Consider the following 144179-nt stretch of genomic DNA (forward strand, 5'->3'; position numbering starts at 1 on the left):
GTTTTTGTGAGAATATTGTTGATGTTCAATGTCCTCATTTCTAGAAGAAAAGATTTTTATTTTCTTTTCCTTCTTTCGTTATAAGAATCAGTTATTTCAGTAACTAATAACATTACGTTGGTTACAAGATATCGTATTGATTAAAAGATGTTAAAATACATGTTAAAGTTCTGACTAAGATCTTCAGAATGTTTTAAATGATTCCACCTGTAGATTCCAAAAAATGAATGTTGAAATAACTATGATAAGAAAAGTAATTCTTTAAAACCAAATGGCCCCCCTTCCTGTTGCTTGTATCAACTTTAATATTGTTAAACATTGTCAATCTTTAAACCAATACTCTAAGGAATATTTTCACAGGTTAAAAAAGCCCTTAATGACCAAAACCCAAAATCTCAAAATCGGCCTGGTTTTGTTCCGGGGGGGCAGGTATATTTAAAAAGGCATCAGCTAAAAGATTCCCTGGAGCCTCATTGAAAAAGATCATATGTAGTCTTCCTTACTAATCCTTATGTCAATAAATTACAGAGAGTTAGGACTTAGATGCACCTATCCCAATTAAAGGAGACTGTGGCTCCTGTTAGGATTGTCCAGGCCACCAAAGAACTTAAACTGAATTCAAACATTATAAGGATCAGAAGCAAACAACACTTGTGTAGAGTACTCTCCCCAAGATTCTGGACAAGGCCTGTATCCAAACCACACCTAACACAGAGGATAGTGCTAAGATTCATCAAAAATCTGTATGGTTACATTCTATACCCCTTGTGATTTTACCATCCTTTTTAATATCTTCAGTTGGCTAGCTAATACTGAGGGTTCTTTGTTACAGTCTGTTACAAACTGAGTTTAATTATATTAATAACAACAATATTATTATTGGAATTATAAAATAAGTTTTAAGATGTGCACCTACCATAGGAACTGATAACCCCACTTCACCTCATTCTCAGAGAATTATGTGTATTAATAATGCATTTGGGAACCCCAAACTACAGAAGCTTTCAAGACTTAGATTAGCCATTTAAAAGAGTAGGTCCGGTTGTTCCACCAAAGTGTCCATACCCTACCCATTACACATACCAAATTCACTGAAGACAACTGCTCAGCCATAGCATGGTGGACATACTGGAGCTTCCCAGCAACCAAGGTACTGGTGGTCCCCAACTATGGGGAAAAGGGAATTAACATGAGAAAAAGAAAAGCATAAGCTGTGAAGGTTAAGCCACCAACTGGGAGCAACATATTGACAAACCCATTCAGAAGAGAGTATGCTCATAAGTGTGATCAAAGGATGCTCTTTGAAATCCTTGATCAAAAGGAGGGAATGATGTGGGCTATAAAATCAAAAGAGGCATCAGACGTAAAATGGCTGAACTGCTAAGACTCAGTATAACCTTTCACACAGATTCAAACTCTGTTGCTTAGGAACCAACCCTATCATTAAGGAAAAGATTTTGTTTGTGGTCAGGCTAGAATGTAGATACTGAGAAACTAATCTGCTGGGTAAACTTGCACCTAAATCACAATAAAAAAAAAAAACTATTAAAAAAATATGGATACTCTCTGTCCTGGGTCTGTAACCAAATCTTATCAAAACTCTTTGTTTCAGATCTCCCCAAGAGATCTTGTGCTCTGGGCACAATGTAATATGGGGTAATGTATAACAACCTGTTCCCAAGAGTATCATCATACCATTATTATGCCATTGTTTTGTGGCAGTCATGAGACCTTATCCATGATCATATGTCTTATAATTAAACCTTTTAGCCAAAGCTGTATTAAGGTAACTGATAATGTTAAACAACACGCTTCACTTTGTCCTGCCTTTGACTGAGCTCGATCATTCTAAAACAATCAGAATATTGTGCTTTGTAGTTCCTCCTATGGCACTATAACTATGTGTGATTTGCACCCCCTCCCTTGAGTTCCATGAGCTTCAGATTCTAAGGCCTTCATGATCCCCATTTGAATGATATATTGGCTTCAATAAATCTCCTTGATTTTTCTTTAACAGAGTTAGAGGGTCTTTTCTCTACAATAATTCTGAGCAGTCATTCTGCATGCATACAAGATCATTTTGTTTCTAAAGATAAGTTGCTCAAAGTAGGCTATATACAATTGTTGAAAACAAACCTTTGAATTAGCTCAACACGATAATGTAATATTTGATTGTTTTCTGATATAATGAGAAGTTTGCAAATTGGAGGAGCCCTTGAGTCTGCCTCCATGAAGGAAATAAAGAAAAAGAATGTTCCCAAGGACTAGAGATTTTACAAAAGAGTAAATTTTTTTTCTTAATGAATACAGGTTTCCATGGTGACCACGTACTTAATGGTTACTAAGTTAACGTTAAAAAGCAATTGCTAAAAATTTTGTCCTTTACTGACTGAGACTAGAGGGACCCTGGGGGTCATGGCCTCTGGACCCTCTGTTAGCCCAAGACTGGAACCATCCCCAAAGCCAACTCTTCAGACAGGGATTGGACTGGACTATAAGACAGAAAATGATACCGGTGAGGAGTGAGCCTCTAGGCTGAAGTAGGCACACGAGACTATGTGCAGAGCTCCTGTCTGGAGATGAGATGAGAAGACAGAGGGGGACAGGAGCTGGTTGAATGGACACAGGGAATACAGGGTGGAGAGGAGGAGTGTGTTGTCTCATTAGTGGGAGAGCAGTTAGGAATACATACAAGGTGTGTATAACTTTCTGTATGAGAGACTGACTTGATTTGTAAACTTTCACTTAAAGCAGAAAAAAAAATGTAACATGTCACAGCTAGAGGAGGGAAAAAGGCAAAGGCTCTAGTACCAGACAGAAAAAAAAATCACCTTGAGAACCTGGGCATGACAGTTTAGGCCAGAGATAGTGTAAATATTGCCTGAGCACTATCACTGTTTGTTACAATAATAACATAACCAATCAGGTAGACCTAATGGATATATGTATGCAATTGTCATGGAATGAATTGTGTCTCCCAAAAATGTGTGTCACCTTGGCTAGTCCATGATTCCCAGTATTATGTAATTGTCCACCATTTTGTGATCTGTTATGATCATTCTATGTGTTGTAAATCCTCCCTCTAAGATGTTAATGAGGTGGGATTAGTGGCAGTTATGTTAATGAGGCAGGGCTCAATCTACAAGATTAGGTTTTGTTTTAAGTCAATCTATTTTGAAATATAAACGGCAGAAGTGAGCAAAGAGACAAGGGAACCTCATACCACCAAGAGACAAAAGCCAGGAGAATAGCATATCATATGGACCTGGGGTCCCTGCACTGAGAAGCTCCTTGAACAGGGGAAGATTGATGACAAGGACCTTCCCCAAGAGCCGACAGAGAGATAAAGCTTTACCTTGGAGCTGGTGCCCTGAATTCAGACTTCTAACCTCCTAGAATGTGAGATAATAAATTTGTCTTTGTTAAAGCCAAAAAAAAAAATTAAAAAAAAAAATTACTGCCTTCAAAACCCTATAGGGCGGAACTGGTACAACAACAGATACATAGACCAAAGGAACAGAATAGAGAATCCAGACATAAATCGATCCACATATGAGCAGTTCATATTTGACAAAGGCCCCAAAACAGTTAAATGTGGAAAAGACAGTCTTTTTAAAAAATGGTGCTAACATAACTGGATATCCATCTGCAAAAAAATGAAACAAGACCCATACCTCCCACCATGAACAAAAACGAGCTCAAAATGGATCAAAGACCTAAATATAAAATCTAAAACAATAAAGATCATGGAAGAAAAAAATAGGAACAATGTTAGGAGCCCTAATACATAGCATAAACAGTATTGAAAACATTATTAAAAATGCAAAAGAAAAACTAGATAACTGGGAGCTCCTAAAAATCAAACACCAATGCTCAACCAAAGACCACCAAAAGAGTAAGAAGACTACCTGTTGGTGTTGTTAGGAGCCGCCGACTCAGTTCCGACTCATAGCAACCCTATGCACAACAGAACGAAACAATGCCCAGTCTTGCACCATTCTTATAATCGTTGTTATGCTTGAGCTCATTGTTGCAGCCACTGTGTCAGTCCACCTCGTTGAGGGTCTTCCTCTTTTCCGCTGACCCTGTACTCTGCTAAGCATGGTGTCCTTCTCCAGGGACTGATCCCTCCTGACAACATGTCCAAAGTATGTAAGATGCAGTCTTGCCGTCCTTGTTTCTAAGGAGCATTCTGGTTGTACTTCTAAGACAGATTTGTTTGTTCTTTTGGCAGTCCATGGTATATTCAATATTCTTCGCCAACACCACAATTCAAAGGCATCATTTCTTCTTCGGTCTTCCTTATTCATTTTCCAGCTTTCACATGCATATGATGCGATTGAAAATAACATGCCTTAGGTCAGGCGCACCTTAGTCTTCAGGGTGACATCTTTGCTTTTCAACACTTTGAAGAGGTCCTCTACAGCAGATCTGCCCAATGCAATGTGTCTTTTGATTTCTTGACTGCTGCTCCCATGGCTGTTGATTGTGGATCCAAGTAAAATGAAATCCTTGACAAGTTCAATCTTTTCTCCATTTATCATGATGCTGCTCATTGGTCCAGTTGTGAGGATTTTTGTTCTCTAAAAAGACTACCTACAGACTGGGAAAAAGTTTTTAGCTATGACATTTCCAATCAGCGTCTGATCTCTAAAATCTACATGATACTGCAAAAGCTCAACTACAAAAAGACAAATAACACTATTAAAAAATGGGCAAAGGATATGAATAGACACTTCACTAAGGAAGACATTTAGGTAACTAACAGCTACATGAGGAAATGTTCACAATCATTAGCCATTAGAGAAATACAGATCAAAACTACTAAGAGATTTCATCTCACTCCAAAAAGGCTGGCATTAACCAAAAAAAAAAAAAAAAAAAACACAAAATAATAAATGTTGGAGAGGCTGTAGAGAGATTGGAACACTTATACACTGCTGGTGGGAATGTCAAATATTACAATCACTTTGGTAATTGATTTGGCGCTTCCTTAAAAAGGCTAGAAATAGAGAAGTACCATAGGGTCCAGCAATCCCACTCCTTGGAATATATCCTAGAGAAATAAGAGCCTTTACATGAACAGATATATGCACACCCATGTTTATTGCAGCACTGTTTACAACAGCAAAAAGATGGACGCAACCAAGGTGCCCATCAATGGATGAATGGATAAATAAATTATGGCATATTCACACAATGGAATACTATGCATTGATAAAGAACAGTGAGGAATCTGTGAAACATTTCATTAGATGGAGGAATCTGGAAGGCATTATACTGTGTGAAATTACTGAGTTGCAAAAGGACAAATATTGTATAAGACCGCTATTATAAGAACTTGAGAAATAGTTTAAACTGAGAAGAAAACATTCTTTTGTGGTTATGATTAGATGGTAGATAAGAACTGCTTTAGGTGAAGGAAAGACAACACACAATACAGGGGAGGTCAGCACAATTGGACTAAACCAAAAGCAAAGAAGCTTCCCGAATAAACTGAGTGTTTCGAAGGCCAGTGTAGCAGGAGCAGGGGCTTGGGGACCATGATTTCAGGGAACATCTAAGTCAATTGGCATAATAAAACCTATTAAGAAAACATTCTGCACCCCACCTTGAAGAGTGGTGTCTGGGGTCTTAAATGCTAGCAAGCAGCCATCTAAGATGCATCAATTGATCTCAGCCCACCTGGATAAAAGGAGAATGAAGAACACCAAGGACACAAGGTAGTTACGAGCCCAAGAGATAGAAAGGACCACGTGAACCAGAGACTACATCATCCTGAGACCAGAAGAACTAGATGGTGCCCAGCTACAACGGATGATTGCCCCGACAGGGAACACAGCAGAGCATCCCTGAGGGAGCAGGAGAACAGTGGGATGCAGACCCCAAATTCTCATAAGAACAGACTTAATGGTCTGACTGAGACTAGAAGGACCCCGGTGGTCATGGCCCCCAGACCTTCTGTTGGCCCAGGACAGGAACCATTCCTGAAGCCAACTCTTCAGACATGGATTGGACTGGACAATGAGTTGGAGAGGGATGCTGGTGAGGAGCAAGCTTTTTGGATTGGGTGGACACTTGAGACTATGTTGGCATCTCCTGTCTGGAGAGTAGATGAGTGGGTAGAGGGGGTTAGAAGCCAGTGAAATGGTCATGAAAAAAGAGAGTGGAGGGAGAGAGTGGGTTGTCTCATTAGGGGCAGAGTAATTGGGATTATGTAGCAAGGTGTATATGAGTTTTATGTGAGAGACTGACTTGATTTGTAAACTTTCACTTAAAACACAATAAAAATTAAAAAAAAAAACTTTAGCATTCATATTAAAAAAAAAAGTATAGGGCACTTCTACCCTATCCTATAAGGTGGCTATGAGTCAGAATCAATTCACGGCAATGGGTTTGGTTTTGGGTTTTATCAGTGTCCTGCCCATACCCTTCAGCCCTTATCACTTCAGAATACAGTCAGCATTGGTTCCTGAAGGCTTTTCCTGAAAGCTGCTCTCAACCAATGACTGACAATGTGGGTGTACAAATACCTCAGTCCCATCACCCTCTTATGGGGTAATTCTGAAGCACACGTCTCAACCACTCCCATAGTTTCCTTGTGGGATTAAGCTCCAGTCTCACACTAATTTATCATACACTGAAACCTGCAAAAGACAGAATCCAAAAGGGGCAGCATGAGGAAGAGACTGTAGGTGCCTAATGTCCTGGGTATTGTAGCATTGATTCTGCATGCCTTACAGTTAGCTTTACATACCCTGATGACTTTGTGATTTGTGGTTTGTTTCCTCCCTTCCCTCTCCCATTCTCCATGATTCTATAAAATTTAAAGTTAACCTATGTTCCTCTTGGAGAAGCAAAACAATAAGATCTGGGACAAGACAATTGGACAATGGGGGCCCATGGCATAAGCGAAACCAGATGGCATCAGAGGGCTTCTAAGAATACCCACAGAAAGTCAACATGCTTGATATGTGGTCAACATACCCCCCTCAAAGGGGAACTGGCATTCTCCAGATTCTTTAAGCCTAAGCCCCAACCCTATAAAACCCTCCAGTTAGTCTCTGACAGATAGACAGATTTTGGAGAAGCCCATTCCCCTCTGCCTCTTGTATACCGGTACAATAAAGCCCTCTTGATGCTTACCTCACCCCTGTCTCAGTATTGGTTTTGTGGCAGGAGGCTGAAATCCACGTTTTGTGGTAACAAATTTTGGCACCCAACTTGGGGCAGCGCCGCTTGAGACACATGGCCCCCAGAGTGGGGCCTGGGACTGACCAACAGCTCTCCCAGTAAAGCAGCTGCAGGAGGTCCCATTCACCTCCAGGGAGGCCATCGGCTGATCCTGCACCTGCCATGGCACCGCTGGTCCCCGACTGCACCAAATGAGGTAAGTAAAAACGAGATTCATGTAGGTGAAATCCCAAAGGGGTGAGTCCGAAGTTTCTCTCCCTGTTGTGCTCAGGGACAGGGCAGATAGGGCAGGCTTAGGGGAAGCCTGAGCCCTTAGTTTCTGGAGTGAGCGATGCTTGGGATGACTGACCCCGTAAGTAGGATTGCAAAAAGGGGCTCTTGGTGACTCTACAGTCTTGGTTTTCGGGTGTGTGAATGAGGTTAAGGCTGTCAAGATTACCTCTGTAATTCTAGGGATTGTCTGGGAGGTTGAGATTTGCCAACAGTGATCGTGAGGCCAGCCAAGGAGATGAGCGTGTGTATGCGTGAGCTGCGTGCATACCAGTGTGATTGTCCATGTGAGGCTGAAGAAATCTCACGTCATCTTCGTCATTGTGTTAGTACTTATTTGTACAAAACTTGTCATCAGGTTCCCAAATATTTTTGGTCCCAGGTCTTCAATTGTGACGATTGTTTCCGTGGGTCATCGGCATCCTACCATGCCCAAATCATCCTAGAGGAACATCTTGGGGGGTTTGGGGACGTAGGGTAGGGATTAGGGGGGCTCTGGCAGAATTAGGTTTAATTAGAAAAGAGGTAGACTTCCAGTAGACTATATAATTAGCCATCATCAGGCCAAGAAAGAAAGAATTTGGCCGTCAGTAACCACTAAGTGTTTACAAAGAACACTTGATATGGGAGGAGGCTCATCCATCCCTGCTAAGTCCCCTATAGGGTGTATTCTAGCAAATTAGAAGAGGTATGACTATGAACCCATGACTAAGAAGAAGGTGGTATTTTTACATAATAATGTTTGACCTCAATGTCAATTAGGAGACCAGGAACAGTGGCAGCAATTTGGGTCTCTGGGCTTTAACACGATACTGTAACTTGATCTGCTCTGTAAAAGAGAAAAGAACTGGGACAAAGCTCCCCTACATCATATCTCTTTACCAAACTCTAAGCCCTTCTAACCACGTTCCTTTCCAGGGGAAGCAAAAACCCAAGGTGGTTCCTGATTCCTCAACTGAGGAGCCCCTTTTCAAAGGATGGGTCCTGGTCACTGCTTTGGCTCCCCTCCTCCATACAGAGAAGGTGCCACTTCAGCTGGAGGATTAGGCAGAAAGAGAGAGACAAGTTCCACCCTAAAGGGGCCGAGCCTGATTCTAGCTCAGCGAGCCCACCAAGAGTTGAAAAGGGAAAAAAAGCAGAGGGTGCAGATGGCGCAGATTCGGCTTCAGGTATGGTCTCCCCTTCTCGTACCCTTCAGGATACTGTTTTTGGTAAGAATATCCCAGAAACCCAGGCAGGACTATACCCCCTAAGAGAAGTTCCAGCCAGGGTAGACACAGCAGGACAGCCACAGAGACCAATGTTAATGTATACTCCGCTCTCAACTTCTGATTTATATAACTGGAAGAGTCATACTCCTCCTTACTGGAGTAATCCAAACCAAATGGCTGAACTCTTCCTTTCTATTTTCTCTACTCACTGCCCTACGTGGGCAGGCATACAGACACTCCTTACCACCTTGTTAACCTCAGAAGAACGCTGTACGATACTAGAACAAGCTCAGAAAAAAAAAACCCGATGGGTTACATGACCTAGATCCCACCAACGAGACCTGGCCCCTGGGAACAGAAGCGATTCCCACTCGGCACCAGGCTGGGACTGTAACAGTGAGGTAGGGAAAAACAGTCTTCATCTGTATCAAGACTGCCTAGTTGTTGGATTGAGGAATGGAGCCCCTAAGCCAAAAAGCTTACAAAAGTTCAGAAAAGTCATTCAGGGAAAGAAAGAAGATCCCTTCACCTTCCGTGAGAGGGTGACAGATGCATTTCTCCAGTATATGGACATGGACCCCGAGGACCCCAATAACTCCAAGCTTTTGAATATGACCTTCATCTCCCAGAGTGCCCCGGACATCCAGAAAAAGCTGCAAAAGCTAGAGGATGGGCTGGGGATGCCTAAAGGACAGCCACTTGAAATTACCTTCGAGGTCTATAATAACAGAGACCAAGGAGCAGAACAAAAAGAGAAACAAAAAATGAAACCAAAGGTGGTCCTGTTGGCTACCACCTTATCCCCTTCAGGCCTGGAAAAGAGGCAGGGGGCTAAAAGAGTGACAGGCCCAGAGTGCAGGGCAAGGCCACCCCCGGGATCAGATCAATGTGCTTACTGCCAAAAGCGTGGACACTAGAAACAAGAATGCTCCAAGGCTAGAAAGGACCAGCCGCAGTCTGCCACTCTACAAGCGTACTAGGAGGGGTCTTCACCAAGAGATGATTTGGAGTGATGGGGCCTGGGGCTAAAACCCTAACTGACTATCTCCCACTGTGAGCCTCGAGCAACCCTAAAGGTGAGAGGGCATCCTGTTGGCCTCATTTTAGAAACGGGAACAACTTTCTCAGTTTTGAACATGGCAGAGTCTCCCCTCAGTCCACGCGCTTCACTGGTGGTAGGAATCTCTAGGATGCTGACCACCCATCCCTTCCTCTAACCAGTAAATTGTGAAATTGGAAAAGAATTATTGCATCATGAATTTCTTTATATGCCAGTGCGCCCAGTTTCCCTTTTAGGAAGGGACCTCCTGTCAAAGCTTGGGGCCCGGGTCACTTTCGGGCCCTCTTCCTTACCGGTCCAGAGTCCACCTGAGACTGCGTGTGCACTACAAGCAGCACTACTGTGTGAAGAAACAGTGACACCTAGTGGCACCCCTCCCCATATTCAACAGAAAGTAGATCCAGAGGTCTGGGCATCAGGAAGACCCAGGCAAGCTGATATGATGCCCAGGTTAAAATTGCCCTAAAGCCCGGGGGACCCACCATAAACCAGAGACAGTATCCCCTCCAGAAGGAAGCCTTAGAGGGGATTGCACCCTTGGTGCACCAGTATATAGAAATTAAACTTTTAAAGTTTTGCCAGTCCCCCTAACCTGACAGTGTTGAAACTAGGGACAAAAGAATATTGATTTGTTCAGGACTTGTGAAAAATCAACCAAATAGTAGAAGAAATCCACCTGGTAGTACCAAACCTATATACCCTCCGGTTACCACGCCTAGTCAATGTGCCTGGTTTTTGGTGCTAGATTTAAAGGATACCTTCTTTTGCATTCCTGGCTCCCTGAGTCTCAGCCTCTGTTTGCTTTTGAATGGATTGACATTAAAACAGGGAGTAAGAGACAACTTACATGACAGGTTTTGGTTCAGGGATTCAAAAGTTCCCCCACCATTTTTGGAGAAGTACTAGCCAAGGACCTAAGAGCACTGAAACAAAAAAGGGATCTTGCCTTGCAATATGTGGATAATATCCTAGTGGCAAGTGAGACTAAGGAGGCTCGGACCAAAATACTATTTCAGTCCTAAATCACCTGGTTAAGCATGGTCACCGGGTGTCTAAGAAAAAGGCCCAGATTTCACAACAGCATGTAAAACATCTGGAATTTCAAATCTCCCAGGGACAGGAGGACCTTCTTCAAGATTGGAGGGAGACCATCACGCAAGTGGCACCTCCAACCTCTAAGCAACAGCTGAGAGGTTTCCTTGGGATGGCTAGGTTCTGCTGAATCCGGATAGCAGAATTTGGACTTATGGCAAAACTCCTACATGAGCCTCTTAAAGGAGAAGAAAAAGAGCCCTTGTTATGGGCAAAAGAGTGTCAACAAGCCTTTAAAAAGATTAAGTATAAACTGATGACGGCTCTGATGCTGGGGCTGCCTGACCTCCAAAATCCTGTTGAACTATTTGTCCATGAAAGGCAGGGAATTGCTGTGGGAGTATTAACTCAAACTCTGGGACAAGCCAAGTGCCCAGTAGCTTATTTTTCCAAACCGTTGGACAGCATGGCCCAAGGGTGGCCCCCTTGCCTTTGAACCATGGCTGCAACCTGTGACCTGCTACAAGAAGCCGAGAAGTTCACTCTTGGACAAAAGATAACAGTGAACACACCACACACAATTTTGCCCGTTTTGGAACAGAAGAGGGGTTTCTGACTCATGGCAGGCCAAATCGGCCGATATCCGACAATCTTGTTAGATAACCCAAAGGTGGTTCTGAAGTCTGTTTCCTCCCTGAACCCTGCCACTTTGTTGCCCATTTCAGAAAATGCCCCCATACAAGACTGCCTAGAAATAATTAACCAGATCTCGCAGATGTCCCCCTGAGTGACTCAGAGATTGAAATGTATACAGATGGCAGTAGCTTTCCACATGGGGGGCATCGCAGGGCAAGAAATGAAGTAGTGACCCAAACTGAGGTTTTAGAGGCAGCTCTGCTTCCTGCTGGGACTTCTGATCAGAAGACTGAGCTTATAGCTTTCGGGCGAGTTCTGTGGCTGGGAGCAGGGAGGCAAATAATTGTGTATACTGACAGTAAATATGCTCATCTGGCCCTCCACTCACACGGGGCCTTGTAGAAGAAAAGTGGGCTTTGACCACTGCCAACAAAGAAATAAAACACGTGCCGAAGATTCTTGAACTCCTGAAAGCAATCAATGATCCCCTTCAGGTGGCAGTGGTGTACTGTCCGGACACCAGAAACGGCAATCGCCTGAAGCTGTGAGAAATCAGAAAGCAGACAAAGAGGCAAAAAGGGCTGCAATGCAAAGAGGTGAGGTAGGAAAATAAATGACCCTAATCCCTCATCTAGATCCCACTAACCTTCCTCACCAGCCTATACCACCCAAGACTTAAGAGAGAGCTGAAGAGTGGGGTTTTCACCCAGTTTCCCATTCTGACTTCTCAATAAGCCCCGAAGGAAAGGTGCCCAAGTACATGGTGTGGTATCAGCCTTACATGATGGAACCCATTATGGGAGAGATGCTAGTCTCGAATGGATTCAACAGGTGGTTGTGGGGCCAAATCTCCTCAAAGCTGTACAGGAAGTCACCAGAAGATGTCACTTATGTGCGAAGAATAATCCGAAGACTGTGCCACACCCGAGAGAACCAGGAGTCCAACACCAGGAACAAACGTGAGAAAAGATTGGCAAGTAAATTTCACAGTGATGCCCCAGGTACCTGGAAACTTCAGGTACTCATTAGTTTTTGTAGACACTTATTCAGGATGGGTAGAGGCTTTCCCTTATTGGACTTTTTGAAGGTGACCAAGATATTGTTTAAGAAATCACTCCTCCATTCAGCCTGCCACTTTCAATTCAAAGTGACAATTGGGGAGACTTTGTGGCACAAATAACTCAAGAGATCAGTAAAGCCCTAGATATAAGCTAGAAGTTACATTCACAGTCAACAGGAAAGACTAAAAAGATGAACCACACCCTAAAAAAGACCTTGGCAAAGCTTTGTCAAGAAACAAACTCCACTTGGATACAAGTTTTACCCATTACCCTGCTTAAAATCTGGGTGGTACCTCAAAGTGGGCTTTATGAATTAATATATAGGAGACCATTCCTAAAAAGGTCGGCTTTCTCCCCTTCTGTGATTTCTGAGGTAGAGAAGAGAGACTGGGTCTGCTCTCTGGGAGTTGGCATAAACGCCATTAATCAATATGCTTCTTCTTGTCTATCCTTCCCCTCTGATGTGCCCCTCCACAGGTTTCAGCCAAGAGATCGGGTCCTGTTGAAGGTTTGGAAAAACCAACATCCAGAAGACCAGCTGGCCCCCAAGTGGGAAGAACCATTTGAAGTTCTCCTGACCACTTACCTGTCCTTGAAGTTGGCAAGAGTGGCGGCTTGGGAACATCCCACGAGACAGAAGACAGCCCCTCTGGAAAAAGAGGAATGACGTGAAAGAGCTGAAGAGTCATCATATACTTGCACTCCTATTCATGGCTTAAAATTTAAGTTCACAAAAACTCCAAAATAATGATTTTTAACTTTCGTTCTTCTTTTATTTCAGATGAGGTGTCTGAGAAGCCAGGCCAAGTTCTTATGATTCTTCAATCCAGAAGAAACTTAACTGTACAAGTAGGAGATACCCTAACCCTCCCCTGTGTGGTCTCCTCTTTAACCCTGGTAAAAACCCTGGTAGGCCCCGTTAAATAGATCCAAGAATTTCCAGAAGGAGGACAGTCAGTGGTTTGGGAGGCCAAAAGTAGAACTCCCAGAGTTCTCCCAATGGCTGACACAAAGGAACAAAGAAACTGAGATTTCTCTAAAATTGTCTGAAATGTGACTCTTTAATACAGACACTTATTATTGTATTAAGTTTCAAAAGGGAGTCCCCCAAAATGTTGAAGTTAGTAGCAGAAGAGGTACTCAAGTAGTTGTCACAAGATGCAAAGAGCCAGCCCATCTTCCGGATGGGTGGTATTGGTCGTGCAATGACTTGGTCTAAAGCTGTACCCATGGGAAAAAAATCTTAGTAACTGTTGGGTAAGTCACCACCTACCTTGATCAGGGGCCCCTTTAAACCCTATGGCAGCCCCTGTCTTTGATTATAATAGAGATATCCCTGACTGTACTTTAACACGTCATGCCCCAAAGGCTCTAATTAGAGGTTGCCTCATTCAATATCCTTTTACTGTACCCTGCTTTCTACTATGAGGACTTTATAATCATACTTCAGGTACTAAATGAGAGATAAAATCATATCACCCTAAAGTGGAAACAGACCAACAGGTTTTTCGAGATTTCCTGCTCCTCTCTTCTTGTAATAATAGATCTTTGGCTATACTGCACTTGATCTATCTTAATGCTAGTATTCCTGATATCCCTAATGAAGACCTATTCTTGTGTGCCCCATCAGGGTATACTTTTCTACATGGTAGAAAACCATACCCCACCAGTGAAATCCCTGCCCCTGAGAACTAGCCTTGGACCTGGGCCATTCAATATCTCTCTGGAATCCATTTTGTGGGAAAATATACCTTATGGTTTTAGGTTTTCCCAACACAAGTTCATCCAGCCACCACTCCATTGGTTTCCAAACATGCCTGAAATAAGAGAGAAATATTCATGGTAGACCCCATGACCCTAGAAATGGGGGGTGAAGGGTATAACCCTGTTCTAGAAGAAAGCGGCTTTAGGTGGTGGTTCCTACAGACAATAATACCAGGTCTGGGGATGCACCATATAGAAATGGCTATTAAAAATTTATCTGACGCTATTCATTTATTGGCTTTAGACATTGAAAAAGCAATGAAGACCCAAAAGGCGTCCTTAAACTCACTGGTAGAGGTGGTCTTAGAGCATAGAATTACTCTAGAGTTTTTGTTAGCAAAATCAGGAGGGGTCTGTGCTGTCATAAACAAAACCTACTGTGCATGGATAAATACTTCAGGGGAGGTCAAGGTAGGTTTAAAAGCAATCCATAAAGTTACCAAATGGATGGACACTATGTCAAGGCCAGAAGATGTGTAGAACTGGTTTTCCAGCCTGTTTCCCTCTCTGGGATCTTGGTTGGTTCCCTTAGCCACTATAGAGATAGTAATTATTTTAATATACATCTGTTTTCCTTGTTTCATAAAAATCTTGACAAAAGGGACTACAAACACTCTCAAAGCTAGAGAAATCTTTGCTCTGGTAAGTCAAGGCATCCCTTGGAGGAAGGTCTTCCTCGTAATCTTCCCCTGGTCCAGGAGCTTCTCTGCACAGGAACCCCACGTCTAAAGGATGCGCTCTGCTCCTAGTGCTTCTTTCTTGGTGGTGTGAGGTCCCCCTGTCTCTCTGCTCGCTTCTTTCTTTTACATCTTAAGAGATAGCCTCAAGACACAATCCAGTCTTGTAGGTTGAGTCCTGCTTCACTAACACAACTGCTGCCTTCCTCCCTCATTAACATCACAGAGGCAGGTTTACAACATACAGGAAAATCAAACAATACCAGGAGTCATGGCCCAGCCAAACTGATACACACATTTTTGGTGGGACATAATTCAATCCATGACATTTGATCTTGATTCTCCTTTCCCCTTGTGAAGTTAGGAGGTTAGACACTTGTGAGATATGCCCTAGCCAAAAAAAATTTTCCCAGTCTGTAGGTTCTCTTTTTACTCTTTTGAGTCTTTCGATGAGCATATTTGATTTTCAGGTGGTTTATCTTCTGTTGTTTGTACTTTTTTTAGTTATATTTGATAGCCTGGAGCCCTGGTGGTGCAGTGCTTAATAGCTTTAGAGCTACGGCTGATAACGAAAAGGTCAGCAGTTCAAATCCACCAGCCCCTCCTTGGAAATCCTATGAGGCAGTTCTACTCTGTCCTATAGTGTCGCTATGAGTTGGAATCAGCTCTACAGCAATGGGTTTGGATTTTGGTTTGGGTAGCCATAAATTAGGGCTTCTAGGTTTGCCTCTTTTTTCTTTATGGTTTTAGATTTTACATTTAGATCTTTGATCCATCTTGAATTAGTTTTTGTGTATGTTGTCAGATATGGATCCTGTTTCATTTTTCTGCAAATGGACATCTGGTTTTGTCAGCAATATTTGTTAAAGAGACTAACTCTTCCCCACTTAATGGATTTCGACCCTTTGTCAAAGATTAAGTGTTCATAGTTAGATGGATTTATTTCTGGGTCTCATTATGTTCCATTGGTCTGTGTGTCTATTGTTATACCAGTACCAGGCTGTTTTGACTTCTGTGGCTTTGTAGTAGGTTCTGAGATTGGGGAACGTGAGGCCTCCTACTTTGTTCTTCTTTTTCAATGATGTTTTACTTATCCAGGGCCTTTTTCCTTTCCATATAAATTTGGTGACTAGTTTTTTCATCTCATTAAATAATGTTGTTGGTATTTGGATTGGGTTTGCGTTATATCTATAGGTCACTTTGTGTAGTGCTGTCATTTTCACAACATTAAGTCTTCCTCGTCCATGAGCTTGGTATGTTTTTCCATTTATGCAGGTCTGTTTTGGTTTCTTGCTGTAATGTTTACAGTTTTCTTTGTATAAGTCTGTCACATCCCTAGTTAGGTTTGTTCCCAAGTATATTATCCTTTTGGGGCCTATTGTAAATGCTATTGTTTTCCTAATTTCCTTTGCAGAGTTTTCTTGGTTAGTGTAAAGGAATCCAACTGAAATTTCTTAAATCCTTCTATTAGTTCTTGTAGAGTCTCCGGGATTTAGAGAATAGAATTGTGTCATCTGCAATAGGGGTACTTTTACTTCTTCCTTACCAATTTGGATGCTGTTTCTTTCTCTATCTTGCTCTTATTGCTCTAGCTGGGACTTCCAGTACCACATTGAATAAAAGTGGTGATAAGGGGCATCCTTGTATACTTCCCGTTCTCAAGTGGAATTCTTTCAGTTTCTCTCCATTTACAATATTGTTGATCTTTGGTTTTATACATAAGTTCTTAGTTATGTTTAGGGATTTCCCTTCTATTCCTATTTTGCTGTGAGTTTTTTCAAGAATGGATGTTGGACTTTATCAAATGCCTTTTCTTCATTTATTGAGATAATCATGTGATTTTTTCTTTTGTTTTATTTTTGTGGAATTACATTGATTTTCTAATGTTAAACCACCCTTGCATACCTGGTATGAATCCCACTTGGTCAAAGCATATTATTTTTTTGATGTGCTGTTAGCTAAGATTTTGTTGAGAATTCGTGAAGGATATTGGTCTACAGTTTCCTTTTCAGTGGTGTCTTTGCCTAGCTTTGATATCAGGATTATGCTGGCTTCACAGAGTGAATTCAGGTATACTCCTTCCTCTTCTATGTTCTGAAATAGTTTCAGTAGGATTGGTGTCAACTCTTCTCTGAATGTTTGCTAGAATTCTCCAGTGAAGCTGTCTGCACCAAGGATTTTTTTTTGTCATTATTGTTGTTGGAAGTTTTATTATGCTCTCTTCAATGTCTTCTTTTATTGTGGATCTGGTTAAAATTTCTCCTTCTGTTTGTGTTAGTTTAGGTAGGTAGTGCATTTCTAGAAATTTATCCATTTCTTCTAGTTTTTAAAATTTGTTGGGGCACAGTTTTTCATAGTATTCTGTTATGATCTTTTTTGTCTCAGTCACTTCTGTGGTAATCCTGCCCATCTCATTTGTATTTTGGTTATTTACATATTTTCATTCCTTTCCTTTGTCAATTTGGACAGTGGCATGTCTGCTTAATTAATCCTCCCAAAGAAACAAATAAAGTATTGTTGATTCTATCATTTTTGTGCTTTTTAATTTCATTTATTTCTGCTCTAATCTTTCCTATTTCCTTTTTCTGGTGACTCTGGGCTTCTTTGATGTTCTTTTTCTGTTTGTTTGAGTCGTAGGGTTAATATATTCATTTTACCCTTCATCTTTTTTGATGTGTGCTTTTATTGCTATTAATCGTCCTCTGAGCACTGCTTTTGCTCAGAGGCCTTGATAGGTTGTATTTTCATTCTCATTTGATTCTAGGAATTTTTAAATTGCATTTTTAATTTCTTCTATTTCTTATTGGTTTTTCAGCAAGGTGATATTCTGCTTCCATGTATTTGGGTTTTTCCTCCTATTCCCATTATTGATCTCTAGTTTTATAGCATTTTGGTCACAGAAGATGCTTTGTATTATTTCAATGTTTTTTAATTTATTGAGGCTTGTTTTGTGGCCTAAAATATGGTCTGTTCTAGAGAATGATTCATATATGATGCAGAATAATGTATACTGTGCTGTTTTTTGGGTGGAATGTTCTGTATATGTCTGTGAGGTCAAGCTGATTAATTTTTTTGTTTAGATCTTTTGTATGTTTGTTTAGTTTCTTTCTGTTTGTTTTTTCCTTCCTCAAAAGTTGTGTGTTGAAGTCTCCTACTATCATTGTGGAACTGCCAATTTCCCCCTTCAATGCCATTGGAGATTGTTTTATGTATCTTGGAGCTCTGTCATTGGGTGCATAGATATTTATTATGATTATGTCTTCTTGGTAGATTGTCCCTTTAATCATTATATTGTCCCTCCTTGTCTGTTATAATGTATTTTGATTTAAAATATATTCTATCACTTCAATAAAGAGAATGATGAAAAGGAAATCAGGAAAACAATACCATTCATAATAGCCCTTAAAAAAATAAAATACTTGGGAATAAATCTAACCAGGGATGTAAAAGACCCATACAAAGAAAACTACAGAACACTACTTCAAGAAACCAAAACAGATCTACATAAATGGAAAAACACACCATGCTCTTGGATAGGTAGACTCAACATTGTGAAAATGACAATTCTGCCTAAAGTGATTTACAAATACAATGCAATACTGATCCAAATACCAAAAACATTCTTTAAAGAGATGGAAAAACTTATCATTAACTTTATATGGAAAGGGAAGAAGTCCTGGATAAGTAAAGCACTACTGAAGAAGAAGAATAAAGTAGGAGGACTCACACTCCTGACCTCAGAACCTACTATACAGCTACGGTAGTCAAAACAGCCTGGTACTCGTACAACGACAGATAAATTGACCAATGGAGCAAAATTGAGAACCCAGATGTAAATCCATCCACCTATGGTCACTTGATCTTCGACAAGGGCCCAAAGTCCATCAAATGGGAAAAGAATGTCTTTTTAACAAATGCTGCCTGCAAAACTGGACATCCATCTGCAAAAAAAATCAAACAGGGCCCATACCTCACACCATATACAAAAACGAACTCAAAATGGATCAAAGACCTAAATATAAAGCTGAAAACTGTGAAGTTCATGGAAGAAAAAATAGGATCAATGCTGGAGGACTTAATACATGGCATTAACTGGATACAAACCACAAAGAACAACACACGAGCTCCAGAGGATATGCTAGATAACTGGGATATTCTAAAAATTAAACAATTATGCTCATCAAAAGACTTCACTAAGAGAGTAAAAAGAGAAACGACAGGCTGGGAAAAAATTTTTTGGCTATTACAAATCAGATAAAGACCTAATCTCTAAAACCTATGAGAAAATCCAACACCTCTACCACAAAAACACAAATAATCCAATTAAAAAATGGGCAAAGGAAATTAACAGACACTTCAGCAAACGAAACATTCAAGCAGCCAACAGACACATGAGGAAATGTTCAAGATCTCTAGCCATTAGAGAAATGCAAATCAAAACCACGATGAGATACCATCTCACACCGACATTACTGGCACAAATCAATAAAACAAGAAATAACAAATGTTGGAGAGGCTGCAGGGAGATCAGAACTCTTACGCACTGCTGGTGGGAATGCAAAATGATACAACCATTTTGGAAAACAACATGGTGCTTCCTTAGAAAGTTAAAATTAGAAATAACATATGATCCAGCAATCCCACTCCTAGAAATAAGGGCCATCACACGAATAGACATATGCACACCCATGGTCATTGCAGCATTGTTCACAATAGCGAAAAGATGGAAACAGCGTAGGTGCCCATCAACAGATGAATGGATAAACAAACTATGGTACATACACACAATGGAGTATTACAATAGAGAACAATGATGAATCTGTGAAGCTTCTCATAACGTGGATGAATCTGGAAGACATTATGCTGAGTGAAATAAGTCAATCACAAAAGGACAAATATTGTATGAGTCCACTACTGTAAAAACTGATAGTTACGAGGGATGGGAGGAATGGGGATGGAAAGACAATAGATAAGTGGAAACTTTGGTGAAGGGTAAGACAGTACACAATACTGGGGATGCCAGCACAACCTGTACAAGGGAAGGTCATGGTAGCTCCATAGACACAGCCAACTTCCCCGAGGGACTGAATTGCTGGGCTGAGGGCTGTATGGACCATGATCTAGGAGAACATCTAGCTCAATTGGCATATCAGAGTTTGTAAAGAATATGTTCTACATTCTACTTTGGCGAGTAGCATCCGGGGTCTTAAAAGCCTGCGAATGGCCATCTAGGATTCTTTATTGGTCTCACCCCTTTGGGAGCAAGGACGAATGAAGAAAAGTAAAGATACAAGGGAAAGATTAGTCCAAAGGACTAATGGACCACATCTACCACGGCCTCCACCAGACTGAGTCCAGTACAACTAGATGGTGCCCGGCTGCCACCACTGACTGCTCTGACAGGGATAACAATAGAGGGTCCTTGACAGAGCTGGAAAAGAACATAGAACAGAATTCTAACTCAAAAAGAAAGACCAGACTTGCTGGCCTGACAGAGACTGGAGAAACTCTGTGAGTATGGCCCCTGGATACCCTTTCAGGTCAGTAATGAGGTCAGTCCTGAGGTTCGCCCTTCAGCCAAAGATTGAATAGGCCCATAGAACAAAACAAGACTAAAGGGGCACACCAGCTCTGGTGCAGGGCCTGGAAGACAGGAGGGAACAGGAAAGCTGTTAATAAGGAACCCAGGGTTGAGAAGGGAGAGTGTTGGCATGTTGTGGGGTTGTTAACCAATGTCATAGAACAATGTGTGTACTAACTGTTGAGAAACTAGTTTGTTCTGTAAACCTTCACCTAAAAAAAAAAAAAAGAATATCTTTGGGCTTGGAAAGTTTGACTTACTTTTGGGATCTATCCTGTATGGGGTTCATTGAGCTTCTTGGATGGAAATCTCATCTTTCATGATATTGGGGAAGTTTTCTTCCATCAGATCTTCAAAAATTCTGGTTTTATTTGTTATTTTTTTGTCTCCCCCTGTTCTGGAATTCCAGTCATTCATAAATGATTCCTCTTCATAGTGTCCCACATAATTCTTAGCCTTTCTTCATTCCTTTTTCTGATTGTTCTGCAGACAAATAGATATCCAGGGATTTGTCCTCTATTTTGGTAATTCTTTCTTCCACTGTTTCAATTCTACTTCTATGTCCTTCCACTGAGTTATCTATTTCTGATGTTGATTGTTCATGTTCTGAATTCCTAGTTGTTGTTTTTGCAAGATTTCTAATTGTCTATTTAATTTGCCATTTTGTTTTTGTATTGTTTGACTGAATTCTTCTAGGGTTTTGCCTGTATTTTCCTTGGTTTTGACTGTGTTCTCCTTGATCTTTTTGAGAACCCTATATACAAACCCAAAAACAGACCTTTTGAATTTCTTATCAGACAGTTCCATTACCATCTCTTCCTCAGGGAGGTTTTCTGTCTCTTTATTTTGGTCACTTGATTGAGTCACGTTGTCTTATTTCTTTATATGTTTCGATATTGTCTACTGTCTCCAAGGTATTAAGGTGTAATTTTATTTATTGAGGATTTTTGTTTTGTTTTGATACATTAGATTGAGTTCTTTCTCTGACAGTGGAGGGGCAGGGCAGGCAGCTGGGGGGTGCACAAGTGCTTTCTTCAGGAGGGGTGGGACTGGCCGCCGAGGGTTGTGCAGGTACTCTCTCCAGCTGGGGAGGGACCGGAATGAGTGGCCAGGGGTTGCACAGGTGTTCTCTCCAGCAGGAGAGGTGTGGGCCTTCAGAGGTCATGCATGCACTCTCTCTGGTGGGGGAGGAGTGGGGCAGGCAGGTGGGGAGTAGGGGGAGAAAAATAAAAAAGAAAGAAAAGGGGAAAAAAGAAAGGGCTCATCTATTGCCCTGTGTTTTCCACCCCCCTACTGGTAAGGTACTACGACTGGAGAGTCACCCTGTCTCTGGGTCCTGATTTCCTCCCTGCTTTGCATACTCCAGGATCCCTGAAGCTCTAATCCTCCTTCTTGTGCTTCTGCTCCTTATTTCCAATTCATGCCCTGCTCACAGTGCCTCATTCAGTATGTTGACACAGTTTCTTTGTCTCCTATTGGGAGTTCTGTGATGTCTTCCTGTGCTCCTCGTCCAAGGTTGCTATTGGCTTTGTTTCAAAATGGCCCTCCTTGTTTTGGACCAGCTGGTAGGGTGCCTTTGCTCTGTATCTCTCCCTCTTGGCTACTGTCGTTCAGTTACTTTTCCAATCAGTGTTTAATCTAGTTCTATATCCTTTCTTTCGATTCTCAGGGTGCCGGGATTGTCATCTGTACCTGTTACACTTTGTTTTTCAGGTCTTTGCTATTTGCTATAGAGGAATGGTGTGGTGTGTCTGATTAGGTTACCACCTTGAATCAATCTCAGCCCTGAATAATTAGGACCTCAATAAATATGCATAACTTGGACCCTAATGCATAGTTTTGATGATTCAGTCAATGAATATGCCTGAGTGCGTTAGGCTTCCCTCCCTGCCTTCCTGAAGTTCATTTGCTAGGTGTGGAGTCTGTGTAGCCCCTACTTGCCAGGCTATTTTGGAGAACAAAACATCTTGATTGCTAGGGTTATTTTTTGAAATCAGAGTCAAAGGGCCAAACCAAGTTCTTTGTCCCACACAGCATCACTTCAGCAATGGCCCTTCACTTCAGGTATTAGTTCTAGTCTCCAGCTTCTCTTTTAAAATTATTTTAAAAATTGAGATATTATTCACATATTACAAAATGCTCCCCTTTAAAGTGGAAATTCAGTAGTTTTAAGTATATTCACAAAGTTGTGTAACCATCCCCATCATCTAATTCTAGAACATTTTCATTAGCTTCCCGGTTTTTAGCTCTCCCGGATTCAGCTACATTGCTCCCTGTCTGGATGTCAGCACCAGCTGAGCAGCAAGCTCACTCAAGTGTGTGAGCTGCAGGAGTGTTACCCCAAAATACCCACCTGAAGGAACAGCAGCAAATGGGCAGTACAGCGTCTCTCTCAATGTCTGAATTCCAATTCTGCAAGGCCCTTCTCTGAGTACCAGCATGGTCCAGCATGCCCCCAGACCACTCCTCTGAGCTGCTAGGTTCTGATAGCTTTATTGCCTTCCTTCTGTTTCTCAGCCCTGGGGTGGCAGCGGCTTTCTGCAGTTGTTTTCTGTGTTAGGTCAGTGTTCTCATTTTGCATCACCGTCTGTTTTAACCAATTACTTCTATTAAATTTTCTCTACTGTAATACTTTAGTGACCTCTTTTTTTTCCCAACTGGACCCTGGTTGATGTAAACATACAGGTACATACATCAGTGAAAATTTATCTGGTTATTATGAAGTCATATATAATTAAAAACCCAGTGCCGTCGAGTCAAAATTATGTGACTGGAATTGCTAGATTAAAAAGTCCTATTAAGTTTGATAAAAACGAGCCTCCAGAGTTTACATGAATTACACTCACAATAAGTAAATGGGAAAAAACACTTTCACAAGCCCATACCATAGGTGTATATAACTCTTTTAATATTTTCGATTCTTATTTTTCAAAGGAATATTCTTTTTTTTTTTAACCAGTTTCCATAGAGTCAATTCCAATTTCCCCCAAATTGGAAACAACACAAATGACTTTTAACTGGAGAATAATAAGGAAACTAGTAAATCTATATCATGGAATTGGACTCGGCAAGAAAAATTAATGAGGATATTGATAAATGAAACATCATGGATGAATCTCAAATGCACTGTGCTACGCAGAAGGTACCAGATTCAAATGACTACATACTGTATGATTCCATTTTGTTGAGACAGTATTCATAATCATCAGCAAAAGACCACACACACACACACACACACACACACACACACACTCTCTCTCTCTCTCTCTCAACAGTGCATGGGAAATGTTTTACTCACATAGAAAGAGACAAAGCAAGATCCGTTTCACTAGTGGGCACTGTTTTTTCCCATTTACTTATTGTGAGTGTAATTTCATGTAAACTCTGGAGGCTCGTTTTTATCAAACTTAAAAGGACTTTTTAATCTAGCAATTCCAGTCATATCCCACTTATGGCTGGTGCAGGGCAGATGTTCTATGTTCACCCTTCTTGTGCCCTAGTATGAGAGACCGTGTTCCCTCCCCACCAGGAACAGATATAGAATTCTGGTTGGCCAGGTGCCATATGATGCCTGCACAGGTACAAGAAAAAGTTACTTTGTGCCCAGAACAGGGGAAGCCTTCCCTGATAAGAAGAAGGAACTGGGAGAGAGAGCGAGGCCCAATTTTCAGCCTCCTTATTAGAGAATACTCTGGCTGCCAGAGGTTAAGAGTGACGAGAGAGTTGACTTCAAACGGGTAGCACGAATTTTTTTGTGCTGTGATGAAACTGTTCTGTATCTTGATTGTGGTGGTTGTTACACAATCTATGCATTTGTCAACTTATAAAACTGTGCACCAAAAAGATTTGCTGTACATAAATTAAAAAAATTAAATCTCAATAAGTGGTATCTTAGATGCTTTTCCTTAAACATTTTAATTTCTTTCAATTCTCATAATAAATTTTTTCATACATTTTTATACATTTATATTTTCTTTTTTATTAAATCACTGTTCAGTTTTTTAGCCCATTTAAAGTTTTTGCTTCTATTGATTTTAAGAGCTCCTTATAAGGTAACCAGTACGTCTTTTCTACAAAGAGCAGAATTGCAAGAAGAAACCCTGAGAGTATGGCCCCCAGACACCCTTTCAGCTCAGTAATGAGATCACTTCTGAGGTTCACCCTTCAGCCAAAGATTGGACAGGCCCATAAAACAAAACAAGACTAAAGGGGCACACCAGCCCTGGGGCAAGGACTAGAAGGGAGGAGGGGACAGGAAAGCTGGTAATAGGAAACCCAAGGTTGAGAAGGGTGAACGTTGATGTGTCGTGGGGTTGTTAATCAATGTCATAGAAGAATGTGTGTGCTGTTAATGAGAAAGTAGTTTATTCTGTAAACATTCATCTTAAGTTCAATAAAAAAAATTAAAAAAAAAATCTTTTCTTTCAAACAGGAAAATTATGATTTCCTGGTTTATTTGCTTTGAATTTTTTTTAAAAACAGGAACTGATGTTTAGTTTTTTCTGTAATACAATATGACAGATTAAATTTAAAAATTAAAAAAATGATAATTAAATTTAAAGGTGAGCACTATCAATTCTTTCCATCATGCCTCTAGTCATCATGCAGTGGGTTCTATTTTCCATCCTTCTGAATCTGGGCTGGTCTTGGGACTTGCTGGGCTAGTAGAATCTGATAGAAGATAAAGGCTAGTCTTTAGGAAGTGTGGAAGCTTCCACTTTTCTTCTTGAGCTTATTTAATTAAAAAAATACTGTTAATCATGGGTTTGTACTCTGATGAGGGGACCGGGTGATGCAGCAGTCAAAGTGCTCAGTTAAGGAAAGGCAGTTCAGTTCAAACCCACCAGCTAGTTGCTCTGCAGAAGAAAGATGTGGCAGTCTAGTTACACAAAGATTTATAGCCTTGGAAACCCTACCGGGCAGTTCTACTCTGTCCTATAGGGTCGCTATGAGTCGCAATCGACCAGACTGTAGTGGGTTTTGGGGGCACTTTGATGATTTTTTTTTGATGAAGCAGTTGCCAAAGTATTTTGAATAAGAGAGCAATATAATACATGCTGATATTTCTTAGATATTACTCTCCTTCTTAAAAAGTTTCCTGTTAATTTAGGTTTTGGTTTATTCTGGACGAAGTTTAGAATGTTTCATAAAGTACACAATATATTAAAAGTCAAAGAGAAAAAATGCATACAAAAACTTGAGATTCTTATTGAAGATTTGTGAAAGAATATTGAGTATATCTATGAAAGGCTATATATCCATTTTTCGAATACTTTTAGTGTCACAGAGGAAATAATATGTGCGATATTCTTTTCTTTTGAATTGTGTATAGTTTCTGATTTACAGTTTTCGCTAATTGCTTTGCGATTATGAACTAGTTTTCTTGCCTCGCCTCTTTTTTTCCTGACAGAATCGCTGATGGCCTCAAATATTATTCTTTCATTTTCAGCTAGAATTTCCTAGTATTTAAAGAGCGAAGTTGACGCGCAGTCTCCTTCCCTTGACAGACGCGTGTCTACACTGCACAGCGACCGAACATATGCACTAGCTGCAATCATTAACTTTTGGAGAGCCTCTGGCGGGGGGCGGAGCAAGGGCTCCGGATTGCTTAAAGGGACCTCCTCAGACCCCCGACTCCCGCCGAAGTGGTAAGAAACATTAAGGGCTGGTCGCGGAGCCTCCAGGGAAATGTAGTTTTGACGTTTGGGGGGCACTCGGCGTGCGGGTCTTCTGCGCATGCCTTATCCCGCCTTCTACCTCGGTGCGCTACCGCTTTCTAGTCCTGTTTCCAACCGGCCTCGCCTGGGAGCCGGTTCGTCGAGCACGGAGCCCATGCGCTCTCCTGGGTCCAGGGCAACACGACGAGGGAGCGGCGGGTCAGCACCGGGAAGCTGGGCGAGGGCCAGAGGCGGCGGTAGCCCGGCGGTCGGCAGGAGGCCCCAAGACCCCGTCTGGCCCCTAGCGCCTGGGGAGCCCGCGAGGTTGAAGGGGCGGGAGCGCCCCTGTCAGCAGAAGGGGCCAGGGTGGGGCGTGGGAACGCGGGCTTTCGGGCTCCTCACGTGCCCAGTCCCTGCACTGAGCGGTCAGCGCGGTCCAGGAGGCCCAACCCGTGAGGCTGCGGGTGCGCGGGGAAAGGGGCGGTGCTTTTTGTGCGCGTGCCTGTGAGGAATGTTCTGGGAGGAATTGCTTGCTGGCCTGCCACAGTAGGTTGGATTGTTACTCCAGGCCATCTCTGTTCCCTGGGTTCTTTATCCTTTCTAGATTCGGTATTGCTCTCCTCTAGTAGTGCCCATCACTGTGTGGTATATGCTGATGTTCCCCTATCCTGACTTGCCTCAGCATTCAGGAAGGAACTTAAGGAGTTCCCTGTATCTGTCTCATTTAAAAGAAAGAAAAAAAAAAAAAACTGTTTCTGAAGGTTAGTGACTTCTTCAAGATTGCAGTATGTTAGTGGTATAGACTACAAATCAGGTCTCCTGACTGCCAAGTCAGTATTGTGTATTTTTCCATGCTGAGTCAAAGCAGGTTCCTTGTAAAAGACCTTTATAAAGAGATGGTGACAAAATTAGATAAGTTAAAACATGGACCTTTCTTTAAAGCACTGCTTTTTAGAGCTTTCTGTGGTGTCACCAGAGTTAGCAAGATAAGTCAGACAGTCGACTAAACAGAATAGCCCTGAGTTTTTATATCAGTTTTCATGAAGAGTTAATGTTTCTTCGTTAGGTGTATTACTATGTGTGTAACCAATTCTGTCATTTAAAAATTTTTGTGAACACCAAGGGGGATTTAAACTTAAAAAATCTTTAGGAAGCTAATGCTTACACTCACCCAGTGGAAACTTTTGTGCCTGAGAGTTACTTTAGAGTCATATTAGGTGGATGTAGTCATTCAACATCTTCTTGCCCCTTCTCAAGCGTGGAAGAGACGTTCTCCCACAGGGAGCATTTTAGTGGGTACTAACCTCCTTCTTCTTCCAACCCAGCCATCTACATTTCCCCAAGAGCAGTAGAAAATGAGCAAATTCCAGGTAAGCTGTTGGTTAGTCATTCCCTTTATTTTACCGTGTGCTTTGTGAGATTTGTAACATTCCATATGTTAAGATGGCAAATTAGTGATAAATAAAAATCTAATGTCACAGAAAATGTATACTCACTATAATATGATCCTAGAATTAGTAAGTTAAGCTGCAGCTATTTCTCTGGTGTTTCCAACATCCATATCAGAAAGGGGGAATGAACAGATTGATTCCTCTGAGGACATAAAGACTTCCTGAAAGAGATGTTTTTTTGGTCTTAACATAGGGACACACAGTGACAACTCTGAAACAAATGTGGCATGTTTTCTTCAAACTGTTCATCAGGGGGAGTGGAAAGGTTTGAGATATGGTTAAGTAGTCAGCTTTCTGATGGTCTCACTTAGTCCTGGGATAAAGCTTAGAATGTTGAGAGAAGTGAATGGTCTGTAAACCCGTAATGAAAAATTTTCACAACTGTTTGTCTTAGCCAGTCTATTTTATATGGGTTATGCAGCAGACAATTCAAAGTTAAATTCTCTGGTAAATGCTTCTGATCTTCCCAGTCACGTGTCACTCCATAGCATACTGTCTTGGAATCTATCCAGGTACCTACAGTAACTTAACTGTAGTTGCTTTTCTTGAACAACTACTGTATTATGCTACTGATTCCTTGTTTTATGATGGTAAGGTATTAGGTAGCATTATAGGTTTTTTGGTTAGTAGACACGATGCAGAGATACTAGGATATATGAGAGACCAAATTTTTTTTTTTTAATTGTGCTTTAAGTGAAAGTTAACAAATCAAGTCGGTCTCTGATACAAAAATTTATATACACATTGCTATACACTCCTAAATTGTTCTCCCTCTAATGAGACAGCACACACCTTCCATCCAGTCTCTTTTTTCATGTCCATTCGGCCAGCTGCTGACCCCCTCTGACATCTCATCTCCCCTCCAGACAGGAGAGGCCAAAATAGTCTCATGTGTCTACTTAATTCAAGAAGCTCATTCTTCACCAGTATCATTCTCTATCCCATTGTTAGTCCAATCCCTGTCTGAAGAGTTAGCTTTGGGAATGGTTCCTGTCTTGGGCTAACAGAAGGTCTGGAGACCATGACCTCGGGGGTCCTTTTAGTCTCAGTCAGACCATCAAGTCCGGTCTTTTTACGAGAATTTGGGGTCTGCATCCCACAGATCTCCTGCCTCCTGAGGGGTTCTCTTTTACGTTCTCTGTCAGGGCAGTCATCAGTTGTAGCAGGGCACCATCTAGTTCTTCTGGTCCCAGGCTGGTGTAGTCTCTGGTTTATGTGGCCCTTTCTGTCTCTTGGGCTCAGAATTACCTTGTGTCCTTGGTGTTCTTCATCCTGCTTTGGTCCAGGTGGGTTGAGTCCAATTGATGAATCTTAGATGGCCGCTTGCTAGCATTTAAGACCCCGGATGCCACTCTCCAAAGTGGGATGCAGAATGTTTTCTTAATAGATTTTATTATGCCAGTTGCCTTAGATGTCCCCTTAAACCATGGTCCACAAACCCCTGCTCCTGCTACGCTGGTCTTCAAAGCATTCAGTTTATTCAGGAAACGTCTTTGCTTTTAATTTAGTCTAGTTGTGCTGACCTCTCCTGTATTGTGTGTAGTCTTTCCCTTCACCTAAAATAGTTCTTATCTACTCTCTAATTAGTGAATACTCCGTCCCTCCCTCCCTCGCTCCTCTGTTTCCTAACCATCAAAGAATATTTTCTTCTCTGTTTAAACTATTTCTGGAGTTCTTATGATAGTGGTCTTCTACAATACTTGTCCTTTTGCAGCTGACTAATTTCATTCAGCATAATGTCTTCCAGATTCCTCCATGTTATGAAATGTTTCACAGATTCCTCACTGTTCTTTATCAATGCGTAGTATTCCATTTTGTAAATATACCATAATTTATTTATCCATTCATCCATTGATGGGCACCTTGGTTGCTTCCATCTTTTTGCTATTGTAAACAGTGCTGCAATAAACATGGGTGTGCATATATCTGTTCGTGTAAAGGCTCTTATTTCTCTAGGATATATTCCAAGGAGTGGGATTGCTGGACCCTATGGTACTTCTCTATTTCTAGCTTTTTAAGGAAGTGCCAAAGTGATTTCCAAAGTGGCTGTACCTTTTGACATTCCCACCAGCAGTGTATAAGTGTTCCAGTCTCTCTACAGCCTCTCCAACATTTATTATTTTGTGTTTTTTTGATTAATGCCAACCTTGTTGGAGTGAGATGAAATCTCATTGTAGTTTTGATTTACATTTCTCTAATGGCTAGTGATTGTGAGCATTTCCTCATGTATCTGTTATCTACCTGAATGTCTTCTTTAGTGAAGTGCCTGTTCATATCTTTTGCCCATTTTTTAATTGGGTTGTCTTTTTGCAGTATCATGTAGATTTTAGAGATCAGGCGCTGATCAGAAATGTCATAGCTAAAAACTTTTTCCCAATCTGTAGGTAATTGTTTTACTCTTTTGGGAAAGTCTTGGAATGAGCATAGGTGTTTGAATTTTAGGAGCTTGCAGTTACCTAGTTTCTCTTCTTCATTGTTGACTTGTATACTGTTTAGGCCATGCATTAAGGCTCCTAGCATTGTCCCTATTTTTTCTTCCATGATCTTTATTGTTTTAGGTTTTATGTTTAGGTCTTTAATCCATTTTGAGTTTGTTTTTGTGCATAGTGTGAGGTATGGGCCTTGTTTCATTTCTTTGCAGATGGATATCCAGTTATGCCAGCACCATTTGTTAAAAAGACTGTCTTTTCCACATTTAACTGACTTTGGGCCTTTGTCAAATATCAGGTGCTCATATGTGGGTGGATATATATCTGGATTCTCAATTCTGTTCCATTGGTCTATGTGCCTGTTGATGTACCAGTACAGGCTGTTTTGGCTACTGTGGCGGTATAATAGGTTCTAAAATCAGGTAGAGTGAGGCCTCCTACTTTGTTCTTCTTTTTCAGTAATGCTTTACTTCTCTGTGGCCTCTTTCCCTTCCATATGAAGTTGGTGATTTGTTTCTCCATCTCATTAAAAAATGCTCTTGGAATTTGGATCGGAATTGCATTAAATCTATAGATTGCTTTTGGTAGAATAAAAATCTTTACAATGTTAAGTCTTCCTATCCATGAGCACAGTATGCTTTTACATTTATGTAGGCCTCTTTTGGTTTCTTGCAGCAGTGTTTTGTAGTTTTCTTTGTGTAAGTCTTTTACATCTGTAGTAAGATTTTTTCCTAAGTATTTTATCTTCTTGAGGGCTACTGTAAATGGTGTTGATTTGGTGATTTCCTGTTCAATGTTCTTTTTGTTGGTGTAGAGGAATCCAACTGATTTTTGTATGTTTATCTCGTATCCTGATAATCTGCTGAACTCTTCTATTAGTTTCAGTAGTTTTCTTGAGGATTCTTAGGGTTTTCTGTATATAAGATAATGTCATCTGCAAATAGAGATACTTTTTCATCTTCGTTACCAATCTGGATGCCCTTCATTTCTTTATGTAGCCTAATTGCTCTGGCTAGGACTTCCAGCACAATGTTGAATAAGAGTGGTGATAAAGGGCATCCTTGCCTGGTTCCCGATCTCAAGGGGAATGCTTTCAGACTCTGTTCTTTAGGATGATCATGGCTATTGGCTTTGTATAAATGCCCTTTATTATGCTGAGGAATTTTCCTTCTATTCTTATTATGCTGAGAGTTTTTATCATGAATGGTTGAACTTTGTCATATTCCTTTTCTGCATCAATTCATAAAATCATGTGATTCTTGTCTGTTGTTTTATTTTTATGATGGATTACATTAACTGTTTTTCTAATGTTGAACCCTCCCTGCATACCTGGTATGAATCCCACTTGGGCATGGTGAGTTATTTTTTTGATAGGTTGTTGAATTCTATTGGCTAGAATTTTGTTGAGGATTTTTGCATCTAAGTTCATGAGGGATATGTCTTTACCTGGTTTTGGTATCAGGGATATGCTGGCTTCAGAGAATGAGTTTGGGAGTATTCTGTCTTTTTCTATACTCTGAAATACCTTTAGAAGTAGTGTTGTTAACTCTTCTCTGAATATTTGGTAGAACTCTGCAGTGAAGCCAGGGCTTTTTTTTGTTGGGAGTTTTTTGATTACCTTTCCAATTTCTTCTTTTGCTATGGGTCTGTTTAGTTGTTCTACATCTGTTTGTGTAGTTGAGGTAAGTAGTGTGTTTTTAGGAATTCATCCATTTATTCTAGGTTTTCAAATTTGTTAGAGTACAGTTTTTCATAGTGATCTGATATGATTCTTTTAATTTCTTCTGGGTTTGATGTAATACTGCCCATCTCATTTGTTAATCAGGTTATTTGCTTCCTCACCTGTTTTCTTTTGTCTGTTTCGCTAATGATTTATCAGTTTTGTTGATTCTTTCAAAGAACCAGCTTTTGGTCTTGTTAACACTTTCAATTGTTTTTCTGTTTTCTATTTGATTTAATTCTGCTGTAATTAAATTCTTTGCTTTCTTCTGGTGCCTGAGGGTGTCTTTTGTTGGTGTCTCTCTATTTGTTCAAGTTGTAGGGATAATTCTTTGATTTTGGCCCTTTCTTCTTTTTGTATGTGTGCATTTATTGATATAAATCGACCTCTGAGCACTGCTTTCACTGTGTCGCAAAGATTCTGATAGGAAGTGTTTTATTCTCTTTGGATTCTATGAATTTCTTTATTCCATTGTTAATGTCTTCTATAACCCAGTCTTTTTTGAGCAGGGCATTGTTCAGTTTCCAAGTGTTTGATTTCTTTTCCCTGCTTTGTCTGTTATTGATTTTTACTTTATGACCTTATGGTCAGAGAAGATGCTTTGTAATATTTCAATGTTTTGGATTCTGCTAAGGTTTGCTTTATGACCTGATATGTGGTCTGTGCTAGAGAATGTTCCATGTACACTAGAAAAGAAAGTATAGTTGGTTGCTCTTGGGTAGAGTGTTGTGTGTATGTTTATAAGGTCAAGTTGGTTGATAGTGGCAACTAGATGTTCCATGTCTTTATTGAGTTTCTTTCTGGATGTTCTGTTCTTCACCAAAAGTGGTGTGTTGAAGTCTCCTACTGTAATTGTAGTGCTGTCCATCTCACTTTTCAGTGCTGTTAGAGTTTGTTTTATGTATCTTGCAGTCCTATCATTGGGTGTATAAATATTTAATATGGTTGTATCACCATGGTATATTGTCACTTTAATCATTATATAGTGTCTTTCTTTATTCTTTGTGGTGGATTTTACTTTAAAGTCTATTTTGTCAGAAATTAACATTGCCACTCCTGTCCTTTTTCGATTGTTGTTTGCTTGATATATCTTTTCATACTTTGAGTTTTAGTTTGTTTGTGTCTCTAAGTCTAAGGTGTTTTCTTTTGTAGGCAGCGTATTGACGGATCATGTTTTTTAATCCATTCTGCCATTGTCTGTCTTTATTGGTGCATCTAGTCCATTTACATTCAGCGTAATTATGGATAGGTATTTTTTTTTTTTTTTTTATCCATTTAGTGCCATTATTTTGATGTCTTTTTTTTGTGTACTGTAGACAGTTTCTTTTTCCCACTTAATATTTTTGTGTGCGGAGTAGTTTATATACTGTCTTTTCTCTTCTTCATTGTTGTTGATTTTGTTTCTGCTGAGTCTATTTTTTTATTGTATTTTATTTTGATATGCAGGATAGTTTGTCTCCTTTGTGGTTACCTTAATATTTACCCCTAGTTTTCTAAATCTAAACCTAAGTTTTATTTCTTTATATTGCCTTGCCTTCCTCTCCATATGAAGATCTATGACTACATTTCTTAGTCCCTCTTTATTGTTTTAATGTTGTCTTCTTTTACATAATAACACCACTGTTTCCCTGGTTTCAGCCTTTTTTTATCTTGATTTATTTTTGCAATTTCCCTGTCTTGACTGACATCTGATTGCCCTGTCAAGTGTTCTGGTCTTGTGTTGATGCCTGATATTATTGATCTTCTAACGAAGAAACTCCTTTTAGTATTTCTTGTAATTTTGGTTTGGTTTTTACGAATTCCCTGAACTTCTGTTTATCTGGAAATGTCCTAATTTCACCTTTATATTTGAGAGACAGTTTTGCTGGATATATGATTCTTGGCTGGCAATTTTTTTCTTTCAATGTTTTATGTAAGTCCTCCCATTGCCTTTTTGCCTGCGTGGTTTCTGCCGAGTAGTCCGAGCGTAATCTTACTGACTCTTCTTTGTAGGTGACTTTTTGTTTATCCTTAGGTGTTCTTAAAATTCTCTTATCTTTTTTTTTTTTTTGGGAAGTTTGATTATAATATGTCTTGGTGACTTTCTTTTAAAATCTATCTTATGTGGAGTTCAATGGATATCTGCTTATCATTCATGATAATCAGGGAAGTTTCTGCCAACAAGTCTTCAACAATTCTCTGTGTATTTTCTGTTACCCCTCCCTGTTCTTGTACTCCAATCACTCGTAGGTTATTTCTCTTGAAAGAGTTTTACATGATTCTTAAGTTTTCTTCATTTTTTAAAAATTCTTTTATCTGATTTTTCTTGAAATGTGTTAGTGCCAAGTGCTTTACGTTCAAGCTCACCAATTCTGCCTTCCACTTGCTCAGTTCTGCTCCTCTGACTTGCTAGTGAGTTGTCTACTTCTGTAATTTTACTGTTAATCATCTGAATTTCTGATTGCTGTCTTTCTATAGATTTTTCCAGCTTATGAAGTTTTTTGTTATGTTCCTGAATAACCTTTTTGTCTCTGTATGGATTTTTCCAGCTTATGAAGTTTTTTGTTGTGTTCCTGAATAACCTTTTTAATTTCTTCAACTACTTTATCTGTGTGTTTCTTGGCTTGTCTTGCATATTGTTTGATTTTCTTCCTGATGTCTTGAAGGGTTCTGTATATTAATCTTTTGTATTCAGCCTCTGGTAATTCCAGTAAGTCACTTTGATCTAGAAGGTCCCTTCATTTTTTGTTTTGAGAGCTTGTTGAAGTGATCATGGTCTGTTTCTTTATGTGATTTGATACTGACTGTAGTCTCCAAGCCATAAGGTATTGTATTAGTTTATTTTTTGTTTACTTACTGTATTATTATTCTAGTTTCATACTTTGTTTTGGTATGCCCAAATGGGTTGCTTGAGTGAGGTAGCTTGATTATTTTCACCTTTGAAGCTCTGACATCCCGTCCCCAGATGGCTAGAGCTGTTTCAGGTATATCAGTCTAGGAGTCCATATGCTTTTCTTGGATGGATTCAGTTTAGCTGTCCAGGGAGCTGCTTATGAAGTGTGTGGTCCAGGCTCTGTCCTGTAGTCTTAGAGTCGCAGGGATGATTGGAGTAGGTACCGGTATCTCGTTGCAGCAGGGGGTCACCCTCTGAACAAGGCAGGGGGCTGAGTATTGTCCCCCAAGTGTCTCTCAGGAAAGCGCATCCCCCTTCCCTAGAGTGTACAGGTGGGTGGGTTCTGCACATGAACCATGGGCACCCAATGTTTTTGGTTGTAAGGACTGGGAGGTACAATTTATCTTTGGACCCCTGTTGCGCTTGGCTGGGTGACCTGAGTGGAGCCTCTAGTCTTTAGGCCCATGATGTTGGTAGGTGAGGACCATGTTTAATAGGCAAAGCGGTATCAATATCAAACATGCACCTCTCTGTCGCACAGCTGAAACAGTTGTAGTCTGCCAACAAGGGCCTATTCTCCTGAAATAGGCCCACACAGGTCCATGCAGGGGGAAAGGTACTCAGAGTTCGTGTACTGTTTATGCCTGGACAGTAGCTGCTTCTGTCCTGAGCGCCCCAGGTTAGTGGAGCTGGCAAATTATTTCCTTCTCTAAGGCCGGGAGGATGACTCAGGGTGCTCAGATGGGCCTGTCTCGGGCCCAGGGAAATCAACAGCCACTGAAGCCAGCTTGGGGGCAGGGGGTGTGGTAAAATATACACAAGTACTTAGGTTTTGCCGAGAGTGCCATTCTTCTCTGGTTCCAGAGGTGTGAATAGTCTGTATGGCTGGCTGCTTCTGTCTGAGAAAACTGCGGCCGAGTGTTAGTACCACCCTGCCACAGCCACGCCTGGGAATGGTGCCTGAGGGCTCCTAGTGATTCAGGTCCGGTAAGTCCTTTCTGCTTCTGAACTTCTCTTCCTCCCCCTGCAGCTCTGTTCGTTTTCTAACTTTACCTCTGAATATCAGGGCTTCTAGCTTGTCATAAATACACTCGTTTCACTTGTTTTTTCAGGTCTTTGTTTTAAGAGGGCTTCCTGGAAACGTCTCTTTATTCCGCCATCTTGGCCCCGCCCTCCAGAACTCTTTTTTTTACCTGTAGCTCCAAATGAGAAAAGGCTGCCGTGCAGGGTCACACCAGGGATTACACATAGGGACAGGGCAAGAACAATTGGTGTCATAGGAGGGCAGCTCTTTCTTGGCCAGCAGTGTGGGGTTAGCTAGTTTTTGCAGGCTCCTTTGGGATTTGAATAATTCTACAGGCCCAAAGAAGTATCCACTCTTGGGAGGTAAGCTGCTTCTGTGTTGTAGCCCAGCAATGCTAGAGTCTAAGGGAAGTAGTTGGGGTGTGTACTGTCCATACTGCCTACAAAGAAGAACTGAGAGGTTTTTAGCCATGTTCTCAAAACTGGGTCAAGACAGCACTTTTGAAATATTACACTGCTGTCTTCTGGGAAGTCTCTTCTGTTAGCTTCCGATGTCTCTTACTGAGAGGCTTTCTCTTCTTGCTCTACGGTTTAGTTCCAGATTTTCATCTTTCATCTACTGGTCTTTTCATTTTACCTGTGTACATTGTAAAAAATACATAGTTGCATGATACTGCATATTGTTTTGAGTGTTTTTTTTTAAAAGTAATCCCCAATTTACAACATACGCGAGCTATGGCAAACCACACTTACGACCGTCTGTTGTTTTTTTCGTACATCTTATTATTAGTAATGTGTACTACATAAAACCTGCCCCACTGCCGTCGAGTCGATTCCGACTCATAGCGACTCTACGGGACAGAGTAGAACTGCCCCATAGAGTTTCCAAGGAGCGCCTGGTGGATTTGAACTGCCGACCTCTTGAGTAGCAGCCGTAGCACTTAACTACTATGCCACCAGAGTTTCATGTACTACATACAATGTTAAAATATATCTGTAAGTTTATATGTAATGTTTCCAACTCCCAAAGACAAATTAAGATGGGATTTGCAAAGATACTGAAAATAAAAGGCATGAATACTGAAAAGTGAAAAAAGAGGTATTTGACTTAATATTAGAACTCAGTTATGATGGAGTTGTTGGAACGGAACCTTGCCGTAAGTCAGTAATTACCTATACATGATAAACGTTTTTTCCCAATTCATCAATAGTTTGACATCTATCCATATGTAGTATATTCCTTTCAATGCTATATAGTATTCCTTTGTATGGTAAAACTGTGTTTTATATACTATATTCTTTTACTGATAGGTACTTAGGTAATTTCTGTTTTTCAGTAATGTAAATAATGCTACTGTGAGCATCCTTGTCATTCTCTCTCCGTACATATGCAAGTTTAGATTCTAGAGCAGTCCTTCTCAAAGTGAGCTCCCTTGACCCAACAGCATTGGGGCATCTGGGAACCTGTTTGAAACGTAGATTGTCAGACTTCTCCCAAGTCTTCTGGAAGAGAAGCTCTGGGGGCGCAGACCGAAAATCTGTTTTAAAAAGCCCTCCACATGATGCTCGCTAAGTTTAAGAATCACTGCTCTGGATTATACACCTATGATTAATATTTTTGGGCTATAGAATAGGAGGATTTCGAATTTTTATAGATACATGGTTATCTATTAGAAGACTACTTTTCCATCTTCCTCTTGAGGTCTAAAAATTATTTCCATGCTAATTGATGAAAAACCTTACTCTCTTAATTTGGTTGTATATTTTTAGTGAAGTTGTGAAATTTTGTTTTGGTCACCTAGTGCTGCTGTAACAGAAATACCACAACTGGATGACTTTAACAAAGAGAAGTTTATTCTCTCACGTTCCAGTAGGTTAGAAGTCCACATTCAGGGTACTGGCTCCAGGGGAAGGCTTTCTCTCTCTGTGGGCTCTGGAGGAAGGTCCTTACTATGCATCAGTCTTCTCTTCTTCTGAGAGCATCTCAGTGCAGGAACCTCAGGTCCAAAGGACACGCTCTGCTCATGGGACTGCTTTGTTGGTGGTATGAGGTCCCCCTGTTTCTCTGCTGGCTTCTCTCTTTTATATCTCAAAAGAGATTAGCTTAAGACACTGTCTAATCTTGTAGACCTCATCAGTATAACTGCCACTAATCCATCGTATTACATCATAGTGATAGGATTTACAACACATAGGGAAATCACATCAGATAACAAAATGGTAGGCAATCATACAATACTGGGATCATGACCTAGCCAAGTTGACATATATTTTGGGGACACACACACAGTTCAATCCATGACATTCCATCCTTTGGCCCCCCCCCAAGTTTATATCCTTGTCACATGTAAAACATATTCACCCCATCATATACCAAAAGTCTTAAATCAACTCTAAGTCCAAAATCCAAAAATTCTTCCTTATCTGTGAAATCTAGAATACAAGTTATCTGCTTCCAAAGGTACAGTGGCAGAACAGGCACAAGTTGTCGTTGTTAGGTGCCATCCAGGCAGTTCCGATTCATAGCAACCCTACGCACAACAGAACGAAACACTCCCTGGTCCTGTGCCATCCTCAGAGTTGTTGTTATGCTTGGGCCCATTGTTGCAGCCACTGTGTCAGTCCATCTTCTTGAGAGTCTTCCTCTTTTTCCCCAACCCTCTATTCTAATTTACCAAGCATGATGTCCTTCTCCAGGGACTGATCCCTCCTAATAACATGTCCAAAATATGTGAGACATAGTCTCACCATCCTTGCTTCTGAGGAGCATTCTGGTTGTACTTCCTCCAAGACAGTCTATAGCATATTGAATATTCTTTGCCAGCACCAGAATTCAAAGGCATCCATTCTTCTTTGTTCTTCATTATTCATTGTCCAACTTTTGCATGCATATGAGGCGATTGAAAATACCATGGCCTGAGACAGGCCCACCTTAGTCCTCAAGGTGATATCTTTGCTTTTCAACACTTTAAAGCGATCTTTTGCAGCAGATTTTCCCAATGCAGTGTGTCTTGATTTCTTTACGGCTGCTTCCGTGAGTATTGATTGTGGCTCCAAGTAAAATGAAACCCTTGACAACCTCAGTTTTTTCTCCTTTTATCATGATGTTGCTTATTGGTCCAGTTGTGAGGATTTTTGTTTTCTTTGTGTTGAAGTGTAATCCATACTGAAGGCCATGGTCGTTGATCTTCGTTAATAAGTGCTTCAAGTTGTCTTCAATTTCAGCAAGCAAGGTTATGTCACCTGCATAATGCAGGTTGTTAATGAGTCTTCCTCCAAACCTGATGCCCGTTTTTCTTCAAATAGTCAGTCCGGCTTCTCGAATTACTTGCTCAGCATACAGATTGAATAGATATGGTGAAAGGATATTACCTTGCCTCTTGGTCTATGTACAGATTCCTCTTGAGCACAATTAAGTGTTCTGGAATTCCCATTCTCTGCAGTGTTAGCCATAATTTGTTATGAGCCACACGTCGAATGCCTTAGCGTAGTCAGTAAAACACAGGTAAACATCTTTCTGGTATTCTCTGCTTTCAGCTAGGTTCCATGTGACATCAGCAGTGATATCCCTGGTTCCACGTCCCCTTCTAAATCTGGCTTGAATTTTTGACAGTTCCCTGTTGATGTACTGCTGCAGCCGCTTTTGAATGATCTTCAGCAAAATTTTACTTGCATGTGATATTAATAATATTGTTTGATAACTTCTGCATTTGGTTGAATCACTTTTCTTGGGAATAGGCATAAATATGGATCTCTTCTGGTCAGTTGACGAGGTAACTGTTTTCTGTATTTCTTGGCATAGAGGAATGAGCACTTCCAGTGCTGCATCCGTTTATTGAAACATCTCAGTTGGTATTCTGTCAGTTTCCAGAGTCTTGTTTTTTGCCAGTGACTTCAGTGCAGCTTGGACTCCTTCCTTCAGTACCATTGGTTCCTAATCATATGTCACCTCCTGAAATGGTTGTACGTCGACCAATTCTTTTTGGTATAAAAAGGCACAGGTTAGACATTCCATTACAAATGGGAGAAACTGGAGAAAAAAAGGGATAACAGGCACCAAGCAAGTCAGCAGAACACATTATATTAATCCTCAAGGCTTTTAAAATAATTTTCTGTTCTCCGAGACCATTTAAACAATAGCCCTGCCCTTCAGACTGTGGGTATTGGCCACATTCTCCAGATTCTGAGTGGAGGCCCCTCAGCTCTGGGCTTCAGTTCTCCCTTTCAGGCCCACTGGGACAGCAAATCTATGCCCTTGGCTGTAGGCGCACCATTTTCCTAGTCTGTCTGAGTGACAGCTCCACCCTTGGAAACACCAGAGGCCATGGTTCCATGCTTTGAAACCCCAGAGGTTGTGGCCATACCTTATGAGACTGAGACAGCTCTGCTTCCTGTGTTCCTTGGCCTCTGAGTTGTCAGGCCTCTTGGCCACATCTGCCCTGCTGGAGCAAGTGTTCCAAAACTGTAGCTTAACCGGTAAGTGCCTGGAGGCACTCCATTCTGCCAGTAAACTTCTACCGGAAGGCACTCAGCTGTCTTGCTCCATGTGTTGGCAAGCCTAGCTCCACTGATAAGTGCCCAGAGGCACTGCACTCCTCCAGGAAGCCCTCTGCACCAAGACATTCAGTTCTCTTTGTGGGTCAGCTCCAGTACTGTCTGATGCTGGTCTCCTGGTTCTGCTGCTGCTGGTTCTCTGCTGCTGCCAGTTCTTTGGTGCTGCTGGTCCTCTATCCATTCAGTTTCAAAACCACATCTACATTTTAGGTATCTTTTTTTTTTTGTTGTTAGAGTAGCACCCCACTCCTGGTACCAAATTCAGTCTTGGTCATCTCGTGCTGCTATTACAGAAATACCATAAATGGATAGCTTTAACAAAGAGAAGTTTATTCTCTCATGGTCCAGTGGGCTAGGCATCTGAATTCAGAGTCCCAGCTCCAGGGGAAGGCTTTCTCTGTCACTCTGGATGAAGGTCCCTGTCATCAGTCTTCCTTAGTCTGGGAGCATCTCAGCACAGGAACCTTGGGTCCAAAGGATGCCCTCTGGTCCCAGCACTGCTTTCTTGGTGGTGTGCTATCCTCCTGTCTCTCTGCTGGCTTTTCTGTTTTATATCTCAAAAGAGATTGGCTTAAGACACTATATGATCTTGTAGCTTTCATCAGTATAACTTCCACTAATCCATCTCATTACATCATGGTGATAGGATTTATAACACATAGGGAAATCGCATCAGGTGACAAAATGGTAGACAATCATACAATACTGGAAATTATGACCTAGCCACGTTGACAGATATTTTGGGAGGACACAATTCCTCCGTGACACTTTCACAAATATATGACATTTCAGGTTTTCTTCTGAGATTCATAAGAATTCTAAGTGTATTTTGGGGGGCGATCCTTTGTTATATTTGTTGTTCATTATCTTCTATTGGTACATACCCTTTTTCTTTTAACTTCACTGGTGTCCTTTCTGAAAGTTTTACCTTGCAATGCAACCCCTTTGTTTTTTCTGCTTTTTAAATCTTGTTTTAAAATTCTTTCCTTATCCCAGGGTCGTAATGAAATTTTTCTATTTTTTGTCTAAAAATATCCAACTTAAAAAAAAGTCTAGTACCTTAATCTATCTAATTTTTAATATCATATAATGAAGCAATCAAATTTTACCTTTTTAGTCTGTAAAAAGTAATAGGATAACACTTTTTGAACAAAGACTAACATGGTAGGCTAAACCTGAGTGGGAGCGTTTCTTCATTTCGCATACTGCAGGCTTTGGACCGAGGTAAATAACATTTTGCCATGTTCACAACGTATCCATTGAGTCTTCTCTTATTAAAAATGAGAGTTAATATTTTCAAACGTTTTTAAAATATTTTGTGGGAATGGCAATATAACCTTTTTAAAAAACCAAAACCCATTGCTATCAAGTTGATTCTGATTCATGACAACCCTACTGGGCCGAGTAGAACTGCCCCATAGGGTTTCCAAGGAGTGGTTGGTGGATTCGAACTGCCAGCCTTTTGGTTAGCAGCCAAGCTCTTAACCACTGCGCCACCATTTCTACATTTTCTAATACTGCCCTACTTGGCTGTTGTAAAAGTGTTATTCTTTTAATGTTCTGTATAATTCTGGTGGCATGGTTGTTAAATGCTACGGCTGCTACCCAAAAGGTAGGCAGTTCAGATCCACCAGGCGCTCCTTGGAAACCCTATGGGGCAGTTCTACTCTGTCCTATAGGGTCTCTATGAGTCGGAATCGATTTGATGACAATGGGTTTGGTTTTTTTGGTTTTATAATTCTGTTAAGATTTTTTTAAAAACTTGTCCATAATATTGTCGTTTTAAAAATGTTTAGTTATGGCGCTTGTTTATTCCTAACAGGTTTTTTTGCCCTCTTTTTTTTTTGACTAATTTTGTCACAGATATGTGTTTTCTTCGTTATTTTAATGAACCAGCGTTTGGTTTCATTACTGTTCTCTATAATTAAGTTCAGTTGATTTTTACTTTAGCCTTTGGTTATAAGCTCAGTTTCTTAGGCTGGGTTCTTTAGAGAAGCAAAACCAGTAAAGCATAAAAATATATAGAGAGAGATTTATATTGAGGAAATGGCTCACATGGTTGTAGAGGACATCCCATGTCCGTGGATCAGGCTGGAGTCTTCTGATTCGTGTAGCCATAGGGGCTGATGAACTGAAGATGGGCAATTCAAACAGCAGGGCTCTGGCTCACAGGCTTCGAAGACCAATGAATCCCAAGATTGGCAGGGAAGACGGCAGGTAAGCTGCTAGCTCACATCCCAAGAACCAGAGGTCAGACTAAGAACCAGCTGCAAGATCCAGAGCAAGCAAAAGCCCGCGAATCTTGCCAGAAAGTCCACCTAATTGGATGCAAGCCACACTCCCAAGGAAACTCCCTTTCAGCTGATTGGTTACTTGTAGCAGATTCCATCATGGCGATGATCACATTGTATCAGATCTTATCATGGAGGTGATCACATCATTATACAACTGCCAAACTACGTAATAACTGCAAAACCACTGAGAATCATGGCCTAGCAAAGTTGACACACAACCTTAACTATCACACTCATTATTCTAACTTTTTTTGTTGAACATGGGGTTATTAATATAAAAGCTTTTTTAGAATATGCATTTAAGGATGTACATTTTCCTCTAAATACTACTTTAATTGCAAAACCCAGGTGTTAATATGTAGTTGTTGTACACAAGTTTTACTTTTCTTTTTGATGTGTTCTTTGATCAGTAAACAAAAACGTAGATCAGTTTTTAGTAAATCTTATTTCTGTATGCATTGCAAACACAGAAAAGTACACATATCCTAAGGATGGAAAATGTAAGCTCAGCGAGGTCAACCCGCATATAACCATTACTCAGGTAAAACGATATTACCAGCATCCCTGAAGCTTCTCTTATGCTTCTCACGTTTCCTAATACCTCCCTGCTCTGGAATGATAACCACTATCTTCATTTTTGACACAATAGATTAGTAATGTCTGATTTTGAGCTTGATATAAATAAAATTTAAAAAGGATTAAAAAAACTATTTTTGGTGAAAATATTCATATCAAAGCATGCTCCCACTTAACAGTTCCTACACACATTGTCAGTTTGTCACACTGTGGGGCTTGAGTGTTGCTGTGATGCTGGAAGCTATGCCACCGATATTCGGAAAACAGCAGGATCACCACGGAGGACAGGTTTCAGCTGAGCTTCCAGACTTAGACAGACTAGGAAGAAGGACCCAGCAGCCTACTTCTGAAAAGCATTAGCCACTGAAAACCTTACGAATAGCAGCAGAACATTGTCTGATATAGTGCTGGAGGATGAGCCCCCCAGGTTGCAAGCCTGAAACCATGGTCCCCAAACCCCTGCCCCTGCTACGCTGACCTTCGAAGCATTCAGTTTATTCAGGAAACTTCTTTGCTTTTGGTTTAGTCCAGTGGTGCTGACCTCCCCTGTATTGTGTGCTGTCTTTCGCTTCACCTACAGCAGTTCTTATCTGCTCCCTAATTAGTGAACGCCCCTCTCCCTCCCTCCCTCCCTCCCCCCCTCATAACCACAAAAAATGTTCTCTTCTCACTTTAAACTATTTCTCAAGTTCTTATAATAGTGGTCTTGTACAATATTTGTCCTTTTGCAACTGAGTAATTTCACTCAACATAATGCTTTCCAGGTTCCTCCATGGTGTGAAATGTTTCACAGATGCATCACTGTTCTTTATCGATGCGTAGTATTCCATTTTGTGAATATACCTTAATTTATCCATTCATCCTTTGATGGGCACCTTGGTTGCTTCCATCTTTTTGCTGTTGTAAACAGTGCTGCAATAAACATGTGAGTGCATACATCTGTTTGTGTAAAGGGCCTTATTTCTCCAGGATATATTCCAAAGAGTGGGATTGCTGGATTCTATGGTAGTTGTATTTCCAGCTTTTTAAGGAAGCGCCAAATCGGTTGCCAAAGTGGTTGTACCATTTGACATTCCCACCAGCAGTGTATAAGTGTTCCAGTCTCTCCACAGCCTCTCCAATATTTATTATTTTGTGTTTTTTTGATTAATGTTAGCCTTGTTGGAGTGAGATGAAATCTCATTGTAGTTTTGATTTACATTTCTCTAATGGCTTTTTTTAATGGCTAGTGATCGTGAGCATTTTCTCATGTATCTGTTAGCTACCTGAATGTCTTCTTTAGTGAAGTGTGTGTTCATATCCTTGGCTCAATTTTTAATTGGATTGTTTGTCTTTTTGTGGTTGAGTTTTAGCAGAATCATATAGATTTTAGAGATCAGGAGCTGGTCGGAGATGTCATAGCTGAAAATTCTTTCCCAGTCTGTAGGTGGTCTTTTTACTCTTTTGGTGAATTCTTTAGATGAGAATAGGTGTTTGATTTTTAGGAACTCCCAGTTATCTGGTTCCTCTTCGGCATTTTTAGTAATGTTTTGTGTTCTGTTTATGCCTTGTATGAGTGCTCCTAATGTCCCTATTTTTTGTTCTGTGATCTTTATCGTTTTAGACTTTATGTTTAGGTCTTTGATGCATTTGGAGTTAGTTTTTGTGCATGGTGTGAGGTATGGGTCCTGTTTCATTTTTTTTTCAGGTGGATATCCTGTTACGCCAGCACCATTTGTTAAAAAGACTGTCTTTTCCCCAATTAACTGACACTGGACCTTTGTCGAATATCAGCTGCTCATATGTGGATGGATTTATATCTGGGTTCTCAGTTCTATTCCATTGGTCTATGTGTCCGTTTTTCTACCAGTACCAGGCTGTTTTGACTGTGGCTGTGTAATACATTCTAAAATCAGGTAGAGTGAGGTCTCCCACATTGTTCTTCTTTTTCAGTAGTTCTTTACTTATCTGGGGCTTCTTTCCCTTCCATATGAAGTTGGTGATTTGTTTCTCCATGACATTAAAAAGTGTCGTTGGAATTTGGATCGGAAGTGCATTGTATATATAGATGGCTTTTGGTAGAGTAGGCATTTTTACTATGTTAACCCTTCCTTTCCATGAGCAAGGTGTGTGTTTCCATTGACGTAGGTCCGTTTTAGTTTCTTGCACTAGTACTTTGTAGTTTTCTTTGTATAGGTCTTTTACGTATAGGTCTTTTACATGTTTGATAAGATTCATTCCTAAGTATTTTATCTTCTTGGGGGCTACTGTGAATGGTATTGATTTGGTGATTTCCTCTTCGATGTTCTTTTTGTTGATGTAGAGGAATCGAACTGATTTTTGTAAGTTTATCTTGTAACCTGAAACTCTGCTTAACAGTTCTATTAGTTTCAGTAGTTTTCTTGAGGATTTCTTAGGGTTTTCTGTGTGTAAGATCATGTCATCTGCAAATAGAGATAATTTTACTTCTTCCTTGCCAATCCGGATGCCCTTTATTTCTTTATCTAGCCTAATTGCTCTGGCTAGGACATCTAGAGTGGTGATAAAGGGCATCCTTGTCTAGCTCCTGTTCTCAAGGAAATGCTTTCAGGCTCTCTCCATTTAGGATGATGTTGGCTGTTGGCATTGTATAAATGCTCTTTATTATGTTGAGGAATTTTCCTTCTATTCCTACTTTGCTGAGGGTTTTTATCATGAACGGGTGTTGGACTTTGTCAGATCCCTTTTCTGCATCAATTGATAAGATCATGTGGTTTTTGTCTTTTGTTTTATTTATATGGTGGATTACATTAATGGTTTTTCTAATATTGAACCAACCTTGCATACCTGGTATAAATTCCACTTGGTTGTGGTGGATTATTTTTTTGATATGTTGTTAAATTCTACTGGCTAGAATTTTGTTGAGGATTTTTGCAACTATGTTCATGAGGGATATAGGTGTGTAAGTTTCTTTTTTTGTGGTGTCTTCACCTGGTTTTGGTATCAGGGATATGCTGGCTTCATAGAATGAGTTAGGTAGTATTCCATCCTTTTCTATGCTTTGAAATACCTTTAGTAGTAGTGGTGTTAACTCTTCTCTGAAACTTTGGTAGAACTCTGCAGTGAAGCCGTCTGGGCCAGGGCTTTTTTTTGTTGGCGGCTTTTTGATTACTTTCTCAATCTCTTTTTTTGTTATGGGTCTATTTAGTTGTTCTACTTCTGAATGTGTTAGTTTAGGTAGGTAGTCTGTTTCTAGAAATTCATCCATTTCTTCTAGGTTTTCAAAGTTGTTAGAGTACAATTTTTCATAGTAATCTGATGTGATTCTTTTAATTTTAGTTGGGCCTGTTGTAATGTGGCCCATCTCATTTCTTATTCCAGATATTCGTTTCCTGTGTTTCTTTAGTCAGTCTGGCCAATGCTTTATCAATTTCGTTAACTTTTTCAAAGAACCAGCTTTTGGCCTTGTTAATTCTTTCAATTTTTTTTCTGTTCTCTAATTCATTTAATTGTGCTCTGATTTTTATTATTTGTTTTCTTCTGGTGCCTGGCGGATTCTTTTGTTGCTCGCTTTCTATTTGTTCAAGTTGTAGGGACAGTTCTCTGATTTTGGCTCTTTCCTCTGTATGTATGTGTGCATTTATTGATATAAATTGACCTCTGAGTGCTGCTTTCGCTGTGCCCCAGAGGTTTTGATAGAAAGTGTTTTCAGTCTCGTTGTATTTTATGAACTTCTTTATTCCCTCCTTAATGTCTGCTATAACCCAGTCTTTTTCGAGCAGGGTATTGTTCGGTTTCCAAGTATCTGATTTCTTTTCCCTAATTTTTCTGTTATTGATTTCTGCTTTTATGGCCTTATGGTCTGAAAAGATGCTTTATAATATTTCGATGTTTTGGATTCTGCAAAGGTGTTTGTTTTATGTCCTAATAGGTGATGTATTCTAGAGAATGTTCCATGTGCACTAGAAGAAAAAAGTGTGCTTTGCAGGTGTTGGGTGGAGTGTTCTGTATAAGTCCATGAGGTCAAGTTGGTTGATTGTGGCATTTAGATCTTCCGTGTCTGTATTGAGCTTCTTACTGGAAGTCCTATCCTTCTCCGAAAGTGGTGTGTTGAAGTCTCCTACTATAATTGTGGAGATGTCTATCTCACTCTTCAATTCTGTTAAAGTTTGTGTTACGTATCTTGCAGCCCTGTCATTGGGCGCATAAATATTTAATATGGTTATATCCTTCTGGTAAATTGTCCCTTTAATCATTATGTAGTGTCCTTCTTTATCCTTTGTGGTGGATTTAACTTTAATGTTTCTTTCATCAGAGACTAATACTGCCACTCCTTATGTTTTTTTATTGTTGTTTGCTTGATATATTTTTTTTCATCCTTTGAGTTTTAGTTTGTGTCTCTAAGTCTAAGGTGTGTCTCTTTTAGGCAGCATATAGGCAGATCGTATTTTTTAATCCAGTCTGAGACTCTCTGTCTCTTTATTGGTGCATTTAGTCCATTTACATTCAGCGTAATTATAGATACCTATGTGTTTTTTATGTGTTTAGTGCTGTCATTTTGATGTCTTTTTGTGTGTGTTGACAATTTCATTTTTCCACTTACTTTTTGTGCTAAGAAGTTTTTCTTTGTAAATTGTGTGTTCCTCATTTTCGTAGTAGTTGAATTTATTTTTGCTGAGTCGTTATGTTTTTCTTGGTTTTCATTTTGAAATAAGAATTGTTAGATCACTTTGTGGGTACCTTAATATTTACCTCTATTTTTCTGAGTAAAAACCTATCTTGTATCGTGCTATATCACCTTGTTTTCCTCTGCATATGGAAGATATATGCCTCTTGTATTTAGTCCCTCTTTTCCGTTATTGTAATCTTTTACATAATGATATCAATGATTCCCTGTTTTGAGCATTTTTTTCTTTTTAAATTAATCCTCAAATTTCCCTATTTGAGTTGATATCAGGATGTTTTGTTCTGTGACCTTGCGTTGTGTTGGTTTCTGATATTGTTGATTTTCTGTCCAAAGAATTTTCTTCAGTAATTCTTGTAGCTTTGTTTGGGTTTTGCAGATTCTCTAACCTTGCGTTTATCTGTAAATGTTTTAATTTCACTTTCATATTTGAGAGAGAGTTTTGCTGGATATATGATTCTTGGCTGGCAGTTTTTCTCCTTCAGTGCTCTATATACATCATCCCATTGCTTTCTTGCCTGAATGGCTTCTGCCGAGTAGTCTGAACTTATTCTTATTGATTCTCCTTTGTAGGTGCCTTTTCTTTTCTCCCTGGCTGCTTTTAAAATTTTCTCTTTATCTTTGGTTTTGGGAAGTTTGATGATAATATGCCTTGGTGATTTTCTATTTGGATCAATCTTGTGTGGGGTTCAATGAGCATCTTGGATAGATGTCTTTTCATCTTTTACGATGCCAGGGAAGTTTTCTGCCAGCTGATCTTCAACTATTCTCTCTGTATTTTCTGTTATGCCTCTCTGTTCTGGGTCTCCAATCACAGTCAAGTTTTTCTTCTTGATAGGGTCCCACGATTCTTAGGGTTTCTTCATTTCTTTTAATTCTTTTATCTGATTTTTCTTCAACTATATTGGTGTCAATTGCCTTATCCTCCACCCCCCCAACTCTGCATTCCAATTCCTTGATTCTGCTTGTCTGACTACCTATTGAGTTGTCTAATTCTGTAATTTTACTGTTAATCTTTTGGATTTCTGAATGCTGTCTCTCCATGGATTCTTGCAGCTTATTAATTTTTCCACTATGTTCTTGAATAATCTTTTTGATTTCTTCAACTGCTTTATTAGTGTGTTCCTTGGCTTTTTCTGTAGATTGCCTTATTTCATTTCTGAGGTGATCCCTGATGTCTTGAAGCATTCTTTATATTAGTTTTTTATATTCTGCATCTGGCAATTCCAGGAATGTATCTTCATTTGGGAAAGATTTTGATTCTTTAATCTGGGGGTCTGTAGAAGCATCATGGTCTGCTTCTTTATGTGATTTGATATCGACTGCTGTCTCTGAGCCATCTATAAGATATTGTAATGATTTATTTTATATTTGCACACTGAATCTTATTTTCTTGTTTTATTTTGTTTCAGTTACCCAGATGGGCTGTTAGCTTGTGCCATCTTGATTGTTGTAGCCTTTGAATCACTTATGTTGTATTACCAGCTGGTTTGAGCTGTTACCAGATATATAAGCCTAAGAGTCCATTCACTGTTCTTGAATATAATCAGCTTAGGTGTCCTGATTTTGAGTCACCACGTGTGTGGTGTAGACTGTCAGCCATTAACTTAGAGGAGTAGTGGTGATAGTTGTATGCACCAGATTCTAGTAGCGGCAGGCAGTCATACTCCAAGGAGGGCCGGATGCTGACAGCCTTCCCCCATGTGCCAGTGAGGAAGTTGTGTCTCTATTCCTAGAGCTCTTCGGTGGGTGGGCTCTGCAGCTGTACTTTAGGCACCCAATGCTTGTACCTCTAAAGACTGGTAGGCGTCACTACCCTCAGAGTCCTTTAGCAGGTGGCTAGGTGCTTCCCCATGATTTCTCCTCCTGTCAGCCGTGTCTTTGTGAAGGCTGCATGCGCTGGCTGGGTTTCCACTGAGGTTACTTCAGGGGGCTAGGGCTGCGTCCCATGATTGCGCCATCTCAAAAAGCTGTGTTAAGTTCCTTTGCAGTTAGTCCAAAGCCCGGCGCCAAGTTTTCTGAATGGGACGCTGGCTCCCGGCTCCTAAAACAGTCACTGCTTCCCTGTGTTTGCTCGTTCGCTTGTCAGCCACGTCAGTGTGCAGCCTGCTTGCCCTGGCTGAGTCTCTACCGAGGTTACTCTGGGGGTTAGGGGTTAGGGCTGCACCCTGTGCTTGCCCCATCACAGTAAGCTGCGATCAGCCCCACCACTCTGGCACCAGGGTACTGCAAGGGCTCAAGGCTGTGGCGTGGGACTCCGGTTCCAGAAGCGGTCGCTGCTTCAGGGCGTGGCTTTTCGCTCCCCTGTCACTCAGGTCAACTCCTTAATTATGTGTTTTATGGTCAGAGTTTGTAGATTGTCATGTCTGTGATCGATTCACTTGTTTTTCAAGTCTTTGTTTCAAGAGGGATCCGCGGTAGCTTCTGAAACCTTGTCTGCCATCTTGGCCCTGCCTCAAATGAATTTTCTATTCAATTGTTTATACATAAATTGTTCCATGATGTAGGTTGCACTCCTTGCAATGTATCAGCACTCTCCCCACTACCATCCTGAGTTCCCTGTTTCCATTCTTCCGATTTTCCTGCCCCTTCCTGCCATTTTGTCTTTGCTTTTGGGCATATGTTGTCCTTTGGACTCATGTAGAGATTATTGTCTCACATGTTACTGTTTATAGGCCTGTGTATTATTTGGCTGAAAGGTGATCTCCAGGAATGACTTCAGTTCCAAGTTAGAAAGGTGTGTAAGGGCTATAGTCTGAGGGATTCCTCCATTCTCTCTCAGTCCAGTAAGTCTGACCTTTTTATTAATTTGAATTTTGTTCTACATTTTTTCCCCCAGTCTAACTGGAACCCTCTGTTGTGATCCTGGTCTGAACGGTCAGTAGTGGTATCTGGTGGCCATCTAGTTCTTCTAGTCTCAGGCTCGTGGCAGGTGTGGTTCCTGTGGTCCATTAGTCCTTTGGACTGTTTGTTTCCTTGAGTCTTTTGTTGTCTTCACTCTCCTTGGCTTCGGACAGAAGGAGACCAGTAGTTGTACCTTAGATGGCCTCTTGCAAACTTTGAAAACCCCGCACATTACTTACCAAAGTAGGGTGTAGAACATTTTCTTTATGAACTATGTTATGCCAATTGACCTCGATTTCCCCCAGGACTATGCTCCTTAGCTTTCAAGCCTGATAACTTAGTTCTCTGAGCTGTGTGGTTATGTCCAGTTTGTTCCCATGACTGTGTCCCTTGTGTGCTTTACTATATGTATGAATATATACACAGCACATAGAAATACATATGTAGAAATATCCACAGCCAGACTTATTTAGTAAATGCTGGTGGTGTAGTGGTTAAGTGCTACGCCTGCTAACCAAAAGGTCGGCAGTTGAAACCCACCAGGCGCTCCTTGGAAACTCTATGGGGCAGTTCTACTCTGACCTATAGGGTTGCTATGAGTCGGAATCTACTCGACGGGAATGGTTTTAGACCTATTTATTCATATAGATGTACTCCCATATGCCCTCCCACACCTATTCAACATACATATCTACCTTGTTGTTACTGTTATTATAGAACTGTGTGTTATAATCTTTACTTTCATTGCGTTTTATTCTTGAGTACCTCTCAGTGCCTTCCCTTGCCTTGATTATGTTGTGCTGACTTCCCCCATAGTGTACTGCCTTTTCCTTTACCAAAGTTAACATGTGTATATGCTCTAGTTTGTGATTTTCCCTGCCTCTCCCTCCCATCTCTCGTAACCATCAAAAAATGTTTGTAAACCTTTTCTTGGCTGTTTATAATAGTGGTCTCAACAATATTTGTCCTTTTGTGATTGACATATTTCACTCAGCATAATGTCCTCCAAATTCATCCATGTTAGGAGATGTTTCTCGAATTTATCGGTGTGTAGTATTCCATTGTGTGTATGTACCACTTTTTGTTTATCCATTCCTTCATTGATGGACATTTCAGTTGTTTCCATCTTTTTGCTGTTGTGAATAGTGCTGCAGTGAACATGGAAATGCATATGTCTGTTCTTGTCACAATTGTTATATCTTTAGGGTGTAAACCTAGGAGTGGGTTTGCTGGATCACGTGGTATTTCTATTTCTAACTTTTTAGGGAATCGTTACACTGTTTTCCATAGTGACTGTACCGTTTTACATCCCCACCAGCAGCGTATAACAGTTCCAGTCTCCCCACAGTCTTGCCAGCATTTGTTATTTTCTGCTTTTTGATCAGTGTCATTGCCGCCGTGAGATTGTGTCATGGATTAAATTGTGACCCCTCAAAATATGTGTCAACTTGGCTAGGCCATGATTCCCAGTATTGTGTGATTGTCTGCCATTTTGTCATCTGATGTGTTTTTTCTGTGTTGTAAATTCTACCTCTATGATGTTGAAGAGGCAGGATTAGAGGCAGTTATGTTAATGAGGTAGGATGCAATCTATAAGATTAGGTCGTATCTTAAGTCACCTGCTTTTGGGATGTAAAAGAAGCAAGCAGAGAGACAGGGGGATCTCATACCACCAAGAAGCAAGAGCCAAGAGAATAGCACAGCCTTTGGACCTGGGGTGTCTGTGCTGAAAAGCTACTTGACTGGGGAAAATTGATGACAAGGACCTTCCTCCAGAGCCCACAGAGACAGAAAGCCTTTCCCTGGAGCTGGCACCCTGAATTGGGACTTCTAGCCTCCTAGGCTGTGAGAGAATAAACATCTCTTTGTTAAAGCCATCCACTTGTGGTATTTCTGTTATAGCAGCACTAGATGACTGAGACAGACGGCATCTCATTGTAGTTCTGATTTGCATTTCTCTAATGGTTAATGATCTTGCGCATCTCTTCATGAGTTTTTTAGCCACCTGAATGTCTTCTTTGGTGAAGTGTGTGTTCATGTCCTTTGCCCATTTTTTTAATTGGGTTGTTTGTCTTTTTGTTGTTGAGGTGTTGAAGTTTTCTGTAAATTTTAAATATTAGACCCTTGTCAGTTATGTCATAGCTGAAGATTTTTTTCCGGTCTGTAAGTTCTCTTTTTACACTTTTGGTGAAGTCTTTTGATAAGTATCATGGATTGATTTGTGTTCCCCAAAAAGAATGTGTATCAATTTGGTTAGGCCATGATTCCCCAGTATTGTCCATCATTTTGTCAACTGATGTTCATTTCCTATGGGTTGTAAATCCTGTCTCTATGATGCTTATGAGTCAGGACTCAATCTACAAGATTAGATTGTGTTTTCAGCCAATCTCTTTTGAGATATAAAAGAAGCAAGCAGAGAGACAGGGAGACTTTATACTACCAGGAAACAAGAGCCAGGAGTGAGCGTGTCCTTTGGACCTGGGGTCCCTGTGCTGATAAGTTTCTTGACCAGGGTAAGATTGATGGCGAGGACCTTCCTCTAGAGCTGACAGAGAGAGAAAGACCTCCCCTGGAGCCAACACTCTGAATTCAGACTTTCAGCCTCCTAGCCTGTGAGAGAATAAATTTCTCTTTGTTAAAGCCACCCCACTTATGGTATTTCTGTTACAGCAGCACTAGATGACTAAGACAATGTGCATAAGTGATTAATTTGTAGGAGATCCCAGTTATCTAGTTTATCTTCTGCTATTTGTGTAGTTTTAGTTATATTTGGTATTCTATTTATGCCAAGTGTTAGGGCCCATAGTGTTGTTCCTGTTTTTTCTTCCATGACCTTTTTATAGTTTTAGGTTTCAGGGGGTCTTGGTGGTACAGTGTTTAAAGCACTCAGCTGCCCACCAGCCACTCCTTGGGAGAAAGATGAGGCAGCCTGCTTTGGTAAGGATTTACAGCCTTGGGAACCCTATGGGGCACTTCTTCTCTGTCCTGTAGGGTTGCTATGAGTCAGAACTGACTCGACAGTGATGCGTTTTTGTTGGTATTCTACTTAGGCCATGTATTAGGGCTTTTAACATTTTCTTATTTTTTCTTCCATGATCTTTCTAGCTTTAGGTTTTACATTTAGGTCTTTGATCCATTTTGAGTTAGTTTTTGTGTATGATGTGAGGTGTGAATCTTGTTTATTTTTTCTGCAAATAGATACCTAGTTTTGCCAGAACTGTTTATTAAAGAGACTATTTTCTTCCCCATTTTAGTGGACTTAGACCCTTTGTGGAAGATGAGCTATCCATAGGTGGATGGATTGATTTGTAGATTCTCAGTACCATTCCATTGGTCTATGTGTCTGTCGTTGTACTGGCACCAGGCTGTTTTGACTACCATGGCTGTATAGTAGGTTCTGAGATTGGTGAGTGTGAGGCCTCCTACGTTGTTCTTCAGTAATTGTTTGCTTATCTGGGGACTTTTTCCTTTCCATATAAAGTTATTATTTAGTTTTTCCATCTCATTAAGGATTGATGTTGGAATTTGGGTTGGGATTACATTATATTTGAAGATTGCCCTGGGTAGTATTGACATTTTTACAATGTTAAGTTCCCTATCCATGAGCATGATATGTTTTTCCATTTACAGAAGTCTCTCGGTTTCTTGCAGTAGCGTTTTGTACTTTTCTTTGTGTAAGTCTTTTACATTTCTAGTTAGATTCATTCCTAAATATTTTGTTTTGAGGGCTATTGTAAATGTATTATTTTCCTGATTGCCTTTTCAGAGTTCTTTTTGTTGGTGTTGAGGAAGCCAACTGATTTATGTGTGTTAATCTTGTACCCTGCCACTTTGCTGAGTTACCCAGTTAGTTCCAGTAGCTTTTTTGTGGAGCCTCTGGGATTTTCTATGTATCTGATCATATTATCTGCGAATAGGGATAGTTTTGCTTTTTCCTTACTGATGTGTATGCCTTTTATTTCCTTTTCTTGTCTTTTTGCTCTGGCTAGGACTTTTTTTTAGGACCTCTAGTACAGCATTGAATAAGAATGGTGATAAAGAGCATCCTTGTCTGGTTTCTGTTCTCAAGGGGAATGCTTTCAGTCTGTCTCTGTTGAGAATAATTTTGCTGTTGATTTTGTATATATTCCCTTAATTATGTTGAGGATTTCCCTTCTATTACTATATTGTTGAGAGTTTTTATCCACGATGGGTGTTTGACTTTATCAAGTGCCTTTTCTACATCGATCAAGATGATCGTGTCATTCCATTTGTTTTATTTTTGTATTGGATTATGTTGATTGATTTTCTGTTGTTGAATCACCCTTTCATACCTGGTATGAATCCCACTTGGTTGTGATGTATTATTTTTCTGATACACTCTTGTATTCTATTGGTTAGAATTCTGTCATTGAGAATTTTTACATCTATATTCATGAGGAATATTGGTCTTTAATTTTCTTCTTTGGTGATGTCTTTGCCTGGTTTTGCTATCAGGGTTATGCTGGCTTCATAGAATGAATTTGGGAGTATTCCTTCTCTATGTTCTGGAATAGTTTGCGTAGTATTGGTATCAGCTCTTCTTTGAATGTTTGATAGAATTCTCCAGTGAAGTTGCCTGGACCAGGTCTGTTTTTTTTAGAAATTTTTTTATGACCTCTTTAATTTCTTCTTTTGCCATGGGCCTGTTCAGATTTTCTACCTCAGTTTGTGTTAGTTTTTGCTGGCAGGGTGGTTCTAGAAATTTGACTGTTTCTTCTAGGATTTCAAATTTGATGGAATATAATTTTTCATATTATTGTTATGATCCTTTTTATTTTAGTTGGTTCTGTTGTGTCACCCATCTCATCTCTTATTTGGGCTATTTTCATCTTCTTGTTTTCTTTTGGCAATTAGGACAGTGATTTACCCATTTTATTAATCCAACTTCTAATGTTGCTGATACTTTCGATTGTTTTTCTGTTTTCTGCTCTAATCTTTATTATTTTCTTTCTTTTGGTAGCTGTGGGCTTCCTTTGCTGTACTTTTTCTGTTTGTTCAAGTCGTAGGGTTAAGGTATTGATCTTGGCCTTTTTTTTTTTTAGTGAAAGTTCAAAGCACAAATTAGTTTCTCATTCAAACATTTATACAGAAATTGTTTTGTGACATTGGTTGCAATCCCCGCAGTGTGTCAGCACTCTCCCCCTATCCCTTTCCACCCTGGGTTCCCCTTATCCATTCCTCCAGTTTTTCTGTCCTTTCCAGCCCTTTAATCTTGGATTTGGCACAGGTGTTGCCCATTTGGTCTCACATACTTGATTGAATTAAGAAACACATACTTCATGTGCTTTATTGTTAGTTTTATAGGCCTGTCTAAGCTTTGGCCTAAAGGTGGACTTTGGGAGTGGCTTTGAGTTAGGCAGGCTTCCAGAGGCCATAGTCTCGGGGGTTCTTCCAGTCTCTGTCAGACTGGTAAATCTGGTCTTTTTTTGTGAACTGGAATTTTAAATTTTTCTCCCACTCTGTGCAGGACCCTCTATTGCAGTCCCTGTCAGAGCTGTCAGTGGTGGTAGCTGGGCACCATCTAGTTCTTCTGGGCTCAGGCTGGTGGAGGCTGTGGTTCATGTGGTCCATTAGCCCTTTGGACTAATATTTCCCTCATGTCTTTGGTTGTCTTCATTCTCTTTTGCTCCAGGCGGGATGGGATCAATAGATGTATCTTAGATGGCCGCTCACAAGCTTTTAAGACCCCAGACACTAGTTCATCTACACCACCGAAGTAGGATGTAGAACATTTTCTTTATAAGCTATGTTATATCAGTTGAGCTAGATGGTCCCCAAGACCATGGTCCCCAGCCCTCAGCCCCAGTAACTCGGTCCCTCAAGGTGTTTGGATGTGTCTAGGAAGCTTCTATGACTTTGCCTTTGTCAAGTTGTACTAATTTCTCTTATATTGTGTATTGTCTTTTCTTTCATGAACATTAACACTTGTCTACTATCTAGTTAGGGATTCCCTTCCCAAACCCTCCCCTCCCTCGTAACCATCAAAGATTGTTTTTTTATGTGTGTAAACCTTTTCTTTGGTTTTTATAATAGTCTTCTTATACAAGAACCCTGGTGGCACAGTGGTAAGGGCCCAGCTTCTGATCAAAACGTTGGCAGTTTGAATCCACCAGCCGCTCCTTGGAAACCCTATGGGGCAGTTCTACTCTGTCCTGTAAGGTTGCTGTGAGCCAGAATTGACTCAGTGGCAATGGATTTGTTTTTTTGGTTTGGGTCTTAAAATTCAATATTTGTCCTTTGTGATTGACTTATTTCACTTAGCATAATGCCCACCAGATTCATCCATGTTTTGAAATGTTTTGTGGATTCATCATTATTCTTTATCATTGCATAGTCCTTTCTTCCTTTTTGATGTGTGCATTTATTGCTATAAATTGACCTCTAAGCATGGCTTTTGGTTGTATCCGAAAGATTTTGGTATGTTACATTTTCATTCTTGTTTGATTCTGAGGATTTTTTTTTTAATTTCAGTTTTAATTTCTTCTATTATCCAGAGGTTTTTAATGAAGGGTGTTACTCAGTTTCCATGTATTTCATTTTTTTTCCTTGTTCTTACTGTTGATTTGTAATTTTACAGTGTTATGATCTGAGAAGATGCTTTGTATTTTTTTTTTTTTTTTTAAATTTATTGAAGCTTTCTTTGTGGCCTAGAATATTGTTTATTCTGGAGAATTATCCATGTGCTTTGGAGAAGAATGTGTACTGTGCTGCTGTTAGGTGGAGTGTTCTGTATGTGCCTGTGAGGTCACGTTGCTTGGTCGTGATGCTTAGATCATCTGTATCTTTGTTGAGTTTCTTTCTGCTTGTTTTGTCCTTCCTCAAAAGTGGTGTGTTAAAGTCTCCTACTATTGTTTTAGAATTGTCTATTTCTCTTTTCAGTTTTGTTAGAGTTTTATGTATTTTGGAGCTCTGACATTGGGTATGTAAGTATTTATTGTGGTTACATCTCTTGGTGAATTGACCCTTTAATCGTTATATGCCTTTTCTTGTCTCTTATGTTGAATTTTGCTTTGAAGTCTGTTTTTTCAGAAATTAATATTGCCACTCCTGCTCATTTTTGCTTACTCTTTGCTTGATATATTCCTATTTTTTTATTTTTAGCGTATGTTTATCTTTGTGTCTAAGGCATGACTATTGTAGGCAACATATTGATGGGCCAATTTTTTTTTTTTTCAACCCAATCTGTTACACTCTGTTTCTTGACTGGTGCATTTAAGCCATTTACATTCAGTGTGATTATCAATATGTATGAATTTACCACTGTCCTTTTGTTGTGCCCCCCCCTTTTTTTGTGGTGTTAATGGTTTCTTTGTTCTGCTTAATTTTCTGTACTGAGTTCTTTTTGTTTATGGATTTTCTTTTCCTTGGTTGTAAATTGATTTTTTGTTTGTGAGTCTTTATGATTTTCTTCTTTATTATTTTGTTGTGTAGGTTTATTAATTTTCTTTGCGGCTATCTAGAAATTTACTTTTTTCCCCTAAGTATAAAAGCAGCCTATTATATCTTGATACGCCTTGACTTCCTCTCCATATGGAAGTTCTGTGGCTACACCATTTATTACCCTATTCTATTTTGTCATAACTTACGGATCTTGTCATAACTTACGGATTGACTTCTCTGGTTCCGTTTTTAGGCTAGTAGCTTTATTTTTGAAAATTCTTTGTCTTGCCTTGGTATCTGGGTGGTGTTGTCATGTGTCTTAATCTCAAGTTATCTGATGTTGGTTGTCCATAGGACTCCCTTTAATATTTCTTGCAAGATTGGTCTGGTTTTTACAAATTCCGTTAATTTCTGTTTATCTGGAAGTGTTCTAGTTTCCTCATTGTATTTGAGAAACGGTTTTGCTGGATATGTAATTCTTGGTTAGCAATTTTTTTCTTTAAGGGTTTTTATATGTTATCCCATTACCTTCTTGCCAACATGTTTATGCCAAGAAATCAGAGAGCATAGTATTTTTGATTACCTTTCATAGGTGACAATTCGTTTTCCCATGTTGCTGTCAGGATTCTTTGTCTTTGATTTTGGAAACTGGCTATGATATGTCTTGGTGACTTTCTTTTGGGGTCTGTCCTGCGTGGGGTTCATTGAGCTTCTTGGATGGATATGTTCTTATCTTTCACGATATTAGGGAAGTTTTCTGCCAGCAAATCTTCAAAAAATTTCTCTGCCCCCGCCCCCTTTTTTTTGGTCTCCTTCTGTTCTGGAATTCCTGTCATGCATAAATTATTCCTCTTGATAGTGTCCCGTATAACTCTTATGCTTTCTTGTTCTTTTTTCTGAATGTTCCTCAAATTATTTATCATGGGATTTGTCCCCTATTTCACTGATTCTGTATTCCCTTAATTCAATTCTACTTTTGTGTTTTTCCATTGAGTTCTGGCTTTCTAGTTGCTGCTTTTGTATGGTTTCTAGTTGTCTATTTTACCATTTTATTCTCGTATTGTTTTCCTGAAATGTTCTAGAGTTTTACCTGTGTTTTCCATGATTTTTCCGTTTTACTTGATCTCATGGAAGATCGTATACATAAGTTGTTTGAATTTCTTATCAGGTACTTGCCATTACTATCTCTTCCTCAAGAAGGTTTTCTGACCCTTTATTTTCATCACTTGCTGGGATCATCTTTTCCTGCTTTTTTATGTGATTTGATATTTTTTGTTGCTTCTGAGGCATTAAGGTGTTATTATATTTATTTAGTTATCGTATGTTTCCCTGGTCCCAGTATCTTGGTTTTGATGTTTTTGGGTGGACAGGATTGGTGTGCTACTCTGGTCGTTAGTTTAGCAGCACTGAAGTATCACCAATTTTTTCTGGGTGGGTGGGCCAGTGACTGGGAGTGTGAACATGGGTCTGTATTTGCTGGTCCTGTGGGCAGCTGAGGGCGGACTGGGTGGGTGTTGGCCACCGTCTGTCATCAGTACAGTGGCGCAGGAGTGGGTGGTTGAACTCACCAAGTGGATGATGGGGCAGGTGTGGTGGGTATGACAGGTGAGCAATGTTGTAGTCATCACTGCTCACCTTGTGGGGAACTGTGTATGATGGGCAGGTGTGTGTGGGTTGGTGTGGTTGCCACTGCTTGCTGGGTGGAGGGTGAGTGACAGGCACGCGTACTTGGGGGTGCTCAGTCACCACTGCTCACTGGGTCTGGAGTGGGTGGGTGGTGGGCAGATGCTCTTGCAGTCTCACAGTTGCCTCCTCTCAGTGGGGGTTGTCAGTGGTGGGCAGGTGGGTGCATTAGTGGGCACTCATCTTTTTGGGGGGCAGTGGGTGGTGGTGGGTGTGGGTGTGGTCACCACTGCTAACCAGTTTGGGGAGGGGGAGTGGGTGTTGAATGGGTGCACGTGTGATCGCTGTTGCTTGCTGGCTTGGAGGGGGTGGGGGAGTGGGTGGTGGCAGGCGCACACATGGTTGCCGCCAACCTCAGGCTTGGGGTGGAGGGTGGAGTGGGTGGCAGGCGGGTGCGCATTTGATCGCCGCCATTTGCTGGCTTGGGAGGGAGAAGAGAGTGGGTGGCAGGTGGGAGCATGTGCGATTGCTGCTGCTTGCCAGCTTGGGTTAGGGAGTGAGTGGCTAGTGGGTGTGTCTGTGGTTGTGTGGCCGCCGCCACTTGCTGGCTCGCTTGGAGGGGAGTGGTTGCAGGCGGGTTTGTGCGTGGGCATGTGATGGCTCCCGCTCACTGGTTTAAGGAGTGGGGGAATGGGTGGTGGGCAGACGCAGATGTGGTCACTGCTGCTCTCTGAGTCTGAGGGGGGTAGGGAGGCGGAAGGGTGAGTGCACAGGAGTGCGCTTGCCACTGCTCTTTGGTTGGGTGGGAGGTGGCAGACAGGGCTCACACTGTGGCCTCTGGTCAGACAGGGTGATTAGGATATGGGACCTTCTCTGCTTCGATCAGGAGTCTGGTGGGAGGGAGAGTGTGACCCTTCAATGAGCAGACATGGGTGCCCAGGCACTTGCTGTCTGCTGCAGCCAGCAGGTTGAAGTGCCCCTGGCCAAGTGTGTGGAGAAGGGGGTGCCCAGAGCCTGGTCAGGTGGGAGACATTGCCCTGATACCTCGCTGTTCCAGTGCCTCATGCACATCACCCACAACGGAGGTCAGGAACTGCCACCTGTGAGTATACTTGGCTCTGGATCCTGACTCCCTCTCTGCTCTGTGGATGGCAGGATCCCTGGAATTCTCACCCTCCTTTCAGATCATGATCCACTCAACTCTTTTCTCGCTGAGTGTGTTTATACAGTTTCTCTGTTGCTTATGGGCATGCCATGAAGTTTCATGTGCTCCTCACCTCAGGTCGCTGCTGGCTTTGTGTCAAGATGGCCACATTGAACTGCGACAGCTGGCAGAGCCCCCATACCCCGTTTCACTCCTCTTTTGGTGCATTCATTCAATTTTTTCTTGCATTAGGTGTTGATTCAATTCTTCATCCTTTCTTTTTAACGTGCAGGGCTCTAGGTTTGTTATCTGCCTCTGTTTCACTTAGTTTCTTGAGTCTTTGCTGTAGAGAGATGGTATGGTGCATCTGAGTAGTCTGCTATCTTGACACCTTGCCTCAGATTCTCTTCTGATGTCCACTTTGGTCTTTTCTTTCTTTTTAATGATCATTCAATTAATATCTGATGTCCTTGATGCCGTCTAACATTCATCTGTTCTTCCGTCATTAGTTTTCAGTGTATCAAATCTATTCTTGAGGTGGTATCTAAATTCAGTCAGGATGTATTCAGGGTTATACTTTGGTTCTTGTAGAGTTCCTTTAAATTTCTTGAATTTCAGTTTGAACTTGCTCATGAACAATTGATGACCTGTCTCACAGGCATCCTCTGGCTTTTTCTTCACAGATGATACTTACTTTCTCCATCCCTTTTTGCCAAAGCTGCAGTTACTTGATTCCCATTTAAATCATTCAGTAAGGTCTGCATGTAACATAGTCACTGATCGTGTTTTTGAAAAGAGTATTTCTGAGGAACAAGTTGTGGGTCTTGCAGAGTTCTGTCATGTGATCTCCAGTGTCCTTACTATCACCAAGGCTGTATTTTCCAACTACTGATCCTTTTTCTTTGTTTCCAGCTTTCACATTGCAATTACCAGTAATTATCAACGTATTTTTCCTTATAAATTTTATTGTGCTTTAAGTGAAAGTTTACAAATCAAGTCAGTCTCTCACACAAAAACCCATATACACCTGGCTACACAATCTCAATTACTTTCCCCCTAATGAGACAGCCCACACTCTCCATCCACTCTCTTTTCGTGTCCATTTCGCCACCTCCTAACCCCCTCTACCCTCTCATCTCCCCTCCAGGCAGGAGATGCCAACATAGTCTCAAGTGTCCACCTGATCCAAGAAGCTCACTCCTCACCAGCATCCCTCTCCAACCCATTGTCCAGTCCAATCCACGTCTGAAGAGTTGGCTTCAGAAATGGTTCCTGTCCTGGGCCAACAGAAGGTCGGGGGGCCATGACCACCGGGGTCCTACTAGTCTCAGTTAGACCATTAAGCCCGGTCTTATGAGAATTTGGGGTCTGCATCCCACTGTTCTCCTGCTCCCTCAGGGGTTCTCTGTTGTGTTCCCTGTCAGGGCAGTCATTGGTTGTAGGCACCATCTACTTCTTCTGGTCTCAGGATGATGTAGTCTCTGCTTCATGTAGCCCTTTCTGTCTCTTGGGTTCATAATTACCTTGTGTCCTTGGTGTTCTTCATTCTCTTTTGATCCAGGTGGGTTGAGACCAATTGATGCATCTTAGATGCCTGCTTTTAAGACCCAAGACGCCACTCCTCAAAGTGGGATGCAGAATGTTTTCTAAATAGATTTTATTAGGCCAGTTGACGTAGGTGTCCCCTGAAACCATGGTCCCCAGACCCCTGCCCCTGCTACGCTGACCTTCGAAGCATTCAGTTTATTCAGGAAACTTCTTTGCTTTTGGTTTAGTCCAATTGTGCTGACCTCCCATGTATTGTGTGCTGTCTTTCCCTTCACCTAAAGTAGTTCTTATCTACTATCTAATTAGTGAATGCCCCTCTCCCACCCTCCCTCCCCCTCTCGTAACCACGAAAGAATGTTTTCTTCTCAGTTTAAACTATTTCTCAAGTTCTTGTAATAGTGGTCTTATACAATATTTGTCCTTTTGCAACTAATTTCATTTAGCATAAGGCCTTCTAGGTTCCTGCATGTTATGAAATGTTTCACAGATTCCTCACTGTTCTTTATTGATGCGTAGTATTCTTTTTTTTTTTTTTTAGTATTCCATTGTGTGAATATTCCATAAATTATTTATCCATTCATCCATTGATGGGCACCTTGGTTGCTTCCATCTTTTAGCTATTGTAAACAGTGCTGCAGTAAACATGGGTGTGCATATATCTGTTCGTGTAAAGGCTCTTATTTCTCTAGGATATATTCCAAGGAGTGAGATTGCTGGATCGTATGGTAGTTGTATTTCTAGCTTTTTAAGGAAGCGCCAAATCGATTTTCAAAGTGGTTGTACCTTTTGACATCCCCACCAGCAGTGTATAAGTGTTCCAATCTCTCCACAGCTTCTCCAACATTTATTATGTTTTGATTTTTTGATTAATGCCATTCTTGTTGGAGATGAAATCCCATTGTAGTTTTGATCTGCATTTCTCTAATGGCTAATGATCGTGAACATTTCCTCATGTATCTATTAGCTACCTGAATGTCTTCTTTAGTGAAGTCTCTATTCATATCTTTTGCACATTTTTTAATAGGGTTATTTGTCTTTTTGTAGTTGGGTTTTTGCAGTGTCATGTAGATTTTAGAGATCAAGTGCTGATCGCAAATGTCACAGCTAAAAACTTCTTCCCAGTCTGTAGGTGAAGTCTTTGGATGAGCATAGGTGTTTGATTTTTAGGAGCTCCCATTTATCTAGTTTTTCTTCGGCATTCTTAATAATGTTTTGTGTACTATTTATGCCATGTATCGATTTTGAGTTAGTTTTTGTACATGGTGCGAGGTATGGGTCTTGTTTCATTTTTCCGCAGATGGATATCCAGTTACGCCAGCAGCATTTGTTAAAAAGGCTGTCTTTTCCCATTTAACTGTTTTGGGGCCTTTGTCAAATATCAACTGCTCATATGTGGATGGATTTATGTCTGGATTCTCAGTTCTGTTCCATTGGTCCATGTATCTGTTGTTGTACCAGTACCAGGCTGTTTTGACTACTGTGGCAGTATAATAGATTGTAAAATCAGGTAAAGTAAGGCCTCCCGCTTTGTTCTTCTTTTTCAGTAATGTCTTATTTATTTGGGGCCTCTTTCCCTTCCGTATAAAGTGGGTGATTTGTTTCTCCATCTCATTAAACAATGTCATTGGGATTTGGATAGGAATTGCATTGAATGTATAGATCACTTTTGGTAGACTAGACATTTTTATAATATTAAGTCTTCCTATCCATGAGCAAGGTATGTTTTTCCACTTATGTAAGTCTTTATTGGCTTTTTGCAGAAGTGTACTGTAGTTTTCTTTGTATAAGCCTTTTAGATCTCTGGTAAGATTTATTCCTAAGTATTTTATCTTGGTGGCTAGTTTAAATGGCATTGATTTGGTGATTTCCTCTTCGATGTTCTTTTTGTTGGTGTAGAGGAGTCCAACTGATTTTTGTATATTTATCTTGTATCCCGATACTCTGCTGAACTCTTCTATTAGTTTCAGTAGTTTTCTGGAGGATTCCTAAGGGTTTTCTGTGTATAAGATCATGCCATCTGCAAATAGAGATACTTTTACTTCTTCCTTGCCAATCTGGATGCCCTTTATTCCTTTGTCTAGCCTAATTGCTTTGGCTAGGACCTCCATCACAATGTTGAATAAGAGCGGTGATAAAGGGCATTCTTTTCTGGTTCCCGATCTCAGTGGGAATGGTTTCAGGTTCTCTCCATTTAGGGTGATGTTGGCTCTTGGCTTTGTATAAATGCCCTTTATTATCTTGAGGAATTTTCTTCTATTCCTATTTTGCTGAGAGTTTTTATCATGAATGAGTGTTGAACTTGTCCAATGCCTTTTCTGTGTCAATTGATAAAATCATGTGATTCTTGTCCTTTATTTATGTGCTGGATTAATTGTTTTTCTAATGTTGAACCATCTCTGCATACCTGGTATGAATCCCACTTGGTTGTGGTGAATTATTTTTTTGATATGTTGTTGAACTGTATTGGCTAGAATTTTGTTAAGGACTTTTGTGTCTACGTTCATGAGGGATATAGGTCTATAATTTTTTTTCTTGTGGTGTCTTTACCTGGTTTTGGTATCAGGGATATGGTGGCTTCATAGAATGAGTTTGGTAGTATTCTGTCCTTTTCTATGCTCTGAAATACCTTTAGTAGTACTGGTGTTAACTCTTCTCTGAAAGTTTGGTAGAAGTCTGCAGTGAAGCCATCAGTACCAGGACTTTTTTTTGTTGGGAGTTTTTTGATAACCTTTTAAATGTCTTCTTTTGTTATAGGTCTATTTAGTTCTACCTCTGTTAGTGTTAGTTTAAGTAGGTAGTGTGTTTCTACGAACTCATCCATTTCTTCTAGTTTTTCAAATTTGTTTGAGTATAGTTTCTCATGGCAATCTGATATGATTCATTTAATTTCAGTTGGGTGTCTTATAATATCACCCATCTCATTTCTTATTCAGGTTATTTGCTTCCTCTCCTGTTTTTCTTTTTGTCAGTTTGGCCAGTGGTTTATCAATTGTGTCGATTTTTTCAAAAAACCAGCTTCTGGTCTTGTTAATTCTTGCAATTGTCTTTCTGTTTCATTTAGTTCAGCTCTAATTTTTATGATTTGCTTTCTTCTGGTGCCTGAGAGTTTCTTTTGTTGCTCTCTTCCTATTTTTTCAAGTTGTAGGGATAATTATTTGATTTTGGCCCTTTCTTCTTTTTGGATGTGTGCATTTATTGATAGAAATTGGCCTCGGAGCACCGCTTTTGCTGTGTCCCAAAGGTTCTGATAGGAAGTGTTTTCATCCTCATTGGATTCTCTGAATTTCTTTATTCCATCCTTAATGTCTTCTATGATCCAGTCTTTTTTGAGCAGGGTACTGTTCAGTTTCCAAGTGTTTGATTTCTTTTCCCTGCTTTTCCTGTTACTGATTTCCACTTTTATGGCGTAATGGTCAGAGAAGATACTTTGTAATATTTCAGTGTTTTGAATTCTGCTAAGGCTTGCTTTATGATGTAATATGTGGTCTATTCTAGAGAATGTTCCAAGTGCACTAGAAAAGAAAGTATAGTTGGTTGCTGTTGGGCGGAGTGTTCTGTATATGTCTACGAGGCCAAGTTGGTTGAATGTGGCATTTAGATCATCTGCGTCTTTATCGAGCTTCTTTCTGGATGTCCTGTCCTTCACCGAAAGTGATGTGTTGAAGTCTCCTACTATTGTGGAGGTGTTTATCTCACTTTTCAATGCTGATAGAGTTTGTTCATGTATCTTGTGGCCCTGTCATTGGGTTCATAAATATTTAATATGGTGATATCTTCTTGGTGTATTGTCCCTTTAATCATTATATAGTGTCCTTCCTTATTCTTTCTGACGGACTTAACTTTAAAGTCTGTTTTGTCAGAAATTAATATTGCCACTCCTGCTCTTTTTTGCTTGTTGTTTGCTTGATATATTTTTTCCATCCTTTGAGTTTTTGTTTGTGTCTCTAGGTTGCATCTCTTACAGGCAGCATATAGACAGATGGTGTTTTTTAATCCATTCTGCCACTCTTTGTCTCTTTATTGGTGCATTTAGTCCATTTTCATTCAGGGTAATTATGGATAGGTATGAATTTCGTGCTATCATTTTGATGTCTTTTTTTGGTGTGTTATTGACAGTTTCTTTTTCCCACTTAATTTTATGTGCTGAGTAGGTTTTCTTTATATATTATCCTTTCCTCCTCTTTGTTGTTGATGATTTTGTTTCTGCTGAGTCTGTATTTTTCCCTTCTATTTTATTTTGATGAGTAGGATAGTTTGTCTCCTTTGCGGTTGCCTTATTATTTACCCCTATTTTTCTAAGTTTAGAACTTTTATTTGTATTGCCGTATCTTCCTCTCCATATGGAATGTGTATGATTACATTTCATAGTTGCTCTTTATTATTTTAATGTTGTCTTCTTTTATATAATAACATTGCTGTCACCCTGTTTTGAGCTTTTTTTTTTTTTCATAATCATGCCTTGTTTTTTTGGATTTCTCTGTCTGGGTTGACTTCTGGTTGCTCTGCCCAGTGTTGTAGTCTTGAGTTGATACCTGATATTATTGATATTCTAGCCAAAGAACAGTTTTGGTTTGGTTTTTTATGAATTCCTTAAGCTTGAGTTTATCTGGATATGTCTTAATTTCACCTTCATATCTAAGAGACAGTTTTCTGGATATACAATTCTTGTCAGGTAATTTTTTTCTTTCAATTTTTTAAATATGTCATCCCATTGCCTCCTTTCCTGCATGGTTTCTGCCAAGTAGTCCGAGCTTATTCTTATTGGCTGTCCTTTGTAGGTGACTTTGCGATTATCCCTCACTGCTCTTATAATTCTCTCTTTATCTTTGGTTTTGGCAAGTTTGATTATAATATGTTTTTGGTGACTTTCTTTTCAGATCTACTTTACGTGGAGTTCGATGAGCATCTTGGATAGACATCTTCTCATCTTTCACAATATCAGGGAAGTTTTCTTCCAACAAATCTTCAACAATTCTCTCTGCATTTTCTGTTATCCCTCCCTGTTCTGGTACTCGAATCACTCGTAGGTTATTTCTCTTGCTAGAGCCCACATGATTCTTAAGGTTTATCTTCATTTTTTTAAATTCTTTTATCTGATTTTTCTTCAAATATATTAGTGCCATGTGATTTATTTTCTAGTTCAGAAATTCTAGCTTCTACTTGCTCAATTCTGCTCCTCTGACTTTCTATCGAATTGTCTAATTCTGTAATTTTATTGTTAATCATCTGAATTTCAGATTGTCTCTCTATGGATTTTCCAGCTTATTAAACTTTTCATTATGTTCCTGAGTAATCTTTCCAATTCCTTCATTTGCTTTATCTGTGTGTTCCTTGGCTTGTTCTGCGTATTGCCTCATTTCTTTCCTGACGTCTTGAAGGGTTCTGTATATTAAACTTTTGTATTCTGCATCTGGTAATTCCAGGAATGCACTTTCATCTGGAAGTTCCCTGGATTCTTTGTTTTGACAGTCTGTTGAGGTGATCATGGTCTGTTTCTTTATGTGACATGATATTGACTGTTGTCTCCGAGCCATCTGTAAGTTATTGTATTAGTTTATGCTTGCTTACTGTGTTGTAGCTGGTTTCTTTGTTTTGTTTTGGTATACTCCTATGGGTTGCTTGAGTGAGCTAGCTTGATTATTTTCTCCTTTGTAGCTCTGGTGTCCTGTCCCCAGCTGGCTATAGCTGTTATTAGGTATATCAGTCTAGGAGTCCATTCACTTTTCTTGTATGAATTCAGCTCAGGTTTCAGGTAGCTGATCATCAAGTGTGTGGTACAGGCTCTGTCCTACAGTCTTAGAGGGGCAGGGGTGATTGGCGTATATTCCGGTATCTGATTGCAGCAGGGGTCACGTTCTGATGAAGGCAAGAGGCTGAGAACCGATCCCCAAGTGTCTCTGAGGAAAACACTTCCCTGTTCCCTAGAGCGTGCAGGTAGGTGGGTTCTGCAGACGGATGATGGGCACCCAAAGTTTTATGTTGTAAGTACTGGAAGGTACTGGTTATCTTTGGACCCCTGTTGCGGGTGGCACGGTGACCTGAGTGGAGCTACCAGTCCTTAGGTCCCTGATGTGGGTAGGTGAGGACCTTGTTTAATAGGCAAAGCAATGTCAAACACCTCCTCTCCACCACGCAGCGGAAATGGTTGGAGTTTGCCAACAAGGGACTATTCTCCTGAAATAGGCCCACACAGGTCCATGCAGAAGGGAAAGGTGCTCAAGGTCTACGGACGGTTTATGCCTGGACAGGAGCCTCTTCTGTCCTGAGCAACCCCGGTTAATGGAGCTAGAAATTTATCTTTTCCCCCTTGTTGCAAATTTTTTCCTTTCCTAAGGCTGGGAGGATGGCTCTAGGTGCTCAACAGGGCCTATCAGAGGCTCAGGGATTCAGCCACTGAAGCCAGCTTAGGGGTGCAGGGGGGCACGGTAAAATACATGCAAGGTCTTAGCTTTTACCGAGAGCGCTGTTCTTCTCAGGTTCCGGAGGTGTAAGTAGGCTGTGCAGCTGGCTGGTTCTCCCTGAGGAAACTGTGGCCGAACACTAGTAACAGCCCGTGAACACTGCCGCTCCGGGAATGGTGTCTGAGGGCTCCCCGTGATTCAGGTCCAGTAACTCCTCTCCATTTCTGAACGGTCTCTTCCTCCCCCTGCCCCTCAGTGTGTTGTCTAAGCTTGCCTTTGATGCTCAGGGCTCCTAGCTTGTCACAAATACAGTTGTTTCACTTGTTTTTTCAGGTCTTTGTTGTAAAGAGGGCTCGCCGGAAGCGTCTGTCTATCCCGCCATCTTGGCTCTGCGTATGAATGTATTTTGATTGCACATTCCGTTTCATACTGCAGCAGTTCATAAAAATCTTAAGTTTCTTTATCTTTTGCATTTCTGGTTAGTGTATGAATTTTTATAGTGGTTGTATTAAGTGGACATATGAATTTTAACCTATCACTGACAGAGTTGTATTTCAAGGTATATCTTGAAGTGTTCTTTTTTTTCACTTTCTATTGTGCTTTAAGTGAAAGTTTACAAATTGAGTCAGTCTCTCATGGAAAAATTTATGTACACGTTGCTACATACTCCAAATTGCTCTTCCCCTAATGAGACAACACACTCCTTCCCTCCACTCTCTATTTTCATGTCCATTTAGCCAGCTTCTGACCCCGTCTGCCCTCTCATCTCCCCTTTGGACAGGAGATGGCAACAAGGTCTCATGTGTCTAATTGATCCCAGAAGCTCACTCTTCACCTGTGTCATTTTCTATCCCATAGTCCAGTTTAACCCCTGTCTGAAGAGTTGGCTTTGGGAATGGTTCCTGTCTTGGGCTAAAAGAAGGTCTGGGACCATGACCTCTGAGGTCCTTCTAGTCTCATTCTGACCATTAAGTCTGGTCTCTTTACGAGAATTTGGGGTCTGCATCCCACTGCTCTCCTGCTCCCTCAGGGGTTCTCTGTTGTGTTCCCTGTCAGGGCAGTCATCGGTTGTAGCCGGGCACCTTCTAGTTCTTCTGGCCTCATGCTGATGTAGTCTCTGGTTTATGTGGTCCTTTCTGTCTCGAGCTCATAATTGCCTTGTATTTTTGGTGTTCTTCATTCTCCTTTGCTCCAGGTGGATTGAGACCCTTTGATGCACCTTAGATGGCCGCTTGCTACCCTTTAAGACCCCAGAGGACACTTTCTAACTTGGGTTGCAGAATGTTTTCTTAATAGATTTTATTATGTTAATTGACTTAGATGTCCCCTGAAACCATAGTCCCCAAACCCCCGACCGTGCTACTCTGGCCATTGAAGCATTCAGTTTATTCAGGAAACTTCTTTGCTTTTAGTTCAGTCCAGTTGTGCTCACCTCACCTGTATTGTGTTGTCTTCCCTTCATCTAAAATAATTCTTATCTACTCTGTCGTATAATGTCGCTATGAGTGGGGATTGACTCAACAGCACTGGGTTTGGTTTTTTACTATCTAATTATAAAAAAAAAAAAAATTTTTTTTTTTAATTAGTGAAAACCCCTCTTCCTTCCTCCTCTCATAACCATCAAAGAATATTTTCCTCTCTGTTTAATTTCTCCAGTTATTGTAATAGTTGTTGCTGTTGTGTGGTGCCGTGTAGTCAGTTCTGACTCATAGCAACCCTATGCACAACAGAACGAAACAGTGCCTGGTCCTGTGCCATCCTTATAATCGTTATGGTTGAGCTCATTGTTGCAGCCACTGTGTCAATCCACCTTGTTGAGGGTCTTCCTCTTTTCCGCTGACCCTGTACTCTGCCAAGCATGATGTCCTTCTCCAGGGACTGATCCCTCCTGACAACATGTCCAAAGTATGTAAGATGCAGTACTATCCTTGCTTCTGAGGAGCATTCTGGTTGTACTTCTTCTAAGACAGATTTGTTCATTCTTTTGGCAGTCCATGGTATATTCAGTATTCTTCACCAGCACCACAATTCAAAGGCATCAGTTCTTCAGTCTTCCTTATTCATTGTCCAGCTTTAACATGCATATGATGTGATTGAAAATAACATGGCTTAGGTCAGGCGCACCTTGGTCTTCAAGGTGACATCTTTCCTCTTCAACACTTTAAAGAGGTCGTTTGCAGCATATTTACCCAATGCAATGCAACTTTTGATTTCTTAACTGCTGCTTCCATGGTTGTTTATTGTGGATCCAAGTAAAATGAAATCCTTGAGAACTTCAATTTTTTCTCCGTTTATCATGATGTTGCTCATTGGTCCAGTTGTGAGGATTTTTATTTTCTTTATGTCGAGGTGCAATAATAGTAGTTTTACACAATATTTGTCCTTTTACAACTGAGTAATTTCACTGAGCACAGTGCCTTCCAGATTCCACCATGTTATGAAAGGTTTCACAGATTCATCACTCTTCTTCATCGATGCGTAGTATTCCATTGTTTGAATATACCATAATTTATCCATTCATCCATTGATGGGCACCTTGGTTGCTTCCATCTTTTTGCTTTTGTAAACAGTGCTGAAATGAAAATGGGTGTGAATATATATCTATTCGTATAAAGGCTCTTAATTCTCTAGGATATATTCCAAGAAGTGGAATTGATCGATAGTATGGTAATTCTATTTCTAGTTTTTTTAAGGAAGCACCGGATTGATTTCAAAAGTGCTTGTACCATTTTAAAATCCCACCAGCTGTGTGTAAGTGTTCCAGTCTCTCCACAACCTCTCCAACATTTATTATTTTTTGTTTTTTGTATTATTGACAGCCTTGTTGGAGTGAGGTAGAATCTCATTGTAGTTTTGATTTGCATTTCTGTAATGGCTAATGATTGTGAGCATTTCCTCGTGTGTCTATTAGTTACCTGAATGTCTTCTTTAGTGAAGTACCTGTTCATATCCTTTTCCCATTTTTTAATTGGGTTGTCTTTTTGTAGTTGAGTTTTTGCAGTATCATGTAGGTTTTAGAGATGAGACACTCATTGGAAATGTCAAGGTAATCTTTTTACTCTTTGGGTGAAGTCTTTGGATGAGCATGGGTGCTTGATTTTTAGGAGCACCCAGTTATCTAGTTTCTCTTCCGTATTGGTAGTAATGTTTTGTATACTGCTTATGCCATATATTTCGGCTCTTAATGTTGTGCCTGTTTTATCTTCCATGATTTTTATCGTTTTAGATTTTATATTTATGTCTTTGATCCCTTGGGTTTAGTTTTTGTGCATGGTGTGAGGCATGGGTCTTGTTCCATTTTCTGGCAAATGGATATCCAGTTGTGCTAGCACCATTTGTTAAACAGACTGTCATTTCCCCGTTTAACTGGCTTTGGGCCTTTGTCAAATATCAGCTACTCATATGTAGATGGATTTATGTCTGGATTCTGAATTCTGTTCCATTGGTCTGTGTATCTGTTGCTGTACCAGTACCAGGCTGTTTTGACTACTGTGGCGGTATAATAGGTTCTAAACTCAGGTAGAGTGAGGCCTCCCACTTTGTTCTTTGTTTTCAGTAATGCTTTACTTATCCAGGACTTCTTTCTCTTACATGTGAGGTTGATGATTTGTTTCTCCATCTTATTAAAAAATGTTGTTGGAATTTGAATCAGAATTGCATTGCATCTATAGATCGCTTTTGGCAGAATAGACATTTTTACAATGTTAAGTCTTCCTATCCATGAGCAAGGTATGCTTTTCTCCACTTATGTCTGTCTCTTTTGGTTTCTTGCAATAGTGTCTTGTAGTTCTCTTTGTATAGGTCTTTTACGTCTCTGGTAAGATATATTCCTAAGTATCTTATCTTCTTGGGGCTACTGTAAATGGTATTGATCTGGTGATTTCCTGCTTGATGTTCTTTTTGTTGGTGTAAAGGAATCCAAGTGATTTTTGTGTATTTATCTTGTATCCTTATAATCTGCTGAACTCTTCTATTAGTTTCAGTAGTTTTCTTGAGGATTCTTAGGGTTTTCTGTGTACAAGACCATGTCGTCTACAAATAGAGATACTTTTACCTCTTCCGTACCAATCTGGTTGCTCTTTATTTCTTTATCTAGTCTAATTGCTCTGGCTAGGACCTCCAGCACAATGTTGGATAAGACTGTTGATAAAGGGTATCCTTGTCTGGATCCCGGTCTCAAGGGGAATGCTTTCAGACTCCATTTAGGATGATGATAGCTATTGGATTTGTATAAATGCCTTTTATTATGTTGTGGAATTTTCTTTCTATTCCCGATTTTGCTGAGAGTTTTTTTCATGAATGGATGTTGAACTTTGTCAAACGCCTTTTCTGCATCAATTAATAAAATCATGTATTTCTTGTCTTTTGTTTTTTTTATATGATGGATTACATTAATTGTTTTTCTAATGTTGTACCATCCCTGCATGCATGGTATAAATCCCACTTGGTTATGGTGAATTATTTTTTTGATACGTTGTTGAATTCTCTTGGCTAGATTTTTATTGAGGATTTTTACATCTATGTTAATGAGGGATGTAGGTCTGTAATTTTCTTTTTTGGTGGTGTCTACTTGGTTTTGGTATCGGGGATATGCTGGATTCATAGAATGAGTTTGGGAGTATTCCTCCTTTTCTATGCTCTGAAATACCTTTTGTAGTAGTGGTGTTAACTGCTTTCTGAAAGTTTGGTAGAACTCTGCAGTGAAGCAGTCCAGGCCAGAGGTTTTTATTGTTAGGAGTTTTTTGGTTACCTTTTCAATCTCTTCTTTTGTTATGGGTCTGTTTAGTTGTTCTACCTCTGTTTGTGTTACTTCAGGTAAGTGTGTTTCTAGAAATACATTTATTTCTTGTAGGTTTTGAAATTTGTTAGAGTACAGTTTTCTATAGTGATCTGATGTGATTCTATTAGTTTTGGTTGGGTGTGTTGTAATATCGCCCATCTCATTTCTTATTTGGGTTATTTGCTTCCTCACCTGTTTTTCTTTTGTCAGTTTATCCAATAGTTTATCGATTTTGTTAGTTTTTTTTTTTTAAAGAACCAGCTTTTGGCCTTATTAATTCTTTCAGTTGTTTTTCTGTGTTCCATTTCATTTAATTCTGCTCTAATTTTTATTATTTGCTTTCTTCTGGAGCCTGAGAGTTTCTTTTATTGCTGTCTTTCTGTTTGTTTGCGTCGTAGAGATCATTCTTTGATTTTGGTCTTTCATCTTGTATGTGTGCTTTTATTTCTATAAATTGACCTCCGAGCACTGCTTTCAGCATGTCCTTAAGGTTCTTATAGGGTCGCTATGAGTCGCAATCGACTCGACGGCACTGGGTTTAAAGGTTCTTATAGGAAGTGTTTTCATTCTTATTGGATTCTATGAATTTCTTCATTCCATCCTTAATGTATTCTATCACCCAGTCATTTTTGAGCACGGTATTGTTCGGTTTCCAAGTGTTTGATTTCTTTGCCCTGTTCCTGATGTCTTTAAGAGTTCTGAATATTAAGCTTTTGGATTCTGCAACCAGTAATTCTAGGAGGGCACCTTCACGCAGAAGATCTATTGATTTTTTTTTGAGAGCTTTTTGAGGTGATCATCGTGTGTTTCTTTATGTGACTTGACATCGACTGTTGTCTCCAAGCCGTCTATAAGTTATTGTATTAGTTTTTTTTATGTTTGCTTACGGTATCGTAGCTTCTTGCGTTGTTTTGATATTCTCAATGGGTTGCTTGAGTGAGCTAGCTTGATTATTTTTGCCTTTGGAGCTCTGACGTCCCGTCCCCAGATGGCTAGAGCTGTTATCAGGTATATCAGTCTAGGAGTCCATTCACTTTTCTGGTATGATTTCAGTTTAGGTGTCTAGGTAGCTGATCATCAGTTGTGTGGTACAGGTTTTGTCCGACAGTCTTTGAGGGGTCATGGTGATTGGTATAGGTACGGGTATCTGATTGCAGCAAGGGGTTATACCTGGACAGGAGCTGCTTCTGTCCTGAGCTTCCCTGGTTAGTGGAGCTGGCAAATTATCTCTTCCCCGAACTGTGAATTTATTCCTACTCCAAGGCCAGGAGAATGGCTCTGGGCACTCAATACGGCCTATCTCTGGCCCAGGGAAATCAACAGCCACCGAAGCCAGCTTGGGGGGTGGGGACGCAGTAAAATATACGCAAGTACTTAGGTTTTGCCGAGAGCTCCTTACTTCTCTGGTTCCGGAGGTGTTAGTAGGCTATGTGGCTGTCTGCTTCTTCCTGAGGAAACTGTGGCTGAATACTCCCACCAGCCCACTGCAGCCCCTCTTGGGAATAGTGCCTGAGAGATCCCAGCGATTCAGGTCCGGTGACTTGTCTCCACTTCTTAACCATCTCTCCCTCCCCGTGTCGCTTAGTCTGTTTTCTAACTTTGTGTTTCATGTTCAGGGCTCCTAGCTTGTTATAAATATAATTGTTCTACATGTTTTTTTTTTGTTTCTTTGTTGTAAGGGGTATCGCAGGTAGCATCTGGCTGTTCCGCCTTCTTGGCCCCACCTTACTGCTGATCTTTTAAAATGTTCTTATTAACCATAAGTGCAACTCCATTCTTCTTCAGTTTGTCAGTTCCAGCATAGTAGGTCATGTGATTGTTGGATTCCAAATGACCAATAGCAGTCCGTTTCAGCTCACTAATACCTAGGATATCAGTCTTCCAAGCATTTCATTTCAGATTTGACCACTTCCAGTTTTCCTTGATTCATTCTTCAGGTATTCCATGGGTGTTCGCAGTTGTTACTTCTCATACTGAGTGTTGCCATATCAGCAGGTGAAGGCTTCACCCCAGCCATTTCATTAAGATTGACTCTAATTTGAGGAGACAGCTCTTCTGCAGTCATATTTTGAGTACCTTCCAGCCTGAGGGGCTCATCTTCCAGCAGTCTATTGGACAATATTTTGTTGTTATCCATAATTTTTGTTTTATTGTGCTTTAGATGATATTTTACAGAGAATATCAGTTTGACATTAAACGATACACGTACTGTTTTGTGACACTAGCTGCCAACCCCATGACATGTCAACACTCTCCACGTCTCGACCTTGGGTTCCCCATTATCAGTTTTCCTGTCCCCTCCTGCCTTCTTGTCCTTGCCCCTTGGCTCCTGTGCCCATTTAGTCTCATTTTGTTTTATGGGCCTGTCTGATCTTTGACTGAAGGGTGAAGCTCAGGAGTGAATTCAGTACTGAGTTAAAAGGGTATCTGGTGGCCATACTCTTGGGGGTTTCTCCAGTCTCTGTCAGACCACTAAATCTGGTCTTCTTTTTTTTTTTTTTTTGCGAGTTAGAATTTTGTTCTATGTTTATCTCCAGCTGCATTGGGGACCCTCTATTGTGATCCCTGTCAGAGCAGTCAGTGGTGGTAGCCAGACACCATCTAGTTGTGCTGGACTCAGTCTGGTAGAGGCTATGGAAGTTGTGGTCCATTAGTCCTTTGGACTAGTCTTTCCCTTCTGTTTTTGATTTTCTTCATTCTCCCTTGCTCCAGACTTGGTCGAATCAGTGGAGTATCTTTGATGGCCAGTTACAAGCTTTTAAGACCCCAGATGCTATTAACCAAAGTAGGATGTAGAACATTTTCTTTATAAACTGTTCCGCCAGTTGAGCTAGATGTTCCCCGAGACCATGCTCCCCACAGCCCGAAGCCCAGCAGTTCAGCCCCTCAGGGAGTTTGGATGTATCTATAAAGCTTCCATGACCTTGCCTTGGTCAAGTTGTACTGGCTTTCCCAGTAATGTGTACTGTCTTACCCTTTACCAAAGTTTAGTGTCTGTATAGTTTTATTCCATCGTTATCCCTCCCCTCCCTCATAACCATCAAAGATTGTTTCTTTCTGTGTGTAAACCTTTTTATGAGGTTTTATAATAGTGATCTCAAACAGTATTTGTCCTATGATTGAGTTTTTCAACTCAGCATAATGTCCTCCAGATTCATTCATGTTGTGAGATGTTTTGCAGATGCACCGTTGTTCTTTACTGTTGCATAGTATTCCATTGTGTGTATGTACTATAGTTTATCCATTCATCTGTTGATGGGAACTTAGGTTGTTTCCATGTTTTTGCTATTGTGAATTATGTTGCAGTGAGCATGGGTGTGCATATATCTATTCATGTGATGGCTCTTATTTCTCTAGAATATATTCCTAGGAGTAGGATTGCTGAATCATATGGTGTTTCTATTTCTAGCTTTTTAAGGAAGCATCATACCATTTTCCAAAATGGTTTTACTATTTTGCGTTCCCACCTGCAGTGCTTGAGAGTTCCAGTCTCCCTGCAGCCTCTCCAACCTTTGTTATTTTCTGTTTTTGATTCGTGCCAGTAATGTCAGAGTGAGATCGTATCGCATTGTAGTTTTGATTTGCAGTTTTCTAATGGCTAGTGATTGCGAACATTTCCTCATGTGTCTGTTGTTGTTGTTGTTAGGTGCCAACGAGTCATTTCCAACTCATAAAGACCCTGTGTACAACAGAACAAAACACTGCCTGGTCCTGCGCTATCCTCACAATTCTCGTTATGCTTGAGCCCATTGTTATACCCACTGTGTATCTCTTTGAGGGCCTTCCTCTTTTTCGTGGACCCTCTGCTTTACCAAGCATGGTGTCCTTCTCTAGGGACTGATTCCTCTTGATAACACATCCAGAGTATGTGAGACGTAGTCTTGCCATCCGTGCTTCTAAGGAGCATTCTGGTTGTACTTCTTCCAAGACAGATTTGTTTGTTCTTTTGGCAGTCCACGGTGTATTCTGTATTCTTTGCCAACACCGTGTGTCTGTTAGCAGTCTGAATGTCTTCTTTGGTGAATTGTCTGTTCATATCCTTTGCCTGTTTTTTAATTGGATTATTTGTCTTTTTGCTGTAGAGGTGTTGGAGATTTTAGAGATAAGACTTTTGTCAGATTTGTCATAGCCAATTTTTTTTTTCCCAGTCTGTGGGTTTCTTTTTACTCTTTTGGTGAAGTCTTTTGATGAGCATAAGTGTTTTATTTTTAGACGATCCCAGTTATCTAGCTTATCTTCTGGTATTTGTGTATTGTTAGTTATGGTTCCTATCCTGTTTATGGCATGTATTAGGGCCTCTGGAGTTGATCCTGGTTGATCCCAGAAACCCTGGTGGCGTAGTGGTTAAGTGCTACAGCTGCTAACCAAAGGGCCGGCAGTTCATTTTCTGCCAAGTGCTCCTTGGAAACTCTATGGGGTAGTTCTACTCTGTCCTATAGGGTTGCTATGAGTCGGAATTGACTTGACGGCACTGGGTTTGGGTTTTTTGGTTTTTAGAGTTGGTCCTATTTTTTTCTATGCTTTTTATAGTTTTGGGTTTTATATTTAGGTCTTTGATCCATTTTGAATTAGTTTTTGTGTATGGTGTGAGGTATGGGTCCTGTTTCATTTTTTTTGGAGATGGGCAGCCAGTTTGACCAGCACCATTTGTTAAAAAGACTGTCTTTTCCCTCATTTAATGGACTTTAGGCCTTTGTCAAAGATCAAGTGACCGTAGATGGATGGATTTACATCTGGGTTCTCAATTCTGTGCCATTGATCAGTATGTCTGCCATTGCACCAGTACAAGGTTGTTCTGACTATGGTTGCTGTATAGTAGGTTTTGAGGTCAGGTAGTACAAATCCTCCTTTCTTCTTCTTCAGTAGTGCTTTATTGATCTAGGGCCTCTTCCCTTTCCATATAAAGGTAATGATTAGTTTTTCCATCTTGTCAAAGAATGCTGTTGGTGTTTGGATCATGATTGCATTGTATTTGTAGATTGGTTTGGGGAGAATTGACATCTTCACAATATTGAGTCTAGCTCTCTGTGATCATGGTATGTTTTTCCATTTATGTGGTTCTGTTTTATCCATAATATTTTTATTGCCTAATTTTCAGATGTACAAGTAGTTCCCAAAGTATGATGTATTCAAATTACAACGAACTGCTCTTAAGACCATCCTTTTTTTTTATTTTTTGTTACATCTTATTATTAGTGATAGGTCTATGTACAATTTTGTAGTGCATAATTTGCTGATGTTATTTTCAGATGTTCACTTGCAGATGTTCGTTTTTGTGATTTACTGTTCAAAACACTGCCATATAAACTTAGTTTTCTAAACTAAATCAGGGGCTACAGTTGCTTGAAAACATGGACCCAAATGCTGATCACTTTGCTAAAGTTTATAGGCAGATTCAGGAAGCAGTGAGATGTTACCATGAAATATATGAAGAAAAAAAGAAAAGGACCATATAGATAAGTCTCACTAATTTTCTGACTAGAAATGCAGTCTCCATTCCAGGGATAATCCAGATGATCCAGAACCTTCCACAAGTGGAGTTATTACCACAGCTGATAAAATGCCATCATCCTCCGACTCTTCGTCGTTGGAGTAAATTTTTATGAGTTGTGTGATTTCTTATGTATGTGTGTATTAAAATATAACTAAGTTTATATGTATTGTTTCCAACCCCCAAAGACAAAGATTGGATTTATAAAGATACTATTAATAAAAGGCAGTAATAATGAAAACAAAACAAAAAAGAGAGGCATTTGACTTACATCAGGACCAACTTAAGATAGAGTTGACTGATGGAGCCCCATGGTAAGCTGGGGACAACCTGTAGATTTCCAGGCCTTCCCTCCTAGTCTGTCTTGGTCTGGAAACTCTGCTGAAACTTGTCCACCATGGTTGACCAGGTTGGTTTTTGAAATACTGGTGGCATAGCTTCCAGCATCCTAATAATTGGAAACCACCACAGTATAACAAATTGCTATAAATATTCTTGCACCTGTCTTTTGGGGGACATGTGAATGAATGTATTTCTTTTGAGTTTATACGTAGGAGTAAAAGTGCTGTGTAATATGTTGTGCATACAATTATCTCTAGTACGTAATGTCAGCTTTCCAAAATGTTTTTATCAGTTAACACTCTTCAGCATTATATGAGGATAGTCATGCTGGGCAATATTTGGCCTTGTCAGTCTTACATATTTTAGCCTTTTTTGTGGTAATCTAGTGGTTTTAATTTGCATTTCTCCAATGACTAATGATGTTGATCATCTTTTCATATGTCTTTTGATAATAATGATCTCTTTTGTGATATACTTGTTAAAGTCTCTTGGTGATTTTTTTCTATTGAATTTTCTGTCTTTCATACTTGTACTCTACGTGGGGCTGTTTTTGTTTGCTTTGGATATAAAGTCTTTTGTTGGTTAAATGAATTAAAAATATATCCTTCCACTTTCTGGCTTGCCTTTTTACTTTGTAAATCATGTCTTTATTAGACATTCTTAGTATTAACAGTCTGAATCCGGGGTGGCAAACTATGGCCTGCAGACCACATCTGACCTCCTGTCTGCTTGGATAAATAAAGTTTTATTGAAATCTCATTCACATTCATTCATTTACAAAAAGACTGCTCTGTAATTCAGTGTTAGAGTTGAATAATCGTGACAGCAGGTGTCTGGCCCACAAAGCCTAAAATGTTTTTTTAGTATTCTTTGTGTCCTGTTGAGCATTAATTTTCCTTTCCCAAATTCATGAAAGGTAGTCTCCTTTGTTATTTTTAAGAGTATTTATTGTTTTGACTTTCACTTTTATGCCTTCTTCTTTGGAATTAATAATTTATTTTATTCTGAGGTGGTAATCAGGTTACTTTTTTTTTCCATACAGTTTATCTGAAATCATTTTTGAAAAGATTGTCCCTTCCCCACTGTTTTACAGTATGATATTTGTAATAAATCACATATACCTGTGGGTCTGTTTTTTGCACTATCTTCTATTTCGTTGACTCTCTCTTCTTGTGCCAGTACCATACCTAAAGTCTTGATATCTCATATTATAATAAGTCTTACCACATTTTTCTTCTACCACAGTGTTCTGGTTCTTCTTTTGCATTTCCTTATAAATACTGTCAACATTCAACGAATAACCTGCTGGTACTTTTTTTTGGCTCTGAATTGAATATGTAAATAAATTTGAGACAAATGATTATGATACTGAGTCTTCTAATCCATAAACATGGTGTATTTTCTACAGTTATGTAAGTCTCACAATTTAGTACTTTTTAAAGTTTTTTGTTTAAAGTTCTTGCATACAAATTATTAGAGTCATTTATGTTTTTGGTATTTTTGTTAATTGCACTGTCTATTGCATGCTGCTCAAATGTAGAAATAGAATTGATTTTTATATATTGACTTAACATCCAGCAACTTTTCTACGTAGATTTATTAAATTGAATAATTTATCTGTACATTAGTTTGGATTTTTTATATATAGAAATAATAAAATCTGTCAATAATAGCTACTCTTATTGTTTCCAGTTCTTGTACGTTTAAAAAATTTTTTATTAACACTACTAGGTCCTCTAATATGTAATATTAAAAGTAGTAAGTGTCTTGATTCTGTTCTCAAAGGGAAACCTTTCATTTCAATGTGATCTTGGCTGTATGTTTTTTGTATTTCTTTCTACATCAAGGATGATATTCTATTCCTAGTTATTTAACATTTTTGTCATGAATGCCTGTTAAATTTTATAAAATGATTTTTCTGCATCTCTTGAGATTATCATAAGATTTTTGCCTTTTATTTTCTTACTTGGCAAGTAACACTGATTGTTTCCTCAAATGTAAAACTAACTTGGTATTCCTGAAATAAACTCAACTTGGTCATCATATGTTATCCTTTTTATATATTGCCAGATTTAGTTTGTTAATATGTTGTTTAGGATTTTTGCATCTATATCCACGAGAGAGGCTGACCTGTAATTTCTCTTTTGGTATGTTTCTGTCAAGTTTCATTATTAAGGTTATGCTGAATTTATAACGTGTATTCATATTTTCTTTTGCCTTTCTCTGCAAAATTTTGTTTTATTTTTGGTGCTATTCCTTTCTTCCTGTGATGCTATCTGTGCCAGGAGATTTCTTCCTGGGAAAGTTTTAAAGTGTAGTTTCAGTTTCCTTCATGGACATGGGACATCAGGTTTTTTATTTCTTGTTTGTATTTTATAAGTTTTGGCAAGTTGTGTTTTTCATGAATTTGTTCTTATTGTCTTAAAATTTCAGATTTGTGGGCGTAGTTAGTATCATCTTCATTATATTCTCATTGACTATGAGATCTGTGCCAGATAACAGTGAATGGGTCTTCTTCCTCTATATATCTTAATCAATCAGTCTTGCAGGGCACTGTCAATTCTTTTCAACTTTTTGAAGAAATGTGCTTGACTTTGTATTTTCTGTTTTGTGAATACATATTTTTATTTGTTAATACCTGTAATATGTCCTTCCATCTTATTACTTTGGGTATAATTTGTTCTTTTTCTGAAAAAGAACTTCCTGATTTTTTTTCTTAGCCTTTTCTAACATATTCACTTAAGGCTACATTTCACTGTAAGCGTGGCTTTAGTTGTATCTCAAAAATTGAAATGTGTTGTATTTTTCTGATTTTCGTTTAGAAATGTATCTGTTAATTTCTGAACATTGGAGAATTTTCTCATTAGTCTTTTTGGTTACTGATTGCTGTCTTATTCCCTTCATCTGGTACTTCTCTGGTAGGTTTAATTGTCTGATCAAATTCCAGAGTTCCCGGAAAAAAAAACGGTTGCGATCAAGTCGATTCCAACTCACAGTGATCGTATAGGGCAGAGTAGAACTGCCCCATAGGGTTTCAGTGGAGCAGCTGGTGGATTCAAACTGCCAATCTTTTGGTTAATAATCGAACACTTAACCACTTCACTACCAGGCCCAATGGTTCTACTTGCTCTTTCCAGTTTAGTTGTTTGGTGGAAAGACTGACCTCTAGAGCTTTCTACTCTGCCATTTTGTGTAAGTTGTACAGTTTTGCACTTAACATTTAGATATGTGATCTGTTTTGAGTTAGTTTTTGTGAAAGGTGTAATATCTGTGTCTAGCTTCATTTGTTTTTGCATGTGGCTGTCAGGTTCTTCCAGCACCATTTGTTGAAGAGGCTGTCCTTTCTCCATTGAATTGCATTTGCTCCTTTGTCAAAGATCATTTGACTATTTTGATGTGGCTCTGTTTATTGGTTCCACTGATCCATTTGTATGTTCTATCATCAATACACACTGCCTTGATCACTTCATAGTAAGTCTTGAAGTCAGGGAGTGTCTGTCCTCTGTCTTTGTTTTTCTCTAATAACTTTTTAATTATACCATTTTGTCTTTTTAGTGTTTAAATATTACAGTATGCACTCTTAATTTACTTTTGTCTAACCTAAGTTAGTACTTTGCCACTTCACAGACAGTGCAGTAACTTTAAAGGAATTAACTTCATGTACCCCTCTCTTCTGCTTTTGTGTATTGTTGGGATGTACTTTATGTGTGCCATAAATTCCCAAAGATACTACTGTTGTTGCTTTAAATTCTTTTTTCTTTCTCACTGTTTCCCCCAATTTTATACATCTTATCAATCTCTTTCAGGCTGAAAAACTATAATATTTCTTGTTGTCCAAGAGTGCTGTTGACAGGCTTTTGGAACTTTTATTGTTTGGAAAATATACTCATTTTAGAAGAATATTTTTTCTAGAGATGGAACTCTCTGGTGGTATTTTTATTTAGCTCTTTAGAAATGTTATTCCATTTGGATTTTCTGATTTGCAAATTGCCTATTCAAATTTTTGCCGAGTGTCTTCTGACATGTTGAAAGGTTCAGTGTGCTACCAGTTTTGCTATTGAGATTGCCTTTCTTTTTTCTCGTTAGTTTTTAGAATTTCTTTATATAGTAGGGGTAGACGTTCTTTGATATGTATTCTGAATATCTTCTCTGTGTGGGTTGTGTTTTTTTTTTTTGTCTTTTGGTAAAGATGTGTTTTTAATTTAGCATGAATATTTTGTGTTAATATAGTGTGAATAATATAGTTTATGTTCTCTTTAAGAAATGTTTGCATATACCAAGTTCATGAACTCTTTCCTACAAATTATTTTACCTTTCAAATTTAGATCTAGGAACTGAGATTAATTTCAGTATACATTAAAGGTAGCAATGTGTAGTCATTACAATTAAAAAAAAAAAAACCCACTGCCGTCGAGTCGATTCCGACTCATAGTGACCCTATAGGACAGAGTAATAGTGCCCGATAGAGTTTCCAAGGAGCGCCTGGCAGATTCAAACTGCCGACCTTTCGGTTAGCAGCTGTAGCACTTAACCACACTACGCCACCAAGGTTTCCCATTATAATTAAATTAAGCAAGCATTATTTGAAATGATTGTCCTTTTGTCACCCTTGTCATAGATTAAGCGACCATATAGGCGTTGGTCTCTTTTTGGACTCTGTTCCATTCATGAATTTGAAATTCTTATGCCTGTATGATTGTACATTTATAGTAATTCTCGATACATGATAATATGGCTCTTGGCTTTATTTCTTCAAGACTATGTTGTCTGTTGTTAACGCTTTGCATTTTCACATATTTTATGATTAGGTTGTCTAATATCCGACAGTATCTGCTGGGATTTTGGTTGAGATTGCTGTGAATCAATAAATGAGTGTGAGAGAATTGATGTATTTATAATATTGAGCTTTCCCATACTGGAATCTGTTACATCTCTCTATTTATTTGGGTCTTCTTTCATTTCCTTAGATAGTACTTTGTACCATATTTTTATGCAAATAATGCCTGTGTTCTACGTTTTTTGCCAACCATTCCATGGCACGCTTATGAAAATACCTTGCAGGGGGAGGGCGTGTTTGGCAAAAAAAAACATAGAACGCACGTGTTACCTGTGTGAAAACATGGTAATTCTCTTTGTAAAGAGATTTTCATATTTTTTAACATTAATTTCACTTTTAAAAATTAAAAATTTTTGATTTTGCTAAAATGAAATATATAAAATTTGTTATATTGAACTTGTATCCAGTTCCTAAAATGTACTTGATTTTGACTTTATGTGTACATGATTTTTTTTTTGCCTTATTGCACTAAAAACCTTGGAAAAACGTTAAATAAAATTATAGATGACAGACTTCTTATCTTTGTCCTACTTTTAAAGTGAACACTTTCTACTTCCACTATTAAGTGTGATGTTTGCTTTAGGTGTTTGTAAGAACCTTTTATCATAATTAAGGAATTCCTTTTCATTTCTAATTTGCCTAGAATTTTTGTCATGCTTTTCTGCATCTGCTGATGTGCTCATGGGGTCACTTGTTAGTTTTTAAAACTATTCATTCTTTGTTTTGCCTTTCAGAAAATTCTTTCATGGTCTTCATGACCTTTTCTTTCTCTGCAAGCTGGTTTAGAAAGTATTTTTCTCTCAGATTCCTTTCTTGATAATTTTATCTCTTTTGTCTCTCAGTTCTCAGAGATCCTTCTCATTCATTCTTGATGACTTAAACTGCCACCAAATTAATATTTTTTAAATCTTTATTTTCATCGCATACCTACAGTGTTATGTTTCACATTCAGAATATTTAAGTCCTAGCTTGCTAAAACATTGTGCCCCAGTCTATTTTTACCTTAATTTCTCAGTCTCACTTTGTGAGTCCATTACCCGTTCATGCAGATAGCCTGAGGAAATACTTTCTTATGCTCAATGAATTGATGAGTTTGTTCTGTTGCTGCATATCTCATAGTATCATCAGTGCCCTGTTTTTATCTCAGTTTCAACTATAGTGGTTTATGTAAGTGGCTTTGCATTGCCCTAAAAGGCCTTTCCCTCACTTTTTCAAGAGAATTTTTTCTGCATCTGGTGACATAATTCCAGTATATATTCATATTTGTTCTTTGGCTCTCCTTTTTTCCATAACAGTGATCCCTAAAATAGGGGCATGCATCCTAGAGTATGTCCAAAACCATCCATTTGGACATCTTCCTCTATATGTTTAACAGATACTTGAAGTGTAGTATTTTCAAAAACTTTCCCTTAATCACTCTGTACACATCCTACTTATTGTCTCTGAATTGAGGGGTTAGAACCTAGAATGATTATTACAGTCTAATAAAGCATTAGGCTGCCCTTCTGTATTTTAAAATTTAAATAAGAGTAAAGTTAAAATTCATAATATATATATAGATAGTGTATTTGTATAATTTGTAAATATATATCTTCTTTAGTGCTTCAGAACACTCTTGAAAATGATGAGTGATTAATACTTAGATTATTGGTCTAAAATTGCTCCATAATTCTTTCTCAGAGTACCTCCATGGCCCTTTTTTTATCACAGCTCCAGGCCATATTCTCAACTCCTCAAGTGCTATTGTCCTGAGTTCCCATGTGTGTTACAGGCCATGCCTTTGCTTATGCCGTCATCCTGTGCTCTTGAAGAGCACAGTGTTACTCTTAATCCACGGCTGTACTTCCCCAGTGAAGTCCAAAATAGAACTTATTTTGCTCCTTATTATAACTTAAGTTTATCTTGTATGTATTTTCACCTTAGCCCTTGTAACATATTGCTGTGTATGTTATGTGTTTTCTTACCAGGTTATAAACTCCTTTAATACAGGATTACTTTGTCTTAGTATTCCCAACAACTGAAATAGTTCCAGGACATGATAAAATTTTTTTTTAGCATGAATTACTGACTTAATATATTAAGAAAATATTTCTATTAATATTTTTCTTTTTTCCACAATGTACAAAGTAAAATTGGTGTTTTGTAAATTATTTTTGGTAAGCTGTGAACAGTAATCATAGGAAGAATTAGTTCCCTTTTTTTATTTTTTTTTACGTGTTATCTAATTCTGAACATTTCAGATTGAACAGAAATTCCAGGGATCAGTGTCACTTAAAGATGTGATTGTGGGCTTCACCCAAGAGGAGTGGCAGCACCTGGACCCTACTCAGAGGTCCCTTTATAGAGACGTGATGCTGGAGAACTACAGCAACCTCATCTCAGTGGGTAAGGTCTTCCTAGTGTGTAATTCCAAATAGTATTCATTTATTCTTTTAATTATTGAAACACACGGACACTTTGTAGACGGTAATGATATTTTAAGATCATAAAGATATTAGAGATAATGGTAAAATTGGGATTCGGGAGTCAGTGTCAATTGATCACTTTTTGGCACCAGGGAAATATTTGTGTTTACCTTTCCACTGGGATGTTTCAATAGCACCTTCATTGTACAGCTCCAGAAACTTCCTCCTTCTTCAGAGGCCCTGAAGTCTAGGCACCATGGTCAAAGTCCTAAACTGTTTTTCTTTAACAGGGTACTGTGTTACCAAACCAGAGGTGATCTTCAGACTGGAGCGAGGAGAGGAGCCGTGGATATTGGAGGAAGAATTCCCAAGCCAGAGCTTCCCAGGTGAGTTACTGTGTACTGCACAGATGAACATTAGGGAATGTTATTTCTCTGGTTAACTCAGGAGTTGGCAACTTTGAAACATTTTTCAAGAGTATCTCTTTAGTGGTCCTAACCTTTGGAAGTGAGTAAGAATACTGATTCCTAAATCATGCCTCCCAGACCACTCTCACGAAAACATTCTCATTAGGATTTATATTTTTAAATATTTACCTTTCTTACATCTGCCCATAATTCAGTCTTTGTCCATCTCATCTTTACTGTTTGTTTTTCTTGATTACTCTGTGTTTTTCTCTAAGCAATTGCAGTTGTCCACCTTACCCCATTTTTCTGCATTGCTGTTTTTGTCAGGGATTTATTCATATATTAAGTTTTCATTCAGAAACAGAGGAAGCAAAATAAATAAATAAATAGACTTAAGCCTAGTATATCAATTACCTTAAGTGTATGTGATCTGAATACAAAAATTAAAATACAAATTGGCAGAGTGGATTTAAAAAACAACAAACAGAATTCAACAATCCTGTTTGTGTTTTTTACAAGAAACCTGCTTCAAATACAGTACCAATCAGCCAACCAGTTGATATTGAGTTGACCCACCTTCATATAGGTAGCTGATACCTAAAAAGATCTGTTGCTGTCAAGTTGATTCCGACTCATAGCAGCAATCCTATGCGACAGAGTAGAACTACACCATAGGGTTTCCAAGGCTGTAATCTTTAAGGAAGCAGACTGTCACATCTGTCTGTTTTGGAGCGGCTGGTGGGTTCGAACCACCAACCTTTCAATTAGCAGCCAAGCACTTAACCACTATGCCACTAGGACTCCTTAGGTAAGTTGATAAAGAGTGGAAAAACGTACATGATGTAAACGTTAATAAAAACAGAGCAAGAATGGTGCTACTAGTATCAGATAAAGTAGATTCCAGAGCAAAGAAAATAGCTAGAAACAAAGAGGAACATTTATATAATGATAAAACAATCAAACAGACAAGACAGCGATCTTAAATGTGGCCACACCAAACAAAAGAACCTCAAAGTACCTGAAACAAAAACTAACAGAGCTGAAAAGAGAAATAGACAAACCCACAATTATAGTTGGGGAATTCACCTCACTGTCAGCAATTGATACAACTTCTGCACAGAAAGTCAGCACAGATATAGAAGAACCGAACAGCACTATCAACCAACGGGATCAAATTGACATTTGTAGAACACTCCTCCCACCCCTAGAGAATACACGTTCTTTTCAAATGACATGGAACATTTAGAAAGATAGACCATTTCCTGGGTCATAACTTGAACAAATTTAAAATAATTGAAATTATACAGAGTATGTTCTCCAACCATAAGGAAATCAATAACAGAAAGATAACAGGAAAACAGCCAAACACTTGGAAACTTAGTAAGACAACTCCAATAGTGCTTGAGTAAATGAAGAAGTCTCAGACTTAAGTTCATAAAAAATGTATAGAACTGAATGGGAATAATAATACACCATACATGGGAGGCAGTTAATGCTTATAGGGAAATTTATAGTACTAAATGCAAACATCAGAAAAGAGGAAAGATTTCAAATCCATTATTAACTTTCTACCTCAAGATACTAGCAGAGTGAAAAATAAACCCACAGTAAGCAGAAAGAGAATTCCAGGACACTTAATTGTGCTCATGAGGAACCTGTACATAGATCAAGAGGCAGTCATTCAAACAGAACAAGGGGATGCTGCGTGGTTTAAAAAAACAGGAAAGGTGTGCATCAGGGGTGTGTCCTTTAGCCATACTTCGTCTGTATGCTGAGCAAATAATCCAAGAACCTGGACTGTATGAAGAAGAACACAGCATCAGGATTGAAGGAAGACTTATCAACAACTTGCGATATGCAAATAACAAAACTTTCTTGCTGAAAGTGAAGAGGACTTGAAGCACTTACTGATGAAGATCAAAGACTGCAGTCTTCAGTACAGATTAGACTTCAGCATAAAACAAAAAACCTCACAATTGGACCAGTAAGCAACATCATGATGAATGGAGAAAATATATTGAAGGTGTCAAGGATTTCATTTTATTTGGATTCACAGTCAGTGCCCCTGGAAGCAGGAGTTAAGAAATCAAAGAACGTAATGCATTGAGCAAATCTGCTGCAAAAGACCTTTTTAAAGTTTTAAAAACCAAAGATGTCAATTTGAATACTAAGTTGCACCGTGGTATTTTAAGTCACTTCATATGCATGTGAAAGCTGGACAGTGAAAAAGTAAGACTGAAGAAGAATTGATGCCTTTGAATTATGGTGTTGGCAAAGAATATGGACTATACCAAGGATTGCCAGAAGAACACATAAATCTGTCTTGGAAGAAGTACAGCTGGAGTTCTCCTTAAAAGCGAAGAGGGCGAGACTTCGTCTTCACATAGTTTGAACATGTTATCAGCAGGGACCAGTTTATCATGCTTGGTAACTGGAGAGTCAGTGAAAGAGAGGAAGACCCTCAAGGAGATTGATTGACACAGTGACTGCAACAATGGGCTCAAACATAGCAACGATTGTGAGGGTGGCATGGGACAGTGTTTCATTCTGTTGTCCATAGTGTCACTATGAGTCAGAACCAACTCAAAAGCACCTAACTATAAGAAGCAGAAAGAAGAAAATAAAGGTAAAAGCGAAATTGATAAAATCAGAAATAGAAATGTAATAGAGAAAATGAAATATAAAAAGCTGGATCTTTGAAAATAATCAATAACATTGGTATACTTCTCGCAAGATTGACCAAAAATAAAGACTAGTCACCAATATCAGATCCTGCATTCTTTAAGAATAATAAGGGGATACCATCAACTTTATGCTCACAAATCTGACACTTTATAAGAAATGGACCAATTCTTCACAGATGATATAGGTAATTCAAATGGTCCTATAGACATAGAGGAAGCCCTTGTGGTGTAGTGGTTAAGAGCTATAGCTGCTAACCAAAAGATTGGCAGCTTGAATCCACTAGCCACTCCTTGGAAACCCTATGGGGCAGTTCTACTCTGTTCTATAGGGTCGCCATGAGTCGGCACTGACTCAATGCACCTAACAGCAACAACACAGAGAAATTGAATTTTAATTAAAAAGCTCCTAAAAAGGAAATCTAGCTCAGATGTCTTCACTAGAGAATCCCTACCATACATTCAAAGGATTAAAAATGATTTTACACAGTATCTTCCAGAAAATTAAATAGGAAGGAGCATCCCAGTGCATTTTTTAATGTCCCTGATACTAAATCATACAAAGATAGTACCAAAAAGAAACAAAACAACTTCCAACGAACTACAAACCTTTATCTTCCATAAATTTAGTAGGAAAAACTACTAAAGAAAATACTGGCAAATGAAAACCATTCATGTATACAAAGAATTATACATCATGTGAGACTGGTTCAGTACTTGAAAAATCAATCAGTGTAATCCACCATATCAGCAGGCTAAAAAAATTATATGTTGGTATCAGTTGGTATAGGAAAAACATTTGATAAAATCTTCCAGCCCATGCAAGATAAAAATTCTGAACTAGAAGTAGTAAATTTCCTCAACTTGATAAAAGAGCATGTATAAAAAAATCTCCAGGGAACATCATACTTAATGTTAAAAGACAATGCTTTTTGCCTAAGGTTGGTAACAAGGCAAAGATATCTGCTCTCACCACTCTTACTCAATACTGTACTGAAGTTCTAGCCAGCACAATAAGGTAAGGAAAAGAACTACACAGCATCCTAATTGGAAAGGAAGAAATAAAATCGTCCTTATTTGAAATGACATGATTGTATGTATAAAAAATTCCAAGGAATCTACAGAAGCTTCCTAGAACTAATAAGCGATTTCAGCAAGGTTTCAGTATACAAAATGAACACAGAAATATCGATCACATTTCTCTACACGAGCAATGAACATATGAAAACCAAAATTAAAAACACAGTACCACTTACAGTCATCCCATAGAAAATGAAATAATTGCGAAAGATGTATAGAACTGGTATTCTGAAATTACAGAGTGATGACAAAAGAAATTGAAGAAGACCTAAATAAAGAAAAACACATACTCTGTTTATTGATTTAAACTCAACATGGTAAAGATGTCAGTTCTCTGCAAATTGATCTATAGGTTTAATGGAATTCTGGTCACAATCCCAGCAAGGTTTTTGTAGACATAAGCCAACTTATTTTAAAATTTGTATGGGAAGGCAAAGGAAGTAGAATAGCTAAAATAATTTTGAAAAAAAAAAAAGTAAAGTGGTAGGAATCATTATAACCAGTGTTAAGGCTTACTATATAGTTGGAGTCCCTGGGTGGTACAAATGTGTAGTGTACTTGCCTGCCAACCAGAAGTCTGGAAGAAAGGCTGGCAACTACTTTAGAAAAATCAGCCACTGAAAAACCATACTTAGCAAAGTTCTACTCTGCTATACATGGGGTTGCCATGCGTTGGAGTTGACTCCAGGGCAGCTATAGCTACGGTAATCAAGACAGCATGGTATTGGTAGAGGACTAGACACACAGAATGTGAAAGAAAACCCAGACATAGATCTATGGAAATACACAAAACTGATCTTTTACTAAGATATAAAAGCAATTTAATGGAGAAAAGGTAGTCTTTTCACCAAATGCCCTTGAAGCTATTTGACATTATGTTGTCTGAAACATCCATTGTTCAATAGATAATTGAGATATGCAAACAAATAACAAAGTGTGACCCACACAAGAGAATAGCAGCAGGCAACAGTAACTCCCTTTAAGTGGGCTCAGAAGTTGGGTTTAGCAGTCTTCAAAGCAGCTATTATAAATATTTTCAAAGAACTGGAGGAAACAATTCTGAAAGAATTGAAAGACAGTATAATGAGTTGTGGTGACGCAGTGGTTAAAGCTATCGACTGCTAACTGAAAGGTCAGACAGAGGTTTGAAAACACCAGCGGCTCTGTGGGAGAAAGATGCGGCAGTCTGCTTTTGTAGAGATTTACTGCCTTGGAACCTGTGAGGTCGCTGTGGGCCAGAATTGACTTGACAGCAGTGGGTTTTCTTTTCTTTTTTTTTATGGTAACAGTGAAAACTTTAGTAAAGAAAAATTATGGGGAGGAACCAAATGAACATTCTGTAGTTGAGAAGTACAATAACCAAAATTAAAAATTCAGTTCTGGTGATCATTGGTAGATTTGAGTTGACAGGAGAAAGAATTAACAAATTAGGAGATAGATTAACATGGATTGTGTAATTTGAAGAACAGAAGGAAAAAGAATGTGAAAAAACAAAACCTCAAAGAAATGTGGGATACTGTTATGTGAATAAACATGCACATAATTGGGAGTACCAGAACAAGAGAAGAGAAACACACAGGAAAACTTCAAAAAAAAAAAAAAAAATCACTGAAAACTTTTAAACTTTGTTGAAAAACACCAGCATATCCATCCAAGATGCCCAACAAACTCTAAGGATAAATGAAAAAAGATCTACACCTAGATGCATCATAATGAAAATGTTGAAAGTTTAAGAGACAATCTTATAAGCGTCAAGAAAAAATGATTCATCATGCTTAGGAGAGCCACACTAAGATTAACACTGAGTTCGCAGTAGAAACAAGACCAGAAGACATTAGGATGCCATATTCAAAAGACTGAATGAAAACAAAAACAAAAAAAACACCAATAACCTTATACTTAGCAAAGTTATTTTTCAATAATGGTGATTAAAGATAAAAAACAGAGAAGTTATTGCTAAAAGACCTGCCTTATCAAGAGTAGTGATAACACCTAATGCTGGTATGGTTGTGGAGAAACTAGATCATATATGGTACTGATGGAAACTTTGGAAAATAGTTCCTTTTAAAGTTAAAAGTGGACTTAGGATATGACTCACCAATTGCATTCACTGGCATTTGTCCTTGACAAATGAAAATTTAAGTTCTAAAAAACAGGTACATGTTCATTGCAGCTTTATGAATAATAGCTCAATGGAAGCAGTCTCAATGTCCTTCAAATGATGAATTGCTAAACAAACTGTAGTGTGTCTATACCATGGAATGCTTCTCAGTATTACAAAAGAACAAACTGTTTATACATGTAACAACTTGGATAAATCTTAAGGTATTATAGTGAGTTGAAAAGACCAATCCAGAGAAGTTACATATTTATGTGGTCACGCTCAAATTTGGTTTGATGTTGTAGTGTTTAGAATTTAACCTTACCCAAAGAATTTGGCTTTGCCTGTAGTTTCTGAGAGATGATCTTTAAAAATACCTTGGAACTTGAGTGTCTTTGATAAGGACTCCAGACCATACCTAACTAATAGGTTATACCAGTGAGGTGATGAGGTGACTCTGTGGTGGGGGCTGGCCAGCCCAAAAGATATGCTGCGTAATAGCTCGTGATCACCTCATAGTATTTACTGACCTCAGGGGAGAAGGGCTTGAGTTTGCATTGCACGAGACACCCAGTAAAAGCTCTGAATATGGAAGTTTCATGAGCTGCCTAATTGGTGAAAGATACCCATGCATGTTAGAGGGTACTGTGTTCCTTTTTCGGACACGAAAGCCCCATGCTGGTAACCCTCCCAGACCTCACCCTGTGTGTCTGCTCATTTGTATCCTTTTTTCCTACAATTAGTTTCTATAATTGTAAGTATAGCACTTTGCATGAGTTCTGGTTGTTCCAGTGAATTATCGAACCCAAAGTAGTAAGTGGGAGCCAGCAGATCAAGGCGGGAGGGGTGACTCCTGAACTTGCATCTGGTGTTCTGAAGGAGTAGAGGGAAATTGCTGAATCTGTAGCCACCAAGTCAGAAGTTAGAGTGTTTGTGGGCTTGCAAACTTGTAGCTGGCATCTGCCTATTTGGCAGTCTGAAGGACAGTGTTCTTTTAACTTGTGAGATCCAAACTAGCTCCAGGTGGCTACAGTCAGAGAATGAAGTGCTGCATGAGCTGTTGGTCTGAAGGACACTGTCCTTTCAACTTGTGAGATCTGATCTTTTCAAAAAGAAACTCTAGAGGAAATTAAAAGTCAAGCAACAAACGGGAAGGAAATATTTGCAAAGCCTGTATCTGATAGTGTTTTTACCCAAAACATATTTTTGAAGAACTTACAAAACTAAATAAGAAAATGAACAGCCCCCTCAGAAATAGTTAATAGGCTTGAATACCCACTTTAGAAAGTATATACCAAATAAGTCACATGAAAAAATACTCAACATCATTGTCACTAGGAAAAGGAAACAAAACCACAACAAAATTTCTCTTACAATAGCTAAAATAAAAAAATGTTGACCATAACTAGTGCTGACAAGGATATGGAGGAGCTGGAACTGTCTACCCAGCTGTTGGAATGTAAGTTGCACAGCCACTTTAGAAAACAGTTTTGCAGTTTTTTAAGAAATTAACTATACACGTACCATATGACCCAGCCATGCTAACGATAAGTACGAAGGTTTGTACATGAATTTTCATAGCAGCATTATTCATAATAGCTGAAAATTGAAGACAGCTCAAATCTCTATCAACAGATGATTACACAAGCAAAAATTTGTGTATCCATTCAGTGGTCTTCTATTCACCAATAAAATGAAATGAGCTGTTGGTACATATATTAATATGGAAGAATCTCAGAATAATGACGATGAATGAAGGAGTCCAGAAAAAAGAATACACACTATCATGAATTCATTTAAAATTCTCAAAAGTGCAAGCTAATATCTATATGTATACAGCAGATTAGTGGTTGACTGAGGTTGGAGGAGGTGGGGGGCCAAAACTGTGACAGGGGAGACTGATTACAAAAGGGCACTAGGAAAACTTTGGGGGATGATGAATTTCTTACCTTGATTTTCATGGTTTTATACTTAAGTCAGAACTTACCCAATTAAACAGTTTAAACATGAAGTTTAGTGTTCGTCAGTTATACTTCATTTAAGCTGTTTTAAGATTGCTGTGAAAATTTCTAAATGTTTGCTCTCTATTTTTATTGTAGTAAATATGTAACAAAACTTTTCAGCCTTTTTCACATGAATATGATGTTTGGTCTCTATTCTATATTTACATTTAATGAATGTTTCATATTGTAATTGCTTGAAGCTTCTCTAATAGGTTTCATGATTACAGTTAGCTCTGTTCATCTAAACTGTTTTTTTTTTTTTTCTATAGCCTTAATAACTCAAAAGGGTAATGGGTCTGGATTAAATCCCTGACTCCCATTTGAATTTCTAGAAAATGTCACTGGACTGAACCTTAACTTTGTATGTTGTTGTCACATCTAATGCCAAACCTGTGTTTCTGTTTGTCATGAGTTGGTCTTTTTGCCCAAAGGACTTTTTTTTTTTCATTCTTAAGGTCTAGTAGTTTATACTAAGGTATATCTTGTAGCTGACTGTTTCAGGTCAGTTTACCCAAGTTCATTTTGATCCTTCCGGATATGTGAAATCACAGCTTTTATTTCTGGAAAGATTTCTTAGATTATAGTTTTTAATTTTAGATTAATCCCACTGTTTTGTTTTTCCTCTTCAGGAACTCTAAATTATTCACAGTGGTTTTTTTCTTCTTATTTTCATTATCCACAACTTTCTGATTGAATTTTTTAGTCTTTTTGTCATTTTGTCTGTATTCATGCCCTTTCTCAATATTGTTTATTAAAACTTCAGTGAAGTCTATTTTCTCTTTCTACTTTTTGTAATTTAATTTCTGTTTTCTAAGATCCTTTTGGCCTTTTCTATAATTTCTTTCTTGACTTTGGTCAGCCCTTTTCTATTTGCCATATACTTCATGTCCCTCCTTTTTATTTTCCCAGAAGCCTGAGCTCTGATCTACTAGAACTCTCAGTATTCTCAGTATTTTCACATTCAGGATGGGATTTTCCCTTTCCAGAAGTGGTTTTATTTGTGTTACATCATTCCTAGGCTGTCTTTGTTTCCCTCCTCTTTCCCAGGTGGCCACCACAGTCTCCAACTGATTGTCCACACATGGGCTTTAAAGCTGTTTCTGCTATTTTGGAGTATTTATTTCCCTGTGTAGTGATTTGAAGTTAGAAGTATTCTCTGATTCCTAGTTATGTTAAAGTTATGAGGTTGTATCTCCTAGTTATGCTAATGTCAATGTGTTGCAATAAACTAGACCAAACCCATTACCATTGAGTTGATTCTGGCTCATAGCGACCCTACAGGACAAAGTAGAGCTTGCCCCACAGAGTTTCCAAGGAGCAACTAATGGATTTGAACTGCCAGCCTTTTGGTTAGCAGCTGATCTGTTAATCACTGTGCCACCAGAGCTCCTTAAGTTACTGTAGGGAATTTAATTTGCTTTTGATCTTCATAGTTTTTTGGAGGATGCATGGAGAGATGGAGATTTAGGCAATTGCCTAAATACAGTTGGAAACCAAATGTATGTGTTCTAGTAGCCAGTTTCTTCTCCCTTTTCCCTGTATGCCAGGCCACTTGTTTATATTTTGTGAAACCAAGTACATAAGAAAAATATGTACTTGGTAATATTTTCATTCATGAAGACTGAACAAGAAACCAAAGAGTCAGCTGCAACATAGGACATTTGCATAGAAGTCCCATTCCCTAAGAAATGTGTTATTACTTACATGGTAAGATTCTTTTCTTATTTCTAGAAATCTGGAAAGCTGATAACCTGAAAAAGAGGAGCAAAGAAAATCAAGATAAACATTTGTGGCAAGTTATATTCATCAGTAACAAAACACTGTCTAAGGGACGAGGTAATGTAATAGGAAATCCACTTACCTTGGACACAAATTCTTTTCCTCCCAGAAAAATACTCTGTCAGTATGACTTACATGGAGTGAGTTCAAACTATATTTCAGAATTAGTAATTAGTAAGAAAAACTATTTAAAAAAAAAGCCTGACGAATTTAATGCCTGTGGAAAGTTGTTATTTAATATTAAGCATGAGAAAACTCACACTGGAGAGAAAAGTGAAGTTTTTCAAAATGGTAAAACCCTTAGTCCTAGTGAAGACAGTATGCAGCAACAGAAGAATCAAACTTTAGAGCAAAATTTTGAGTATAACATTTGTCAGGAACTCTTCCATGAAAAGGTCTTATTCAATACACAAAAGAGAGAAAACACAGAAGGGAATAACTATGAATACAATGAATGTGGAAGAACTTTCTGTGATAACTCATCCCTCTTGTTCCATCAGATAGATCCCTCAAGAGAGAATCACTGTGAATTTAGTGATTGTGGGAAATCCTTAGGTATGAAGTCAAGCCTTTTGAAACATCATGGAATACATACGAAATCCTATGAATGTAACGCAAGTGGGAATAATTTCAGGAGGAAGTTATACCTCTCACAACTTCAGAAAACTCATAAGGGAGAGAAACACTTTGAATGTAAAGAATGTGGGAAAGCTTTCTGGGAGAAGTCACATCTTACTCGACATCAGAGGATACACACAGGAGAGAAGCGCTTTGAATGTAATGAATGTGGAAAAACTTTCTGGGAGAAGTCAAATCTCATTAAACATCAGAGATCACACACAGGGGAGAAACCCCATGAATGCAGTGAATGTGAGAAGGCTTTCAGCCACAAATCAGCCCTCACATTACACCAGAGAACACATACAGGGGAGAAACCCTATCAATGTAATGTATGTGGGAAAACTTTTTACCAGAAATCAGACCTCACTAAACATCAGAGAACACACACAGGGTTGAAACCCTATGAATGTTACGAATGTGGGAAATCCTTCTGTATGAATTCACATCTCATAGTACATCAGAGAATTCACACCGGTGAAAAACCCTTTGAATGTCCTAAATGTGGGAAATCATTCTGTCAAAAGTCACATCTTTCACAGCATCAGAGAACTCACATAGGAGATAAACCCTATGAATGTAATGTTTGTGGAAAAACTTTCTACCACAAGTCAGTACTTACCAGGCATCAGATAATTCATACAGGGTTGAAACCTTATGAATGTTACGAATGTGGGAAAACCTTCTGCTTGAAGTCAGACCTCACAGTACATCGGAGAACTCACACAGGGGAGAAGCCCTTTGCCTGTCCTGAATGTGGGAAATTCTTCAGCCATAAGTCAACCCTTTCCCAACATTATAGGACACACACAGGGGACAAACCTTTTGAATGTAACGAATGTGGGAAAATCTTTTACAATAAATCATACCTCACCAAACACAATCGAACACATACAGGGGAGAAACCCTATGAATGCAATGAATGTGGAAAAACTTTCTGCCAGAAGTCACAGCTCACTCAGCATCAGAGAATTCACATAGGGGAGAAACCCTATGAATGTAATGACTGTGGGAAAGCTTTTTGCCATAAGTCAGCTCTAATTGTACATCAACGAACTCATACAGAAGAAAAGCCCTATAAATGTAATGAATGTGGAAAATCTTTTTGTGTCAAGTCAGGACTTATTTTACATCAGAGAAAGCACACAGGGGAGAAACCTTATGAATGTAATGAATGTGGGAAGTCCTTCAGTCACAAGTCATCCCTCACAGTACATCAAAGAGCTCACACAGGAGAGAAATCTTGTCAATGTAATCAATGTGGTAAAATTTTCTACCGTAAGTCAGACCTTACTAAACATCAGAGATCACACACAGGAGAAAAACCCTATGAGTGTAACACATGCGGAAAAACCTTCTCTCAGAAGTCAAATCTCATTGTACATCAGCGAACTCACACAGGAGAAAAAGCTATGAGAAATAGAATGTTCAGCCAGAAGTTATCCCCCACTAAACTTAAGAGAATTCATACTGGAGAAAGCTTTACCGACATTCTGAATGTTCAGTAACCTTCACCCACAAACTGGCCTTATTTTACTTCAAAGTAATGTTAGGGGAGAAACCCATAGATTGCAACAAATATAGGACAGCCTTTGTATAGAGGTGACATTTCATTGACACTGGCATAAAACTTTGCAGGAAGTTTGAATTTGTGTAAGTTACTTGTAAAAATGCAAACTAGGTTAAGTCAATTTGTATTGAGAAATCTGTCAAAAAATATTTAAAAATTTACTTTGGAAATAATGTAATATTAGAAGTTGGGTTCCAGATTTGATACCATAATTGTCTTTTGAAAACATAACGAATAGTGATTTATAGATATTAGTTGTGGAATGTGAAGCTTAAATTTTTTTTTTCTTTTTAGAGATTGTTTAAGACTCACAGGAAATTGAAAAAATATTACAGAGAATTCTTTTGTACCTTTGGCCAAAGTGCTATGGATTGAATTGTGCCCCCCTAAAATATGTGTTGTAAATCCTAACCCCTGTACCTGTGGTTATAATCTCATTTTGGAATAGGTTTTGTTATGTTAATGAGACAGTATTAGTATAGGGTGTGTCTTAACTCAGTCTCTTTTGAGATATAAAAGAGATTAAACAAGTGAGTGAGTAAGCCACATGAAGATCACCAGGAGCCAAGGAATAAGGACCTTCCCCCAGAGCCAAGAGAGAGAAAGCCTTCCTTTAGAGCTAGCACCCTGAATTTGGACTTACAGTCTCCTAAACTGTGAGATAATAAATTTCAGTGTGTTAAAGCCGTTCACTTGTATTTCTGTTACAGCAGTACTAGATAACTAAACAGAATTTGGCCAAGAAGTGGGAGTGCTGCTCTAATAAATACCTAAAATGTGGAAATGGTTTGGCAATTGGGTAATGGATAGAGGCAGGAGGAATTTTGATGTTTTCATTGTAAAGCCCTAGATTGCCTCAAAGAGAGACTGTTGATAGAATTATGTCCATCAAAGACAATTCTCGTGAGGGCTAAGAAAGAACTGTGGTGAGAACTGTCATGAATAGGATGTTGCTAGAAATGTTGAATATGCTTTTGGTGAGACTTTATATACAGAGAAGTGGTAAACATGCGATTGGTAATTGGAGAGAAAGTAATGCTTTTTATGCAGTGGCAAAGAACTTGTCTAAATTATGTTCAGATGTTTGATGGAAGGTAGAACTTGTAAGTGATGAACCTGGATATCTGGCTAAGATGTCTAAGCAAGATCTTAAAAGGGCCATGTGGTTTCTTCTTGCTGCCTGTAGTAAAATGTGAGATGAAAGAGAGAAAGAGATGGAGTTAATAATGAACTATGCAAAGTGAGAACAAAGCTTAAAGATTTAGAAAATTCTGTTGTATAAACTAAGGACGCGTGTCCTGGAATTTTCACCAAGGATGTGGCTATAAAATCTTTTGTTGAAGAAATTAAGCCTGTGACTGATGAGCCTAACCAAGTACTACAGCAGAAAACCCATCATCTCAAACTGACAGGGACAGAGAAAGGATGAAACAAAAGAAAGCTGTCTGCCTCTTAGAATTCTGTAGGGAGGAAACAGGCCAAAGGAGCTGCACCTGTTGTCCTCCATGCCTGGAGAAGCTTGGAGATAGGAGAACTATTGGAAGGAGCATGAGAAACAGGGGTATCTTGGTTTCAGAGGCTGGAGCCACGGTTCCTAGATCTCAAAGAGTGGAGCCACAGTCTCCTAGATTTCAGAGAATCACATCAGCTCCAGAGTGTGGGGCTCCCAGTCAGTTTGGCCAAGAGGATGGTGCCACTGCCCAAACCTGAGGGGTGGGGCTGCTGTGCCCAAGAGGCAGAAGAATGGGGGTCCCAGGGAAGGAGGGGGTGGGGTTGCCACTCAGGTGGACTAGGTGAACGGGACCATCCAAAGCCAAGAGAGCAGAGTTGCCATCCCTGTGTGTTTGGAAGGCAGGGCTGAAGCCTTGGGCCAAAGGGCCTCCACCCAGAATACGGAGAGCATGGCCAACACCCAAAGTGTGGAGGGTAGGAGCCATTGCCCAGATGGTCCTGGAGAAGAGGGTGATTTTCAGGCCTTGAGAGCTAATGTAATTTGTTCCGTTGGGTTTTGGACTTGCCTAGTGCTTGTTACCCTTTTGCCCTCCAATTTCTTCCATTTGTAATAGAAGTGTGTGATGGTTAAGATTGTGTATCAACTTGCCTGGACCATGATTCTCAGTGGTTTGGCAGTTATGATGTAGTTGAGCAGTTATGTAATGACATAGTCACTTCCCTGATGAGATTTGATATAATGTAATTATCTCCATGATGAGATCTGCTATGAGCAGCCAGTCAGTTAAAAGGGAGTTTTCTTGGATAAGTGATCTGCATCCAATACACATGGACTTTCTGGCAAAGCTCACTGGCTTTTGCTTGCTTTGGATCCTTCATTTGGCTGGTCATCATCTGACCTTAGGTTCTTGGGACTTGAGCCAACAGCCTGCCTTCTTACCTGCTGATCTTGAATTCATCAGCCTCTGCAGCCCATGAGCCAGCAGCCTGCCGTCTGACCTGCCGATTTTGGGTTTTTCAGCCCTTGCAGCTACGTAAGTCAGAAGAAGCCTCTAGCCTGATGCCCTACCCACAGACCTGGTACTTTCCAGCCTTTACAACTGAGTGAGCTATTTCCTTGTCATAAATCTTTCTACGTGTGTGTATATATACATATATACGTCACTGGTTTTGCTGTTCTAGAGAACTCAGCCTAAGACAAAATGTTGGCTTTTCCCTCGTTGACTATGGAAGCAGATAACTTGTATTCTAGATTTCACAGGTTCAAAGATGAAGAGGCATTTTGCCGCAGCACTGAATATGCCTAAAGTGTCACCCATGTTTGATGTAGATGATTCAGAAGATAAGATTTTAGACTTGGAGTTGACTTAAGATTTTTAGGACGATGCGATGAGATTAATGTATTTTGTATGTGGGAAGGACGTGAATTTGCGGGGAGGGCTAAAGGGTAGATTTTTATAGATTGAATTGTGTCACCCCAAAATATGTGTTATAAATCCTAATCCCTGTACCTGGGGTTATAATCCCATTTGGGATGGCATTTTTTTGTTGTTGTTACATTAATGAGACGGTATTAGTGTAGGATGTGTTTGAAGTCAGTCTCTTCTGAGATACAAAAGAGATTAAACAAGCAAGTGAGTAAGCAGTGACAGGGCAAGATAGCTGCCATACCATACACAGATCACCAAACCCAGGAAATATGGACCTTCCCCCAGAGTCAACAGAGAGAAAGCCTTCCACTAGAGCTGGTGCCGTAATTCAGACTTTTAGCCTCCTAAACTGAGAAAGTAAATTTCTGTGTGTTAAATCCACTCACTTGTGGTATTTCTGTTATAGCAGCACCAGGTAACTAAGACACCAAGCTTCTTTTAAGATATGATCATATCTTACGTAATCTTAGTATATTCTCAAAAACAAGAAATTGATATCAGTAACATACAGGGTCCCCACAATGAATCTAATTGACGCCAAATAACCACAGCAACAACAACCACACTACAAACTCAGATACAGACCTTATTTAGGTTTCACCAGTTTTTACATGCACTGTATATGGGGTGTGTTTGTGTGTGAGCATACTCGTACATTATAAAACTTTATCATACGTAATTTCAGTGACTATCAACACGATCAGAATACAGAACCAAACAGGAATCTGGGATCTGTAATTCTGTCAGAATTCCAAAGGACTAAGGATGCCATCAAAAAAAAACTCCCCCTTGTTACTCCTTAATAATGACACCCTTTTCCCAATGCTGACCCCTGGCAACCATTTGAGTATGGAGCTTTTTAAATGCACAGATTAATTGAATAACGAGGGCAATAGTGCTAAATGCGTGTGTGAAATATCCCCAAGTACATAGGATTTATGTATGTACATTTGGCACGTAATATAAACTGTTCTTGTGTTTTACATGAATAATGGAAATTAATTGTTAATACAGAATATGTATCCCTAGTTTAGCAGTGATTATAACAGCAGGTCCATCCCCAGTGTTTGTGGGGCTTATAACAAAAGTTTACATGAGGCCACAAAGCTAACTGAATATTGAAATTATAATTAAAATAACAAAATTGAACAAGATATTGTCTGCATGAGGAAATCTAGCCTAAAGCACCATTGCCCTCTTTCTCTTCCCACCAGTGGTTTACCACAGACTATGAGGTGCCTTGAATGTACACATATGGTCACGTTAGCCTTCAGCATAAATTTTCTTCAAACTCTAAGTAGGTTCCCTCCAGAACAGGGTCATACCACGTTAGACGAGGTCTTAGGGCTGTTGGCCTGGGAAAACAAAGGACCCCGTGTACACAGAGAGGGATCTGGGCCCTCAGAGACTTTTTACTACGTGAGAAGGGTTAAGGCTGGAGGAGGAATAGAATAGTACCAGAGTGGGACTCCTATTGACAGTGTAATGGTGGCATACTATATTACATGATATCAAGGTTTTCCAAGCTGGATATAAATAATGCCTCACTATATCCTAAGAGTACAATATATGTTTTATGTAGATTAGCCTCTGAATGTTTAAAGTACCATACCTATTTCTTTTATCCTATTTATTTGTGTTTGTAAATGTTTGTGACAGTTGTTACTGAACTTCGCTTTAATAAAAAAGTGAAACAATGTTTTTGTAAAGTTAACAATTAGTTACCTCATTGTCAAAGGATATTTAAAATATGCAGTCAGGTACACAATTACTAACAGTAAAAATCAGTGTCAATAATTAAGAAAGTAGTTGTGAAAAGTAGTACATATTGCATTCTCCCCATTAAAAGGGGGTGTTTGTGAAGAAAATATGGTAATTGATCATACTCTTGTTATAGTTCAGTGGTATATCAAGTTAGCTATAACTGTACTAACTTTATCATGTTAGTGTAAAGGCGCATAGTCAAGTACTGTGTAATGCAGGAACTGTTTTCCCTTGCAGGTAGTAGGAGATGCTGTAGAGTCCACTTTGCCCCTGTCTCTCTAGTAAATGCAGCATGGTGATCTGGTTGTATAGACTCAAGGGAGATTTCTAGGGACAAATACCAGTTCCCTCAACCTAACAGCGGTGTGACCGGGAGCAAGTACTTAAGCTCTTTGTGCCTCTTCTGAAAAGAAAGTAATGTTCGTTACCGTGAGGATTATTTGTAAAAATTACCCTGCAACAAATTGATAGGCGATTCCAAAATCTTAGCACATCTAATTTGGTTTGGTGGCCCTTTACCCAGATCTTAGGTGTCGGCAAGCCTTTTCTGTAGAGAATCAGATAGGGAATATTTTAGACCTTCCAGCCGTGCTTTCTTAAATGGTGTCATGGACACCATGTAAATGTGCGTAGCTATGTTCCAGTAAAACCTTATTTACAAAACAGCTGGCAGACCAGATTTGCCCCACAGGCCATAGTTTGCTGACCACTGGTTTAGTTCATTAGTTCTCAAACTTCCTGGTCTCAATACCACTTTACGCTCCTAAAAATTATTGAGGGCCCCAACAGACTTTTCTTGATGTGGGTTATATCTGTTGAAGTTTGCCATATTAGAAAATTTTAAACATTTATTTATGTGGAAATAAAAATTGTAAACCCATTGTTAAAATTAATTTTAATGAAAAAATTTTTTGGAAACAAAATTTAGAACATTGATGTTACTTTACATTTTTGCAAACCTCTCTTGTCTGGCTGAGTAGCAGACAGCTACACTCTTTCTGTTTCTCTGTTCTGTATAACTCAGTGTACACTCATGATTGATTGAGAGGGAAAATGCAGGTAACACCGTAGTATTATTGTGAACAATGAGAGCAATGGTGATTCAGTGACAGAATTCTCAACCTCCTGTGGGAGACCTGGGTTCAATCCCTGGCCACAGCACCTCAAGCTCAGCCACCACTCATCTGTCAGTGGAGGCTTGGGTGTTGCTGTGATGCTAAACGGGTTTCAGTAGCACTTCCAGACTAGGACAGACTAGCAAGAAAGGCCTGCAGATCCACTTCCAGAAACCTGTCAGTACAAAACCCTGTGAGTCACATTGGTTTTATTCCAGTGTGCACGGGGTCACCATGAGTCAGCAGCCAGCTTACTCAGCAGCAGGTAATAACAACATTTTTATGAAAGTAAGGTCCTAAAGGAGTTTTAAGGACCCCAGGGATTCCCAGACCACACTTTGAGAACCATTGGTCAGAATTAAACTTGACAATCCCATTCTTCTTATCAGTGATTGGCTTGGCATTTGGTGAGTAATCTGGAGGAGGTGTGAAGACACGTAAGTAGGTTACCTTATTGATAAAGAGAGACACAAGTCGTTTTCTTTACTGGATATGATTCTTGTTTGCACTTTTTGAACCTGAGGATAACAGAAGAGAAAGATGGAAAGAACTTGGATGAAGTATGCCATTGATCTGTTGAAATAGTCAACCTTGTGCTGCTGTTTTAGGCTTTTTCTAAATGTAATATAATTAAGTTTTCCTTATTATTTAAGTTGGTTAAAGCAACTTAATCAGTACAGAAGTATACTTTTATAATTGTTCATAAATGATGTAGCAGTTTGGGGGTTCATTGAAATAAGAATGGCTGATCAATTTTCTGCCTCGTATAAGTTTCCATATTATGAGCATAAGTATTGTCTGTTATTCTTTTATTTGAAAGAAACATGTTTCTGCTTCCTTGATCTGTCAGTGTATCAACACAGGAAAGTGCCATTTAACCTTGCAGTAAAAGTATGCTTTAAATTAAACTGTTTCATCAATCCTTCCACACAGTGTTGACCTTGTAACATAATTTTTCTTATATTTGCTAAGCAACTTGTCACTGATTTCAGATTCCACTTGACTTGCTTTTGTCTGCTTAGTACTCTTTCTCCATATTTATCTGGTGTTATACCTTGTTTTGTGACCAAATAACGGGCACTTAGGCTGGATAGAATGATATGTTTCTGATATGATAGAATGATATGTTCATTGATTGTTCCAGGAAGAAAAATTGGTCAAGATGGGCCAATTAGTGTACTTTATAGATCTTGTAACCTTTGTACAACTCTAAAGCAGTAAACTCTACAACCAGCCATCTGGGTGACCAGAGTATTAGAGTGACAGTCTGACTGTGTATATAACTAAAATGGAGAGATGGAAGAAAATTATGCCGTGCTTAATGTCTAGCTACTCCTTTCAATTGTTCATCCCCCTTGGGGTTTCTCCCCTCTGAAGTTGCAGAGGAGTATAGCTAGGGAAGTGACATTCTGCCATCTTCAACACTGTTTCTAAGATCAAAGTTTAACTGCCAGGCATTTATGAACTACTAAATACCTATGAGAAATTATATTTCTGGGTGATCTATACAGGGTCTGTAACTTTCATCACATTCTGGAAAGGCTGCCATGCCCTAAGTACTGAAGTACGATTGCAGAAAAGAGACCCTTGCAAAGCCCTTTGATGTTCCGCACTTCCTCCAAACCTCAATTTGTTGCCCTTCTAATCTGCTGTGAGAGCCATGTTAGGGACAGATGACAGGTAGTGGAGCTCTGTTGTGTGTCTTAATGATCATGTGTGTGGGTTCTGTTTCCCATGATATTCTCAGTGGCCATCAGGGTCATTGTTGTGCAGGAGACATCCAGAGTGCGCTAGGCTATAAAGAACATCTGCCTCCTTCCTGGTTGGTGACCTCCTTAGTTCTCAGTATTCTCTCAGTACATGGCAAAGACTTCATTCTGAGCCGAGTGGTAAATGGTACAATTATTAGCAATCCTTTTTAGGGCTGGGTAAGATCAGTGTTCCTTATGCAGCGTGAATGCTGTTATCAATAGGTGTGTTCTGTGTACTTGAACGTACATAACTGAAATCTTTGTGTGCATTTGTGTGAATGTATTGAGTGTATATATTTAATTCTTTAACAGAAGTATGTATGCATCTGCTTGGATGGTGCACTGACTACTGTATATATACACATACGTGTCTTAAGTCAAATGAGGTGAGTTGTAAAATAAGAATTCTATAAGAATATTTGCATGTATGTTAATTTGACTCGCTTTTTAAATAACTATCACCCTTCAGGATGAGCAAGCCAGGACCATGGCTTGCTTCCTTCTTCAGTGTGAATTTTTTACATAACCATTAAATATCATTGATTGTATTTCATTTTACTTCATTTTATATATATATATGTCTTGCAACTAGGATGCATGCACATTTTCTACTCCATTACTACTACATTCAATTACAACTGATACACTTTTTTTTGGAAATCAATTTTGTTCAGGTTTTGTGAATCTAGATTAGTGTTTTTTCAAATAATTTTCACTTCAGTTTATAATAAATTTTGCGTCGTGATCCAATGTAAAATACAAACACCATTCATTCAATAGACATTCATTGAGCATTCTCATGGATTGAATTATATCCCCCCAAAATGTATATATTAACTTGGTTAGGCCATGATTCCCGGTATTCTATGGTTGTCTTCCATTTTGTGATTGTAATTTTATGTCAAAGAGGATTAGGGTGGGATGTAACACCCTTACTCAGGCCACATCCCTACTGGACTATGAGAGAATAAAATTCTCTTTGTTAAAGTCATCCACTTGTGGTATTTTTGTTATAACAGCACTAGATGACTAAGACAGGCATTTATAGTGTGCCAGTTCTAGGCACTGTGTCTTTTAGTAGTGAATAAAATAGATAAAACTCCTAGCCTCGATTGAGTTTACATTCTAATGAAAGAATATCAAACAATAAATAAGTAAAATATTTAGTATGCTAAATGGTAAGTGCCTCGGGAAAAAAAAATTTAAAGGAAGATAAAGAGTTGCCAGAGGACAGATTAAATTGTCAATACATATATAACTGATTATAAATTTTTCATGAAGCAGTATTTACCATTGTCTAAAAAAAAAAATTTTTTTTTTTTTTATCATACCTTGTAAAGGGACGGCAGTTTGAATCCACCAGGTGCTCTTTGGAAACTCTATGGGGCAGTTCTACTTTGTCCTATAGGGTAGCTATAAGTCAGAATTGACTCGACAGCACTGGGTTTAGTTTTGTTTGGTTGTAATGCCTTCTGATATTGTCTGTTTTAGTCTATTTCTTAAAAAAAAAAAACAAACCTAGCTCTTCAAAATCACAAATACCACTTCACAACCGTCATGATGGCTATTACAAAAGAAAAAATGGAAAATAAATTTTGGAAAGGCTGGAGAAATTGGAACCCTCATCCATTGCTAGTGGGAATGTAAACTGGTGGAGCCACTGTGGAAAAGAGTTTGGCAGTTACTCAAAATATTAAACGTAGAATAACAGTATGACACAGCATTTCCACTCTTAGGTATATACCCAAAAGAATTGAAAGCAGGGATACTTATTCACAATAGCCAAAAGGTGGAAACAACCCAAATGTCTTTTTAACAGATGAGTAGATAAACAAAATGCATACAAATACAAGGGAATATTATTCCACCATAAAGAAAAATGAAGCCCTGATACATGCAATGACATGGATGAACCTTGAATATCTGCTAAGTGAAATAAGCCAGACACAAAAGGACAAATACATGGTCCCACTTCTATGAAATAGTAGGGATATTCATTGAGAGGAAGTAGATTAGTGATTACCAGGAACTGGGGGAGGAGAGAATGGATTGTTTATTGCTTCACGGATACAGAGGCTTTACTTGAGGTGATGAAAAAGTTTTAGAAACAACATTGTGAATATAATTTATGCCATTGACTTGTATAGTTATAAAAAGGATAATATGGCAAATTTTATGTTACATGTGTTTTACCAAAATAAAAAATAATAGCCCTGATTTGTTTGTACAGTCCCTTAAAATGCCAGTGTAAGATTGCTTTTTATTCTGTCGACTAGGCTAAACTACATTTGCCAGGGTTCCATTCCCTGTATAAATCCAGTTAGGTTGGGCTACAAAAGGGATCCTTCTGTGAGATTTGGAGGGCCTAAGTGAGGCAGCAGCCATTTTGTAGTTCACATATGCTGTTGCTGAACTACTGACTCACCTTATTGGCATGAGATAGCAATAGGCCTATTACTGCTCCCCTTGAATTCTTCAGTTTCTTTAACTACTGCACCCAGTATGTGTGTTTCTGTCTGTGACTAGGGGCCCAGCATTTGTAAGAAACCGCATAACCAAGGTCAGAAGCAATAAAACTGACTCAGGTTTCAGCCCATCTTCCTGGGCTCCTTGTCAAGGATTTCACCTTATTTGGATCCACAATCAATGCCCATGGAACTATCAGTCAAGAAATCAAAGAACGTATTGGATTGGGTAAATCTGCTGCAAAAGACCTCTTTAAAGAGTTAAAAAGCAAAGATTTAACTTTGAGGACTAAGATGAGCATGATCCAAGCCATGGTATTTTCAGTCCACCTCATAGGCACATGAAAGCTGGGCAGTGAATAAGTAAGAATGAGGAATTGATGCATTTGAATTATGGTATTGGCGAAGAATACTGATATACCATGGAAAACCAGAAGAAGGAACGAGTCTCTCTTGGAAGAAGTACAGCCAGAATGCTTCTTGGAAGCAAGGATGGCAAGACCTCATTTCACATCCTTTGGACATGTTATCAGGAGGGACCAGTGCCTGGAGAAGGACATCATGCTTGGTAAGGTAGGAGGTCAGTGAAAAAGAGGAAGACCCTCAATGAGATGGGTTGACACAATAGCTGCAACAGTGGTCTCAAACATACCAGTCATTTTAAGGATGGCACTGAACCGGTCAGTGTTCTGTGTTGTACATAGGGTTCCTATGACTTGGAACCAACTTGACGGCACCTAACAAAAACAACAGCCCTGGGCTCCAGTATGTGATTGTGGATTCTAACTTATTCATGTTCTCCAAGTAACATCCATTGTCCCTTCCTTATTGCCTGCCCTGTGGACTTTTTGTGTCAGCATCAGACATGAAGACAGCCATCTTTAAGAGACTGCTTAACCAGCTTCCACAATTGTATACAGCCAAATCTTTGTAACAAATCTCTTAGACACACACACTTTCCTAGTGGTTCTGTTTCTGATTCAACTCTGCCTGGTAACAGAATTTGGCACCAAGTGGTTCTGAGTTGTCTTCTGAATTGGATCTGGATTGTTTGAAGTTGATTCTGAATAAGGAAACCTTAAAATTGGGGCTGCTTGGCATGGTTGAAATGTTTAATCCAGACCAGAATTGAAATTCTATTTTAAATTAAGCTACAACGAGGTTTGAAGCCTGCCTCTGCCTTCTACAAAAAACAAGTTGGCTTCCTATGAAAGTTTGCTTGTGACAAAGTGTAGAGACCTGGGCCTTAGTTTATATAAGTAATCTTTGTATGTTAAATTGTTGTCATTGAATGCCTAGGCCCTAACTTACTCCCTTTTAGCCAGGTGGGCACTGTTTTCATTTCAAAAGGCTTCAGTTTGGAGTTGATTCTAAGTACCTTTCTAACTAAATGGTTGACTTTGCATTTCAAGGACTCCAACTAGGATTGACTCAGCCTATAATCAATCACTGTACCCCAACATCAGGAATGTTTCACTAGCATGCTCTAGAAATACTACTTTAGTCAATCTATTGGGAAGTAACAGATTAATCTTAGAATATAAATTAATGTTAGGAAAGTTTGTAGCTTGACAATGCCTTGTAAATAAATTTCCCTTGTTTCCCCTGTACTTCCCATGATGTGAAACCATTTGCCTTTGTTGCTGTGCCTGATAAGTACCTCACTGCTCTCCCTGCAAACTAGAGCACACACTGTAGCATCTTTGAGTGCCCATGTGCCACTCCATTTCATGGAAAGATTTTAATTGTCTTTTTCCTTTAAAAAATCTCATTTTAATTTCTAGTGGAGCGTTGGTCTAGTGTTTTCACTAGCATGTTTCTCTAATCTGAATAGATTTAAAGATTTAAAACCATCATGATCCTATTTCCTTGATAAAGGGGCACTGATAGACCATAGCATGCAATGGCAAAACAATTACACAAATTATTACCGTTAGATAACTTAGTAAAATGCCTATAGAAAGCCAGACTCTGGGTGACCAGATATTTGCTGCCTTATAATAAGTGAAAATAAGGAGTATAATTGCTTGTTTACTTGTGAGTATTTTGACAACTTTGGGAAAGAAAATGATGAGTTTAGGGGTTTAAATTCCTAGCTCAAGGTCCACATAAGTGATCTTAAAGCTTCTATGCTGCCCTAAAGGAAACTCTTAGCCCCTAAGAGCTACAGGGCTGAAATTTCTGAAAACTAAATGTTTAATCCTGTGGGTGAGTCAATTACAATGTAAATTGAATTCTCAACTTTGGAGAGTCCCTCTTTAAAGTTCAAACATAAATTGGGAAGAAATGGGATCCTAAAAATTGGTATAGGGAAATATGAGCAGATTCCAGTTGAGCTGGGGATCTTGAATGCCTGATTTCTGCCAAGCTTTTCTTTGCCAGTAGAAGCAGTTCTTCCACTCCTGCACCAGCAGTTGAGTTTTCTTTAGTCTTATAAACCTATTATGAAATAGAAATAGCAAGATGTCAGAATAGGCAGCTCTACTCATATCCAGCCACAAAAATATGGAAAAAATAAGCAGAAAGTGGCAAAACCAACTTAGAACTCTGAGATACAGTCAAAAGTTTACAGCAACTAGTGAAGGCTGAATCAAGAAAAAAGTGACTTCTAAATGTTAGGAAAGCTTTTAGGCTTTTTAACTTGGCAAACGAGCTAACAACTTGCAGATACCTGGGGCAAGAGGTTATGCTTGAAACATACAATAGACCAACCAAGGCCCAGGAGCATAAACTGTGGAAAGTGTCCTTGGGAAATTAGGACATTACAAAACATCCATAAATGTGTTGGAATTCAGAAGCCTATAACCACCCTGGAGGCATTGTGGTTAAGTGCTACGGCTGCTAACCAAAAGGTCGACAGTTGGAATCCACCAAGTGTCCTGTAGGGTTGCTATGAGTCAGAATCGACTCGACAGCAACAGGTTTGGTATTATTTTGGTTTAGGGCAAGATGCATGCCCAGAAAATATCTGAGGAAACCCTACCTTTCATCTCTGGTTGATTCCTAGGTTCAGTGTAAGCCTGGCTGTGTTGGAGTGCCTCAGCACAGAGCAATCTACAAAGACTGGAAGATGTAGGGTTTTTTTATTTCTATTGCTCCCCCCCCCCGCAACTATTGAAGTTCAGTGAACTGTATCTAAACAGTGGCCGAACACAACCTAAGGAACAGAGGCTTCAGAGATCACACACTACTAGGAATATAGTATTTGCCAAAATATTTGTGGAGAAAATCACTAAAGGGACTTCTACAGCCTTTAACAGTCCCCGAACCCAGCAAACGTATGTATCTATGACCAACTGATTTTTGACAAGCGTGTTGAATCTGTTCAAATGGGGAGATAATAGTCTCTTAAATGGTGGTGGAACAACTTGGTCTTCACACATACGAAGGGATGAAGTTGGACATATACATCCTACCATATATGAAAATTAACTGGAATCAATGACCCAGTAATCACTAGAGCTTGTAGAAGAAAACAGAGGTACAACCTGAGAACCTTGTTTTTGACATTGGGTGTTTAGATATAAAACCAAAAGCACGAGCAAGAACAACAGCAAAAATAAATTGGACTTCATCAAAATTAAGAACTTTTGTGCATCAAAAGATTTTATCAAGAGAGTTACGAGACAACATAAAATGGAGGAAACATTTGGTAACAACCTGGCAAGGATTTGATATTCAGAATATATAAAGAACTATATCTCAACAAGAAAAAAGACAACCTAATTACATGGGCAAAGGATGGGAATAGACATTTCTCCACGTACACCACTATCCATCACAGCATTATTCACAATAGCAAAAATGTGGAAATAATCAAAATGCCCATCAATTGGTGATAAGAAAATGTGGTATATACACACAGTGGAATATTATTCAGCCATAAAGTGGAATGAAGCCTTGACGCATGTCACAACATGGATGAACCTAGAAAACATGCTAAGCAAAGTCATTCAGTCACAAAAGGACAAACAATGTATGATCTCACTTATCTGAAATAAGCAAATATACAACCTGTTTCAGTAGACTCAATTCCGACTCATAGTGACCCTATAGGACACAATAACAACTGCCCCATAGGATTTCCAAGGAGTGGCTGGTGGATTTGAACTGCTGACCTTTTTGTTAGTAGTGGAGCTCTTAACCACTGCTCCATGTGGGCTCCAAGCAGATGGTAACTAAAAATTATTAGTGGTTACCAGGGGTGGGAGTGAGGGGGAAAGAGGGAGTTTTTGCTTAGGGCACATTGAATATATGTTCGTGATGGTGGGATAATTTGGAAAAAGATAACGAAATTGCACAATTGAAGAATGTAACCAATGTGACTGAGTTGTACATGTAGAAATTGTAGTGCTGCATATTTTGTGTATATTTTCACGACAAAAAAAAAGCTAATTATGGAATTACCAGATGATCCATTAATTTCAATCTTAGTTACATGCTAAAGAGATTTCAAAGCAGGAACTCAAACATACCTGTATGCCAGTGTTCATTGCAACATTATTCACAGTAGCTCATACAGCTGCCCATGAACAGATGAATGGATAAACATAATGCAGTATGTAGAATATTATCCAGCCATGAAAATGGGTGATAAACTGACAAATGCTACAACTTGATGAACCTTGAAAACAGTATGGTGAGCTAAATAAGCCAAACACCAAAGGACAGATAATGTATGATTCCATTTATGTGAACTAGCTAGAGTAAATAAATTCATAGTGCAAGGAACATAAAGATGGATCAGTCTAAGTTTATCGATAAGGGCCCAAAATTATTCATTCAGTGTTTCAGCTTGAGAGATTAGGAAAGGATCTAACAGTTTATTTGGTTGCATCGTTGAAGCATTGATTATGAGGTGGCCTATGCTAAATCAAGTTGAAGTACCAGACCTGGCTTGGTATACTGCAGAAGAAAGTATCCAAAGGCTTAGGGAAATTGGCATGCTAGAGTGGATTTATCAGGTTAGACCCACAGGCCCACACATGGAGTGTCCAGAGGATGTGGCTTTTGCCACAACAGTGAGGAACAAATTTGTGAAGGCATCCCCAACATCCTTTAAGACTGCTGTGATTGCTATTTTATGTAAGTTAGATTTGACGGTGGGAACTGCCCTAACTAACACACCTAACTACAATGGAGTTTATTGGACCCAGTGGTGGTAGGGGCTAGTGGTGGCACTTGCTTGGCAAAGATAAGGTGGGCATGGTTACCTTAATGGACAATGGAGTCAAAGAAGCAATCAGAATAGTCTGAATTGTATAGACTTACAGCATTGGCTACTTAGTCATGGTGTCCGTGGGAGTGAAATAAATAGGAAATGCATTAAATATGTGATCTGTACAAGTGGAAGAGTTCTAGGTCAAGTGAACAGCAGTCCAACTCAAATCACCAGAATATGGAGTCATGCCCCCTCAATCAGTTCTGACTTGAGCGAGTTTAAAGATCCTCAACCCCTTGAATGAAAGGGAGGTTGAGTCCCTTTAAGGAAGGACCTTGGTACATTGCCAAAAAATTTATACTGTTGATCTTCTATCCTTCCCAACGGAATTTACAGCCTTTTATGAGAGTGACTGTTCACTGGGGAAAAGGAAATAATCAGACTTTTTGGGGATTAGTGGATATTGGCTCTGAACTGACACTAATTCCAGGAGTCTCAAAATGTCACTGTGGCCCACCAGTCAGAGTGGGGACATATAGAGGTCAGGTTATTAATGGAGTCTTAGCTCATGTTCATCTCACAGCAGGTCCAGTGGGTCTGTGAACCCATCCTGTAGTGATTTCCTCAGGTCTAGAAAGCACAATTGGAATAGATGTACTCAGCAACTGGCAGAACCCCCACATTGGCTTCTGACCAGTGGATTAAGGGCTACTATGGTAGGAAAAGCCAAGTGGAATCCATTAGAACTACTCCTGTCTAGGAAAATAGTAAACCAAAAGCAATACCAAGTTCCTGGAGGAATTGCAGAGATTATTGTCATCATCAAGGGCTTGAACGATGCAGGGGCAGTGATTCCCAGCACATCCCCCTTCAATTTGCCTATTTGGCTTGTGCAAAAAAACAGATGGATCTTGGAGAATGACAGTGGATTATCGAAAACCACCAGGTGGTGACTCCAATTGCAGCTGCTGTTCCAGATGTGATTTCATTGCTTGAGCAAATTAATACATCTCCTGGTACCTGGTATGCAATTGTTGATCTAGCTAATGCCTTTTTCTCCATACTTGTTTCAAAGGAGTACCGGAAGCAGTTTTCCTTCAGCTGGCAAGGCCAACAATATACCTTCACTTGCCTACCTCAGGGCTACATCAGCTCTTCAGCCATATGTCATAATTTAGTCTGCAGAGACCTTGATCGCCTTTCCCTTCCACAAGATGTCACACTGGTCCATTACATTGATGACATGCTGATCGGACCTAGTAAGGAAGAAGTGTCAATGACTCTGGACTTATGGGTAAAACCTTTGCCTGCTAGAGGGTAGGAAATTAATCTGCCTACTAGATTAATTAATTAATCTAATCAATTAATCTAATTAATTAATTGCCTGCTAGGGGGTAGGAAATTAATCTGCTGCTAGAGGGTAGGAAATTAATCTGAAAAAACTTCAGGCGCCTTCCACCTCAGTGAAATTTCTACGTGTCAAGTGGTGTGGGGTGTGTTGAGATCCTCCTCCCAAAGTGAAAGTTCCATTATTGCATCTGGCCCATCCCATGACTTAATAGGAGGCACAATGCCTATTAGGTCTCTTTGAATTTGGGGGGTAACATATTCCTCATTTTGGTGTGCTTCTCTGGCCTTTTTTATCAACTGACTCGAATACTTGCTAGTTTTGAGTGGGGCCCAGACCAAGAGAAGGCCCCGCAACAGGTTCAGTCTGCTGTGGAAGCGGCTCAGCCACTTGAGCCATATGATCTAGGTGATCCAATGGTGCTTGAAGTGTCAGTGACACATAGAGATGCTGTTTGGAGTCCATGACAGGCCCCTATTGTTAAATCACAGTGCAGTCCCTTAGGATTCTAGAGCAAAGCCCTGCCATCCTCTGCAGATAAGTACTCTCCTTTTGAGAAATACCCTTTGGCTTGTTACTGAACCTTAGTGGACACTGAAAGCTTAACCATGGGCCACCAAGTCACCACTCAGCCTGAGCTGCCCAAGATGAACTGGGTGTTGTCTGACCCACAAAGCCATAAAGCTAGACATGCATAGCAGCACTCCTTCATTAAATGGAAGTGGCATATATGAGATAGGGCTGGAGCTGCAACTGAAGGTACATGTAAGTTGCATGTGGAAATGGCCCAAAAGCCCATGGTATCTACTCCTGTTACATTACCTTTCATCTCCCAGTCTGCACCTGTGACCTCGTGGGGAGTTCCTTTTGATCAGTTGACTGAGGAATAGAAAACTCATGCCTGGTTTACAGATAGTTCTGCATGATATGTGGGCAACACTCAAAAATGGACAGCGGCACAACTACAGTCCTTTCTGGAACCTCCCTGAAGGACAGTGGTGAAGGGAAACCCTCCCAATGAGCAGAACTTCGAGTAGTGCACCTGGTGGTTCACTTTAGAAGGAGAAATGGCCAGATGTGCAATTATATACTGATTCATGGGCTGTGGCCAGTGATTTGACTGGATGGTCAGGGACTTGGAAGGAACATCATTGGAAAATTGGAGACAAGGAGATACAGGGAAGAGGTATGTGGATAGATCTCTGTCAGTGTGCTAAAGATGTGAAGATATTTGTGTCTCGTGTGAATGTTCACCAAAGGGTGACCTTGGCAGAGAGGGATTTTAATAGCCAAGTGGATAGGATGACGAGTTCTGTGGAAACCAGTCATCCTCTTTCCCCAGCCACTCATGTCGTTGCCCAGTGGGCTCATGAACAGAGTGACCATGGTGGCAGAGATGGAGGTTATGCATGGGGTCAGCAACATGGACTTCCACTCACCATGGCCGACTTGGCTACAACTGCTGCTGCGTGCCCAATCTGCCAGCAGCAGAGACCAACACTGAGTATCTGATATGGCACTGTTCCTTGAGGTGATCGGCCAGCAACCTGGTGGCAGGCTGATTACATTGGACCGTTTCCATCATGGAAACAGCAGCATTTTGTTCTTCCTGGAATAGACACTTACTCTGGATACAGACTTCCCTTCCTTGCTCTCAGTGCTTCTGTCAAAACTACCATTCATGGCCTTACAGAATGCGTTATCCACTGTCATGGTGTCCCACCGAGCATCGCCTTGGGTCAGGGTACTCACTTCACAGCATATGAAGTGCAGCAGTGGGCCCATGTTCATGTAATTCAACATTCTTACTGTGTTCCCCATCATCCTGAAGCAGCTAGCTTGATGGAATGGCCTTTTAAAGACACAGTTATGGCCCCAGCTAGGTGACAATATCTTGCAGGTTTGGGGCAGTGTTCTCCAGGAGGCTGTGTATGCTCTAAACCTGTGTCCGATACATGGTGCTGTTTCTCCTCTAGTCAGGATTTATGGGTCCAGAAATGAAGGGCTGGAAATGAAAGTGGCACCACTCATTATTACCCCTAGTGCCCCACTCACAAAATTTTTGCTTTCTGTCACCATGACCTTATGTTCTGCAAGTCTAGAGGTCTTATTTCCAAAGGAGGAATGCCCCCACATGGAGCCACATCACTGATTCCATTGAATTGTAAGTTAAGAATACCACCTGACCTCTGTGGGCTCTTTAGGCCTCTGGATCAACAGACAAAGAATGGAGTTACCATATTTGCTGGTGTGATTGATCCTGATTACCAGGATGATATCAGATTGCTGTTACATAATTGAGATAAAGAAATGCATGTCTATAATACAGGAGGTCCCTTTGGGCATCTCTTAGTACTGCCACACCCTGTGATTAAAGCCAATGAAAAACTAGAGCAACCCAATTCCAACATGACTACTAATGGCCCAGATGCTTCAGGAATGATGGTTTGGGTCACCCCACTGGGCAAAAACCATGACCAGCTGAGGTGCTTGCTGAAGGCAAAGGGATTATGGAATGTGTAGGTGGAAGAACATAGTTCTAAATACCAGTTACAACCACATGACCAGTTTCAGAAATGAGGACTGTAATTTTTAAGAGTATTTCTGCCTTGCATGTGTGCTTCAAATATTTTTTTCTCACATAAAATACAAAATGTAAACAGGGCCAGTGCATATTCATTTGTATGTGTGTTCCTTGTATCATGTTTGTTACAATTATGACTTTATAATTGTTTTTATTCAGAGGTTATGTATGGTTTAAAACGTGTTCAGGTCCTAAGTTGAGAAGGGGTAGATTGTGATAGTTAAGGTTGTCTGTCATCTTGGCTGGGCCATGTTTCTCGGTGGTTTGGCAGTTATGATGTAGTTTGACAGTCTTATGATGATGTGATCACTTCCATGGTGACATTTGATATGTGATCACTTCCATGATGGATCTGCTGTGAGTAGCCAATCAATTGAAAGGGAATTTCCTTGGGGGTATGGCCTGCAATGAATATAAAGGGACTTTCTGGCAATGCTCGTGGGCTTCTGTTAACTCTGGATCCTGCAGCTGGCTCCTGTTCACCTCCAATTCTTGGAACTTGAGCTAGCAGCTTACCTGCCATCATGCCTGCTGATCTTGGGATTCGTCAGTCTTTGCAGGCTCTGAGCAAGAGCCCTGCTGTCTAGCCTGCTGATTTTGGGTTCACCAGCCCCTGCAGCCATGTGAATCAGGAGAAGCCTCTACCCTGATTCACAAACTTGGAACATTCCAGCCTCTACAACTGTGTGAGCCATTTCCTTGATATAAATCTCTATATATTTATATGCTTTACTGATTTTACTTCTCTAGAGACCCCAACCTAAGACAATCCCTGCTCAACTTGCCCATCTGGCCTGTACAGAAGACAGACGGATCTTAGCAAATGTCAGTGGATTATCATAAATGTAATCAGGCACTCACTTCATTTGTAGCTGCTTTTCCAGATGTTGTTTTGTCCTTGGAGGAAATCTTCATCTCCTTTGGTACCTGGTTTGTAGCTATTTAGCTGACAAATGCTTCTCTTTCTATACCTGTTAGTAAAGACTGTCAAGAACCATTTGCTTTCAGCTGGCAAGGCCAACAATACGTCAGTTCACTGTCCTGACTCATATATGTCATCTCTCCTGTTCTATATCATAGTCTAGTTTTAGAGATATATATTGCCTTTTTCTTCTATGAGACATCTTTCTGGCTCATTACATTGGTGATGTATTGCTGGCTGAAACTATGAGGAGGAAATAGCAACTAATAAGGACACATTGGTAATACCCTTGTGGGCCTGCATTGGGAAGTAAATCCCACAAAAATTCAGGGGCCTGCTACCTTGTTGAAGTTTTAGGGGCCCAGTGGTCTAGGGCATTGTCATGGATTGAATTGTGTCCCACCAAAATATCTGTCAACTTGGCTAGGTCATGATTCCCAGTATTTTATGATTGTGTACCATTTTGTCATCTGATGGGATTTCCCTATGTGTTGTAAACCTATCACTATGATGTAATAAGATGAATTAGTGGCAATTTTGTTGATGAGATAGACAAGATTAGAGAGTGTCTTAAGCCAATCTGTTTTGAAGATATAAAAGAGAGAAGTGATCAGAGAAACATGGAGACATCATACCACCAAGAAAGCAGTGCCAGGAGCAGAGCGCATCCTTTGGACCTGGGATTCCTGCTCAGAGAGGCTCCTAGTCGAGGGGAAGATTGACAACAGGGACCTTCCTCCACAGCCAACAGAGAAATCCTTCCCCTGGAGCTGACGCCCTGAATTTGGACTTCTAGCCTACTAGACTGTGAGAAAATAAATTTCTGTTTGTTGAAGCCTATCCGCTTGTGGTATTTCTGTTACAGCAGTGCTAGATAACTAAGGCATTTAGAGATATTCCTTTTAGGGTAACAGATAAGTTACTGCATCTGGCCCCTCTTACCACTAAGAAACAGGTACCACGCTTAGTGGGCACCTTGGATTTTAGAGGCAACATGTGCCCCATTTGGAACTGCTACTCTGACCTATTTACTGAGTAACCAGAAGAGCTACCACTTTTGAGTGGGATCCAGAATAAGAGAAAGCTGTGCATCTGGCCCAGGCTGCTACATAAACTGCTCCGCTGTTTATGGTCCATGACCCAGCAGATCCATTGTTGCCTGAAGTGTCAGTGGTGCATAAGGGTGCTGTTTAGAACTTTGGCAGGCCCCCATAGGGAAATTACACCACATATTCTTAAGATTTTTAAAAACAAAGCCATACCATTCTCTGTGGACAGTTATGCCCCTTTCGAGAAACACCTTTTGGCTTGCTATTAGGCCCTAGTAGAGACTGAAAACTTAACCAAGGCCACCAAGTTACCATGTGACCTGAGCTTTCCACCATGAATTGAGTATTGTCTGACCCCTCAAACCATACAGTTTATTCTTCACAGCAGTAATTCATCATTAAATGGAAATAGATATACAAGACTGAGCTTAAGCAGATCCTGAAGGCACAAGTATGCCCATGAGTGCTGTTAATGCTACATTTTCTTCTCTCTCTTAAACCACAGCTATGGCCACGTGGAGAATTCCCTATAAACAGTTGTTTGAGGAGGAAGTAAACTTAGGCTTGGACTGGATTATTCTGATGTGAGCACCATTTGGATTAGGACAGCTGTAGCACCACAGCCCCACTCTGGAATGGTCCTGAAGGTCAGTGTTGAATCATCTTTGTGGGCAAACATTTGAGGGGTGCACCTGGCTGTTCATATTGCCTGGAAGGAGAGATGGCCAAATATATGGGTCTACACTGATTCATACTTTGTGGCTTATTGTTTTTTATGGTTGGTCAAGAACACAGTGGAAAATTTATGAGGAGATCTGAGGAAGAGGTGTGTGGATATACCTTTCCAAATGAGCACAGGGTGTAAATATAATTGTGTCCCATGTGAATACTCAACAAAGGGTAATCTCAGTAGAGGAAGATTTAATAATCAGGTGGATAAGAGAACCCATACTGTGAATGTCAGCTTCTTTTCTCAGCCACTCTTGTCATTGCCCAGTAGGCTCATGAACAAAGTGGCCATGGCAGTAGTGAAGGAGGTTAGGCATGGCCCTCACCAAGGCTGACCTGGCTACAGTCACTCTTATGTGCCAATCTGCCAACAGCAGATATCAACAATAAGCAATTATTTTGGGACCATTCTCTGGGTGGATCAGTTAGACCACTTCCAACATGAAAGTTGCAGTGCTTTTTTTCCTAATAGAAAAGACATTTTTCCTGGATGTGAATTTGCAATCTCTGCCTGCAACGCTTCTGTAAAAGCTAACATCCATGTAGTTACAGAATGCCTCATCGCCCACCATGGTATTCTAAACAGACTTGCTAGGGACCAGGAAACTTACTTCTCAGCAATATGGGCCTATAATCATGGAATTCTCTGGTCATACCCTGTTTTCCATCATCCTGAACCAGCTGACTTGATAGAACTGTGGACTGACCTTCTGAAGTCTCATTTATATCTCTAGCTAAGTGACAGCACTTTGCTAGACTTGTGTAATATCCTCAAAGTATGGTATGTGCTTTAAATCAGTGTCTGATATTTGACTGTTTCTCTCGTACCTTGAATTCATGGATTCAAAATCAAGAGGTACAAGTGGGAGAAGCTTTTCTTTCACTATTACTTCTAGTAATCCACTAGAAAGATTTTTGCTTCCCATCCGTGGACTGTAGGCTCTGCAGGTCTAGAAGCCTTTGTTCCGAGGGGAGGAATACTTCTACTAGGAAACACAATGATTGTATTGAACTGGAAGTTGAGACTTCACAAGGGCTCTACAAGGCATTGAATTCAAAGGCAAGGAAGAGGACTGCCATAGTGACTGGCTGATTGATCCTGATTATTAATAGGAAATTGGTTTGCTACTGTTCATTTTGTGTAATTTGGGTAATCCCCCATGTGTCTGTCAGTTTTTCATACTGTGGGGGCTTGCATGTTGCTGTGATGCTGGAAGCTGTGCCACCCATATTCAAATACCAGCAGGATCACTCATGGCGGACAGGTTTCAACTACGCTTCCAGACTATGACCGACTAGGAAGAAGGACCCGGTGGTCTACTTCTGAAAAGAATTAGCTAGTGAAAACCTTATGAATAGTAGTGGAACATTGTCTGATACAGTTCTGGGAAATAAGCCCCTCAGGTTGGAAGGCACTCAGAGACAACTGGGTAAGAGCTGCCTCCTCAAAGTACAGTCGACCTTAATGATGTGGATGGAGTAAAGCTTTCGGAACCTTCATTTGCTGATGTGGCATGACTCAGAATGAGAACAGTTGCAAAGATCCATTAATAATGGGAACATGGAATGTACAAAGTATGAATCTAGGAAAATTGGAAATCCTCAAAAATGAAATGGAACGCATAAGCATCGATATTCTAGGCATTAGTGAGCTGAAATGGACTGGTATTGGACATTTTGAATCAGACGATCACATCATCTACTATGCCGAAGAATGAAAACTTGAAGAGGAATGGTGCTGCATTCATTGTCAAAAAGAACATTTCAAAATCTGTCCTGAGGTACAGTAGTGTTAGTGATAAGGTCATATCCATTTGCCTACAAGGAAAACCAGTTAATACAACTACTATTCAAATTTACACACCAATCACTAAGGACAAAAATGAAGAAATTGAAGATTTTTACCAACTTTTACAGTCTGAAATTGATCGAACATGCAATCAGGATGCATTGATAATTGCTGGTGATTGGAATGCAAAAGTTGGATACAAAGAAGGATCAGTAGTTGGAAAATATGGCCTTGGTGATAGAAAAGATCCTGGAGATCTCATGATAGAATTTTGCAAGACCAATGACTTCTTTATTGCAAATACCTTTTTTCACCAACATGAACAGCAGCTATACACGTGGACCTTGCCGGATAGAATACACAGAGATCAAATTGACTACATCTGTGGAAAGAGGCGATGGAAAAGCTCAATATCATCAGTCAGAACAAGGCCAGAGGTCAACTGTGGAACAGATCATCAATTACTCATATGCAAGTTCAATTTGAAGCTGGAGAAAATTAAAAGAAGTCCACGAGAGCCAAAGTATGACCTTGAGTATATCCCACCTGAATTTAGAGACCATCTCAAGAATAGATTTGACACACTGAACACTAATGACCAAAGACCAGATGACTTGTGGAAGGACATCGAGGATATCATCCATGAAGAAAGCAAGAGGTCCTTAAAAAAAACAAAAGAAAGAAAAGACCAAAATGGATGTGAGAAGAGACTCTGAAACTTATTTTTGAACATAGATTAGGTAAAGTGAAAGGAAGAAATGAAATCAAAGGGCAGTTCAAAAGAGAAAGTAAAGTATTAAAATGGCATGTGCAAAGAGCTGGAGAGAGAATACCAAAAGGGAAGAACAGGCTCAACATTTCTCAAGTTGAAAGAACTGAAAAAAAATCAAGCCTCCAGTTACAATATTGAAGAATTCTATGGAAAAATATTAAACAACGCAGGAAGCATCAAAAGAAGATGGAAGGAGTACTTAGAGTCACTTTAGCAAAAAGAATTGGTCAACTTTCAACCAAGAATTGGTCAACTTTCTGGAGGTAGCATATGATCAGGAACCAATGGTACTAAAGGAAGAGGTCCAAGCTGCACCAAAGCATTGGTGAAAAACAAGGCTCCAGAAGTTGATGGAGTAACAATTGAGCTGTTTCAACAAACAGATGCAGCACTGAAAGTGCCTGCTAATCTATGCCATGAAATTTGGGAGACAGCTACCTGGTCAACTGACTGGAAGAGATCCATATGTATGCCTATTCATAAGAAAGGTGATCCAACCAAATGTGGAAATTATCGTACAATATCATTAATATCACATGCAAGTAAAATTTTACTGAAGGTCATTCAAAAGCAGTTGCAGCAATACATCGACAGGGAACTGCCAGAAGTTCAAGTCAGATTAAGAGGACGTGGAACCAGGGATATCATTGCTGATGCCAGATGGATCCTGGCTGAAAGAGAATACCAGAAGGATGTTTACCTATGCTTTATTGACTATGCAAAGGCATTGAACTGCGTGGATCATAACAAATTTTGGATAACATTGCAAAGAATGGGAATTCCAGAACACTTAATTGTGCTCTTAAGGAGCCTGTAAATTAAGAGGCAGTCATTTGAACAGAACCAGGGGATACTGCATGATTTAAAGTCAGGAAAGGTGTCTGCCAGGTTTGTATCCTTTCACCATACTTATTCAGTCTGCATGCTGAGCAAATAATCTGAGAAGCTAGACTGTATGAAGAAGAATGGAGCATCAGGATTGGAGGAAGTCTCATTAACAAGCTGCGTTATGCAGGTGACACAACCTTGCTTGCTGAAAGTGAAGAGGACTTGAAGCACTTACTGCTGAAGATCAAAGACCACAGCTTTCAGTATGGATTACATCTCAACATAAAGAAAACAATAACCATCGCAACTGGACCAATAAGGAACATCATGATAAATGGAGGAAAGGTTGAGGTTGTCAAGGATTTCATTGTACTTGGATCCACAATCAACACCCATGGAAGCAAAAAAAAAAAAAAAAACCAAACTCACTGCCGTTGAGTCGATTCAGACTCATAGTGGCCATATAGGACAGAGTAGAACTGCCCCATATGCTTTCCAAGGAGCGCCTGGTGGATTTGAACTGCCGACATTTTGGTTCACAGCTGTAGCACTTAACCACTACACCACCAGGGTTTCCATGGAAGCAGCAGTTAAGAAATCAAACTACACATTGCATTGGGGCAAATCTCCTGCAAAAGTCCTTTTTGAAGTGTTAAAAAGCAGAGATGTCACTTTGAAAACTGAGGTATGCTTGACCCAAGCCACGGTATTTTCAATTGCATCATATGCATGGGAAAGCTGGACAATGAGTAAAGAAGACCGAGTTGACGGCTCTAAATTATAGTGTTGGCAAAGAATATTGAATATACCATGAACTGCCAAAAGAACAAACACATCTGTCTTGGAAGAAATACAGCTAGAACGCTCCTTAGAAGCAAGGATGGCAAGACTACATCTCACATACTTTGGATATGTTATCTGGAGGGATCAGTCCCTGGAGAAGGACATCATGCTTGATAAAAGTAGAGGATCAGCAAAAAAGAGGAAGACCCTCAATGAGATGGATCGACACAGTGGCTGCAACAATGGCCCTAACCATAACAAAGATTGTGAGGATGGTGCAGGACTGGGCAGTGTTTCATTTTGTGGTACACAGGGCTGCTGTGAGTTGGGACAACAACAACAATTTGGGTAATGAGGTGTATGTCTGGAATGCAAGAGATCATCTACACTGCCTCTTAGTACTCCTGTATTTGGTGATGAAAGTCAATAGAAAACTACAATCTTATTCAAGCTGGAGTGCTAATGACCCAGACGCTTCAGGAATGAAGGTTTGAGTCAACTCACATGCAAAGAATGACCAGCTGTGGTGCTTACTGAGAAATGTGGAAGAGGTAGATGAGGAAAACCAAAACAAACCATACCAGCTGCCATCAAGTTGATTCCAACTCAAAGCAACCCCATGTGTTTCAGAGTACAACTGGACTGCATAGATTTTCTTGAGTGACCTTTTGGAACCAGATCACCAGGTCTTTCTTCCAAGGCACCTCCATGTGGGTTTGAACCTCCAAAGTTTCAGTTGTATCTAAGAGCTTAACTGTTTGTGCTACCTAGGGGTTCCGGTAGATCAAGTGTCATTATAAATACTGTAGGATTGCTATGAGTTGAACCTGTCTCAACAGCAATGGGTTTGGTTTGGGTTTGGTTTGATTTATGACCATATGACTAGTTGCAGAAACAAGGAGTGTGATTGCTGAGTACTTGTTCCTTATTTTGAAAAAAGTATGTTTGTATATAAATTAACAGAGTGTTTTTGCTTTCTTGCCCTCTCATCACCTCAGCATTTAATGTGAGATGTGTTAATAGTCACTAGTTAAGTTACTATTTAAATATATCAGTATATAAGCTGCAGGATATCAACAGATGGGTGTGAATCGTGTAGGAGAGGAATGAATGTCACTTGAAGACACGCACACACAGACTTTGTATAGTCTTCTGAGGAAAAGATTAACATGTTTTTGGTTGTCTGGAGGATAGTTGCTTATGTTAGGAGGTAGTAGCATGACTTTGCTTTTGTTTTCCTTTGGAGATTAGAGGTGGTTTAAAGGGATGTTTATGAGTTCCATGTACAAGGGGTAGGCTGAGGTTGCTTTGTAATGTGTCTGCTTGGCGAGGCTGAATTACATTTCCCAAATTTTCCATTCGTGTATGTTTCCAATTGAGGTAAGCCACAAGAAAGATTCTTGTGCAAGATTTAGAGGGTATAAATGAAGTAGCCACCACTTTGTAGGTTGCACCAGTCTACTGACTCACCTCATTGGTGTGAGGCAGCAGCTGAGCCTGCGTCTTCTCCTCAAAGCAGTCCACTTTCCATTGGGTCCTCCTTTAACAACTCTGACACCTGGACCAGGGGAGCATGCTTCGCTTAATTATGAAAGACCTTAGCTTTTGCAGGATGTACTGCAAGATCAGAGCTAATGAGAAGTGACATGGGTTTCATCCCAACTTTTTGGGCTCCAGTTTTTACTTGTGGTTTCTAGCTTGTTCTTGATGCCTCTACCTCACATGCCATCTGAATAATGACAATATTGAGGCTCATTGTGTGATTCCATTTATTTATATACATGTGTCTGTGTTTGTATGTGTGTGGAGAGATGAAATTACAGGTAAAATTAAGATCTTTATTTTTCTCAATGTTGTTACTTTTTCCTGAGGTACTAATATTATTAGGTTAATTTCTTGCCTTCCAAATTTCTTCTCCTTTTTGTGTGTGTGTGTGTGGAAGTATTTTTAAAAAATGCCATTTCAATGCTTTCTATACGTATAATTCGGTGACATTAATTAGGTTCATCATGTTGTGTAACCATCACCACTGTGCGTTTCCAAGTTTTTTCCATCACCTTTAACAGAAGCTCAGTGACCCTAAGCAATGACTCCCTCTTACCCCCTCCATCCCGAGTAACCACTAATAAACTTTGGTCTCTATACATGTCCCTATTCTAGATATTTTATGTAAGTAGGATCATAAAATATTTGCCTTTTGTGACTGACATTTTACTCAGCATAATGTGTTCAAGGTTCTTTCATTATGTAGCATGTGTCAGGACTTCATTTCTTCATGGCTGAGCACTATCCCATTAGATGTATATACTACATTTTGTTCATTCATCTGTTGATGGGCATCTGGGTTGCCGATGGACATTTGGCTATTGTGAATACTGCTGCAGTGAACATTGGTGTACAAGGATCTATTTGCATTCTTGCTTTCAATTCTTTTGAGAGTATACTGAGGAGTGGAATTTTGCTGAATCACATGGCAATTCTATGTTTAATTTTTTGAGAAACAACTGTTTTCCACGTCAGCTGTACCATTTTACAAACCCACCAGCAATATATGAAGATTCCAATTCCTCCACTTCTTCATCAACACCTATTTCCAGTTTCTTATCATAACCATCTTAATGGGGGTGAAGTGAGATAATAAAAATCTCATTATGACAATTTATGACTAATGATGTTGAATATCTTTTCTTGTGCTTCTTGACCATTCATATTTCTTCTTCGGTAAAATTATCTTCAAGTCATTTGCCCTTTTTTAAGTTGGGTTGTTAGTCTTTTTGTTATGTTATATGAGTTTTTTTATATATTCTGGATATTAAACCCTTATCCAGTATATGAGTCCCAAACTTTTTCTACCAATCTGTAGGTTGTCTGTTCCATTGTTTTTGATGAACATAAGTTTTTAATTTTGATTAAGTACCATTTATCAATTTTGTCTGTTTTTGCTTATACTTTTAGTGTCATCTAGGAATATGTTGTGAAAAACTGGGTCCCGAAGCATTAACCCTATGTTTTGATCTAAGAATTTTATGACTTCAGTTCTAGCATTTAGTTCCTTGATCCATTTTGAGTTAATTTTCATGTACGATGTAAGGTATAGGCTCAATTTCATTATTTTGCATGTGGAAATCCATTTGTTCCAGCACCATTTATTGAAGAGGCTATTCTTCCCCCATTGAATAGACTTAGCACCCTTGTTGGAAATCCATTGACCAGGGATACACAGTCTTATTTCTGTACTCTCAGCTCTAGTCCATTGGCCTATATGTCTGTTATTCCTGTAGCTTTGCAGTATATTTTGAGATTGGGAAGCATGAGTCCTCCTACTCTGTTCTTCTTTTTCAAGATTGCGTTGGCTATTTGGAGTCCCTTGCAGTTCCATACAAATTTGAAGATTGGCTTTCCATTTCTGAAAAGAAGCCTGTTGAAATGGGTATTTTGCTGAATCTAAACTTCTTTTGGGTAGTATTGACATCTTAAAAATATTGAGTCTTCCAATCCATGAACATGGAATATGCTATTTAGGTCTTCTTTAGTTTCTTTTAGTAATGATGTATAGTTTTCAGTGTACAAGTCTTTCACTTCTTTGGTTAAATTTATTCCTAGGTATTTTATTCTTTTAGATGTTATAAATGGAATTGTTGCCTTAATTTCCCGATCAAAACGGTCATTGCTGATGTATAGAAACACCACTGGTTTGTTATATGTTGACTTTGTGTATGATTGATGCCATCTGCAAATAGAGATAGTTTGCTTCTTCCTTTCCAATTTGGATGCTTTTTTTTTTTTTAATTCCTTGCCTTATTACTCTGGATAGAGAAGTTCCAGTACTATAGCAGTGGTGAAAAGAGGTATTCTTGTCTTATTCCCAGTCTTAGGGGGAAATCTTTCAGTATTATGTTAGCTGTGTATTTTTTTAAAAATATTCTTTATCATGTTGATGAAGTTCTATTCTTAGTTTACTGGATATTATCATATGGGTGTTGGATCTTTGTCAACTGCTGTTTCTACATTTATTGAAATGATCATGTGTTTTTTTCTTCATTCTCCTAATGTATATTACATGACTGACTTTCTTATTTTGAACCACCATTGCAATTCTGAGATAAATCCCATTTGGTTATGGTATATAATCCTTACAATATGCTACTAGATTCTGTTTCCTAGTATTTTTTTGAAAATTTTTGCATCTGTATTCATAAAGGATATTAGTCTGTAGTTGTCTTGTGTCTTTATCTGGGTTTAGTATAGGGGTAATGCTGGACTTATTGTTCCCTCCTGTCTTAGTTTTCTAGTGCTTCCATAAGTGGGTGGCTTTAAAGAACAGAAATTTATTGTCATATTTCTGGAGGCTAGAAGTGCAAATCAGAGTATCAGCCATCTTTATTCCTTCTGATGTTCTGAAAGAGGAACTGTTTCATGCCTCTCTCCTAGCCTCTAGTAGCTGCTGGAATCCTTGGAATTCCTTGGTTTGTAGATTCATTTGTCTCCATCATCATATGGACATCCTCCTCTACGTGTGACATCATCTCCTTATCTATTCTTCCCTTTTAGAAGACATCACTCAGAAAGAATTAGTATTAGGACCCACCCCACTCTGGTAAGAACTCAATAACATAACTAAAGAAAGGCCATATTTCTAAACAGGGTCACATTCACAAAGTCAGGGGTTAGAACTTCAAAGAACCAACTTTTGATTTTGTTGATTATCTCTATTGTTTTTCTATTCTCTATTTCTTTATCTGTGCTGTAGTATTTACTATTTCCTTTTTCTGCAAGCTTTGGGTTTAGTTTGCTCTTCTTTTTCTAGTGCCTTAAGGTGTAAATACAGATTATTGATTTGTGATGTTTCTTCTTTTTTGATCTAAGCATTTACAGTTGTAAAATCCCTCTGAACTCTTCACTACATCCTATAACTTTTCATGTTTTGCTTTCATTTTCATTTGTCCCTAAGAATTGTCTAATTTCCTTGTGCTTTCTTCTTTGACCCATTGGTTATATAAGAGTATGCTGTGTAATTGCTACATATCTACATTTTTTTTCAGTTTTCCTTCTGTTCATTTCTAGTTTTACTTGTTTGTGGCCAGAAAAGATACTTGGTAGAATTTCAGTTTTGTTGTTGTTGTTGTTGAGACTTGATTTGTGACCTAACAGGTGGTCTGTCCTTTTGAATGATCCATTTGCACTGGAGAAGAATATGTATTTTGCTCTTGCTGAGTAGGCTGTTCTATATATGTGTGTTAGGTTAAAAAAATAAAATAATTTATTAATTTTTTTTAACCTAACACACATATATTAGTGTTGTTTAAATCGTCCATTTCCTTAATGATTTCTAACTAGATGTTCTATTCATTATTGAAAGTGATGTTTTAAAGTCTCCAACTAAAAATGTATTTTCCCTTTCAATTCAGTCAATGTTTGCTTCATATAGTTTGGGGCAATGTTGTTAGGTGCATATATGTTTATAATTGTTGTATCTCCTTGAGGAACGGAACCATTTATGTTTCTTGTTTGTCCTTGTAACAGGTTTTTTGTTGTTGTCGTTAATTTGGGTTTTTTTTTTTTTTTTTTACTTAAAATATATTTTGTCTGATGGTAGTAGAGTCACCTGAGGTCTCTTTTGCTTACTATTTTCCTGGGATATTTTTTCCATCCTTTCACTTTCAGTGTATTTGTATTTTTGGATGTAAGGTATGACTCTTGTAGACAGCATAGAATTGGATCTTTTTTTAATCCATTCTGCTAATCTCTGCCATTTGATTGGAGAGTTTAATCTGTTTTACATTTAAAGAAATTACTGATAAGGAAGGACTTCTACTATTTGCTATTTATTTCTGAGTGTCTTATACCTTTACTGTCCCTCAGTCTCTCAAATACTGTCTTCTTTTGTGTTTAGTTGATTTTTTTTGCAGTGAATGGTTTTGATCCGTTTCTCATTTCCTTTTTTATATTGTTAAAAATATTTTCTTGATGGTTAATATGCGCATTACTTTTAACATCCTAAATTTATAACAGTCTAATTTGAATTGATACCAACTTAGCTTCTATAGCATATGAAATCTTTATTTCTATAAAGCCCAGCCATTTCCTTTTATTTTGCTGTTTTCACAAATTACATCTTTATACATTTTATTTTTCAAAACATAAGTTCATAATTATTTTTTGCATTTGTTTTAAATCACATAGGGCATAAAAGATAGAGTTATAAATAACAAATATAATAATAATGGCTTTTATATTTTCTCATATATTTACCTTTACTGGAGATTTTTATTTGTTTTGAATTACTGCGCAATGTCCTTTCATTTCAACATGTAGGACTCTTGGTATTTCTTGTCAAGCAGGTCTTATCAAAGAGAACTTCTTGAACTTTTATCTGTGAGTGTATCGGTTTTTGAAGCATACTGTTGCTGAATAAAGAACTCTTGGTTGACAATTTTTTCTTTTCTTTTAGCACTTTAAATATGTCATCCTACAGCCTTCTGGCCTTCATGTTTTGTGTTTTCTTTTTTTTTTTTAATAATATTTTATTGTGTTTTTGGTAGATGTTTACACAGCAAAGAGGTTCCTATTTGACAATTTCTATACAAATTGTTCAGTAACAGTTACACTTTCACAATGTGTCAGGATTCTCTTAAATTGTGTTCCAGTTGTTTCATTTCCAGTGCTCTAGTTTCCCTACCCCGTTATCTTCTCATTTGCTTTAGAGTAATTGTTGACCTTTTGGTCTCATATAGGTGTTTTTTTTAATGGAGCACTGTACTCATCCTTTTTTGTGTGTGCCAATCTGTTATTTCACTAAAAGGTAACCTTAGGGGATAGTTTCAGTTCAAGATTTAAAGAGTATCTCAGGATGATAGTCTCAACTGATCCGGTAATTCTGGGCTTTTTAGGAATTTGATTTCTGTTCCATGATTTTCTCCCATCCTATCAGGGTCCATCTATTGTGGCCCTGATCAGAACAGTCAGTAGTGGTAGCCAGGCACCATGTAGTTCTTCTGGTCTCAGGGTAGATCAGGCTGTGGCTCGTGTAGGCTTTTAGCCCTGTAGACTAGCTTCTTCTCTGAGACTTTGGCTTCCTTCTTTCTCTTTTGCTCCTGATGAGTAGAGACCAATAGTTGTATCTTAGATGGCTGCTCATAGTCTTTTAACACCCCAGACTTGAACTTTGTATACTGTATTATGCTAATTGACTGAGTTGTCCCATGAGACTTAGGTCCTGAGCCTTTGAACCCAAAAAAACAATCTCACAAGGTGTTTGGTTATGTCTGAGAATTATCTGTAAATGTATATGCATGCACACACATCTCTACATACAAATACATATAGACACTTCTATCTGTGCACATATATATCACACTTGGACTTACCCATATACATGTATGCTTTTACTCATACTTATGTGACCATACACTTGTTTTTTGGTTATTTCTGGTGTTGTTGCCAAATTAAATACCATTTTTGAGCACAAACCATTTTTCTCTTGTGTGCTTCTTAGGCATTGTTTACTTTGGTCAACCTGTGCATATTACAGCCACATTCAGTGTGATCCAACCAAATGCAGAAATTATCGAACAATATCATGAATATCACGTGCAAGTAAAATTAGGGTGAAGATCATTCAAAAGTGGCTGCAGGAGTGTATTAACAGAGAACTGCCAGAAATTCAGGCCAGATTCAGAAGAGGATGTGGAACCAGGGATATCATTGCTGATGTCAGGTGGATCTTGGCTGAAAGCAGAGAATATCAGAAAGATGTTTACCTGTATTTTATGGACTATGCAAAGGCATTCGACTGTGTGGATCATAACAAATTATGGACAATATTTTGAAGAATGGGAATTCCAGAACACTTAATTCATTAAGAGGCAGTTGTTCAGACCGAACAAGGGGATACCGTGTGGCTGAAAGTCAGGGAAGGTGTGCATCAGGGTTGTATCCTTTCACCATACCTATTCAATGTGTATGCTCAGCAAATAATCCGAGAAGCTAGACTGTATGAAGAAGAACCGGGCATCAGGATTGGTGGAAGACTCATTAGCAACCTGCATTATGCAGATGACACAACCTTGCTTGCTGAAAGCAAAGAGGACTTGAAGCACTTACTAATGAAAATCAAAGACCACAACCTTCAGTATGGATTACACCTCAACATAAAGAAAACCAAAATCCGGAGGCGGGGCCAAGATGGCTGACTAGGTAGACGCTACCTCGGATCCCTCTTGCAACAAAGACTCAGAAAAACAAGTGAATCGATCACATACATGACAATCTACGAACTCTGACCATCAAACACAGATCTAAAGAGTTGACCTGAGTGACAGAGACTGAGAACTAACAACCAAGGGGAAGCAGCGACTGTTTTCGGAGGCTGGAGCCAGCGTCCCAGTCAGGAAACCTTGGCGCCGGGCTTTGGACTGGGCACAGGGGAGCTGAGCATGGCACCCTGAGACAGCGCAAACATGGGGCGCAGCCCTAGCCCCCTGAACTGACCTCGGGGGAAGTCCAACCAGTACACGCAGGCAGCACAGTGATGCGGCTGACAGGAGGAGAAGTCACTGGGAGGCAGCGACTGGTTTTGGAGCTGGGAGTGCAGTGTCCCAGCCAGGGAACCTTGGCGCTGGGCTTTGGACTGGGAGCAGAGGAACTAACCGTGGCTTCTGAGACAGCGCAAGCACGGGACGTGGGCCTGACCATCAGAGACAATCTCTACCCACCCAGTGCACACAGTCGACATGCCCCTCAGGAATCTCAGATAAAACAGTCATCCCAAGCAAGATAAGTAACATTGTCTATATTCTGGGGTGCTATTCTCTCCTGTTTATCTGAACCCTCCTCTCCCCTTCTGAGGCGGCTTCATTAACATTGGAATTTCCTGAGCCAGAGAGAGAACTGCTGCACGGTTTTTCTTTTCCTTTTTTTTGTCTTTTCCTAACCCATTCTTCTGGCCTGAGAGAAGCAAACCACAAAAAACCCAGGGACCAAAAATCATTCCCTAATTGGACTAAAAACACAGAACCAGCTCCGGCCAAGCATATGTGATCCACAGTCTTCGGCTTTCATCCCTACAGGGAACAAGGTGGCTATTATAATGCAAAGGCATTTCTGATAGGGATCTGACTGCAATTGTTTTAGCGGATTTACTGGAAAGACAAGTTTCCCAGGTCTGATATCTGTGTGTATTCAACAGAGCCCTCACTGACCCACAAAAGGGAACTGAGGGCTGAAGCTCCCCCCAGACCACCTAGCCTCCTGCCTTAGGGGTCTAAGGAGGGTGACACCTACCAATCTGTAGAGGTACTTGCATTGGGGGCCTAAGGTCTGGTGCACACAACTATCACCACTACTTCTCTAGGTGGACCCAAAATCAGATTCTACTCGAGAATAGTGAATGGACTCAGGCTTATATATCTGGTAACACCGCCAGCCAGCTGGTAATAGGACATAAGTGAGTCAAGGGCTACAACAATCAACACAGCTCCATCTAGTAGCCCATCTACGTATATTGAAAGAAAACAAAACAAGATAAGACTCAGTGAGCAAATATAGACTAAATCACTACAATATCTTAGTGATGGCTCGGAGACAGCAGTCGATATCAAACCACATAAAGAAGCAGACCATGACTGCTTCTACAGCTCCCCAAACTAAAGAATCAAAATCTTCTCCAAATGAAGATACAATCCTAGAATTGCCAGATACAGAATATAAAAACTAATTTACAGAATGCTTCAAGACATCAGGGATGACCTCAGAAATGAAATAAGGCAATCTACAGAAAAAGCCAAGGAATACACTGATAAAGCAGTTGAAGAACTCAAAAAGATTTTTCAAGAACATAGTGGAAAAATCAATAAGTTGCAAGAATCCATAGAGAGACAGCATTCAGAAATCCAAAAGATTAACAATAAAATTACAGAATTAGACAATGCAATAGAAAGTCAGAGGAGCAGACGCGAGCAATTAAAATGCAGAGTGGGAGATCTGGAGGACCAGGGAGTTAACACCAAAACAGCTGAAAAAAATCAGATAAAAGAATTAAGAAAAATGAAGAAAACCTAAGAATCATGTGGGACTCTATCAAGAAGAATAACTTGAGTGTGATTGGAGTCCCAGAACAGGGAGGGACAACAGAAAACACAGAGAGAATAGTTGAAGATCTGTTGGCAGAAAACTTCCCAGACATCATGAAAGATGAAAGGATATCTATCCAAGATGCTCATCGAACCCCATTTAAGATTGATCCAAAAAGGAAATCACCAAGACAATATTATCATCAAAATTGCCAAAACCAAAGATAAAGAGAAAATTTTAAAAGCAGCCAGGAATAAAAGAAAGGTCTTCTACAATGGAGAATCAATAAGTTCAGACTACTGAGTAGAAACCATGCAGGCAAGAAGGCAGTGGGATGACATATACAGAGCACTGAAGGAGAAAAACTGCCAGCAAAACTCTCTCTGAAATATGAAGGCGAAATTAAGACTTTTATTTTTTTTTTACAGATAAACACAAGTTTAGAGAATTTGTGAAAACCAAACCAAAGCTACAAGAAATACTAAAGGAAATTGGTCAGAAAACCAATAATATCAGATACCAGCACAACACAAGGTCACAGAACAGAGCTTCCTGATATCAACTCGAATAGGAAAATCACAAAAACAAATTAAGATTAATTAAAAAAAAAACGCTCAAAACAGGGAATCATTGAAGTCAATACGTAAAAGATCACAATAATCAAAAAGAGGGACTAAATACAGGTGGCATAGAACTGCCATATGGAGAGGGATACAAGGTGATATAGGACAATACAGGTTAGGTTTTTACTTAGAAAAATAGGGGTAAATATTAAGGTAACCACAAAGAGGTATAACAACTCCATAACTCTAAATAAAAACCAAGAAAAATGTAACGACTCAGCAAACATAAAGTCAAATACTATGAAAATGGGGAACACACAATTTACAAAGAAAAACATCTCAGCACAAAAAAGTAAATGGAAAAATGAAATTGTCAACAACACACATAAAAAGGCATCAAAATGACAACAATAAACACATACTTACCTATAATTACCCTGAATGTAAATGGACTAAACGCACCAATAAAGAGACAGAGAGTCTTGGACTGGATAAAGAAACACGATCCGTCTATATGCTGCCTACAAGAGACACACCTTAGACTTAGAGACACAAACTAAAACTCAATGGATGAAAAAAAATATATCAAGCAAACAATAAGCAAAAAAGAAGAGGAGTAGCAATATTAATTTCTGACAAAATAGACTTTAAAGTTAAATCCACCACAAAGGATAAAGAAGGACACTACATAATGATAAAAGGAGCAATTGACCAGGAAGATATAACCATATTAAATATTTATGCACCCAATGACAAGGCTGCAAGATACATAAAACAAATTTTAACAGAACTGAAAAGTGAGATAGACACCTCCACAATTATAGTAGGAGACTTCAACACACCACTTTCGGAGAAGGACAGGACATCCAGTAAGAAGCTCAATAGAGACAAGGAAGACTTAATTACTACAGTCAACCAACTTGACCTCATTGACTTATACAGAACTCTCCACCCAACTGCTGCAAAGTATACTTTTTTTTCTAGTGCACATGGAACATTCTCTAGAATAGACCACATATTAGGTCATAAAACAAACCTTTGCAGAATCCAAATCATTGAAATATTACAAAGCATCTTCTCAGACCACAAGGCCATAAAAGTGGAAATCAATAACAGAAAAATTTGGGAAAAGAAATCAAATACTTGGAAAATGAACAATACCCTGCTGGGTTAGAAAAAAAGACTGGGTTAGAGAAGACATTAAGGAGGGAATAAAGAAACTCACAGAATGCAACAAGAATGAAAATACTTCTATGAAAACCTCTGGGACACAGCAAAAGCAGTGTTCAGAGGCCAATTTATATCGATAAATGCACACATACAAAAAGAAGAAAGAGCCAAAACCAGAGAACTGTCCCTACAACTTGAACAAATAGAAAGTGAGCAACAAAAGAATCCATCAGGCACCAGAAGAAAACAAATAATAAAAATTAGAGCTGAACTCAATGAATTAGAGAACAGAAAAACAATTGAAAGAATTAACAAAGCCAAAAGCTGGTTCTTTGAAAAAATTAACAAAATTGATAAACCATTGGCCAGACTGACTAAAGAAATACAGGAAAGGAAACAACCCGAATAAGAAATGAGATGGGCCACGTCACAACAGACCCAACTGAAATTAAAAGAATCCTATCACATTATTATGAAAAATTGTACTCTTAACAAATTTGCAAACCTAGAAGAAATGGATGAATTCCTGGAAAAACACTACCTACCTAAACTAACACAATCAGAAGTAGAACAACTAAATAGACCCATAACAAAAAAAAAAAAAGATTGAAAAGGTAATCAAAAAACTCCCAACAAAAAAAAGCCCTGGCCCGGACGGCTTTACTGCAGAGTTCTACCAAACTTTCAGGGAAGAGTTAACACCACTACTACTAAGGTATTTCAAAGCATAGAAAATGACGGAATACTGCCTAACTCATTCTATGAAGCCACCATCTCCCTGATACCAAAACCAGGTAAAAAAAAGACATCACAAAAAAAGAAAATTACAGACCTATATCCCTCATGAACATAGATGCAAAAATCCTCAACAAAATTCTAGCCAATAGAATTCAAAAACAATTCAAAAAAATAATCCACCACGACCAAGTGGGATTCATGCCAGGTATGCAAGGCTGGTTTAATATTTGAAAAACCATTAATGTAATCCATCATATAAATAAAACAAAAGACAAAAACCAATTGATGCAGAAAAGGCATTTGACAGAGTTTTTAACACCTATTTATGATAAAAACTCTCACCAAAATAGGAATTGAAGGAAAATTCCTCAACATAATAAAGGGCATCTATACAAAGCCAACAGCCAACATCACTCTAAATGGATAGAGCTTGAAAGCATTTCCCTTGAGAACAGGAACCAGACAAGGATGCCCTTTATCACCGCTCTTATTCAACATTGTGCTAGAGGTCCTAGCCAGAGCAATTAGGCTAGACAAAGAAATAAAGGGCATCCAGATTGGCAAGGAGGAAGTAAAATTATCTCTATTTGCAGATGACATGATCTTATACACAGAAAACCCTAAGGAATCCTCCAGAAAACTGCTGAAACTAATAGAAGAGGTTGGCAGAGTCTCAGGTTATAAGATAAACATACAAAAATCACATGGATTCCTCTACATCAACAAATAGAACATCGAAGAGTAAATAACCAAATCAATACCATTCACAGTAGCCCCCAAGAAGATAAAATACTTAGGAATAAATCTTACCAAAGATGTAAAAGACCTATATAAAGAAAACTACAAAGTACTACTACTAGAAGAAACTAAAAAGGACCTACTTAAGTGGAAAAACATACCTTGCTCATGGATAGGAAGACTTAACATAGTAAAAATGTCTGTTCTACCAAAAGCCATCTATACATACAATGCACTTCCAATCCAAATTCCAATGACATTTTTTAATATGTTGTAGAAACAAATCACCAACTTCATATGGAAGGGAAAGAAGGCTCGGATAAGTAAAGCATTACTGATAAAGAAGAAGAAAGTGGGAGGCCTCACTCTACCTGATTTTAGAACATATAATACAGCCACAGTAGTCAAAACAGCCTGGTACTGGTACAACAACAGGCACATAGACCAATGGAACAGAATTGAGAACCCAGATATAAATCCATCCATAGATGAGCAGCTGACATTTGACAAAGGCCCAGTGTCAGTTAATTGGGGAAAAGATAGTCTTTTTAACAAATGGTGCTGGCATAACTGGATATCCATCTGCAAAAAAATGAAACAGGACCCATACCTCACACCATGCACAAAAACTAACTACACGTGGATCAAAGACCTAAACGTAAAGACTAAAACGATAAAGATCGTGGAAGAAAAAATAGGGACAACGTTAGGAACCCTAATACAAGGCATAAACAGAATACAAAACATTACCAAAATTGACGAAGAGAAACCCGATAACTGGGAGCGCCTAAAAATCCAACACCTATGCTCATCTAAAGACTTCTCCAAAAGAGTAAAAAGACCACCTACAGACTGGGAAAGAATTTTCAGCTATGACATCTCCGACCAGTGCCTGATCTCTAAAATCTATATGATTATGTCCAAACTCAATCACAAAAAGACAAACAACCCAATCAAGAAGTGGGCAAAGGACATGAACACGCACTTCACTAAAGAAGATATTCAGGCAGCTAACAGATACATGAGAAAATGCTCTCGATCATTAGCCATTAGAGAAATGCAAATTAAAACGATGATGAGATTCCATCTCACTCCAACAAGACAGGCATTAATCCAAAAAACACAAAATAATAAATGTTGGAGAAGCTGCGGAGAGACTGGAACTCTTATACACCGCTGGTGGGAATGTAAAATGGTACAACCACTTTGGAAATCTATCTGGCGTTTTCTTAAAACGTTAGAAATAGAACTACCATAGAACCCAGAAATCCCACTCCTCGGAATATACCTAGAGAAATAAGAGCCTTCACAGGAACAGATATATGCACACCCATGTTTATTGCAGCTCTGTTTAGAATAGCAAAAAGCTGGAAACAACCAAGGTGTCCGTCAATGGATGAATGGTTAAATAAATTGTGGTATATCCACACAATGGAATATTACGCATTGATAAAGAGCAGTGACGAATCGGTGAAACATTTCATGACATCGAGGAACGTGGAAGGCATTATGCTGAGCGAAATCAGTCAGAGGCAAAAGGACAAATATTGTATAAGACAACTATTATAAGATCTTGAGAAATAGTATAAACTGAGAAGAACACATACTTTTGTGGTTACGAGGGGGGGAGGGAGAAAGGGTGGGAGAGGGTTATTTACTGATTAGTTAGTAGATAAGACCTACTTTAGGTGAAGAGAAGGACAATACTTAATACACGGAAGGTCAGTTCAACTGGACTGGACCAAAAGCAAAGAAGTTTCTGGGATAAACTGAATGCTTCAAAGGTCAGCGGAGCAAGGGTGGGGGTTTGGGGACTATGGCTTAAGGGGACTTCTAAGTCAATTGGCAAAATAGTTCTATTATGGAAACATTCTGCATCCCACTTTGAAATGTGGCGTCTGGGGTCCTAAATGCTAACAAGCGGCCATCTAAGATGCATCAATTGGTCTCAGCCCACCTGGATCAAAGGAGAATGAAGAACACCAAGGTCACACGATAACTATGAGCCCAAGAGACAGAAAGGGCCACATGAACCAGAGACTTACATCATCCTGAGACCAGAAGAACTAGGTGGTGCCCGGCCACAATCGATGACTGCCCTGACAGGGAGCAGAACAGAGAACCCCTGACGGAGCAGGAGATCAGTGGGATGCAGACCCTAAATTCTCATAAAAAGACTAGACTTAATGGTCTGACTGAGACTAGAGGAATCCCGGCGGTCATGATCCCCAAACCTTCTCTTGGCCCAGGACAGGAACCATTCCTGAAGACAACTCATTGGACATGGAAGGGACTGGACAATGGGTAGGAGAGAGATGATGATGAAGAGTGAGCTACTTGTATCAGGTGGACACTTGAGACTGTGTTGGCATCTCCTGTCTGGAGGGGAGATAGGAGGGTAGAGAGTGTTAGAAAGTGGCAAAAGTGTCATGAAAGGAGATACTGGAAGGGCTGACTCATTAGGGGGAGAGTAAGTGGGAGTAAGGAGTAAGGTGTATATAAGCTTATATGTGACAGACTGACTTGATTTGTAAACGTTCACTTAAAGATCAATAAAAACTATTATTAAAAAAACAATATTAAAGGGTAAAAAAAAATTTGTAGAATAAAATTAAATTTTAAAGAAAAAAAAAGAAAACCAAAATCCTCACAACTGGATCAATAACCAACATCATGATAACTGGAGAAAAGATTCAGGTTGTGGAGGATTTCATTTTACTTGTATTGTAACAGCAACTATGGGCATGGTGCAGAACCAGGCCGTGTTTCATTCTATAGTACCTAAGGTCGTTATGAGTCAGAGCTGACTTGACGGCATCTAACAACAACAACAACACAATTTAGAGACTGATTTCTGCTCCCTTCCCACCCATCACTGATAACTTCCAGTGAACATTGGTCTCTATGTATATATACATATATTTTTATCTTGTGAAAGTGGAATCATATATTTGTTCTTATGTGATTGACTTATTTCACTTAGTGTTATGTCTTCCAGATCTATCCATGTTATAATATGATGTTCCATAGTTTTTGATAAGAAATCAGCTTTTAATATTATCAAGAATCCTTTATATGAGATCTGGAAACCTCCTTCATATGAGACAAGTTGCTTGTCTATTGCTGTTTTCAAGATTCACTCTGTCTTTGGTTTTGGCCAGTTTGATGTTTCTGTTTCTCAGAGTGGATATCCGAGTTTACCTTACTTGGATTTTGTTGAGCTTCTTGCATACATAGGTTCATGTATTTTGTAATTTTGGAAAGTTTTTAGCCATTATTTCTTCAAATATTTTTCTTCTCCTTGTTGTTTATCTTCTCCTGGGACTTACTTAATGCATATATTGGTCAGTTTGATGGTATCCCCCATGTCAGGCTTTCTTCACTATTCTTCATGTTTTTTTCTTTTTCTTTTTACTCCTCAGTCTCAATAATTTCAGTTGTCCTGTCTTCAGGTTTGCTAATTCTTTCTTCTGCCTGCTCAAATCTGCTGTTCAACCCTCCAGTAAACTTTTCCTTTGTTATGATACTTTTCAGCCCCAGAATTTTGGTTTGGTTCCTTTTTATAATTTTTATCTGTTAAAGTCAATATTGTAATTTTCTTCATATATTTTTTTCCTGTGTCTGTGTTTTCCTTTGATCTTTGACACATTAATACCAGATTAATACTGTAAAGTCTTTGTGTAATAAATCCATTGTCTGGGTTTCCTCAGGGATGTTTTTATCTTTCCATTTTGTCTTTTGAATGGGCTTGTTTTCTTCTTTCTTTGTATGCCTGATAATTTTTGTAGAAAACTGGACATTGAATATTATAACGTGGTAACTCTGGAAATCAGACTCTCCGTCTGATTTTGCTATGTATATATATTATTATATATATTAAATCTTTTTTAAATTATTTAATTCGTGGAGGATGTAGTCCTTTTTTTTTTAGTGACTTTCTTTTTGCAAAGACTGCCTTTCTGGGTATGTGTGGTCACTGAAGTCTCTGTTTCTTAGTTTGTGTTCAGCTAATTTTTTAAAAATAATATTTTTTTATGTTCGTGGTGAAGATTTGCAAAGCAGTTTAAATTCCCATCTGACAATTTCTACAAAAATTTTTCAGTGACATTGGTTACATTTTTTTTTGTCTTTCCTACATGACTGATGTTCAGCATATACTTTGTTTTTAATTGTACTTTAGATGAAGGTTTACAGAACAAACTAGCTTCTCATTAAACGGTACACCTATTGTTTTATAACATCAGTTAACTGACCCACGACATCTCAACACTCTTCTCTTCTCAACCTTGGGTTCCCTATTACCATCTTTCCTGTCCCCTCAGTTCATCTGTTAATGGGCATCTAGGTTGTTTCCATCTTTTTGCTATTGTGAACAACGCTGCAGTGAACATTGGTGTGCATATGTCTATTTGTGTGATGACTCTTATTTCTCTAGGATATATTCCTAGGAGTGAAATTGCTGGTTCATACGGTATTTCTATTTCTAGCTTCCTAAGGAAGTGCCATATCATTTTCCAAAATAGTTGTATCATTTTGCATTCCTGCAAGCAGTGCATAAGAGTTCCAATCTCCCTGCAGCCTCTCTGATATTTTTATTTCCTGTTTTTTTGATTTCTGCCAGTAATGCCGGGGTAAGATGGTATCTCATTGTGGTTTTGATTTCTATTTCTCTAATGGCTAGTGATCGAGAGCACTTCCTCATGTGTCTGTTGGCTGCTTGAATGTCTCCATTCATGAAGTGTCTGTTCATTTCCTTTGCCCATTTTTAATTGGCTTATTTGTTGTTTTGTTTTAGAGGTGTTGGATTTGCCTGTAGATTTTAGAGATTAGACCTTTGTCTGATTTTTAATAACCAAAAATATTTTCCTAGTCTGTGGGTTCTTTTTTTTACTGTTTTGGTGAAGTCTTTTGATGAGCATAAGTGCTTAATTTTTAGAAGATCCCAGTTATCTAGGTTATCTTCTGGAGTTTGTGTGTTGTTGGTTGTGGTTTGTATCCTGTTAATGCCATGTATCAGGGCCTCTAGCATTGATCCTATTTTTTCTTCTATGAACTTCATAGTTTTTGGCTTTATATTTAAGTCTTTTATCCATTTTGAATTAGTTTTTGTATATGGCGTGAGGTATGGGTCCTGTTTCATTTTTTTGCAGATGGACATCCAGTTTTGCCAGAACTATTTGTTAAAAAGGCTGTCTTTTCCCCATCTAATGGACTTTGGGCCCTTTTCAAAGATCAGGTGACCATAGGTGGATGGATTTACATCTGGGTGCTCAATTCTGTTCCATTGGTCAACGTATCTGTCATTGTATCACCACCAAGCTGTTTTGACTACCATAGCTGTAGAGTAGGTTCTGAGGTCAGGTAGTTTGAGTCTTCCTATTTTATTCTCCTTCTACGATAGTGTTTTTCTTATCCAGGGCTTCTTTCCTTTCCATGTAAAGTTAATGATAAATTTTTCCACCTCTTTAAAGAATGTTATTGGTATTTGGATTGGGATTGCATTGTATTTGTAAACTGCTTTGGGTAGAATTGTCAGTTTGACAATGTTGAGTCTACCTATCCATGAGCATGGTATGTTTTTCCACTTATGTAGATCTCATTTGGTTTCTTGCAGTAGTGTTTTGTAGTTTTCTTTGTAAAGGTCTTTTACATCCCTTGTTGGATTTATTCCTAACTATTTTATATATTTAGGGGCTATTATAAATGGTATTGTTTTCCTGACTTCCTTTTCATTGTTCTCTTTATTGGTGTATAGGAATCCAACTGATTTTTGTATGTTTATCTTGTGTCGTGCTACTGTGCTGAATCTTTCTAATAGTTCCAGTAGTTTTCTCGTGGAGTCTTCTGGGTTTTCTATGTATAGTATCATAGTATCCACAATTAGGGATAGTTTAACTTCTTCATTACCAGTTTGGGTGCTGTTTATTTCTTTTTCTTGCCTTATTGCTCTAGCTAGAACTTCCAGCACAATGTTAAATAGGAGTGGTGATAAAGGGCATCCTTGTCTTTTTCCTGTTCTCAAGGGGAATGTTTTCAGCCTCTGTCCATTAAGAATGATGTTGGCCATTCGTTTCCCATAGATTCCCTCTATAATGTAGCGAAATTTCCCATCTATACCTATTTTATTGAGAATGTTTATCAGGAATGGGTATTAGACTTTGTCCAATGCCTTTTCTGAATCGATTGAGATGCTCATGT

The 144179-nt window shown here is 39.2% G+C and overlaps 1 protein-coding gene across 1 annotated transcript; it reads left to right on the forward strand.

Moving 5' to 3' along the window:
• Positions 1–24740: 24740 nt before the first annotated feature.
• ZNF33B (zinc finger protein 33B) lies at positions 24741–107440 on the forward strand. The gene is made up of 5 exons (XM_023558561.2): positions 24741–26362; positions 27469–27513; positions 86356–86500; positions 86811–86906; positions 96524–107440. The coding sequence occupies exons 2-5, from the start codon at positions 27499–27501 to the stop codon at positions 98695–98697; spliced, it is 2430 nt and encodes an 809-aa protein (XP_023414329.1). The 5' UTR covers positions 24741–26362; positions 27469–27498; the 3' UTR covers positions 98698–107440.
• Positions 107441–144179: the final 36739 nt, after the last annotated feature.

The sequence above is a fragment of the Loxodonta africana genome, chromosome 8 (assembly GCF_030014295.1).
Source record: "Loxodonta africana isolate mLoxAfr1 chromosome 8, mLoxAfr1.hap2, whole genome shotgun sequence".
Lineage (NCBI taxonomy): Eukaryota > Metazoa > Chordata > Mammalia > Proboscidea > Elephantidae > Loxodonta > Loxodonta africana.

Excerpts from the sequence above, each read along its gene's own strand:
- ZNF33B (XM_023558561.2), top strand. Across the intron at positions 86,501-86,810 it reads CAGCAACCTCATCTCAGTGG|GGTACTGTGTTACCAAACCA; the intron begins GTAAGGTCTTCC and ends TTTCTTTAACAG. Across the intron at positions 86,907-96,523 it reads CCCAAGCCAGAGCTTCCCAG|AAATCTGGAAAGCTGATAAC; the intron begins GTGAGTTACTGT and ends TCTTATTTCTAG.